At 53.8% G+C, this 118,523-nt stretch overlaps 3 protein-coding genes and 1 non-coding gene across 6 annotated transcripts; 2 read left to right on the top strand and 2 right to left on the bottom strand.

The window, feature by feature from the left end:
* The first annotated feature begins 29,887 nt into the window (after positions 1-29,887).
* Positions 29,888-38,474, top strand: TBX1 (T-box transcription factor 1). 2 transcript variants are annotated; one of them, XM_058693004.1, is made up of 9 exons: positions 29,888-30,088; positions 30,654-30,773; positions 32,054-32,423; positions 34,418-34,519; positions 35,358-35,529; positions 36,107-36,262; positions 36,879-36,946; positions 37,031-37,131; positions 37,503-38,474. In XM_058693004.1, exons 2-9 carry the CDS (start codon positions 30,740-30,742, stop codon positions 37,988-37,990), a joined length of 1,491 nt encoding a protein of 496 aa, XP_058548987.1. In that variant the 5' UTR covers positions 29,888-30,088; positions 30,654-30,739; the 3' UTR covers positions 37,991-38,474. The 2 variants fall into 2 exon arrangements, with proteins under 2 accessions (XP_058548987.1, XP_058548986.1); XM_058693003.1 differs by having other exon boundaries at positions 29,888-30,773.
* An 18,768-nt stretch (positions 38,475-57,242) lies between these two features.
* GNB1L (G protein subunit beta 1 like) lies at positions 57,243-117,357 on the bottom strand. 2 transcript variants are annotated; one of them, XM_058693006.1, is made up of 7 exons: positions 117,270-117,357; positions 89,732-89,877; positions 89,106-89,231; positions 83,489-83,651; positions 79,279-79,377; positions 74,452-74,667; positions 57,243-58,041 (listed from the first exon to the last, which is right to left on the bottom strand). In XM_058693006.1, the coding sequence occupies exons 2-7, from the start codon at positions 89,854-89,856 to the stop codon at positions 57,724-57,726; spliced, it is 1,047 nt and encodes a 348-aa protein (XP_058548989.1). In that variant the 5' UTR covers positions 89,857-89,877; positions 117,270-117,357; the 3' UTR covers positions 57,243-57,723. The 2 variants fall into 2 exon arrangements, with proteins under 2 accessions (XP_058548989.1, XP_058548990.1); XM_058693007.1 differs by lacking the exon at positions 117,270-117,357 and adding an exon at positions 114,687-114,757.
* TRNAK-UUU (transfer RNA lysine (anticodon UUU)) lies at positions 102,201-102,273 on the top strand. The gene has a single exon. It is a non-coding gene; the product is annotated as a tRNA-Lys (tRNA).
* RTL10 (retrotransposon Gag like 10) lies at positions 112,803-117,366 on the bottom strand. Its single transcript, XM_058693005.1, is given in 5 exon segments — positions 112,803-113,961; positions 113,963-113,999; positions 114,002-114,443; positions 114,445-115,145; positions 117,270-117,366. Coding segments are annotated over 4 exon segments (1,200 nt in total). The 5' UTR covers positions 114,907-115,145; positions 117,270-117,366; the 3' UTR covers positions 112,803-113,702.
* Positions 117,367-118,523: the final 1,157 nt, after the last annotated feature.

Genomic DNA, 118,523 nt, shown 5'->3' on the forward strand with positions numbered 1-118,523 from the left:
AGCTGACCCTCCATGCACTGACCCTGGGGCCTCCAAGGAGTGTGGGGAAGTGGATGGTCCCAGCTCAGCGCCCCTGAATGGCCCTGTGCAGGGAGGGGGAATGTACACCTCTACCCCCACCTCAAGGGCCTGCCATGCCCCTCCCCCCAGCGTGGTCCTCCATCTAATGGACACCACACCTGCCCCAGGGGCCCTTCCCCACTGACAGCTTGGTCCTCTCTGCGGTTTCAGACTCCTTCTCCTTCCGGATGGGAACAAAACGGTGGCCACTCAAGGCATCCCCCCACGCCTGCAGCCCCCAAGCTGTCTGATTCAGGGTCCTTTGCCCTACAGCCCAGGGGTCCTCTGACCACATCACTGCCCACCCCCAGCCTCTCTGAACAAGCCCCGGCAGGGCCAGACGGCATTCCTGGGACAGATACAGCCGTGACCTCCCTCTGGCAATCTTCGTGTCCTTGTCTGTGAAATGGGTTGCGGCCTCGGCTGAGGACCTCCCGCCCCCAAATCGGCATCCGGTTCTCCCCTCACGCGCCGCGACCCGAATGAGCCACCAGAGGGCGCTCGTGGTCTGCGGAAAACCCCCCACGTGGGGCGAGGGCAGCCGAGGTGAGCCCTGGGCATGCAGACAACCAGGGTCCGCAGAGGAACAGACGCCAGGAGAGGACGGATTTGCCCAGGCTGGTGGGGGTGGATCGCCGAGACGGCGGACAGGTCGCACACCCACGGGAACAGGGAAGGGTGCATCAAGTGGCCACTGACAGGGAGGGGTGAGCGCGCCCCCTCTACACCCTTCCCCTCCTTTACCTTCCTCTCCTTTCCCCTCCCCGGGGTCGCTGACAGCCCATCAACAGGGAAGATAAGGGACTTCTTCCGCCAGGCGGAGGGAGTGTCAGCTCAGGTGCTCCAGCCGCACTCCTGCCGCCTGTTTGCTCCGTAAACATACATTGGGCCCCTGCTGTGTGCACGGAGGCAGGGCTGGAAGGAGCGGCTGCGTGGTGGCCGGTGGCGCGTGGAGGGCGACTAGAAGGAAGAAGCCGGTGGGGATGGTGGAATGGGAGCCCCCCAGGGGGAGTGGAACAGACGCTTCGCCACCTCCCGACCAACCTGGGGGCGAGGAGTGTGTGCGGGTCCTTCGTGGGCCCCCTCCTGCCTGGGGAGATGAAGGGGAGCCTGGGGAGGGGGGCGGCCCCTCGGTGGGCGGAGACTTGAGTGGGGCCCGCGTGGACGAGACCCTGGGAAGGTCTGGGGGCCCCCCGAAGCCCTGGCCACGTTGGGGTGGGGGTGCACCCGCGGCTCAGACAGAGCAACAACATTGGGGTGGGTGGCGGGGCCCTGGGGGCCCATAGGCCCCCCGAAGCCCTGGCCACGTTGGGGGGGGGGGGTGCACCCGCCGCTCAGACAGAGCAACAACATTGGGGTGGGTGGCGGGGCCCTGGGGGCCCATAGCTCACTGCACCGTCTGCGCCCACCCCCGGCGTTTCCGATGGAAGACAGGCAGCAGGCGATAAATCACCGGCTCCCACTCCCACCCACCCAGGCTGCCTCGGGGAAGAGGGGCTGCATGTGACTGAGACAGAGACAGAGACAGAGACAACCACAGAGAGAGACAAAGGCAGCTATGGCTGGCCAGCTGACACTGGCCAGGTCCTTTTGCTCAGGGTGTCTGGCCTCCCACCCCAAGATGCCCCCTCTATCAGGCCCATCTGGAAACCAGCTGAGAGCCACCCCACCCCAACCGACCCCCAACAGGGAGGAGGAAGAGGGAGGGAGCAAGGCCTTAGCAGCCATAACTCTGTCCACCCTGGAGAACCATAAATCAGCAGGGGGCTCTCGGGAAGCACTCACCCCCTAGGCTGAGGGGGGCCTTTAGGGTCACTGGTCCTGGTGACTGGGCCTGGCCTTAGCTCTTGTGTCCCGCCCTCCTTAAACAGCCCCTGGGGTATCCCCCAGGCCTACCTCCGTTTTTCCCCAGCACAGTCACATGCCCAGAGCTGTCTACACCCAGGGCTGTCTACAATGGATGCAACACTCTCCTCGTCCTCACCTTCTCTGTGCACAGACAGGAAATGTCTGCAGAGGATGACGTCCTGTCCTATCAGGAGAACCCATGGGCTGGCCCTGCAGGGTCTGGGGATCAGCAGTCCTTCCCAGAGAAGCCTTCCCATGGGGATCTTCTCTGCCCCAGAGGAAACACGGTCTATCCCTCCTTCTGTCCTGCTTTCCTGTCACCACCACCCCGCAGCGTGGTGAAGGCCAGCTGGACAAAGGGTGCTGGGAGATCGACTAGGTGGGGACCCCTCCATTACTGTGGACATCCCCTGAGGGGTCAGTACTCAGTGGGCAAAGCTTGAGAGAGCCCACGGGAATGTTCCCAAGACCTATGGAGTGTGCTCAGCACCCCCACTGCCCAGACCCCCAGTTCAGCCACTGGCTTCATGGATCCCTGGCCCAGGGGTCTGTCCTGCAGACAACCCCTCAGGGCTCTTGTGGCAGAAATAAGGCCACTTATACACAGGGAAACAAATGTCCACCATGAAATCTCTCAAAGAGCGGAGGGAGCGGGGACGGGAGTGTCCTTCAGAGCTCTTGGAATTCTGTGCCTGAGAGAAACCCTGGTCCTCATCATGTGGATGATCCCCTTGACCCTCAGAACAAATCTGAGTGCCCCAGCCCCGGGACGTCAAAAGCACTGACTGGTATGTCGAAGGCAGGTGGTGGGGAGGGCTCCTGGGGATGTTGAGGCTGAGGGAGCAGCACTGTGCCGCCAGGAGACGCCTGTCAGGGGAGGGTACAGAGATTGCAGGGGCCAGAGGTGCCCTGGGCTCAGCCTGTAGGAGGGAGAGGGCAGAAGGGCCCCAGATGTGTAAGGGGAGCTGCCGTCCAGTCATTTGTTGGTTCTGAAGCATTCTTCCCAGCAGTGTGCAGTCCCATCTGGAGGCTACTGTCTGCATGGTCTGGGGGGGCTTGGGGGTGCAGGTCCCTTGGACTCCAGCCTTCACCTATCAGAGGCTCCCACCCTCCTCACCCCTTGTCCTACTACAGGTGTCCTTGTGGGGAGGGCCTCACCTCACCCTGTTTAAGTGTGTTAGACAAATTGAGGGGCTCTCGGCCAGATAGACACTCATGTGGCAAGGGGTGGGGGACGGGAGGGCACCTTCAACAACAAGGACAGCCTGACTGGCTCTCTCCACCCACCCCAGTGCTGCTCTCCCTGCCTCTGTCCCAGTCACACAAGACCCTGGGATCATCCCCACAAGGTCACTGTGTCCCCAGTGGGGTAAAAAAAACCCTTCAGAAGTGGCAGGGGCCTGGGGCATCTGGGTGGCTCAGTTGGTTAAGCGTCTGACTCTTGCTTTTGGCTCAGGTCATGGTCTCACGGCTATGTCGGTTTGAGCCCCTTGTCAGGCTCTGTGCTGATGGGGTGGAGCTTGCTTGGATTCTCTCTCTCTGCCCTTCCCCCACTTGCACTGTCTCTGTATCTCTCAAAAGAAGTAAATAAACTTTAAAGAAAAAAAAGAAGTGAGAGGGGCTGGAAGGGAATCCTTCAAGCTTTGCCAGAGGGAACCCCTGGGGTTTGGGGGTACAGACCTCAGGGCAAGTAGAGGGTCCCCATGCTGCTTCTCTTGCCCAGGTGTGTGCATAGGCCTGGTGTGCCCATTCCCAAGAGGGAGACTATAGCCTGGGGCCAGGGGGCTGGGGAGGTGGGGGTGAGTGTCCGGGGCAGTGTGGGCATCGCCCAGGTGATTGTGCCCCTGGGACTCTACAACTCCCAGGCTTGAGCAGGGCTTTGAGGAGGCCTATGGGAGGCCTAAAGGCCAAGTTCTGCTGTGCTTCTGCATGGAAATCTATGTTAATGTGACTTGTATTTAGGAGCTCACTTTTCTCTGTGCTTTGTTTATTTAAAGATGCTCTTGAAGAATTCCAGCCAGATACCGAGGAAAGGGCTTCTGTCTGGGCAGGGCTGCGGGGGGTGGGGTGGGGGTGGGGCGGCGCCCCTGACAGCCGCCTGTCCCAACACGCCTGCGCCCCTGTGTGCCCACTGAAGGTGCTCACCGTGTTCAAGTTGCCTCATCTCCTGCAAGAGTGCGTCTTGGGGGGCCACACCCGGGAGGACACCAGTGACACAGACCAGAGCAGAGCCAGAGCCCATAGACAACGCCATCCTGAGATGTTCATGCGGGGGGGAGTGGGGGAAGACCATTGGCTTTCTTTATAGGAAAAATGGGGACAGACTTGTTTGTGGGAGCCCTGGGTCTCTCTTGGCACAGAATGCCTCACCTGGGTACCCCTTGCTCTGGGGGTCCCTAGTGAGGGTCCCTATTTTATGAGTCTCTCTGCGTCAGATCCTTCATCTAGAGCCCCTGCTCTATAGGTCTCTTCTCTTTGGAGCCCTGGTATGGAATTTCTGGTGTAGGCGTCTCTGGTATGGGGGTCTCTCCTCTGGGGATCTCTGCTCTGAGGTCACCGTTTGGCAGGTCCCTGGTGTGGAGGTCTCTGGTCTCAGAGGTCCCGGATGGGTTCTCCAGGTGTCTGCTTTGCATCTGGAGGTCCCCAGTGTGGAGGGCAGTGATGTTGTCTGTCCTTATTTGGGGTACCATGGTTTTGCCATGGTGGTCTCCAGGATACCAGTCAGCCCCTTTGCCCCGGGCTGGGGATCCACCGCCACAGAAATCCTCCCGGAGGGCCACACTCCTGACTCTCTTGTGGCAAGGCCAGCAAGATGAGTGTCTGGAGCATGAGTGGGTCCGGAGATCATCCACGGAAGGGTGTTGACAGCTAAGGCTGACCCACAGCCTCAATTCCATGAGAATCCTAAGTCCTTGCCAGACTTCGGTGACGCTGCTTTGAGTCCACCGGGGTCTTCCTGGAATCCTCTGTTTCCTGAAGCTTCCTGCTGCAGTCCCCGCGCCCCCACCCCCACCCCCACCCCTGCACTCTCAGGCCTGTGCTGCTGCACCTGGATTAGTCCCAGCAGGTAACTTTGGTTGGTGCCAGCAGAGCCTCGAGCCTAGAACTGCCCCACAGGGTCCTGGTGGACAAAGTGGGCAATGCATGCATGGTCAGCAGGCCAGGCAGTGGGACTGTGAGGGGTCAAGTCTGTTATGGCCTCATTGCTTAGCACTGATGCCTGGGGTGTGTTCAGTGGCTGGCTTGTCAGGGCCATGGCTCCTGGTGCCCCTGGGCCTCTGAGACAGTCAAGCCCCACACAGGACCGCGGCATCACCACCCAGCCCTTGTTCCCACACATCCTGGTCTCCTGACACACCTATATCCTCCGTAGGCCAGCTGGTCCCCTGCTCTGTCTTTGCATCCTCATGCAGTGGGCCCTCCACCATGGCGCCCTGCGTGGGCTGTCTGGAGATAGTAGAGACCCTGCACACACACTCACACACGTATAAGCACACGTATGTACACATGCACATGCACAAACATACATGCACACACAAACGTCCAAGGAGCCTTCCTTATCTTTCCTTTCTCTGTGGGAATCGGGATGTGGGAGAAAGAGCACACCTCCAGGGTGGAACCATGCATGCTTCTGGGTGACATGGCCACTGAGTGTCCCTGAGCATGCTGTGCCACCTTCAGATGTGTGCGTGTATATGCAATCACACCAGTGTATGTGGGTGCGCATGTGTGTTTGTGGGTATATCAAAGATGTACAGTTCCACCTCCCTTTATGAGTATGTCTGTCCCCACATACCCGTTTGCATGCCTGTGTCCCCATACCCTCATGTCCACATCCCTGCACCTCTCGCATGCACGTGTCCTGTTGGCCTGCCATGCCCCCACATGCCCCCCGGCAGCCGCCCATCCCTGCCCGCCGCGCCATGTGTACACAGAGGCTTGTTTTCTCTGCCTTGCGGGCCAGGGGTGTGCTCGTAAATCGTGCAGTCGATGACACATTTATCCCTCAGGCGGCTGGCGGTGTGAATTTATGGCTGCCCCTCCCTCCTAGCCGAGGCAGGACAGGGGCCTGGACACCCCCGTAGGCAGGCACCTACAGGCCGCTCGGGCAGCCGAGCTTTCCTGGGGCCACCAGGGCCAGGGCCGGCCAGGAGAAACTCAGGAGCACTCTCGAGGTCTTGCCTGCTCAGGAATCCTGTAATTTTAGGGAGCTCAAGGCAGACAAGAGGCCAAGAGGCTGGGTCAGCTCTGCCTGGGCAAGGCCTGGGGTGCAGGGGCTTCTAACCTGCTAGAGGCAGGGAGACCAAGAGCTGGGCCTGACATCCAGCTCAGCTCTGCACCTCAGTCTTCCCACCTGTGAAATGGGACTGCAGCTTTAATATGCAAGACTGGAGGGGCTGCTTCCCTCGTGGTGGAGTCAGCCCACCCACTGCTTCAGGGCTTGTCGGAGGTATTGGAGGTATCGACGGAAGACTTTGTGAAAGGGTGGGGACCTCGAAGACAGCTGGGGCTGCACACAGGGAGGGAAGAAGGGTGACCATGGAAAGTCAGGGCAAGGAGGGCCTCTCAGAGCACACCTGGCCTTCTCTGCTTTATAAAGATTGGGAAATGCCCAGGGAGGGGCAGGGCCTCAAGACCCCCGTTCCTATACCCCAGTGTGCAATGTGGGGTTCCCAGGTTCAGCAACCCCTCCTGGGACAGTCTCCTTTGTCCTGCAAAGACTAGTTGTGGGGGAGGAGGACGGCCAGCTGGGTCAGACAGAGGAGATGATGGAGCAAGTGGGGTGCCACTGGGGCCACAGCCAGGGATGGGAGTCAGCCAGGGGTGAGAGGCCTGCCTGCCTCCACTCTGTCCGTCTGTCCGTCTGTGTGTGGGGTCGGTCTCTAGGGTACGCTCTTGTCGGCTCTCATGCTCCCCCCTACCTCTAGTCCCCAGCCCTCCCTCGCTGCCCGCCTGTCAGGATGAGCGATGGCCGTGCCCCTCCCCGGGCCCTCAGCCCCAGGCCCGGTTCCCGCTCATTAGCCGCTGACACTGTTTGCTTTCCCGCCCGGGACGCCCACCCCCGTCACAGGCCATTTCTCCCGGCGCCCCCCACCCCCATGGGCCTGCCCGGGGGTCCAGGGTGCTGGGCAGGACCTTCATTCGGCTCCCAGAGTGATGGCCTGACGGAGCCCAGCCCCACCCTCACCTGCACACCCTAGAGGACGGGTCCTGCCACGTAGCAAAACCAGGCCACAGGACAAGCGGGACAGGGCCATGCCACCCAGGCTCGCTTTGTGGTGACACATAGGGTGGGTCTCTGGTGACAGGGGCCAGGCTCCCTCTCCCATCTCTGTCTCTTTTTTATCTCTTGCCTCTGTTTCAGTCTTTGTCTCTCTGGGTCTTGAACCCAGCCTCTCCCATGGAGCAACTACTGAGCCACCAGCCCTATGCAGAAAGCACATCCCTGACCTAGAGCCCCTGTCCTCACAAATAGCCCCAATGCACATCCCAGGTCAGTATGTGGGTCAGAGGGTGAATCTGTGATGCCAAGGCTGTGGGAGGAAGGCAGGGAGCAGGAGTACCCAGGGCAGAGATGAGGGTGCTTCTGGGGCCCATCACCCCAGCTCCAGAGGGGTCCAAGCAGGGGAGACTGTAGATGTCAGATTACGGGAGGTTTGGCACTGGCTTGGCCTCCAGAACACATTGGGGGTATGTTGGGGGCTGCAGGCACTCCTCCATCAGGCCGGCCACTTGCTAATCCTCCACACCCCCTCTCCATACCCTCCCCCACCCCCAACCCCCACCCAGTGTGGCCACAGCTGGGCGGCATCAGGGCCCGCAGGCCGGTGGCAGCCAGTCCTTCACTTAAAAATGTGTTTGTGATTTCGGCGGCGGCGGGGCAGATAACGGTGACGAATGGCCCGGCTGCCCCACGGGGCCCCCAGCCCATCTGGTTTGACTTTGGCCTGTCTTAGGGTGCCCTTGGGCCCCTAGCCCTGCCCTCGGGCAGTACCCTCAGAGTAAAGCCCAGGGGCCCATGTGGACAGCCTTGGGCAGCCCCGACGTACCTCTAACTTTTATACACACCCGTCCCTCTGCCCTCCAGTGTGTGTCCCCCCACTCTCATGGGCCTCCCATGGCTGTGCCCACTTGGGTCTACCCTATAACACTCGGGGCCTGCAAGCACTGAATGCTGGCTGGGGTCCATGTAGAGGCCATGGCCCAAACAGGCCCTCTTTCCCTCCATAGAATGAGGAGTAGTGGACGCCCCGCCTGGAAGGCTGCAGGAGCTGGGGTGAGGGTGATGGAGTGGCCGCTACAGAGGGAAGGCAGGGTAACGAGGTGGGGCTTGGCTGAGCCTGTCCCTTCGGGCCGCGCATGTGGTCATCGTCAGGAGCAATTTCTGACAGGGCTCCCAACCCTCCTGCAGCCACTGCGACCCCCAGACCATCGATTATCTGGTTGGAGAGCAGCTTCCGGGTCTGGCCCCAGGCTTGGCTGGGGGCCAGTGAGGTTGAGGCCGAGCCTCTTGGGTCCCAGCCCCTCCCACTCTCCCTTTGGGTATTCTAGGGGTGGGAAGAAGGGCTGGGGGGGGGGGAAGGGGGGGCGGCCCTCTGCCACCAGGGCCCTTGCTCCTCCCCTACAGCCCTCCCAGAGAGCACCCTGGGCTGGGTCTAAGTCCAAGCCAATGTCACCCTTGGAAGTAGGAGGATGTGTGGCCCGTCCACATGGGGCGTGGTCAGGGTCCACAAAGTTTGTGTGACCCAAGGGACATAGGCTCATGCATCGATCAGAGAACCTTCCAGAGACCTGCCTGCCCAGGTCACAGACATGGGTTACACCCTACCTTCATGGACGAGATAAGGGAGGTGGGGGATTTGGAGACCCCTTGGCTCAACCCAGGGGCCTGGGAGGCCAGAGAGGGACAGAGAGGGCATTCCAGGCCCTGGGAGCCTGCAGGCCTGAGGAAGAAGAGCTGGAGGTGGTGGGATCACTCTGAAAGGAACAGCCTGAACTGCTTGGTGACAGCTTCATCTTCAGGGCAATCCAGTCCCTACCCCTGTGGTGGGGACAGCTGGGGGAGGAGGGGAGGGGGAAGGGCAGCGCCATGTTGGGACCCCAGCCCCCCTTCCCTTGTGGCAGGAAAATCCCTCTCCCTCAGTGTCACATTGTTGAGACTTAACTTTGTTGAAATAAAAATTGGTCTTGGTATTAACTCGGCCTCGAGGATTTTCTCCGGGATCCAGGAGGCCGCAGAGGGGTCAGACGCCCATTCCCAGAGCCAGCAGCCAGCTTGGGTTTCAGGGGTGCCAACGACCTACTAATCCTCCTGGCCATAACTCTCTGCCCTTTGTAGACACCGCACCTGGCTCCTTGGGGTTGTGGGAGAGCTGCTCTGGCCCCTGCCTCCTCTGGCCCCAGCCACGAAGCAGGATGGTGTGGACAGTGTGGATCTCAGGGGTCTGTACCTGGCTCCACCCCATTCCCCTCCCAGGACTGCCTCCATTCCCTCCCCCACTGCTCCATGTCACTTGGCAGCCACAGTCGGCAATCCACAGGACACTTCCACCCTTGAGGCTCTGCCACGGCCTCAGGCTCACAGTCTTTCTGGGTCTCAGTTTCCCCCACCTGCAAAATAGAAGACTTGCCCCAGCCAGGGTATGGGAGACCCTGAAAACAGATAGATCTTCCAGGCCATCAGACACTCAGCAGCAGCCAACACAGTGGTGACCCTTCTGAGAGGGGAGCACCCTGATGTATGGCTGCGTCTGGAATCCTCTGAAGGGCCGGGCAGACACACAGATGTTCAATGGCTCAGCCACAGATAGAAATTGGCACCCCAGGGTGTGCATGGGGTGGGCAGAGGTGGACGACAGTAACACAAGGTCTGTGGGCACCACCTAGAGCTCTCCAAGACTCCCTGGGGCTCCCAGGGAAGCAAGTAGACACTCATCCAACATGTGCTACCAAAAAGGACAGCAGCCACCAAAATGATATATTTCTGCACCTACACAGATCTGTGTGCATCTGCTTTGAAAGCTGGTGGGGGTCTCGCTGCCCCCCCCTCCATGGTTCCCTCTGGCCGGTGGGGTCCCCCTGGAGTCTTCCAATCATTTGAAGTGTGTGTATTCCTGCAGGGAGACTGAGCCTATGGACACGAGCAGTGGAATTAGGCAGGGGCCCGGTGGGTTGGGGGCTGTGCTGTGCCTCCTCCCAGCCTGATGGAGAGGTCCTGCATCCTGATAGTGAGGGGATAGGAGATTTCCCAGCCGGTGGTCCCTTCACAGCCTCGCCCAACCGCGTCCCTAGCAGTGTGCTTTTGGGGGTGGGGTGCAGCCTGGGAACGGGCTGGGCTGGGGGCCTGGGAACAAGGCAGTGGCCCCCGGGGGACGCTCGAGTGGGGCCAGCTGTTGCTGCCGGCTCCAATTCCCGCTCTGCACTGAGGCTGGTCCCCCGGGCCGAGGCCGGTGGTCTGCCTGGGAGGGAGTGGGCTGGCTGTGGGGGCTGTGCCTTCCTCCGGGCGGTGGTCCCAGGGGTAGCTGAGGTAGGAGGCAGCCACCTTCACACTGAGTGGCAGAACTGTCTGTTCAGGAGGGCTCTTCTGTCCCCCTTAAGCAACAGGTCCCAAAGCCTCTGAGCACCAGAATTACCTGAGTCTCCAACCCACCCTCACCTGGGAGCAGGGCTAACCATCTGCCTAGCCCTGTGTTCAAGGCGCTTCAGAGCCTGCCCCCTCAGAGCCATCTGTTCTATCTACACCATGAGCCTGGCACGAGCTGTACCCTCCAGGCTGGTCCTTCTGCTAAAGCTGGCCCTTCTGTCCAGGGAGCCTGCCTACCAGGACCATCCTAAAACTCCTACTCACCCTTCAAAACCCCATGCAAATGTTTCTGCCCCTGGGAAGCCACGTTGAATGCTGGACCCAGCACCAAAGTAGCGTCATCACCATTTCAAGACTTCCCCTGAGCATCTTTCTGGCTCATCTGGTAGAACATATGACACTTGATCGTGAGTTTGAGCCCCACATTGGGTGTAGGGATTACTTAAAAAAAAAAAAAAAAAAAAAGACTTCTCCCTAGTGGCCCTGTATCTGCCACAGGCCTGGACACTAGGGTAGGGTACACAGCTCTACTGCCATGAACAAGAGACTTGTTTGTGGCTTTAAGGAAGCCTTGCTTCCCCTGGGCCTCAGTTTCCCTATCTGAACTGTGTCCTTGGATAAAAGCATCCATGAGTCCATTGGAGCAAGTTTGAGCTCTATGGGGAGACAGGTTGCTGGGTCTTGCACCTTTACCCCACCCCAGGGTTCTGTGAAGGTTGGGGTTCCAAAGAGGTGGGGTTTGCCATGGTCAACTGGGGGTTCCCCCAAAACAGAAGAGTAGGGGCCCTGCTGGCTGCCACCAAACACTTGGCTGGCTTCTGCTGAGGCCAAGGGGCGGGCAGATCGGCTGATGAGGTGGGGGCCAGTGAGGGGATCTTCTTACTCCTGAAATCCCTCCCGCCTGCCCGGTGGCCCCCAGGGGAGCCCTGTGATGCAGGAACCTGATATTTTAAGACTTAAAGCAAATGTTTCTGGAGCCCGAGCTGTGTCAAGGCGCCCTCCCAGCCCTTGTGGGGGCAGGGCCAGCCCTCCTACCCCCACCATCGAACCAACCCTGCCCCTCCCTGGACTGAAGTTTCTGGTGATGGGAGGGGTGATGAGGTGGGAACGTCCATGAGGGGTCAGAGGGAACAACTTCAGTGCCAGCCTCCCCACTCTGCTGGTCCCTCTCTCTTGGGCCTCCAGCACCATGTAAAACCGTAAAAAGCCCTGAACCCCTCTAGGGCTGGCTTTCCTTGATCCAGGAACCCAGGGTGCTACCAGACTGCCCTCCCCTGCCCCCATCAGGGCAGGCAAGTTGACTGCACTGCTTTTGACCCACTGAAAGAACCACCTGGAGTTCAGGGCTGTGAAAGCTGATGCTTCCTGGAGCAATGTGGAGCAGGAGATCAGGGATGGATTTGCAATGCCTGTCTGGGGTGCAGGTGTGAGGGTGGGGATTTGTACCCATAGAACTGGCTCAAAAAAGCAACATGACAGTTTCTTCACCTCAACATCAGAAGAGATTCCTCTTCACCTGAGCAATAGAGGGGCCCAGAAGCATGCCTCAGGCTGAGTAGAGCTGGCCAGGGTGAGGGTCAGGTCCCGGGCCCCACCTCAGTGGAGCCATCTTCCCTCTGGAAGCTTTCCAGAGTCTTGAGGGCTGGATGGGGTGGTTGAGTGGACAGCAAACCAAGGCTGGGGTCCCCCTGGAGCAGAAAGGGATTAGGGCCTAATCTCTAAGAAATGCTTGGGGGCTGGGCCAGCCCAGGCCTAGTGGGGAATGTGGGGGAGCACGGGGACAGATGTTCTGATGATTCTTCCAGGGTAGACCATCCTAACAACCTCAGCCAGCTGGGCTCCCAGCCTTCCAAGCACCTGTGGCTGAGTCCCTGGCCTGGTCCCAGTTGGTGGGGCTTGGCCATACCCCCTACCCTAAGCCAGCAAGTCTATCAGAGCCATGAGCCCCTTTAGGGGCCATATTCACGATTTTACAGATGGAGAAACTGAGGCCCAGAGAGGGGATAGTCCTCAGGTCCAGAGAGAAAGCCTACAGTCAGCCTTGCTGTACAGATTCCCTCCCCCGAGCCTGCCCCAGCCTCTGAAACCCTTTAATCTCTGCCCATAGGAGGGACGGAGCTCTGGACAGTCTGGTGTAGGTGAGGACAGAACTGAATGAATTCCAGCATCTTGCCTCAGGGGCCTGGGTACTGCTTGCTCACCCTGAGCCCCAATTCCCCACAGGGCCTTTGTGAGCATCACCGTGCTGTACTTCTCGCTTGTCCTTCTGCCCTGGTGAACTCCTATGCACCCTCAAAACCCACTGGGGTTTGAACCATGAGCTCCAAATGGCATACACACTCCCAGCCCCATCCTCAGCTGCTAATTGCCTCTCGCAGCATGAATCCTGTGCCTCATGCCCCACTGGGAGCCCAACAGTCTCCCTTTTTGGCAGTCCCATGCCTGGCCCTGCCCCTGCCCCTGCCCCCTCACCTCACTGGACACGCCACCCTTACTGTGAGGCCTGGACTCATGCTGTGAGGACAGACACACTATGTCACTGTGCCTCAGCTTCCCTAACTCTGAAATGGAGATGGTGAGTGTCTAGTGGGTGATGAGCCCTGGGTATCCTGACCGAATGCTCAGAGGAAGATGAGGGTGGGCTGCCCGGAGGAAGGGCCGTTGTTGGAAGTGTATATCACTTCTGAGAGGTACATATGCCATCTAGCTCCCTTGCCCAGGCAGCTGCTCAGGGCCCTCTATCCAGGTCCCTGATGTCTGAAGGCACACTATGGCCCTGCAAGGCCTGGGGAAATGTACCCACTAGGGGCCGAAGCTAGCAGAGCAGCCCCTCCCAGGAAGCCAGGCTGCCCAGAAGCCACTGGCTCTGTCAGTCTCGGCCAGCACCCACCACTGCCACCATCTCCCCCATTAGAGTTCTGGCTGCACCACTCAACATTGCTGCATGCCAGCACTTCTTTCCATTCCTTTGGCCTCAGTTTCCCCACATTGATCCAGGAGAAGGGCAGGTGGGCAGAATTTGATTGGAAAGAGGAGAGGGCATCCAGGCATTTTGAGCAGCTGGGGTTAGAAAAAGAGGTGATCCATGGGGCATGGGAGGGCCAGGAGGCAGGAGAAAGGAGGAAGACCCTAGCAGTCCCCTCTAGAGGTATAGAGACACCCAGGGCCCCACACGCAGGAAGCAGAGGAACCTAGGTTTAAACCAAAGGTAGATAGATGCTATGTGGGTGGGAGATGCCTCCCCTAAGAGCTCCACAGTCTGGGGCCTTAAGCCACTGCCCACCGTCCCCACTGTCCCCACACACAGAATGCATTACTCAGGCCTCTCCAAGGAAGGCTGATGGGGCCAGAAACCAAAGCCAGGTGGTTACTGGGAACCTGCTCCTGACCCTCTGATGGCAAAAACCTCATTGAGGCTGCACAGTAGGTCCCCTCCCTAGCCTGCAACTGGGACAGTAGGTGACGGCAGATAGGTTCAAGACCAGACCTCCTCCAGAAGCCCATGTGGGTGACACCCATGGCTCAGAGTGGAGCTCACCCACTTGTCTGCAGGTGAAGGCAGGTATGGACAGGAAGGTGACAGCAAGGTGGGTCCAAGGATGGCCTCACACTCAGTCCTGATCCCTTTCCTCAGCCACACCTCTGCCAGGGCCGGGCCCCTTACTCCGCTCCCACCCCTCACCCCCATCCATTCTCAGGCCCCTAACCCTGCTTGGGCATCCCGGCTCCAAACCAGAAAAACTAGATGAAGAACAAACAAGCCCACACTGCAGCCTCTACCATGTCCAGTGCAAGTAAGGCCATGGAAGTGAGACCTGCCTTCTAGGGACCTGAGGGTCAGGCCGGGAGGGGTAGTGGGACAGGGGGTGTAGATAATACTCCACACTCTCCAGCCAGCACCCAGCCTCCCCAGTCTGCTCCCTCCCACATCACCACCCAACTCCTACCACACCAGGCACCCCCCTGTGCTGGCCCTGCACTCTCTCCCATCTCCCCAGGAGAGGCTTTCTTTTTTTCTTAAAAAAAAATTTTTTTTAACGTTTATTTATTTTTGAGAGAGAGAGAGAGCATGCAGGGGAGGGGCAGAGAGAGAGAGGGAGACACAGATTCAGAAGCAGGCTCCAGGCTTTGAGCTGTCAGCCCAGAGCCCAAGGCAGGGCTTGAACACATGAACCCACGAGATCATGACCTGAGCTGAAGTCAGATGCTCAACCTACTAAGTGACCCAGGCACCCCCCCGGGAGAGGCTTTCTAGTCAACAACCTGCAAAGCAAGAACTACAAAGCTCACTGTCCTGGATGTGGCGGGCTGCTTGTGGGGAGTGAAACTCTCATCACTGGGGCATGTGAGTAGGGCATGAAGACTACAGTCCAGGGGGGGCTCTGGTGGGGAAGCACAGGATGGACCATATGGCCAGTTTCCCCAGGTCCTTTTCAGACAAGAGTCCCTGGACCCAAGACTCCCTCCTAGAGCCCCAGGCTCCAGGATTCTGACCTCTGCAATGGTGGTGTGCCATGTGGTGAGCACAGTGCCAGGCACATTGTAGGTGCTGGATAAATACTCATTTGGTCAATCAACAAATACCCCCAGTGAGGTCCAGGGGCACCTGGGTGTCTTGAACTCATCAGCCTCCACTCTTGCCTCAATCTGCCCTGCCCTTCCATGCCACTTCTGAGGCTCAGGCCAGACCACTGGAGCCCTTCAGTGCCTCGGACAGGCCTCACCACCCCAGCATCTACTGCTCCTGCCCCACTTCCCTTGCCCATGACTTTAGTCACACAGGGGAAAAACTGTTGATTTGTATTCAAGTAACTGGGATGTCCACATTGGAAAACTAGCAAGCATCTATCTCTCAGGCTGCTTGGCATTTTTCAGTATATTTGCAGATTCTTAACTGGACAGTCTCCTCTCAACAGGAAAGAGTGGGAGAGAAGGCTTTGCTTTAAAGGAAATAGTAAAGCATGCTGGCTGGTGAGAGCCATGTCCAAGGGCAGCTGACGGGTGTCCAGGACTTGCCCAGCAGAGGGGGATGCAGCACTGGGATCAGGAGAGAGGCCAGGGCTGGACCTAGCCTGGAGCCCAGGATGCTGCCTGAGGGGGCTGAGAGGGCAGCTGAGCCCTACCTGCCTTCTTTGGGGCCCTGACCCCAGTGATGTGGGGCTCAAGGGGCCTCACCCGACTCTCAGGTCAGGAACAGCTTGATGCCAGGACAGGAGGTAAGGTCCTGAGGGCGATTCTGGAGGACCTGGGGTTAAGCTCCATCAGCCAGGCTAGCGGTCAGCTCAGAACAGCCTGGATAGAGGGTCTGGGGATAGCACAAGGATGAGCATACAGGGCAGGAACAGGCTAAGTGTGGAGGGGACAGAAGAACCCTGCAAGGGTGAGGGACAGAGGGATGTTGGACAGTGCCAGACAGCATTCAGAGCATCCACTCAGTGACCCCACGTGGCCAGATGGATGTTTAGTCACCATGTGGGGCTGCAGGCTGGGGACTCAGGGGCTGTGAGGGTCAGAGTGGCAGGATGAGACTGTGCTAAGGGCTCAGCCACATGGACAGTGCCAGGCAGGCCTGACCCTTCTGGGGGCCTGGCAGCAGTCTCAGAAATGGGGTGAGGGTGAGGGCAGGGTCCAGGGTTAACCTGAACAGGGCGGGCCGGGCACCCAGCTGTCCTGTGAGGACATGCTGCCCCACCCTTGGGCCTTGCCACCGGACATTCACATGACCCACATCTGGCTGCCTGCCCGGCCAGCACCCCTGCCAATCACGCTGACCTTCCTCCCACTGGCACCTGCTGGGGGCTGACAGAGGTCTCTATTCCCGGCCAGGCGCCTGCTCTGGTTATATTTAGGACATGGTTGGTTGGGGGGTGTTGGGCCACTGACCCCCTCCCGGGGCCTAGAGCAGGGGCAGCTGGGGCTGGGCCATCTGCCCAGGCCTAGCCTGATGGCTTGGATTGAGCTCTGAGGCACAGGTTGCTGCCTGTGGGGCCTCTCCCTCAGCTCCTGGCCCTCTGTTCATAGCTGCATGCAGGCTGGGAGACATGGGTTCTGGCCATGGCTCATATGGGAAACCGAGGTTAGGCAGAGGGGTCTGAGCTTCTGGCCATAGCAGAATAAGGCTGGCTACTAGAAACTCCAGGAACCCAGCCCAAGGTGGAGGCCCAGGAGCTCCAGGTGGGGGTTGTGGGAGGCCCAGCTGGCCTTTTAGTTCCTGAGACTCAGACATCCATGAGGTCATTCCCTCCTGGGACCTCCCAGGGCCCTGCCTGAGGGGACGCTGAGCCCCAGGCCCTTCCTGCCTGCCCGGACTTGAGCCCTCTTCCCTGCTGCTGCCTGGGCAGGATGTTCCCAGGGAGGAAATGGCCTCTCAGAGGCCACCCCATCCCTGCTGGAGTCCAGAGCCACTTCCTGCTCTGTGTGGGCCTTGGTCCTGCCCTGATTCTGCCAGCTCAGGCCAGACCCAGACTTCCTGCCCCCAGCAGCATGGAGGGGCTGGGACATCTCAGCCTGACCAGCCTGGCAGGCACAGTCCAAACTCACCAGACCTGAGGGCCTGAGAGCCTCCACCTGGGCCCTAGATCCCTTCCTGTAGACCCTCCTTAAGACACTCCAGCTCTGACATCACCAACTGCTCCCACAGTCCATATCAGTGGGTGACCATGACCTCAGCCATCCCCAGCCCAGCTCTAGAAGCTGATGGCTGAACCAGGGCATTCCCCTGGCCATGACAGAGGTGCACCCATCTGACATTCGCAGGGTTGAACCAGTGGGCTAGCCTGCATCCAAAGGGTCCTATGGCAGATGTTATCACCCTGCTCCATGGGCAGCCTCATCTCCGGGAGAGGTCCCTCCTTGGCCCAGCCCTCACGTTCTAGCCAGGCCCCTTACCCACCAGGTCTTCACACCCCATTCAGCGGGGCTTCCTGTCCCTGCTGACCCTAGATCAGGGCAAGTCTCCTGGCCACGCCTCTGCCCTCTGCCCCGGAAACACGTAGCTGGGGGCTGTGGAGCTGCAGGACTGGGTTGGAGGAGCTGAGGGCAGGGCTGGGGGCTCTGGAGGGAAGTGGGCGGCCCCAGCCCAGCCTGCTCTGAGGTTCAGGAAGTGGGGGTCTCAGAAGCTTCCTCTTAGCTAGACATGATCCCAGTAGGGCCGGGCAGTTGCGGGGCGGGGGTCAGAGGCCTGGCCACAGCTGCCCCTTCCTCTCCAGCCTGTCACCAGCTGGGTGGCCTGTGCTGCTATAGGCCTCAGGCTGGGTAGCTGGGCATTCCTCGGGCCCTGCAGGTGGCCAGCAGTTAGGGCCAGAAGGTCTCTGAGCCTGCCAGGGCTGCAGGCTTGTCAGCCGTGGCCTCTGTGGGGCCCATGAACACCATCAGCACATCCGACCCTGCCTGGTGGGAGTCGCCATCAGCTGGGTGCAGCAGGGCTCAAGAGTGCCCAGTGGGGCCCACCCCAGCCCAGGCCTATGTTCCCTCCAGGCAGAATTCCCCCAAGCCTTGGTTCACCCATCTGTACAAGGTGGTAATCCCTGCCCCAACAGATAGAGGGGCTGCCAATGGGGGTTGGGGCAGGGATAACTGGGGCAGAGACCCCAGGGCCTTCTGGGTCAGTGCAGTGGATCCAGACCCTGTCAGACCTCTGAGACCTGGAATCCCACTGCCCAGCCTTTGTTCATGCCTCAGCCGCTCCTGGTGTGCCTGCCTGACCCTGCCCCGAGCTCAGGGACCCAGCCTCAACTAGGCACCACCCCCTGCACAGCCTGTTCAGGCTTTGCTGGGGGACTTAGGCTGTGGAGGCCCTGTGAGCCCAACTGAGCAGGCACATAAAGGTGCTGATAAAGGTTTCAAAGGACCCTGGCCTGGCCAGGTCTAGAGTACAGGCTGAGGAAGGGTTGCTTGCCCTCTGAGAGACAGGTGGGAGCCTCCTAGGGGCTATGGAGGACCCTACCATCAGGTATGTTGGCTCGCCCCCTACCCATGATGGGTACCTAGACTATGATACCCGCTACATTCATGGAGAGACTGAGGCTGGGAGAAATAGTATGCCTGGTCTCCATCCACTGGGGCTCTGGCCCAGGAATGTCTCAAGGTAGGGTAAGGCCAGCACCACGGCTCATGAGTGTGTGTCTGTGCCTGTGTCCAAGGCTTCACTGGGCCCCCGCCTCCGGCCCACACATGATGGGCGGTCGTCCATCAGCGAGGCCAGCCCCTCTGGCCATCCATCACCAGCCGGCGGCCACAGGAGGAACGGCCTGTTTGTTTTGCCAGCTCCGTGTCGCTCCCTGGGGCAGGGGCCGGAGGAAATGGCCATTTTCTGTCTGGGCGGGCGGGTGGACAGCAGAGGTGGACAGGGCACCAAGGGCGGGTGGATTGTGGCAGGACCCCTGGATGGGCAAGGACCCTCACAGATGCCAGAGGCCTTGCCTTGCTCTGTGCCTCAGTATCCCCTCTGGAACCAGGGTGTGTGACATTGGGATTTTCTGACTGTTCCCATAGCAGCTGTCTCCAGCCAGGTCACTCACCCCTGCCCCTTGCCATTGGGTGGGGTGGGCTCAGGTGTCAGCTGCCACCAGGTGGGGGGTCCCTTTGTCAGAAATCCAAGATGCTTGATGCTGGCTGTCATATGGTGACGAGCTGCTCTGAGACTAGGTCCAGACCACAGACTAACTGGTGGGGTGGGGTGAGGGTACTGCCAGGAGGTCTGGAAGGGCCTGGGCACCTCTTTGGAGATGTCCAGCCTCAAGATCAGAGCCAGGGACACTTGGGGTCACATTAAAAGAGACAGCATATGTAGAAGGAAGGAGGTGACATGTACCAAGAGAGCAATGACAAAACTCTAGGGCAGTGTCCTCAGCACCTACACCATGGCCACTGCTGTTTCGTGAAGTGTGTACATAACAAGTATAATTTACTGACACAATGCTAGGCACCCAACAATCACAGCCCCTGAGGCCCCCACGGGCTGAGTTGGGGTATGTCTTTCAGCCTCAGGCCTCTGCTCTTATCCATAGCATGGATACCCTGATCCATAGCATGGTTATCCTCACAGGCCCAGTCCTGAGCTAGAAAGGAGGGCAGGCTCCCATTGGGCCTGTGGACAAGGAAAGCGAGCTCCAAAGTCCTCAGCATGCAGGCCACAGGTCATCAGCCCTTGCTCCCAGAGCAGATGACATGCAGAGAACAGACTCAGTGGACTGAGTGTCCAAAGGGGCCTCATCCCAGAAAGCAAGGCCAGAAGCCCAAAGCTGGAGTCAGGAAAATGCCCTTTATTTTTTTTTTTATTTATTTTTATTTTATTTTTTTTTTATTTTTGGGACAGAGAGAGACAGAGCATGAACGAGGGAGGGGGAGAACAGACTCAGTGGACTGAGTGTCCAAAGGGGCCTCATCCCAGAAAGCAAGGCCAGAAGCCCAAAGCTGGAGTCAGGAAAATGCCCTTTATTTTTTTATTTATTTATTTATTTTTATTTTTTTTTTATTTTTGGGACAGAGAGAGACAGAGCATGAACGAGGGAGGGGCAGAGAGAGAGGGAGACACAGAATCGGAAACAGGCTCCAGGCTCCGAGCCATCAGCCCAGAGCCTGACGCGGGGCTCGAACTCACACTGCGAGATCGTGACCTGGCTGAAGTCGGACGCTTAACCGACTGCGCCACCCAGGAGCCCCAGGAAAATGCCCTTTAGATTCAGGCTTAGTGTCTCCCTGCGGCCTGTGCCACCCCCACTGTCCCCCTCCCTTCCCTGTGGCCAAAGGAGGCCACCTCCTTTGCTTGCCTCCCAGGCACTCCAGACAATCTCATAGCTCTTCTTCATCTGGGAACAATAAAACTCCTTCCAGAACTTTCTTCCCTGAGACTTGGGCTGCTTCCTTTGCCCAGGGACAGCCCTGCAGACATCTATAGGGTATTGCCAAATTCCATCTTCTCACACTGAAAGGTACTGTGCCCTGCAGTAGACCTATGGCTGGTCTTAGTAGATGTTAGGAAAGAATCTGCTAAAATTCCCTCTAAATTGATGAATAGTCATCTTGTTGGAGACTCGGGGGAGGAGCTTGCTGGAAAAGTGACACCTGAGACACTGTGAGGGAACTTTCTGGGTGCTACATTGAAAGGACTCTGGGGAGAGAAAAGCTCAGAGACCAGTCCCACTTTCCCCCACCAGTGTGGGCTGACTCCCCAGGTGTCAGCCCTGGTCCAGCTCACAAGGGATGGCTTAGCCCCACGCATGTGCCACCTAATTGCAGACATCTGAGGTCACCTATCAAAACGGCTTGGGCCTGCCTTGATGCTCACTGCTGCTATGCACACATGGGCCAGACTGGTCTCCTGATTCCCTTCCTGGCCCCCCAATTCCAGCCTGGAAGGGAACAGTGACACCACCAACAAATGACTTGGAGTGCAATTCAGAGAGGTACCTGCCACAGAATCGGAAGAGAGCCAGGCCTGGGAAGCCCTAGGAGCTCCTACTTCACATTGCCTCTGTCAGAGGGCCATCTTGGTTTCTCCAGTGGGCACCTCAGACACTCATATCTGCCCCAAGGCCTGGCCATTCCCAGAGAGGCCTGAGACAGCCTAGGGCTGCCCATACCCTGCCCAGCACCGGGCTGCCTGTGCGCATTAGGTCCTAGCAAACACGCTGGAAGGAGGGGCTGGGTTGGCTTGGGACACTGGTAAAAGCTCACATCTGTCTGTCTGTCCACCCAGCACAGCTGGTGCCAAGCACCCACTTAGCGGGATGGGGTAGCCGGTGCTTCCACGTGGTCCACGTCACCTCCTGTCTCCACTGCCTAGTGGCCCAATTTCCCCATCTCTGGGAGGCTCCTTGGTGGATAAAAGAAAAAACCCACCCAGGCCCTCCCTGCTATCCTTTTGGTCTCTGTGGAGGGCTGGCCTGGGGAAACTGAGGGTGCAGGCCTGACCAGAGGCCCCTACTTCCTCCTCCCTGCCCCCAACTGGCATAACCTCAGGGCCATTGACAGCTTAGTGGGTTAGTGGGGATCCAACTTGGGGGGCTTCAGTTGAGGCGAAAGTGACCCAGCCCCTGCTCCACCCTGTCACCGGAGGCTGCAGAGACAGCAAGAAAGGCCACTCTCTACACACATTCATAGACACAGGCCAGACCCCCTGGGCCATGAAGGCAGAAGAGGCCAGGGGGGAGGGGTGGGTAGAAGAACCGGCTCCAAGTCTCAGCCCAGGGACCCAGCACTGACTCAGGGAGCAGGCCTGGCAGGCAGGGGCTCCCAGTCTGGGGGGCCTCAGGGCTGTCAGGCTGTCCCCTCCCCGCAGCTGTCTCAGGCTCCCACCTCCCCCGCCCACCCCCAGGACTCCTATTTCACTGAGGAGATTAAGACCACCTGGCGAGAGCCCCCTCGGCCCCTCCCCTTGTCCCAGCCCTCCCTCCTAGCCCCTTCTGCCCCTTGAGGTGCCTTCCAACCCTCGGCCGCCTCTCCACCCCCGCGTTCCCACAGGGCTACCATGGCCCTGACTCTGCTCCTCGACATCACCACCCGCTCTGCCCGCTGCCTAGGTCACACCCCACTACATTGATCCTCTGAGTCCTCAACTCCTCCAGTCCTCACTAGCCCTGCTCCAACAGCTCTGCCTGCCGTACCTCAGCAGGACACTGTCACCAGCTGCTGTCCCACAGCAGATTGTTGTTCACATCCAACCATGCCCCACCAGGCCAGGTGTCCTTTCTGCTTGGCGCAGGCTGCACCCTCCTGCCATGCTTGCGGGGTCTCGGGATGGGGGGGAGGTGGGGCAGCCCAGTGCTTCAGGTCAGCTCTGAGCCTGGCACGTCCATGCTGGTCCAACAGCCGGCGACCTAGGGGGCTCAGCTGTGGGCCCCGTCCAGCCTGCCGGGGGCGGCTGGCCGGGCTTGACGCTGGCTCAGACAGACAGGAGGAATCTGAGCTCTGAAAACCGCAACTCTGAGCTCGCCTGTTTGTTTGCTTTTGAGAAATTCCAACCTGGTTCAGCAGAGTCTTGGAGGAGGGAAGGGATTTGTCTGGCTGGGGTGGGGCGGAGCCATGCTCATGAACACGGGGAAACTGAGGTTGAGTCTAGGTACCTGAGCCAGGTGTGGAAGCTGGGTAGAATGTTTGCAACTGGGCTTCTTGGGAACACAGCCAGGACCACTCCCCAATGGGCCACTGATTCCCAGGCCAGGCCTGGCAGCCCCACAGAATCACAAAGGCGACAGCTGCCCTACCCAGTCCTGGGTGACCGGTTGAGATTGAGGGATGGCCCAAGGAGGCTAGGGCAGCTGCAATGATGATATCAGCTGAGCAACTACGTGAAAGAGCTGACATGGCTGCCCTTGTCCACCCTGTGGGGCCTTGAGAATTCTCCCCATTTCTCAGACAAAAACACTGAAGCTTGCCGAGGCCAAGGTGTGTCCCAGACACAGAACACTGCAGAGTGAGGGTCACACCTGGCCCCAGCTCATGAAGACTGAGTCATCCCTGGTTCTGCCTTGCTCTGTGTCAAGGCAGAAGGGCCTCTCTGAAGAGCCGAGAGGACAGTGAGCCCTGCCTAAAGGAGTCAATTCTCCAAAATGTTATCCCTGCCTTGTTCCCAGCAGCTTCTCCCCAGCACACACAGCCTTCTGCAGAAAGGCAGGAGACCAGACAGGGCTGGAAGATCCACTGGGGAGGGGCATGCACCAAGGAAATCTGGCTACTCCCCAGGTCTCTCCAGGCCCTTAGTCTCCCATCTGCCTGTTGGGTGCTAGCCCTCGGCAGAGGGGCCCCAACTCTAGAGCCTTGCCCATAGGCCACTGTGCCTTCACACTAATTCTGCTGTGACAGCAGCATCCCTGCCACTGCCCGATGCTGGACAGTCCACCTGCCTCCTACCTTCAGCCCCAGGTTGGTGGGTAGAAAAAACCAAGGTGGGCCTGCTGAGGGCAATGGGTGCTGAGGCTCTGGCTGCCTCAGGCTTATGTCATCCTGGGTTAATGGGGACAATCCAGCAGCCCTGGGGGCTCAGCCAGGGAGCAGAGTGGATGAAGAGGGGCACAGGTGCAGAGCTAATTCTCCACTGCACTTGGATCAGATTTTGACACAGAGCTTCTCCAAATGGTCCCACTTTGCTGTCACCGTGAATACATGGACAACTTAAATTTAATTGCTAACTTAAGCATTTAACAAAAATTCCAAGTTGGATATATTCCATTATTTTAAATGTTCTAAGTATCCGTAAGGGGAGACGTAACATATCCAAAGACCATAAGGGAGCATATCCTCATTTTCACCTATTAACAATGGCACTGGTGTAACTGGTTTAGTGGTCATTCTTCATTGCTTCTGGCCCTGTCCCCAGTTTCTTACTTTTCACAGCCTCCCACGGCTCATTTTAGCCACCAAGACTGATTCAGGGCTGGGGCCTGAGCATGCAGACTGACCTCCCAGGTGATTCCATCCAGAAGGATCCCTGTTGGGTGACCCTGTTGAGAGACTCTTCCTGTACCCAACATCCAGGACATCATCCTGGCCGTTAGACCTCCCCGCCCCGGAGTATCATCTTGGCGTGTCACCTGAAGGAAATTTCCCAACATGAGTGGACCACAACATTGTATTCTTCCTTCATCATGTGGTGCCTGCAGCTCCCCACGGACCTCATCCAAGTCAATTAAATCTAAAGTCCACCTGAATTAGTGAAATGAGTATCAAGGACACCGAAGACTTGCCACAGTGGCCACTCTGAAGGATACACTTGCACATCCATGCGTGACTGGGTATGTGTTCTGCAAGTGCTGGTATGTGCACTCTAGCCTGTATTGGTGTCTGTGTATATGAACAGTGCATGCATGTGTGTGTCCTGGCTCACATCGTGTGTAAGCAGTATGTGTGCCCATTCTCATAGGTGTGTTTGTTTGTGTCCAGTGTATGCACATGTACATGTAGGTCCATGCTTGTGTGTGTAATGTGCGTGTGTGTACATCTGTGGGTGTGTTCATATATGTGTGTGGTGTGTGCATACATGTACCTTCATGCTCACAAGTGTGTGTGTGTGTGTGTGTGTGTGTGTGTGTGTGCATGTGTGGTGGAGTCAATGCCATGTGAGTACATGACATGGGGATGCTGGTACCCCACCTGGGTCCCCTGCTGGCCAGAGGAACCTGAGAGGAGCTGTCCATCTTCTGGCCACTCTCCTTCAGCCAATACACCCCAGGAGCCTTTAGGACCTGTCCTTTTCCCTGGATAGTGTAGGTCCTCCTGCCCTGGCCAAAGAGGGCAAGGAAGGGGTGCCGGTGGGGCTGGTTTTCTCAGTCCTGTCAGTCTAAATCTAGATCACCTGTGTTTCCGAGTTCTGCCTCTGCCTGACAGCACCTGGGGTAGAGGGGCTAGTGTGACCAGTAGATGGACAGAGAGATGGACAGCCAGCTCACCATGTGGCTGGGTCCTCCCGCCAAGTGGGCAGCTAAATCAACAGGCCCAGAAATCGGAGAGGGGCCTAGGGTCCGGCTCTGCATCTGTCTGTTTGTTTGTTTGTTCTGGAGTTGTGGGAACTTCCAGTCTGCAGGAGGCCCTGGTGCCCAGTGGGGGGCAGGGGGTGCTGTCACCCAGGCCTAGCTGACAGCCCCATCCGGCCTGGCTATCCCTCTCACCAGGTCCCCACTCGTTCCCTCCTGGAAGACAGCACCCACAGTGAGGGGGTAAAGCTACGCCCTGGGCAGATGGAGGCTGCAACCCAGCTGTGCACGGCCGTACAGGCCCTGGCCCACCCCCTCCCAGCTCTGAGGTGCCTGGTGTCACAGGGGTGTGTGTCTCTCTGTTCTACCTTTTCTTCCCACTGCTGCTATCCCCTGTGGCATCTACCCATTAAATCTCAGTTCCCCTATTTGCTCATCCTGCAGTCCCCAGTCCCCAGGGTCCAGGCACCAGCACTCCAGAGATGGAGCAAGCCCTCCTCTGGGACCATGAGGCAGGTGGTACTGGGGCCCAAACTGAGTCCTAGGGGATGTCACAGGAGGTGTGAGAGGGCCAGCCTCTACCCTGGCCATGCCTCACCTCACCCCCCAGCCCATGTCCTCTCTAAGCCACCAGAGTGCACACACCAGGCTGTTTCTAACTCCTGGACCTTTGCCAAGAACTCCATCGGATCTGCCTGGCTAGACTCTCTTGGGCATCTCCTCCGAGCCCTTAGTCCCCCTCATATGAACCCCACGGTGAGCCTGGGGCCCATAGGCAGGACTTCTGCCTGCTGCCTGCCACACCCAACAGAACTCAGGGCTGGGCACAGACACACATCCCTGCCCACCAGAGGTTAGGGCAAGAGCCCAGCACCAAGGAGGAAGCCTAGTGATGGGCTCATGGAGACTTCTGCTTCTGGTGGAGGAGCATGAGGAAGGAAGGGCCAGGGAGCAGTTAGAGGCCAACGGAGCCACTGCTCTTCTGGGTACATTGAGTCCTCAAGCTGGAGAGAGGGACTTGCCTCCTCCAACTTTGTGGGATGGTGTCACAGGAGACCAGATGTGTGTACTGCAGGGCCAGGGCAGGAAACTCCTCTTGCCCCTGCTCTGGCCCCAGCCCGAGGCCACACCATAAGCCCCTGAAGACCACCCCCCAGTCCCAGCCCACCACCTGGAGGGTCTGTAAACCCAAGGTATGTGGTCAGATGGTGCTCAGGCAAGCAGTGCCCCACGTGGGGCGCCTGCTGATTGAAACCCGGCTTTGATACAGACCCTGGGGTGGACTGAGCCTGATCCTCCACTGCAGGGAGCTGGAGGTTCTTCTCCCTGTTCCGTGTCTGGGCAACAGGGTAAGGAGGCCACTGCACAGCCACTCTGCCGACAATGTGAGCATGGCAGTGCCACCCATCATCCTCCAGAGCTTGGGGTCCCTGCTCGTCCACACCGGTGCCTCCCTGAAATCCACGTTTGCGGCATCGGGGGCAAAGCACCTTCACTGGATGGAGGAATGATGGAGCGCCCCCGAGGGGCCAAGGTTCTTCTCGTGAGGGTCCTGTGGTGGGCTGGAGCGAGACGCGGGGACAGAGCTGGAAAAGGAGGACAGAGCCGCCCAGCGTGCTGCCTCTCTCCCGGCTCCAGCGAAGGTTGCCTCCCTCCCGCCCCTGCTGCCACCCGGTGGAGACGGGTCGTCCTGGGGTGGAGCCGCTGACTGTGGCAGAAAGGCCGGGTGCAGGGTGCTCCTGATGCAGGACTTTTCTTTGAGACGTCTGAGGCCAAGTCTAAGCATACGCTCGCTCGAGGTAGTTCCCGCCTGATCAATTCTGAAACGAATTAATGGGATCAAGTAAAGCTGGGCTGTTCTCAGTCTGAGCCCTGGGAGGCACAGCCTGGTTCTGCCCGGATCCAAACTCCGGTTCCTGGAGGAGGGTGTCTCCAGTGCGCCACGCACTCGTGTCCTGTGGGCACCTGCACGGATCCATCAGTGTGTGCATTTGCCCCAGATGGCGGGAGACTGCGCTGGGGGAGGGGGTGGTGTGCCCCTTGTCTTTGGGAGCACTGGAGTGCAAGGATCTATGCGCTTTGCCTCTACCAGAGATGCACAAGGGTGCACAGGTCCTTCCAGGGTTGTGAGTGGAGAAGTTCTGAGTGAATTATGAGCAGCGGTAGCATGGTCGCAGTGCTATAGATGTGCCTTTACAATGCACAGAAGATGAGAAGTGGGGTCCTGCCAAAAGAGGGTGAGTGTGCCTGTGGTGACAGCTCCCCCGGGGGAGCCACGTGCACTCCCGGGAGGAGCCAGGCAGGCAGCCGTCTAGACAATACACTCCAGGGGCCACCTCCAGCACACTGGGGAGAAAACCTCCAAAACAGGACTTGCTTCAGGCAAAACTCCAAAGATGCTGGGTGGGGAGGGGGGTGGTAGCTGAGCATCCTAGGGTAGTGCTGGGGGGCACAGCCAAGCACCCATGTGGGACCCCATGCCTGGCCCAGGGGGAAGCAAAGTCTACGGCTGTGCTGGTGCGGAGGGGTGCCTCGGTATCGCCCTCCTCCAGCCCATCCAACATCCTGCCCTCCGCAGGACTTCAGGTGTCCACCCCATACCCAACTGCAGCCTGTCAACACCCAGCCTCGGTTATAGGGCCTGTCAGATGGTCTCATAGTCACCCTGACTTTGCAGCCAGCCACAAAATGCAGCCCTTGTCTTCTCTGTGTCCCAGGCAGAGGGGGCAGCCTGCGGCCTGAGAAGGCAGACCCGGGCGGCTCTCGACCCCAGCCGTTCTGCCCTCCTGGCCAGCCAGGACTCCTACCTCGCGGTAATGGAGGCGCGGCCGGCAGGGGGAGCGAGGCGGAAGGGAGCCGCGGCCGGGCCAGGTGAGGGAGGAAGGCTTCCCGCGGGCGGCGGCGCGGCGTGCGCGATGGGCTGTGCGGGACGCCGGCCGGCGGGTGGGTGCGCTCCCTCCGGGCTGTGGGCGAGTCCGGGGCTGGGGCGGCGACGGCGGCGGCCAGGGCGAGGGCGCGGGCGGGTTGCGGGGCGGCGGAGCGAAGAGCGAGAGGGCGGTGCGGTGCCCCAGGAAGAACGGAGGGAGGTTCCGAGAAGCGCAGCCCGGGTGGGCGGTGGACGCAGAGACTCTGCCCTGGGTTGGAGGCTCCGGCGGCCTCGCGCTTCGAGCGCTTCGGGCCCCTTCAGTCGAGGGCTCCAGGAGGGCCCCGGCGTTGAGCAGCGGGGTCCCCGGCTCTGCAGTTTCTCGGGTGAGTATCGCCAACGGGTGGAGAGGGGTCGACCCCGCGAAGACAGAGCAGGCCTAAGTGAGGCTCCCTCACCTCTTCCCAGAGCCCTTTTCCCCAACCAGGGTTTGCCCACCCCAGAGTCCCCAACTCTGGCACTTTTGCCCACCCAGCCAGACCCAGCAGCTCTCAGTTCCAGCAGGAAGGGGTTAATAAGGGGCTGGGAGGATCAGGCACTGGCAGACACCGAGGGCCAAGGGCCTCAGGACAGTGCCCGGGAGGCCCATCCAGGAAGCCCCAGATTTTTTCCCTTTCATTTCTCCCTTCTTAATATTGGTGTCACCCTCGGACTCCACATCTGGCTGCTGCCCTCAGGTGTGTGCCCAGATATGCGCAGAAGCCTCCCCAGGTGCACAGGACACAACCACCAGCATCACCACATGCTGGGGCAGCATGCATCCCAGATAGTGCACAACAGCAGGCAGGAACCCCACCCAGACTCCCCACATGGGCCCCACATGCAGCCTGTAGGGCCCAGGGCCTCTCTGGATGCAGACTGCCAGCATGAGGTGCCCCTGGTGACACTGTCCTTCATGCCTTTCTGGGTATGGACTGCCAGCAGTGGGCACGCCTCCTGCAACACTGCCATGACCTGCCCTTACCAACGTCCCTTCCTAGCTGGGCTCTCCTATCAGAAGCAGCTTCTCCTGGGGTCCTGGAGGCAGGGGGCTGCCCTGCTCAGGGGAGAGGGAGAGGGACCTTAAACCCAGCTGGTTCCACATTTCACTCCTCCTTGGAACCTGCCCCTGGGTCCCCCAGGTTGGTGTCACTGTCACAGCCCCAAACAGCTGGTCATTCAGGGCTGAGGGCATGCTCTGGCAATAACTTCCCTTTCTCTCCACACTCCACAACTACAGCCTCAGCTGGAGGCGCAAGTAGGGGGGCTCACTGTACATGAAATCACGCATACCACACCCCAGTCATATACCCGCATGCTCACCTGCTGCACACACTGCCTCCCAATCTTTCTTGGACCTCAGGCCCAGGAGCCAGTCCCTTCCTAATGGAGCTTACTCCCGGTAAGGCTCAGTTCCTGAGCCTTCCCCACTTTCCAGACAGCACCCTCTCCAGCCTGGGGTCTGAGTCCCTGGGACTGTAAAAACCCTGGGAGAGGCTGCCTGCCTCCTACCCTTATCCCAGGCAAGCGCAGGCGAAGGCCCACAATATGGTTGCAGGCGGAGAAGGCTTGGAAACAGAGGCCCTGAGAGCCAGAGCCTCGGCAAAGGGCCAGAGAGGCTCCTGGGAAGCTGGGAGATATGATGCTCTGCTAGGAAGACCCTGGGCAGAAAAGGCATGGATGCCCTGAACTGGTCAGAGAAGACCTCAGTGGCAGTAGGTGGGGGAAGGTACAAACCAAGTTAGGCCTTAGTGTCCCGGATCCCTGAGCCTAGAGACCTTGAGGCCTCAGGGTGGGTCTTGCCTCACTCTGCTGGGCCTGGATGGGCACCAAGGCAGCAGGGCCTAACCAGGTGGGCAGGCTGAATGCAGGGTAGGTGGCAGGGGCAGCATACAATACGACCCGGCGGCCTGAACTCCTCCGACGTGTCCTCGGCTCCCTGGGCCAGTCCAGGCCCCGCCCCCGGCCCTCCCTGCGCCCGGTCGGTGCGCGGGGAGGTCGGAGGAGCGGGCACTGCCCACCCTCCGGATGTATAAGCGTCCTGACCAGAGGCGGGCGGTGCGCGCGGGTGCGCGTGACGCTCGGGCTCCCGGGCTGCGCGGCCTGGGCGGCGTGCCTCTGCTTGGGGTCCCCAGGCACGACAGTGAGCCGACTGAAGGGGGTTCGGGGGCATTTGCTGGGCTGCGTCCTGTTCCGCCGCGCCGAGGAACAGACGACGCCACAGCTCTGGTGTTGTCCGCCTGTGGCCAGTGCCGGAGCCCGAACTGCCCTCTCCTCACCCAGGTGCAGGGGCAGCCAGGGAGGAGGAGGCGGGAGGGGCCGAGGGCAGGGGCAAGGCCAAGCCAGGCGGCCCCACGGTGACCCATCGGTGCCTCACCGACACAGGTTGAGGCTGGGCGCTCCCAGCGTAGCTGCCTCCGTTCGGGGGCTGTAGAAGCCGACGGTGGCTTCAGTGGCTTCGCTGAACAGAGGGAACCTCCGCCTCGGTGGGAACAGCGGGATGTTCGAAGAGCGCTGGTCACGGAGGTCCCTGGGAGCAGAGGCCAGGGGCAGGGAGCTTGAAAAGCAGAAGGGCCCCACACTCCCAGGGCGCTCCACCCATCTGGGCCCCTCGGCTGCCACCGGCCCGGAGTGGGGGGCCGTGACGCCATAATCCCTAGGGCCCAGGGCTGGAGGCTGAGTGGCACCGCAGGCCCCCGCCCCCGGGTCCCGTGGGCTGGGCCGGCCTCGGTGCGGCTGGGTGCACGCAGTCGGAGGCGGCGCCGGCCAGGCCGCCGGGCGCCTATGGACGCGCGGAGCCCGCTGTCTCCCCGGGCCAGCGCGTTCAGCATCGCCTCTCTGGTTGCAGCAGAGGCCGTAGAGCGCACAGCTCGCCTGGGTCCCCGGTCCTCCGACCAGGCGAAGCTTCGCCGGCTGCTGGGATCCCCGGCCGGGATGCACTTCAGCACGGTCACCAGGGATATGGAAGGTGAGCCTCCCCGCTGTGTCCGCCGGCAAGACCCCCTGCCACAGCTGCTTTGGGGTCCTAGCAAAGAGTTTTGGCAGGGCCCTGGCAGAGTGGGTAGAGGGAGCTCTGGCGGGGTGGGCTCCAGGCTTCCAGTGACTCTGGAGCAGAGAGGAAGGGCAGGCATCCTGCTCAAAGCCTGTGCACCTCCAGCCTGGGAACCCGGCTGCAGAGACCCACAAGGAGCTAGACACGGGCCCAGAATAGGACTAGTGGAAGCCAGGAAGGACAGGAGAGAGAAGGACCAGAGAAAGGGGGCAAAGGTGGCCGCAAGCTGGGAGAGGTGGGAGGGAAGTTGGCAGGAGAGGAGAGTGCCATGGAGTCTGGGAACCCAGGAAAATGAGAGACAAAGTGGTGAGGGCAGCCGGGAGGAAAAGTAATTGAGAAGGGAGAAAACACAAAAACCCGAAAGGAAGGTAGGAAAAGTGAGAAAGATGAAAAAGAAATAAAGAGACCGAGAACGAAAAAGAATAAAGTAAAGGGAAATTTAAGACGAAAAATAAAGGCATCAAAAAAGGGAAAAGCTATAGAAAACCTCCAGTTTTTATTTTGTTTTAAAAAAAGAGGAAAAAACCCTGAATAACAGGAAAAGACCTAGAAAAAGAAGAGGCAAAGGCAGACTGGGAAGAAAAACGAAGTGATGAAAAATGAAGTGGAAAGAAAGGAGAGGGACAAAACTGGAAAAAGAAAGGCAGAAAATAACACAGAAATAAAGAGAAACGAAAGAGATAGTGGAAGAAGGAAAGAGGCTTAGGAGGGAAAATTTCAAGGAGGAAGACAAAGGTAAAGAAATAACAAATTGGAAAAAGAGCCTGGAGAGAGAAAGGAGAAATGCAACGCGGGAGGGCGGCAGAGCGAGGGGCGGCGGGCGGCCCGGCGCTGTAGGGAGCCGGTCCGGGCGGTCGGGGGGCCCGGGCCGAGCGAGCCGCGGCGGGCGGGCTGGGGGCCGGGGAGGGGGGAAGGAGCGGGGGAGGGGCGAGGGACGGGGGAGGGGAGGGAGGCCATTGTCTCGGCGCTTGGGGGGGGGGCGCGGGGCGGGGCGGGGCGGGGCGCCTCCTCGGGGCCGGCCCGCGGTGTAGGGCGGCGCGGCCCGGGGCGCAGCGCAGCGCCCGCCACTCGGCCCGGGGCGCGGGGCAGCGCTCACCTCGGCGGCGGGGGCGGCGGCGGCGGCGGCCCGCGGGTCATGATCTCCGCCGTGTCCAGCCCGTGGCTCACGCAGCTCTCGCACTTCTGCGACGTTGCAGCCTTCACGGCCAGCAGCCTGAGCAGCCTGGGGGCCGCGGGGGGCTTCCCGGGCGCCGCGTCGCCGGGCGCCGACCCGTACGGCCCGCGCGAGCCCCCGCCGCCGCCGCGCTACGACCCGTGCGCCGCCGCCGCCGCCCCCGGCGCCCCGGGCCCGCCGCCGCACGCCTACCCGTTCGCGCCGGCCGCCGGGGCCGCCACCAGCGCCGCCGCCGAGCCCGAGGGCCCCGGGGCCAGCTGCGCGGCCGCCGCCAAGGCGCCGGTGAAGAAGAACGCGAAGGTGGCCAGCGTGAGCGTGCAGCTGGAGATGAAGGCGCTGTGGGACGAGTTCAATCAGCTGGGCACCGAGATGATCGTCACCAAGGCCGGCAGGTCAGGGTGCCCCCCTCCCTGCCCGCGACCCTCCCCACGTGGCGCGGGTCTCGGGCAGCGCGTCTCGGTCCGATCCACACGAGTGGAGTCGAGAAGCGGGGTGGGGGCGCGGCCCCGCCACCTGCGGGCCCCTCTAGGCGCGAGCCGGCTCTTCGCTCTCTGCGGTCCCGGCTCCGGCGACAGCCGCCTGGTGCGCCGAGCGGGGCCGGAGGGGACGGCGCGGGCAGCCTTGGAAGGCTGGTGGAGAGAAGCCCGGCAGACCGGCTTTCCCCTTCCGCAGCCCCAAGGCACCCGCGGCCGGAAGCCTGGGCTGGCTCGGAACACACGGGGCTAGGGGTTAGGCAGCCACCCCTGAGCGGCCTTGCCAGCCAGCCAGCTCCCAGTGGATCCCACCTCAAAGGAAATTCACGTCTTTAGTTACCCAGTTCACTCTATACGGGTTAGGTAAAGAGGGGTAGCTAGACAATTGTCTGGAAATTTTTTGGAGAAAGTTAAGACCCTTAAAAACAGTTGCTCTCTTCCGTGAAGGTTGCTACCCAGTTTTCTCCGGCCTAAATTTCGGGTGATTGTGGGGCCTGGCGTTGCTGCTGGGGCTGCTGCCTTCCAATTGGCCTGTATTTGTTTTAAGGGCCCAGAGAGAAGGGGAACAAGTTTTGCGATGCAACCGATTTGACCAGCAGACAAAGGAGGGTGCCGGGCTGTGTCTAATGTACACACGGAGACACCAGCTCTGCGTCCACACAGCCAAGGGGAACTCAAGGCCTGTTTGCAGAGCCTTCTCGCGGTTTCTGTTTCCCTGCCCCGGCTGTCCTCCCTGGGGATCCTGGGGCCTGTGCTCAGCTTCAGCTCTGTAGGTCTTCTCCAGGCTCTCCTCACTGTCCCCTGAGGACGGTGCCCCAGCCTCTGGCCCAGTCCAGTGCAGCAAGGGTGTTGGCGGTGGCCAGGCTTCAGCCCAGAAGCCAGCATTCTGCAGCACCCACCAGCCTGCAAAAGTGGGGGTGGCAGGTCTGACCAGGAGGGCTGGCTCCATGGCATCTGTGTTTTGCCCACTGCCTGCAGGGAGTTGCCTATGAGGCAAAGCCGTAGGAAGGGCAGGTGGGAGCCAAGCCTCATGCTGTCCTCCGGGGCCCCAGTGGTTGGCACTGCTGTGCTCTCAGTACAGGGCCGGCCCACGCTGGCGGCCCATCCAGGAGCTGCAGAATGTCCTTTTAAGAGCCTGGACGGGTCATAGAGTCGGAGTCTGGGGGAAGGGAGAGTTAGGGGACATGAGAGAATAAGCCAAGTTCTCCCAGAGTAGCTGCATCCCGTCCGGGGGGCAACAGTGGTGGGGGGGGGGGAGGGGGACTTATATCCCTGAGGAAGATGGGGGGACTCCAGCAATGGGCTGGAGACAGAGCCTAAAAATTGGGTCTGTGGGCTCTGAGGCCTCAGCCTCACTGGAAGGACTGGGGAGCAGCCCCATAGACCCAGCCGAAAGGGCAACTGGGACTCTTGGGAACCACATAAGAGTGCCCGGTTTCATTTTGTTCGAGCCGGGAGTTTACATCGGTTGCTTAGATGGAGCTGGGGGAAGCTCTGTGGAGGGCTGAGAATGTCTGGAACCGCATCTTGGGAGTCTTACTGATCCGGTGCTGCTGGCTGAGGCTAGCTTTGGACTGGACAGCCGAGAATTAGCAAATGCTAGGCTGGCTCTATGCAGGCAAATGTGGCAGACGCCATAGACCAATGTTGGGGGGGTGGAGGCTTAGCTGTAGTGTTTAGTGAGCCATTTTGGGGTTTTGAAAAAGGGACCAGGGGGCTACTCTGCCCTTCTACTTGCCCTTGGCTGGGCAGGGGCCTAGTTGGGTTAGAGTAGCTGACTGAGAGGAGAGGAGTTGGAGGGGCCAGGCCGATGAATGCAGCCGCTGGCAGGAAGCCGCCTGTCCTGGGTTGGTCAAGGTGGGGCAGCCCTGCCCTCCCCCACCTGAGGTGACCGGAGGCCTCGCCGCCCCCAGGCGCATGTTCCCCACATTTCAAGTGAAGCTCTTCGGCATGGACCCCATGGCCGACTACATGCTCCTCATGGACTTCGTTCCAGTGGACGACAAGCGCTACCGGTGAGCGCCCAGCAGGATCAGGGAGGGTGCCCTGGGAAGTGGCTGGTCCCTGCTTGGTGATGCCTCGGAGGGCAGCCCACAAGGACATTAGTGCCCGGGAGTCCCAGGCACCTGCGCCGCCAGCCCCACTGTCCCCCATGACCTGGTCCCTCCCCAACCCGGTCAGACCCCAGACCCACACACCCCACCCCCAGAGGGAGTCACATAGGCTGGGCCCCTCCACCAGCTCTAGACCCGAGACAGCTTCCACGCCCCTGGGCCAGCTTGCCTGAGGCAGGCAGGCCCCTCGCACACAGCCCCTGCCTTTTCTTCATGTCTCCTTCTCCCACGAGGTGAGCGTGGGCACCTTGTCCCCTTCCCCCATCCCCCGGGAACGCTGGGCCCCGGAGCCGAGCAGGAAAGGTGGGGTGGCCGGGAGAGATTATGCTGGGCGGGCCTCAGCTGCCTGGACAATTAACAGCAATTAATAAAGAGAGCGTGGTCCGCCCTGCGCCTGAGGCCGCCGGCGCAGCCAAATCCGGGCTCCCGCCGCGCAGGCGACACCGGAGGCGGCGGTGGGGAGGCCCGGAGCAGGCAGACCCGCGTGCAGCGAATTGTGGCGCCCGGAGCCCAGCCTCCTCCCTTGGTGCCCGGCTTTCTTCTGTCTTGTGTATTGGGACTGGGGGGAGTTTTGTTTTTTTCACAATTCCCCTTGGAAAAGCTCCCAGTCTGTGTGGTAGCCGAAGGCTTGAGTTCACCAATGATAGGAAAACTCATGAGAGGCACTTTGGGGGTTCACTGGGCAAGGCCCTCTCTGTTCACCCTACGTGGCATGACCCCTGTTCTGGTGTTACCCCAGGTATGCCTTCCACAGCTCCTCCTGGCTAGTAGCCGGGAAAGCGGACCCTGCCACACCAGGCCGTGTACACTACCACCCTGACTCGCCTGCCAAGGGTGCACAGTGGATGAAGCAAATTGTGTCCTTCGACAAGCTCAAGCTGACCAACAACCTGCTGGACGACAACGGCCATGTGAGCAATCCTCCCACCTCCCCAGGCTACCCTGGGCAGGCCCTCTGGAGTCCCTGTTGACCAGAGCCAGAGGCCGAGCTTGGGCTGTGAATGAGGGCCAGGCTGAGGAGAGGGGGCCCCACCGGTCAGGGGCTCAGGGCCTGGTGGCTCTCAGGCCTGGGAGAGGCTGTCACCTTGTTTCCCTCCCTCTATTCCTGATCTTTTGCTGGAGTCTTTTTTTTTTTTTTTTAACTGGAAAGGATGGTGTGTGGGGGTAGCCGCAGGAGGCTTTGTAGGATCCAGGCGGCTGATGCCGCTTTCCTGCTGGGCTGAGCTCTGGCCTGCAGCCGCCTACCACTGCCCGCTGTAGGCCTGAAGTAGTTCTGAAGGACCTATGGGAAGAGAATCCAAACTCTGATCTTTTGCCATTTGGGGTGTCTTTCCTGGTGGTCCCCAGTTGACTGCAGTCTCCGCTTGAGCCCCATGGCTGGACCTCATTTCAGGAATTAAGGGTTTCGTCCAAGTTCTCTGGGAAATTCACTGCTTATCTGGACCTTCTCCCATTTCCTAGTTCCAAACTTGCCACCTTGTCTTCCAGATTATTCTCAACTCCATGCACAGATACCAGCCCCGCTTCCATGTTGTCTATGTGGACCCACGCAAAGATAGTGAGAAATATGCTGAGGAGAACTTTAAGACCTTTGTGTTTGAGGAGACTCGCTTCACTGCGGTCACTGCTTACCAGAACCATCGGGTGAGACCCTGGGGATGCAAATTCAATACTTCTGGGTTGCAATTTCCAATTGCTGCCTGAGGGAAAGAGGTTTGGACCCAAAGACTGCGGGTCCTGGTGGAACACAACGGCCGATGGAGTCCCACCCTCAAAGGCCTCAAGCAGCCTCCTCCCCTCTGCTGCAGGCCAGCCCAGACTCCTATCAGGTTGACCTTTCCAGCGGCAACTGTCAGTGCGGCCTGAAAGTTTGTTTTCCAAACCATTCCGGAAACTCCCCATCAGGGGCCTGATCCACGGTTTACCCAAATTCCTAGGGCATCCCCTCCCACCCCTGACTGCAGGGTGGGCGGTGGAGGTGACTACATTCCCATCCCCGGCAGGGGCACTGGGTCTCCATCTCAATCACTTGGGGCCACAAAGGGGATCCTTAGCGAGAAAGGAAGCTCCCCCTTTGGCAGCAGAAAGGCACAACTCTCAGCAAGGGAGAGTAAATGTGGGAGGGTTATTGTCCTGGAAGAGTAAAAGGGCTCTTATTGGGGGAGCCCCTTCTAACATTAGGCTACCCTGGTGCTCCAGGCCCCAGCGCAGGAGCTCCGGCCACTTGCTCAATGCCCACTCCCCAACCCCCCCTCCTCAGATCACGCAGCTCAAGATAGCCAGCAACCCTTTCGCCAAAGGCTTTCGAGACTGCGACCCGGAGGACTGGTGAGTGTCCTGTAGAAGTGATGGCTACAGTTCAGGAGACTGGCGGGGTGCCCCCCTGACCCGCTGCCCTTCTCCCTTCCGCAGGCCCCGAAACCACCGGCCCGGCGCGCTGCCGCTTATGAGCGCCTTCGCTCGCTCGCGGAACCCGGTGGCCTCCCCCACACAGCCCAACGGGTCAGAGAAAGGTAGGGCCCGGGTCGTGGAATCGGGGCCGCGGCCCTGCGCGCGCTCCGCCCCGGGCAGGCGGCCGAGGCTGGCCTCGCCTGCGCCCCAGGGGCGCTCGCGGCCTTCGCGCAGGTTGCACAACGGCGGTGGCGGCGGGCAAGCGCGCACTCGCCCGCCCGGCCCGACGGCTGCGCCCCGCCCGCCCCGCCTGCCGCCCGCGGAGGGGCGCGGGCCCCTGGGGAGGCTCCGGGTCTCCGGCAGGTTCGGCGAGAAGGGGCCGAGAGGGTCCGAGCGCGGGCTTGTGCCCCCTTCCCGCCAGGACCGTTGGAGCGCTCGCGGGTCCTCTCTGCCGTCCCGACCCGCCGCGCTTACCCCTCGGCCCTCCCCGCAGAGGCGGCCGAGGCTCGGCGAGAATTCGAGCGCGACGCGGGTGGACCGGCCGTGCTCGGGGACCCGGCGCACCCGCCTCAGCTGCTGGCACGGGTGCTGAGCCCAGCGCTGCCCGGGGCCGGTGGCGCGGGCGGTCTCGTCCCGCTGCCCGGCGCGCCCGGAGGCCGGCCCAGCCCTCCGCACCCGGAGCTGCGCCTGGAGGCGCCAGGCGCGTCGGAGCCGCTGCACCACCACCCGTATAAGTACCCGGCCGCCGCCTACGACCATTACCTCGGGCCCAAGAGCCGGCCGGCGCCCTACCCGCTGCCGGGCCTGCGCGGCCACGGCTACCACCCGCACACGCACGCGCATCCGCACCACCACCACCCCGCCGTGAGCCCAGCCGCTGCCGCTGCCGCCGCCGCCGCCGCCGCTGCCGCTGCCGCCGCCAACATGTACTCGTCGGCCGGGGCCGCGCCGCCCGGCTCCTACGACTACTGCCCCAGATAATGCGGGCGCCCGCTGGCCGCTCCCCGCCCGGGGTCCCCGCACAGCCCTGAGGGCCGTCGGGGTTCCCGTCCACCCAGCCCCAAGGGCCTTCCAAGAACACGTTCCCCCAAGCCCCGGGGGCCAGTGCGGGTCTCCCCTTCCCCAGCCTCGAAGCCATCGGGGTCCTCCACCTTCCAGCCCTGACAGCTGTCGAAGTATATGGTTCCCCAGTTCCGGGAGCCACCGCGGGTCCCTCCCCAGCCCCGAGGGCCACGGGGTCCGCGCCCGCCAGTGCCAAAGCGCCCGGTCAGCGGCGGAAGGAAGTGATATTTATTGTTCTCCGCGAGACCGTGTCGCCCCCCCCCCCCCCCCCGGCCCGGCCGGCAGTTGCAGTGTAGACGATCCGAGAGCCCGTCTGCAGGCGGTGTAGATACGTGTAGATATTTGTAGATACTGTAGATACCGCGCCGGCGCCGACTTGATAAAGGTTTCGCCTCTTTTGGAAGCTGCCTGCGTGTCCATTTATTTGCGTCCAGTTAGATCGCACACGGGGATGTCGGGGGGAGAGAGTCCGGTCTATACGGGGACTTCGGGGTCTCCCCAGCTGCAGTCCCCACGGGCCGATGCTCCAGGCCCCACAGCTCCAGTCCCCACAGTCCCCACTGTGTCCCTACAGTGCCCTGCGAGCGCTTTCTCCGGGCTGGTTTCCAGAGCCTCTTCTCGGCCACGCCCCTCTCCGTCCTCTCCCCGCCCCCTCTGCTGTGGCCCCAACCCGGTTCGCTCCCAGGGTCTCCTCCCGGCTCTGCCAGCCAGTTCCCCACCCCCACTGCCACCTCGCAGCTTCATCCCACCCGCCCCCAGGCTGAAGGTACCGGGGCTCCGCCCCAGTCCCAGGTGTACATAGGGTCTTTTTACTTAACTCTGGCAGGCAGTTGTCTCTCCTCTAGGATTTAGGCAGGCACTCCTCGCCTGTTTTCAGGACCAATGCCTGTACTGGGTGCTTTTCCACGGAAGCTGGAAATAACCATCACGACAGGACACTGCCAGTTGGGGGCTGGGAAAGGGAGAAGCTCTGACTCTGATAGCAGAAAGACAAAAACAGGCAGTTCTGCTGTTCTAGCATTTCCCCTGGCTGGACCTAGCCCAGGCCTGCGTTTTCCCCTGTTTATTGACTTTGTTCCCTGTGAATGTCCCCACGGAGTGACCTGGACAGGGGGTACAATGACAGTGGTCATGAGTCATCTTGAAACCTGTCTGTGAAGCATTTTCCCCAGGCCAGGTGGTGACGGACCTCTCCCCATTAACTCAACACCAGGGATGGGGCCAGAGGAACCCTTTGATCCCTCCCTTCCTGAGTCCAGGCAGGAAAAGCTGACAACCGGTCAACGTCAAGGCTGCTAACTTGGACACATGATGGACGGGAAATGCAAGTGGCTGAGGTTTTATCCCCCTTCTGTGTCTGTCTGAGTACGTTTGTGGCAATTGCTGCAACCTGGTGCCACCTCTCCCCAGCACAGCCAGTCATTTCCCAGTGTCCGTCCTAGACTGGATGGTTTCTTCCAGGATGTGTTCACCCATCTGATGATGTGAAGTGACTGAAGTCTTAGCAATTGGACGGTAGAAAGTGTTTCCATGAGGCAGGTCTACAAAGGGTAACCAAGGCTGCTGAGGAATGAGCTCTGGAGCCAGGGTCCCCCAAAGCTTCAAAGGTCATCTAGTGCCAGGGTGTGAAGACGCAGCATATGATTGAATGGGCTCTGTGGATGCAGCTTCAGGGACTCCTAAGGGCAGCTCTGGACACCCATCCCTGATGGACGCCCTGCTGCCACCTGCTGCAGACCTCCCTCTGGGTGAGCCGCATGCACCACTGGGCTCCCCACTCATGCAGCCTGTTTCATGTTAGTGCCACAAATGTGCCCTGCATCCCTTCTTGTCCTGGGAGGCCTGCAGGAGTGTTGGGCTATGCCCAGCAGAGCTGGTCTCTCTGCACACTTTCAAACACTCAGGCCATGGCGAGGGGCAGGGGGTGAGAACCACAGTTGGAGAGAGCTCCACTTTGGTTTCATTTAAAGCTAAAATGAGAAGAAGCTTCCCTCTGAACCAATGATGGTGCGGCCTGCAGATGAGAGGTTGAAGCTGAGCATATGGGCCTCTGGTGCAGCCGGCCAGCCTCCTGCATGTGGACCCCCTCCCATGACCATCACCTACTCAAGACAGAAAGCTGCACCACTGTCCGACACGGTGGCTGCCAGCCATAGTGGGCCACTTACATGTTAATGAACAAAAATAGAATAAGATTAAACATTTGGTTCCTCACTGGCTGCATTCCGAGTGCTGGGCAGCACATGTGCTGCAGGTCAGCTCGCTGGATGCTGCAGATGAGGGCTGCCCTGTGCTGGGGAATAGCCCCCCAGGCAAGGTTTTCTGCCCTCTGCCCCCATAGATGAGTTTGCCTGCCTTAAGAACTTCTCATAAATGGGATCATGCAGCAGGGCGCCGGGTGCTCCCTGGTGTGGCAGGGATGGCCCACACTGCTGCCCACCTGTCAGTTCTTACTGCTTACCAGTGTCCAGTCTCCTGTGAAGGGCACTCAGTTGTTTTAGGATGATGGGTGCTGTGATGTCCAGCACTGCGCGGGGGGGGGGGGGGGGGGAGGGCTGTTCCTCCAGGCAGTCCTACAGTGTGTAGGCCATGCAACACTGTAGTGTAGGTGGCCGTCACCCATCTTCCATCCTGGGAAGAGGGCGAGGGAAGGGTGGCTCCGGTCACCCAGCTTCTGCTGGGGGCTGCGCATTTCAGAGCCCCTCTTGGTCACTCATTCCTGGAACAAGTGCCTGGCGAGCGCTGCCAATGTTGTCACCTCTGACTGCCGTGTGGGGCTGACACTCCGATGGGCAGCTACCCCAGACAGTCCCTGACTTCCCTGTGAAGCTACTGTCCTGGCAGCTTCTGTGTCCCTCGCTTTGGGCTCCTCTGTGAGCACACCTGGCCTGCCCCTTCCGTGAGCTGCCGTGCTGCACTGTGTGGGTCTCGGGTCCCATCTGATCTGGTTCCTCATGGGCTCGTGCCTCAGTGTCTTCCTCTAGGTTCACCAATTGGCCCAGAGGTTCCGTTCTGCTCCCTTCACTTGTCTCCAGGTGTCCAGCTGCCAACTCAGGATGAGAAGAACTTGGATTAGAAGGGGCCTCAGAAATCTGGTCCAGGGACCCCAGACTCCTCAACCCTCAAAAAACAATGGATGTGCAATGGATGAAACAGGTGAACTCCTGACTAAGTAGAGGAGGGGTGGGGCCTGTCCACTGCCTTCTGCACTCCTTTGGGTCCCACATAAGGGGTCTAGAGGACCCAAAGACCCTGGGGTGTGGTGGGATGACACCCCCAGCAGCCCAGCTCACTGTTTTTAGAGGAGAAAGACCAGGGGTGCTGGGTGGCTCAGTTGGTTGGGCGTCCGACTCTTGATTTCAGCTCAGGTCATGGTCCGCATTGGGCTCTACTCTGAATGTAGAGCCTGCTTGGGATTCTCTCTCTCTGTCTCTCTGTCTCTCTCTTTCCCCCTCCCTCTGCCCTTCTTTTCCCCGCTTCTCTCTCTCTCTGCCTATAATAAATAGATAAAATAAAAATAAAATAAAATAAAATAAAATAAAATAAAATAATAAAATAAAAAATAGAGGAGGAAGACCAGACCAGAGCCATAGGTAGGACCTGCTGTCCTGCTTTCCTCCAGCGCTGGAGCCTCTGTCTTTGACATAAACCTTCCAGATTCCTAGGAAGGCTGAAATGTGTGTGGGATACCCCAATACAAATGACTGGCATTTTTATAGGACTTACCAAGTGTCAGGCACCTTGGCAAGCCCTATGGTTGCCACCTCCTCACAAGCACTCTAACAACCCCACAGCCCATGGGGTCTTATCCACAGGCTCATGGCTGGTGCAGGGATGTTCTGGAATGGGACCCTCCCCCAGTACTACCACTAAGTAAAGCTGGCCAACACCACATGCCTTTATGGGGACAAAAAGAAAGTGCCCAAACAAGCGTGTCGGGTGAGTCATAGGGCACAGGCAGATGTGGACACAGGTCTCTGATGACAAATAACCTGAAGGGGCTGGTTACACAGGGAAGCATTTGGGGTGCGGAGGCAGAACACTGAGGTTGTGGCATGGACGAGGGGAGTGTGTTCGGTGGCACCTCAAGCCTGGAGTTGCAGAGGCAGAGGAAGCCTGGTTGTGGGGCTTCAGCCACCCCTTCCCTCTGGCTGGGGGACGTCCGAAGAGTGTGTGGGACCTGTGTGGTGACAGTTGGGTGAATGTGAGGCACTGATCTCCAGGTGTGCTGCGGATCAAAGCGCCTGAGCACTAGAGAATTCCACAGGGCCACAGCTGCCAGGGGCAGCGCCGGCAGAGCCAGGGGAGCCACGTGCAGGCAGACAGAGGGAGGGCAGGGGCCCAAGGAGCTTCTTCCTGGGCCAAAAGAATGATTCCAGTGGCCCAACCTGGAGCTGGGTGTAAGGGAGAGCACACCTGCCAGGTTCTGCAGCCTCTGTGCCTCAGTTTCCCCTTACTGCTGGGGTGCTGACCCTTGCCCTGTGGGAGTGGTATGAATGGTGAAGGTCCATGTGAGCAGTGGGGACCGTCCTCTCCTCCTCCGTGTGGGTTCCAGTGAGGCTGTGCAGTTTCACAGGTGCCGGGGGGCAGAACCGGGCATCTATTTGGGCACATCTGTTGCCTCTGCACAAACCCAATTCCCATATGCCTCCCTATCAGCCTCCCTCACCCCCAAGGCCACCTCTGTATTGTGACATGGGCACAGCCAGGGAGCAGGCCAGGGGACATGGCCCCACAGCCGGGTGGTGGCATCCGGCCCTGGGAGCGGAGGATGGGACTGTCTCCTGGTCTACCCCACACATTTTCTGTATTGAAAAAAACACACAAATCTTGCCTTTGATTCAATTCCCTTCCCTGCTTGTCGTACTACTTCAAACCAGATGGGTTCACAAGATGAACCTTTGGAGTCTCGGCGCCGCTGTTTAACTGCTGCCAGGTCTGTGTGTGGGGAAGAGCAGAACCAAAGGTATTTTATGAAAAGCAGCCCACATGGGGGAGAAGCTTAGGTTTTAATAGCAGTAATTAAGTTATCTTCTTAATTATAAAGAGGAATGGCATTGCTGACATCCTTTATCTATCAGCTTTCAATTGCATAAAGTAAGTACTTAATCCTCCGCTTCCAGCGGCCGCCACCCGTGTCTTCCCCCTCCGCTCACAGAGAAGGCCGGCCCAGCTCTTGCTGCGGAGACCTGTGCTGGGGACACGTGAGGGTCTAGGCCCACCACTCTTGCTCACACCGCCGAGGAGAAGGCCTTCCGATCACACCGTGACCGCCTTAGACTGAAACACGTCCTGACTTCGGAGATGCTGAAGTTTTCAGTCTAAGGGGGTCACAGTCTGATCAGAAGAACTTCTGGTGGGCCTTACGGTTGCTGGGGGCCTGGACTTGAGGGACATTCTTTCAGCCACATACTTATGACTTGCGGGGCCAGGGCCTGGAGCAGCTCTGGGTACTGCATCTCAGGTCACCGGGAAGACAGCAAAGCCCCACCCTGGGAGACTGGGCTCCTGGGGCTCCAGTCTCTGAGCCCTTCCCACAGTGGCCCTGGCCTTCCAGGATGGATGGCCCCGCGCCCGCTCCTGCACACACCTGTCTTCTTAACTTCCTCCTCACTCCATCTGTGTCCCCATCTCTGAACCTACCTTTCATCTCAGAACATGTTTTCTAGATTCTTCCACAGGATGGCTTCTTTTGTGACCTCATCACACAGTGAAGGTGGTAATGGCAGCCAGGGCTGATGGGCTCCCCACGGCTGTTTGGCTGCATGTGGCTGCAGCTTGGATCTTTTCCCGTCGGGCAGTACATGCGCTGGAGGACACGGTAGGCTCTTCACTGCAGGGCTGCCCTCTCCGAGTCCTCCCTCATGGTAAGGTAGGCTTGAGTCACTGGCTGGGACACAGGCCCTTCCCTGTGTCTGCTAAGGCTGCCCGGCCTGGCCGGCTCCTGCATGGTCTGCAGGTGGGGCTCAGAGCTGCAGGAAGGCTGGCTGCAGTGTGTCCTCTGCCATTCATCTACAAAGGGCACTAGTAGGTCAGCTCTTCCAACATGGCAGTGGGGACCAGGAGCGCGTGTGTGTGGTGACAGGCAGCAACAAAATAAGGAAGCAGCAACTTCCATGCAAAGAATCCGTCTTTTGATAACGGTAAGCAAAGTCTTAAAAAGACTGAGAAAAACAAGCAGTTTAATTAAGATGCCGCTGGCCAGCTTGGCCCTTCTCCTGGAAGAAACTACAGGGCACAGAACTGCAGAGACCAGGAGCTGTCAGGCTATACACCTGGCCCGAGGGCATCTTGGCTAAGGTGGGAAGTGGGCTGCAGGGAGCTGCCAGCTGCCAGCTGATCGCGGAGGTGGACACTCATATACACACATTCCCCACACACCTGTCACCCAGCAGCCTGGCTCTGTGAGGGATCAGGCACTCTGGGATTTTGAGGCAAAGTCACCATCCCCACAGGCGGAGCTGAAGAGAGGCCACTGGACCCCAAGCGTGCCTGCTGTCATCTCCACTGAGAAGGACTGGGCAGCTCTGCTGGGCAGCGAGGGGCAGTGGGCCTCATTTTCCCCAGCGCCCCATGGAGGCTTCTATAGTGGGCCCTTGTAGTCCTTGGTGTTTTTGGTCATGTCTCACCCTCTCGGCACCAATGATCAAGCCCTCCTCCCCTTTGGGTGGACAGCCAGGAGGGTCCGTTAGAGGCAGGGCCCAAGGCAACAGTCAGCAGGCACCCTCTTCTGGAGACCTGGACTCCCAGAAGCTATTGCAGGACTGTCCCCAGAGCCGCAGCTGCTGCTGGCCTCTTCACTTGCCACTGTCATTTCCCTGCCACTTACCAGTCCTGCTCCTTGAACAGGTGAGCTGCTGGTGGGAGAGGACTCCACCAGGAAGAGGACTGGTTTCAGTCCTGTGTGGACCAGGACACACGAGGGGGCTGAGGTGCCTGCTGTGTGCTGATGAGGCCATTTGGCTCCTCAAAGACCGCCCCCTGCTCCCCCACCCCCCACCCCCCTGCACACTGCCACTGGGTTTCCCTCCAGTTTCCAGCTACTTCCCATGCAGGTGTCTCATCCCAGTGAGATTTAAGTTTCCAGAAGACAGAGATCCTATTACACATACACCTGGGAAATAATTTATGATGAATTAAAAATTTGGATTAAACCACAGAGAGAGACCACTTTGTGCCCATAAGGACACACACACACACACACACACACACACAGAGAGAAAATAACAAGGGTTGGTAAAGATGTGGAGAAATTGGAACCCTTGTGCGCTGCTGGTGGGAAAGTAAAATGCTGCAGCCTCTGGAGAAAACAGGATGGAGATCCCTCAAAAAGTTAAACTGAGAACTACCATAGGACCTGGCATTCCCACTCTGGGTCTGTGTCCCAAGGAAGTGAAGCAGGGGCTTACGCAGGTACTTGTACACCCATGTCCACGGCAGTATCAGTCACAGTAGCCAAGAGGTAGAAGCAAACATAGTATCATCAACTAATCAATGGATAAACGATGGACCGATAAATGGATAAACATGTGGGATGGCCATACAGTGGGACATTATTGGGTCATAAAAAGGAAATAGTGACCTGTGCTACAAAGTGAATGAACCTTGAGGACATTATGCTCAGTGAAATCAACCAGACACAAAAGGGCAAATACTGTATGAACCCACATAAATGAGGTCCCTGAGTCAGATCTATGGAAACAGAAAGTATTGGTGTGGGGGGGGGGGTGCAAGGGGCTGGGGGAGGAGAGAATGAGGAGTTAGTGTCTGATGGGGAGAGAGCTGCAGTTTGGGCAGATGACAAACTTCTGGAGGTGGATGGTGGGGTGGCTGCACAACATGAATATACTTAATGCCACTGAACTGTACACATGAAATGGTTAAAATGGCATATTTATATTTAAAAAAAATTTTTTTTACTGTTTATTTTTGAGAGACAGAGAGAAAGAGCATGAGAAGGGGATGGGCAGAGAGAGGGAGACACAGGATCTGAAGCAGGCTCCAGGCTCCGAGCTGTCAGCACAGAGCCCCACGAGGGGCTTGAACCCATGAACGATGAGATCATGACCTGAGCTGAAGTCAGACACTTAACTGACAGGTGTCCCAAATTTATATTTTTTAATGTATATTTACATGTGTTTAACAATTAAAGAAACCCTGGATTATCCATAATCTACAAAAGCCACTCTGTTCACCTTGGATTGACCAAGTCCTAACCTGTCTCTAAAGTGGTTTTTAATGTGGAAATTTCATTCTGCAGGGGCATTCGGCAATGTCTGGAGACACTTTTGATGGCCATACTGGGTGGGTGGATGCCAGGCATGCTGTTCAGCACCCTGTGGTGCACAGGAAGGCCCCAACACAGAATGATTGGGCCCAGATGTCACAGAGTCTGGACCAGCTAACAGCCACAGCCGCAAGTAGTTTGAGCCCCGCATCCTGCCTGGCAATTAGCTGGACGGCAGTCAGACGAGTGAGCACCCCTCCTACTGGGAGCCACTCTCTTGGTGCTACCTCCCCAGGCCGAGTCCACCCCAGGCTCTCTCCATAAGCCTCACTGGTGCCCAGGGACCCAGACTCACCCATGAGGCAGGCAGTTCATCCCCCAACCTGAGTGGTGGGTCCTACACCCTGGGGGAGCTGGTGACAGCCCCGGGTGTGGGGTTTAGGACCCCTGGGAGATGCCTCTCCCAAGTGCCTGTGCCCTGGCCAGTCCAGCTAGCTCTTGTGTCTCTCTCACAGGGACATTGTCTCATTTTGTTTGTGGGGGTCCATAGCTTCAGTTAGGGATCCCAAGTCTTCAGGAGGGCAGGCAAGGCCATTTAGCTCTGGGAGAGCCCAGCCCCACCAGCCCTCTCTCTTTCAGGGGAGGCAACGGTGTGGTGTGAGGTGGGGAGCGGAGTCACATGTTCACACTTTCACATGTCAAAGTGGGTGCCACACAGCATATGTTGAGATGCAGTTTCTGCTCTAAGAGCTCCCATGTTCCCACAGGGAGGGACAGATGGAGGCCACCATGCTGGCCAGGTCCTCTGGGGGGGATGGGGGTGGCCAGTCGACTCTATGGGGCAGGGCTGAGGGGCTCAGGACAGGCTCCACAAAGACAGACCACCTCAGGGGTAAGTCCAGTTGCCTGCCGTGCTCAGGAGCCCAGTCCCCCAGGCGTGAGGGTCACTCTGGGAGAAAGGAACCGTTTCTTGGGGGGACAGCCATTAGACCCCAAACACAGAATTGCGGGTGACCAGAAGGGAGGCACCACACTGTAGGATTCCGTCTATACTCATTCTGAAAGAGGCGAGGCTACAGGGTGAGAGAGCAGACCCATGGGTGCGAGGGCTGTGGTGGGGGCCAGCAAAGGGGCAGGAGGGTATTACTGAGGCGGGGAGGGAGTGGAACTTTTGTTACAGTTCAACACAACCATCTTCAACAGAGAGTGAATGTTACTGAATGTAAGTTCTCCTCTGACATGAGAACCTGCTGTCCCTTCCTTGCCCCTTTCTTCCATTTTGAGCCCATTCTGGGGTTTGTTCTTTCCCCTCTCACCCCCTCTGCAGTCTCCTCCCTCTTTCCCCCTATAACCGAGCTGAGCGGTGTGTGGGGAATGGCTGTAGGATTTGTTCTTCCTGACTAGCAAATCTAATCTCGTTCTTTTACTTCTCCAATGAGGGAAGGGGGACGTTGAGTTCCCATGTTATGGGTAGGAAATGTGTGTGCTGCTGTGGGCTTCGCCCCCATGGCTGCGGACTTGGGCAGAATCCCAAGAATCCCCCCACCCGTCTGCACATCAGATACCCGATGTCTGTCTCGTCTACAAGGAGAAGGTCATGTGTTTCATGCAGAACTTTGTCCACTCCCATCTGATGGGATCAGGAGATTAGGAGGTGCCAAGTGCCTGCTTCGACACTACAGGCCCAGTGGCCACCAGCAAGGTCTCAGTTTAACGTTGAAGCCAGGTGCTGGCTTCCTGGGGTTTGCTGTGTTTCCTTCATCGTGGCCTTTGTTTGAGATTTCCAAAATAGAAAAAAATATCAACGGTTCGATAAATTCTCAAGATTTATAAACTGTATGTTGTGTAATAAAGAATTCTCACTATAGTACACCCTAACTTGGGTGATATATTAAAACATGTCAGGTATACAGATATAACAGAATAAAATTTCCCCGACATTTATACATTGGTTGCAAATGCATCAAAAACACTTGTAAATATTTAACAAAAGTGACAAGCCTAACATATAGATCTGAAAATGTCTTAACATCTTACGAAAGATACACACACCATATGAGATTCACAAAAGCTTGTGCTAAAAGCACTGAACTATGTTTAGTTTCTCTTTGTGTTTTTCTAAAATTTTTTTTTTAATGTTTATTTATTTTTGAGACAGAGAGAGAAAGAGCATGAATGAGGGAGGGTCAGAGAGAGAGGGAGACATAGAATCTGAAGCAGGCTCCAGTCTCTGAGCTGTCAGCACAGAGCCCGACGCGGGGCTCGAACTCACGGACTGTGAGATCATGACCTGAGCCGAAGTTGGCTGCTTAACCGACTGAGCCACCCAAGCGCCCCTAGTTTCTCTTTGGATTGTTTATTATTCTTCCTTAGGTGTGTTCTCAGCAACCCCAGGGCTCAGACTACCCACTGGGTCAGCGGGCTGTTTGGCTCCAGGCTGGGCGCCACAGGAAGGCCCAGTGCTGTCACTGAGTGAGTCTGGCCTACCCTGTAACAAAACCTCTCCGCAGGTTGAGGAACTCTTAATGACAGCCCCGCCCTTCATATTTATTTTCAGCTTCTGACCCTTAGCTTCTCTCCCTGAGATGAAGGATTCTTTGGTTTCATGTGGACGGGAGGTCCAGATCTGCTGTCCATTTATTTGGAGATCTAGCCTGGTGTTTTGGGATGGGTAACCTTCTTCATGAGCAGTTCATCACACCCTGCAGGGTGGAGTGAGGGGTGCTCCCTATGCATGGCTCGGTGCTCCCACCTGGTGATGGTAGGGGGCCCAGGTCCTGTCCCGGGCTCCTTCCCCCTAGTCCTCGGGTCTCAGTTGTCTGTGCTCACTCTTTCTTGCTACCCAAAGAGAAACAAGGACAAGCCTCATTTTGTAAAGGATGAAGACATTTTGGCTTTCTTCCCTCATGAGGTGGGGTCTTGTGTCCCTTTTCTGATACCAGGGCTGGGCAAAGAAGGCTCCTTGGTCTGCTGGATGAGCTCTTGGAGGCCCCATGTAAGAAGCCTGGCTCCCCTGAGACTGCCAGGCTGAGAGGCCATGCAGAAGCGTTCACATCGACAGTGTCCTCTGTGCCCAGTCCTCTCTGGTCTCTACTGCCCTGCCGAGCCCTTCCCAAATTCCTGGCTCCTGGATTCCATGAGTACAGATGACTGCTGGACACTGCTGAGTTTGGGCTGGTTTATTAATGCCACATCTTTTTTTTTTTTTTTTTTTTTTAATGTTTATTTATTTTTGAGAGAGGGTGCACACGCACAAGTTGGGGAGGGGCAGAGACAGAGGGAAACACAGAATCCGAAGCAGGCTCCGGGCCCTGCGCTGTTAGCACATAGCCCGATGGGGGCTCAAACCCACGAACTGTGAGATAATGACCTGAGCCAAAGTTGGACACTCAACTGACTGAGTCACCCAGGCACCCCTTAACATTCCACATCTTAAAAAAACAATAAAAATGTAACATTTTGTCTCAGTCCGTTCAGGCTGCTATGGCTTATAAACAACAGAAATTCATTTCTCACAGTTCTGGAGGCGAGAAGTCCACAATCAAGGCAGATCCAGAGTGTGGCGAGAGACCACTTCCTGTGTCCTTGAGTGGCAGAAGGGCAGAGGGAGCTCTCTGGGCACTAATCCCATTCACAAAGGCTCCACCTATGACCTAAGCACCTCCTGCTGCCATCACCTGGAGGGTTGGTTTCAGCCTAGGAACTTGGAGGGGGACACAGACATTCAGACCATAGCAGTGTTCAGACACACTTGGCCTACTTCACTGTTACAATATTCTTCTGGTCTACTTCACGTTAACTTTTCTTGTTTTCGTGTCAGTGAGAATTCTTGGGCTATCACAGTCTCACCAGTTTGAACAGATGACTGTTGACTGTCTGCTTGATGCCTGATGCATCCCAGACCTGTGTGGGAGCCCCCCTTGGCCTCTCGTGCTGCTCTTGGCACCTCTGACCACATCCGGGCCTTGTGGCCGTAGCAGGATTCCCCACGTCTGCCCTGTGCCACAGAAGCAGCTATTCTTTAAAGAATGTTTGGGGGCCAGCAAACATGAATACTTTTGGCTTTGTGGGGCCAAGGTCCCAGACGCTGTTGCCCAAGGGTGTCTGTCAATGACACACAAGGTGTACTTTCCTGACCCCGCTCCAAGATCCGAGAGCCCAAGTCGGGTGTCAGGTGTGCACATGGAATGGCTCTAGGCACTCCCCCCTTGGCAGGGATATTTCATTTAAAACATTTCATTTAAAGGCCATGAGCACCTGTTTCAGTTTAGCACACAATACAGGTACACCCTACTTCCTATGGTTTGTGGCTCTGTCTCCCACTCAGATGTTTTCCTGCATGGATTTCCTCAGCGCAGTTTCAGAACTTCCTTTGTAGAACTGACAATCCTATACGTGGTGGGCATGTTTCCGGGTGGGCTGGGTGTATGTCTGCCCCACTCAATAGCAAGTCTCCTGGCTCCCGGGATCTTGCTCAGCTCTGTCCAGCCCAGGTGCTTCCTTCCTGCCTGGCTCCTAAGGGAGGTGCCAGACAAGCTGGTGAGCTTGGCCTGGGGAAGCTGAGTCTAGGCAGGGTGCGTGTGAAACCGGGGGGCAGTGATGCCGTAGGAGAGGGGAGTGGGCTGGACACGGGGCGGCTGCGCCGCTGGAGCTGTGGGGCATGGTGGGGAGCAGCGGTTCGCCTGCGCTGGAGCACAGGTGCACAGCACACTCAGCTTTAAGGTGTTCGTCTGTGCCAGCTCGTCTTTGACACCAGGCTTTCCCATGAAGTTATAGCTAGTTGAGTATCAAGCGTTTCTAAAGAACCCCCTGAAGGAATGTTTTTTCCTTTGTGCAAATAGTCCTTTTGTGCAGAGGGTGTTCTGTGGCTTCTTGGCACAGACACAGGTGGGTAACACCTGATTGAACATCACTCACTCGGGAGTGTAAAGACACGCACTGCACGTCAGCACAAAGCCAGACTGCCGAGCGAGTGCAGCAAGGTCTCCCTGGACACTGCGCCACAGCAAGCCCTTCCTCGGGTAATCCTGTGTCTGAGTGCCTTGTCCAGCTCTCTGGGGTTCACCGCCCCCCACCAGGCATGGAGGCTGGTTTGCCTACTTCCAAAGCACATGGCTGTCTGACGTTACCCCATCTATGAAACTCAGGGAGCGCAGGAAAAGATGATGAATTCTCAACGACTGACCGTGGTCCTTGCCAGGTCTGCCGTGAGCTTCCTGCTTGTCCGAGAGGGAGTTGGCCTGTGGTGGATGCTGGGTAAGCGCTGCCCACCTGCTGGGTGGGAATGGCTGTGAACCCCTCTTACAGGGTTACCAGAGGTCTGGAGGGGGATCTGCAGAAGGTTCCTGAGGCGGATTCAGATGCATATACCGGGCCACCCACTTGCCTATGCTGGCTGGCCAGAATGGCACAGCTGCTTGCCTTTCAGGGCAGGTGGCCTTGAGGTGGGACCTGCTGCAGTCCCAGCCTTCCAGAGGCTCCCTCTGCCCTGGAGGTGGTGGCAAGGGGATGCTTGGACTCCCCAAAAGAACATTCAGATCACACCCTGGGTCATGAAAGTCACAGCACAGAATATCCCAAGGCCACGCCCGCTGGCCGTGAAGGAGCCTCAGGCCTTGGGCATCAGTCATCTAGCACAAAGCTGTGGATTCTGCTAATAACCAGGAGGGCTGGAAGAGGACCCGGTCCCACTGATACCTAACTACAGTCTGTGAGGTTCCCACCAGAGGCCCCGGCTATCCTGTGCCCGCACTCCTGACCCATGGAAGCTGTGCCAAGAAGGACAGGACAGCAGAACACACTGAGCAGAGGGGTGCCTGGTTAAGCGTCCGACTCTTGGTTTTGGCTCAGGTCATGATCTCACGGTTTCATGAGCTCAAGCCCCGCGCTGGGCTCTGTGCGGATAGTGCTGCGGAGCCTGCTTGGGATTTTCTCTCTCTCCCTCTCTCCCACTTGCGCCGTCTCTGTCTCTCTCAAAATAAATAAATCAAACTTTAAAAAAAAAAAAAAAAAGGACACACTGACCAGAGCTGCACACAAGAAACGTCTATAGCTTCTCCCAAATGAGTTTTCTCTGATTGTGTGCAGCTTCTCCACTAAGAGGGTATTAACGAAGACTTCTTTGAGACACTAGTGAGCCCCTCTCAGTGGCTGGGTTGGGCTGGAAAAGGTCTTCCTGAGGGTGAGGGTGACTGAGGACACATGATGAGTGATGCTTGTCTAGTGACATTCCCTTGGGGAACCACAGGTCTCTGCCTGGCTGCATTTCCTGTCCCCTGGGCACCCGCGCCATGGCCTTCCTCATCTTTCTGGATGATAACGTCGATGTCGGTGATGCAGAATCACCAGTTGGGCCACTGTGGACTGTGCTAAATCAAAGTGACCTCTGAATGAAACAGTGCTTAAGTGGAAGTCCTGAAAAATGTTGCTTGGCTAGGAAAGGCACTTTGGAAATGGGGAGAAAATCACAGGGATGATTTCGAAGAGCCACCCAGATGCCACAGACAGACGTGGCTGGGTGTGCGGAGGTGCTGGTGGGCTGGGAAGGGTCTTGATGAAAGCAACTTACATGAAGGAACACAGGCATGGCCTGGCCCCCAAGGTACCATGTGGACACGCAGACATGGCCTGTCAGCAAATGTGGTTGCTACTGGCCTGCAGGCAGGTGACCAGAAGGGAGTAGGGCTTCCCACATGGCCTGAGGTGAAGGCCAGGAGGCCCAGCCCAAGCCCTGCTCTTTCTTTTGTCTGTTTAATAGGTTGAGGAACACCATTGGTAACTGGACTTCCAGGACAGGTTTTATTGGCCAACACGAGGCATGTGGAAACATCTTTAAGGAAAAGCAGGCCTTTTGTACTGTGGTAAAATGGAAAGTGGAGAAAACTCTGTCACGGGGTGTGAGAGACCTCCTATGGGCCTCTGCCCGAGGCCATGCCCAGATCAGCCCTTTTGAGGTGTCACCCCAGGGTGCCTCATGCAGACATCCTGCACAGCCTGAGGGAGATCTGGGGATGGGCTGGACCTTGGCAGACTGTAGTTTCCACCCAAGCCCAGTTCCTCAGGGTCCATCCAGGCTCCTCTTCATGGCTGGCAGGACTGCACGTAGTGATGCACCACAGTTTGCTTCTCTGTCCCTTCATCTGTCAATACATTTGGGGTATTTCTAGTTTGGGGTTATTATGAATAAAGCTGCTATGATCATCCATGCAAAGGAAAAGAAACCACTCCCAGAACATTAAGGTCCCTAAGTTAACAGCAAAGGGACTGGCCATGAGAATGCACACATCCTTCTGGTAAAGCACAACCGTGGATCTACACAGAGGCTCCTCCTCATCGAGCACCTGCCTGTCATTGTGGGAGAGCCGCAGGGACGCCGCTGTGCCCACTCTGCAGCCCACCCTGGGATGGTCAGGGAGATCAGCTTAAGTGCTTCCAGAAAGGGGGCCGCACAGCTGTTGGAAGACAGCAGTGCTCCTGCACACCTGGGTCCCGTGGCGCAGCCAGCCACCGACACCTTGTCAGGTCTGAGGAGGGACATGACAACAACTATCTGGGACTTTGCAAACATGAAGCATCTTCTCCAGGCTGGGCGTCAGAGTGGGGCCCCTGTTTCTGATGATGCTGCGGGGAGTCTGAGACTGGTCAGGTCTGTGGTGATTTGCTAATGTCCTCAGATCCTGTTGTACAAAACTTTGGGCCCCATGGTGGGCCGAGAGGAGAGCCACGCTGGTTCAGACACCAGCGTTTCTAATACAGTTGGTGCCACTGCGGTTCCTGGTGGCTCAGCTGAATGGACAAAAGTCCTGGCCACCAGTCTTTCCCTATAACATCCATAAAGCCTGGCCGGCCTCAGAACATGCTTGCCTATCCACAAGACCCCATGAGACACACAGGGCCTGCAGGGCTGTCACAGCCCAATTTGGCCCTCATAAGTAGAGATTTGGCCACAAGACGTCCCCAGACACTGCTCACCAGCATGTGACCCTGGTGGGACAGCCCAGAGCCCAGTGCACGGTCAGTTGCCTGTGATCCTCTATGCACCTCTGCTGGTGCCTTTAACAGGAAGGTGAGGGCCAGGTATGGACGCCGGGTCTGCGTCTGCCAACACCTCCTCTCTACCATCTCCAGGGGCAAGACACAGGCAGTCAACACACACAGCGCACCTCAGACATTCTGGAAGTATCTCTGGCTTTAATAAACCTCATGCTGACTTGCACTACCCTGTCCCTTTGTCTGGAACACACACCTCCATGGCTGTTTTTGTAAATATGGTGATTCTGCCAAGAGACAAGAATCCCCAAGATTCCTGATGAGCTGATGACACAGGCATATACAAGGGGCGGGGACACCATTTCCTTGGCCATTGGGTTCACAGCCTCTTGAGGTTGTACCAGTTCCAGGCCCAATGCCTCAGGGCCAGAGCTGAGGCAGGGTGGACGGCACCCCCACACAGGCTTCCCAGCCATGGCAGTGGGTTCTGGCAGGGCTGCCTGAAGGGCATGCAGAGTAACTGAAGGGGCTCGCCTCTCCCTTCCCCTGCTGTACAGGCATGCCCCTCCCTCCCGGCAACTGCCTGCAGCGCAGCCCATTCCCAAAAGTGCTGGTGAGGGTGGGATGTTGACATCACTCTGCGTTCACAGCTTTGCTTTAGCAAGGAGGCTAGGTGCGTTCCGAGACTCATCCAACAATCCTTTGCTGTTTAGCATCAGCCTGTGGCTGCCTGGCCGTGGGCAGGATTAGCAAAGGTTCATTTTTCAGAATGACCTCCCACAACCCAGTGTCCCACTGCCTGTGGTAATGTCAGCAGATGGGTGCCTCTTGCAGAGAGAAAGAGAAGGGAGGTGAGCAGCAGCACTGAGCAGCCCACGGCTGCTGTTCTAGAACGTCCTTAGTATGTGGGAGTCATGGCAGGGCTGTGGCTCAGCCACCGTCCACGGTCTCTGACCTGACAGCCTCCCTGTGAGGAGCACCCCGAATGTGGCTCACTCGGCAGTTCCCCTCATGTCTGGTGAGGTTCAAGTGCCTGCAGCCTAAATAGAGCCTCTCCTTCGGACATTCATGATGTGGAGATCCCTCTAGATGGGTCCCCCAACATCTGGTAACCTGGCCACAGGACACTCCGGGGCCAGCGTGGTCCCTCCCAAAGGTGCCGGAGGACACTCTCCAGCACCTCTGTCCAACAGGGCCCATGTGGGTAAGCCAGTCCCCAGGCAGGGCTGTCAGTGAGCTCCAACAGTGTGCTGTCCCCTCGGGAGTAGCCGTAGGTGACTGGGGAGGCTAGGCAGAAGATCCGAAGTATACGTGGTCAGCAGTACAGTGCGATCTTTCCTCACAAGGCCTGGGTCTGTGATGGAGGGGCTGTGCCTCTGTTTTGGTGGCCTGGGTCAGACATCTGTCTGCTAGATCCAGAACGCTTCTGCTCAAGCAGAACAAGCCAGATTTGAGTAGGCTTCCCATCAGCTCCACTTCCAGGGCCCCAAGGCCACCAGCCCACACCTGCACCTCTGCGAGTCTGGCTGCTGGTGGCTGCAGTGGTCCCGCTGCCCACCACACAACCACACCTACCATGTCTTGGGTCATGAAGTGCCACCACTAGGCCTTGCCACTCTGAGATCCACGGACTCCACTGCATTTAGAGATCCTTGCTCTGTGGCAGTGGCTCCAACTGACCTGCAGAGAAGAGAGACCACAGAGCTCTTCAAGGACGCTGGGCTCCCCTTGTGGATGTATGCCTCCAAGACATGGGGAAAGGCACATGCTCCAGCCCCTCTTGTGGAGGGTGAGCAGGTCTCAGTGATAAGTGCCCTAGAGCACCCCAATCCCCCTGCGCCCTCAGGTCATTCCCTCTGCAGTACACGGAGGTGGTTCTGGCATTTCAACTGCACTTAGCAAACCTGCCTTGTGGTCCACGTTTCAACCAAGCAACCAAACCCTGGGGGCCTTTCTAACTCCTCAGGCTGCAGTGAGTCCAGACCCTCTGTTAGTAGCCCTGTTTCAATGGATTTGGCCTCATGCGTCTCATATTCCTGCCACCTGGATCCCACACGTGTTCTCCAGATTTCTGTCTGCATGAGGGTCTTCTGGAGCACTGCCACTTCATCACGGGCCACACTTTGTACCTCACCCTTTGGGGCCTCCTGGGGCTGGAGTTTAGTTATAAGGCAAGCTGTGAGGTGGGGGAGCTGGTCCTGAGTATCCCACATGGACCCTGACCCAGGGGAAGCCCTTCCAGGTCCTTTAGGTAAAGAAGGACTGACCTCTTCAGGCAGGGACCAAAGGGGGCTTTTCTGGCAAAACAGCCAGTGCAACAAAGGGGTTTGAGGCCCCCAGCTTTCCTACCTGCCCACAACCTCCATCCCAATTTCCAGGGCCAACTTCCTTCCCTATCAATAGCCCAGCTTTGATGGCTGGGCCCAGCCATGCATGGAAGGAGACTGGCTGCACTGCCTGCTTTGGCTGCTAATTCCCAGTTGCCCTGAGTGCACGGCACTGGCTGGGACTGTGTCATTGATGGCTGTGTCAGCCATACTTAATTCTGCTATGCTTTTCACCCTGAAGCTGCCCTTGCCATCCTTGGTCTTCCCCTCTTTGGGGTGGCACATCCTCCCATGGGTCCTGCGTTTGGCCTGGCCCTGAACCATGAGCTCTCTCTGCCCAGAGTTACCTTTGCCATCAGCCGTGGCCACCCTGCTTCTGCCGTGTTCTCTTGAAGGGTCTGGTCACTTCTTTCTACTGGTTCTGGCTTCAGCCCTGTGCATCAGAAGCTCCTGGCCATCCTTGGGTATAAGGAGCCACATGGAGTCAGCAGGACCTGGGGACCACATTCGGTACCCCCCATTGGGCAGGGGTCAACTGTCCTGCCCATTGGAAAGTCTAAGGATGGCTCTCAGAGCTAACTCTAAGGGGGAAGCAGGGTGTCACCTTGGAGAATTTGTACTTTGAACCTGCAGGTTTGCAACTGGAAGTTTATTATAAAATAGTATCCCCAGGTTGGCCTCTCACCTGGACCACAGATGCCCAGGTGTCTGGCCCAGTTACTCTTTGTAAACTGCAGTCACTGTCAGACAGAGGCTGTATTTCACAAAAGGAAACATAAGCCGGGGCGTCTGGGTGGCTCAGTCGGTTGAGCGTCTGACTTAGGCTCAAGTTATGATCTCATGGTTCGTGGGTTCAAGCCCTGTGTCGGGTTCTGTGCTGGCAGCTCAGAGCCTGGAGCCTGCTTCGGATTCTGTGTCTCCCTCTCTCTCTCTCTCTCAAAAATAAAGACATTTTTAAAAAATTAAAAAAAAAAAAAAAAAAAAAAGGAAACCCAAGCCTTGTGAAGAAAATGAGGACTCCAAGGACTGGACACCTCTCGTAACTGGAGGAAGATAACTGTGACTGGTTGTCCTCAAGGGTCCTGATGCACGGTTTCTACATGCCTGGGTCAGGCCAAGGCATGGGCTCCCACCTCCGTGTCCTCCACATGTCCTGACAAGGGAGTGGATGAGTCACTGCTAATCGGGTAGAGTGACCAGATGCTGATGCGCTGATCCCCGGACCCTGCAGCAAGCAAGCCATTGGCAGCGAAGGCCACACAGTGGACAGTAGCACTGTGGAAGGACAGTACAGCCAGTGGCTTCATTGTCCGCCAGTGAAACACACGGACACGATGGTCCCAGCCTGCAGTGGCCAGGATCTTGCGGTCTGGCCGGATCTTGACATCAGCAATCCCGGGATTGGTGAGTTCATGAGTTTTGCATACCTACAAGATCAAGAGCAGCAGAGAGAACCATGAAGTGGCTTTAGACTTGTCACAGGGGCTCCCACCTGTGGACATCCCCGGTCTGGCAGCTGGAACAAGGAGGGAAATGCAGGCTGCCAAGATGATTGCATGTTCCTATAAACTTACCCCCTACCTCCCAGGAGCTAGCCACAGACCTGCTGAGGGGAGCAGCCTGACCACTGCCCTTGGCTGAACCCTTGGGTTATGAAAGGAGACTTCAGCCCCTTCCCTCAGAGAGCCCTTGAGGCCCCACAGAGCTACTCTGCTTCCCTTTCTATCAGGCCCTCAGGAAAGACCTCAGTGGGCTGGGTCCTGGAGTCCTTCATCACAGAAATACACTGCACTCTAATGAAATGCAAGAGGCATTTCCTGCTTGATAGAAGAATAAGGTCTGCATTTCTCCCTTCTAGGGAAACCTCACACCGACCCCAAAGCAAGAGGAATACAAGAAACAAACTCCATCTTCAGCAAGAGGGGTTGAAGAGCCCCAAGAAGGGGAGCCAGTGGGTGCAGGTAGGAGGAGTGGGGGACAACAGGAAGGTGCAGGTCACAGGAGCACCTGCAGAGCCTGCCACACTGGCCATGGCTGAAACCTTAGTCCCTAGCCTGGTTCTGAGAAGGGGGCAGGCAAAACAAAACAAGGAGTTACACAGATGCATTCTATCTGTGTTGAGCCATTGGAAGCCAACTGCTCTCTGGGGGCTGAGCGCTCCCACAGTCAGTGCTGTGTGATGACCCCTCCTTGACACGTGCCTCCTGCAACAGGTAGGGATCCGGAGCTGCCTTTGTGGTCACAGGACCACTTGTGGTTATACAGCACTATCTTATGCATGGCAAGGCAATCTGGCATCTCTGTCCCCACACACGAAATGACAAAGGCACTTTGCCATCATTGTGACAATGCACAATGGCCACTTTCTTCTACTGATCCCATGATTGGTCTAGCCCTGTGCACCACAAACTTTTGCTGCCCTGAAGTTTGCCGTCTCACCAGCACACCCTTTTCTCCTAATTCACTTCCTAATGGGGCCATAGCAGTCTTGGTTAAGAATTCCTCATCTCTGCAAAGATAACACTAGGGAAAAGGAGGAAAGAAACATTTAAAAACAAATGGTAGGGGCACTTGGGTGGCTCAGTAGGTTGAGTGTCCAACTCTTGGTTTCAGCTCAGGTCATGATCTCACAGTTTATGAGTTCCAGCCCTATGTTGGGCTCTGTGCTGACAGCATGGAGCCTGCTTGGGATTCTGTCTCCCTCTCTCTCTGCCCCTCCCCACTTGCTCTCTATCTCTCAAAATAAATAAATAAATAAATACATACATACATACATACATACATACATACAAATGGTAATATTCCTTGGAAGCAAACAAATATTGCCACCAAGCATTTTTGCCATAATTTAACAAAACAAAACTTCATGAAGCAATCACCTCTACAAAACAAGAACCCAAAGTAGCAAACACAGAGGGAGGAAAGCCGAACTGACAGAGCACAGGAAAGAAGTGGAAGAAAGAACTCAAAGAAATGAAGGGGAATGGGAACAGCAGAAGGAGACTGGAACTAGATAGGAAGAGCAGGAAAGATACAAAGTGAGCAAAATGAAAGAGAAAGAGTTACAACAGACTGGAGAGAAAACAGCAGATGTAGGAGACAGGTGGAGGTGCTCTAACACTCAATGATTTAGAAAATCAATTCTAATTTCTAGAAATTGAAGTCTTACAATCCAAATCCAAAGACAGGCTTCAGGATGGTCAATGTTAAGATATGCCTTAGGAAAATCATCAGACTGAGGGGGGAAAAATAAAAGCCCTTTGGTGGTCAGGCAAAAAGATCAAGTTGACTGTGAGGTAAGGTTTAGGCTGTCCTCAGAATGTTCCATGGCCACATCTGTGGCAATAGACAGAGAAGGCTGTGAGGGCAGGCACGGTCCACGAATTTTATATCTAGCCAAACTGCTGTTCAAGTATAAAAACAATAGACAAGTATTTTTAAACATGTAAGAACTCAAAGAATATGTTCCCATAAGCTCTTCCTGAAGGACTGGAAGATTAACTCTAGTCTCATAAGAGATAACCAGAGAACTTTAACAGATGACCTGGCAGAGAGTATGGAATCTACTTACCATTGGGATTAGGTCTAAAACAATATGTGGATTATGGCTATAGAACTGGTTATGCAACTAACTGAAATATGGGAGGATTCTGAGAGAGATGGAATTTTTGTTAAATTCATTGATTTGTTCATCTTTTGTCATTTGGGGCCTAAGATAAAATAGTCAACCTCATACTTGAGAGATTATCTGACAACCCACTGTAAGTAATGACAAAAACAACATTACTTCCTTCCCCACCCTTGACACTAGGTGCCATGATTTCCTAGAACTTGCCCTTGTATTTCTTCATACAAATATACTCAACAGATTTATAACTGGATTCCAAAGTTAAATCCAAATCTGTGCTATGTGTAAGAGAGACACCAAAGGAATGACTGGCAAAGATATACCAGGAGAGTGCACACAAGAGAAACAGGGGTACAGTGTCAGTAATAGGAAAGGTTGAATTCAGAGCCAAGAGCATGAAGACAGACTATATACCATACTTATCAATGATAAAGGGTACAATTCACAATGAAGAGCTATGACTATCTCTTTAAGAGATAAATAGGCATATCATTTATGAAGCAAGAACAATAGGAATGTGGCTTTGATGGAGTAATAACTGGTACCAGACCAGTCCTCATGCTATAAACAACCATCAAACTGGACAAAATATACCAAGCAACTGTGTCTAGGCAGTGGACAATAGGTGGGGAAGGGCAGCTGATGAAGTGGGCCTCTCAAAAACCCTAGCAGCAATCTGCCCAGGGAAATGTCCCAGCCATGAAATCTAGGTGGTGCACCTCTGTGTACATGAAGCTGAGGAGGCAGAGATCACAGAGTGGGGCAGCTAGAGCAGCTAAATCTGTGGGGTGAGCCAGCAGCATGGAGGGAACTGGGGGAGGGATGGAAGGCCATGTCTGGTTTCCCTATCCATCCTTGTGTGGAAGGCTGGGCTGTGCAAGCTCAGGACAGCACACGAGGTTTACCAGACAGTGGCTGCAGCAGGGTTAAATAGAATAGTTATAAGAGATTCAACAGTGATCTCCAGTGCATCCAGCCACAGTGCAAACACTGCCTGACATCCCAAGACCAACTGAGATGACACAATGGTCTTACTTCAGGAATGAGGAACATACCTTTGGGTAAGGCCTACCCTGGACCTACTGTAACAATGCTAGAGACAGAGCTCTACATGGTCTGAAGGGGAGGCAGAGTTTGGAAGGTGAGTTCCACCACTTTGGAGGAGCCTGGGAAGGACCTTGGGCTTTCCACATATCTGCCCTGACAGAGCATAATGCCAAACCTACATAAGTTCAAGGTCAACAGCCAGTAACTGAATTGCCTGCAATAACAAAAGTAAACATTCTTCAGCGCAAAAGACTAGACTGTATTACAATGTCTAGCATGCAAACAAAAAATTATTAGACATGCAAAGAAGCAGGAATATATGACTCGTGGTCAACTGGAAAAAAAAACACTAAATAGAAACTGACCCAGAATGACACAGATATTAGACATATCAAAGACTTTAAAGCAGCTGTTTAAATGTTTTTTAAAAAATGAAAGAAAATGCATTCAAATAATTACTAAAAATAATTGTCTTGATGAGTGAATAGACAGGAATTATTAGCAGAAAAATGGGAGATTATATGGGGTGCCTGGGTGGCTCAGTAGGTTGAGCGTCTGACTCTTGATTTCAACCCAGGTCATGATCCCAGGGTCATGGATTGAGCTGTGTATCAGCTCCACACTGAATGTGGCATGCTTAAGATCCTTTCTCTCTCTCTCTCCCTCTCTCTCTCCCCTCTCCTCTGCTTACACTCTCTCTCTCAAAGAAAGAAAGAAAGAAAGAGAAAAAAAGGAAATGCAGATTATAAAAAAGAACCAACCCAGAACAACCAACAATATTTTAAAGGAGACGAACAAAGTTGGAGACCTAACGTTACCTGACTTCAGGACTTACTCTAAAGCTACAGTAGTCAAGATAGTGTGGTTATTGATGAAAGAGACAGATTAAGAGAACAGAATAGAGAGTCCAGAAATAGACCCACATAGAGGCAATTTGTCTCTGAAAAAGGAGCAAAGGAAACATAATGAAGGAAAAGACAGTCTTTTTAACAAGCAGTGCTGGAACAACTGGACATCCATGTACAAAAATATGAATATAGATGAACACCTTATATCCCTAATTCACAAAAAATAACTTAAAATGGATCACAGCTCTGAATATGAAACACAAGACTATAAACATCCTAAAAGATAACAGGAGAAAAACCTAGATGATCTTGGGTTTGGCAATGACATTTTAGATGCAACACCAAAGGAATCCCTAATTCACAAAAATCCCTAATTCACAAAAAATAACTTAAAATGGATCATAGCTCTGAATATGAAACACAAGACTATAAACATCCTAAAAGATAACAGGAGAAAAACCTAGATGATCTTGGGTTTGGCAATGACATTTTAGATGCAACACCAAAGGAACGATCCATGAAAGAAAGAATTGAGAAGCTGAGCTTCACTAAAATTAAAATTTTCTGCTCTGTGAAAGACAATGGCAAGAGAATGAAAAGACAAACCACAGAATGGGAGAAGATACTTGCAAAAGATGTATCTGATAAAGGACTGTTATCTAAAATATACGACGAACTCTTAAGACTCAACACTAAGAAAACAAACAACCTGATTAAAAAATGGGCCAAACACCTTAACAGACACTTCACCAAAGAAGACATACACATGGCAAATAAGCATAAGAAAAGTGCTTCTGTCATACATTCTCAGGGAAATGCAAATCAGAACAACGACTAGGTTAACATTGTATGTCAATTATACTTCAATAATAAAAATTAAAAAAAAAAACATCAGTGAGATACCACTACACATTTGTTAGAATGGCCAAAATCCAGAACACCGACAACACCAACTGCTGGCAAGGATGTGGAGCAACAGGAACTCTCATCCACTGCTGGTGGGAATGCAAAACTCTACAGCCACTTTGGAAGACAGCTTGGTGGTATCTTACAAAACTAAACACAATCTTGCCACATGATCTAGAAATTGGACACTTTGGTATTTACCCAAAGAAGCTGAAAATTTATATCCATACAGAAAACTGCACATGGGTGTTTATAGCAGCTTTTTTCATAATTGCTAAAACTGGGAAGCAACCAACATGTCCTTTAATAGGTGAATAGATAAATAAATGGTGGTGCCTCCAGACAATGGAATATTATTCAGTGCTAAGAAGAAATGAGTAGGGTACCTGGGTGGCTCAGTCAGTTAAGTGTCTGACTTCAGCTCAGGTCATGATCTTGCAGTTCATGAGTTTGAGCCCCGTGTTGGGCTCTTGTGCTAACAGCTCAGAACCTGGAGCCTGCTTCAGATTCTGTGTCTCCCTCCCTCTCTCTCTCTTTCTCTCTGCCCCTCCCCCACTCATTCTCTGTCTCTCAAAAAAAAAAAAAACAACATTAAAAAGAAATGAGCTATTGGGGCGCCTGGGTGGCTCAGTCGGTTAAGTGTCTGACTTCGGCTCAGATCATGATCTCACAGTCTCTAGGTTCGAGCCCCACGTTGGGCTCTGTGCTGACAGCTCAGAGCCTGGAGCCTACCTCAGATTCTGCGTCTCCCTCTCTCTGTCCTCCCTGGCTCACACTCTGTCTCTCTCTCTCTCAAAAATAAACATTAAAAAATATGAGCTATCAAACCATAAAAAGACATGGAGGAATCTTAAATGCGTATTACTCAGTGAAATAAGACAATCTGACCCCGCCATGATGTTCTGGAAAAGACAAAATCAAAGAGACAATAAAAAAAAATCAGTAGTTGTCAGGGGTTAGTGAGGGAGGAAGAATGAATGGGTAGAGCACAGAGGATTTTCAGGGCAGTGAAAATACTGTGTGTGATACTATAATGGTGGACACATGTCATTATACACTCGTCCAAACCCACAGAATGCACACCACCAAGAGGGAACTTATGTGAACTGTGGACTCTGGGTGATAACATGTCAATGTGGGTCCACCAGTTACTTACTTTTTTTTAATCTTTAAAAAAATTTTTTTTTACCATTTATCTATTTCTGAGAGCGAGAGAGAGAGAGCGCGCGCGCAAGCAGGAGAGGGGCAGAGAGAGAGGGAGACACAGAATTCGAAGCAGGCTCCAGGCTCTGAGCTTGTCAGCACAGAGTCCGATGTGGGGCTTGAACCCATGAACTGTGAGATCATGACGTGAGCCAAAGTCGGATGCTCAACCGACTGAGCCACCCAGGCACCCCTCATGTGGGTCCACCAGTTATAATAGCTCTCCTGCTCTGGTGGGCTGTGGATAACAGGGGAGAGGCTACACATATGTGGGGGGACAAGGGGCATATGGGATATGTCTATACCTTCCTCTCAATTTTGCTGTGAACCTAAAACTATTCTAAAAAAAAAAGCCTTTTGTTGGGGCACCTGGGTGGCTCAGTCAGTTGAGCCACTATCTTTGGCTCAGGTCATGATCTCAGTTTGTGAGTTCAAGCTCCGTGTTGGGCTCTGTGCTGACAGCTCAGAGCCTGGAGCCTGCTTCTGATTCTGTGTCTCCCTCTCTCTCTGCCCCTTCCCCACTCATGCTCTGTCTCTCTCTCTCAGAAATAAATAAACATTAAAAAAAAAATTTTAAAGCCTTTTGTTAAAAAAATAAAGAAGAACTATAATAGAAAATGTAGAACTGAGAATCTCAATCGTTGAAATGTAAAATTTGTAGAATAGGTTTAACAGCAGACTGCAAATCATTAAAAATTAGTCAGTAAAGCAGAGGACAAATCAATCAACATTATTCAACCTGAAGAGAGAGAAGAGCGAATGAAGAAAACTCAACAGAGCTTCAGGAACCTATGGGGTGATATCCAACTGTCCAACTGTCGAACTTATGAAAGCCCCTACATGGTCAAACTCTGAAAACTACAGATGAAAAAAATCTTGAAAGCCGCCGTGGAGTGAGACATGTGGTGCATCTGGGAATAATGACAAGATATGATGAATTCTCATCAGAAACTATGAACACCAGATGACAACAGAACACCTTTTTAAAATTAATAAATTAAATTAAATTTTATTTTTTAAGTGGACTTCACACCCAGCATGGAGCCCAGCACGGGGCTTAAACTCATGGTCCTGAGATCAACACCTGAGCTGAGATCAAGAGCTGGATTCTTAACTGACTGAGCCACCCAAGTGTCCCAGTACAACAGCTTTAAAGTGCAAGAAGAAAAACAAAAGCATCATCCCTAGGTCCTATAGGCAGAATTCTTTTTATTTTACTTACTTACTTACTTATTTATTTTAATTAATTTATTTATTTTTAACGTTTATTTACTTTTGAAAGTGAGACAGAGCGGAAGCAGGGGAAGACCAGAGAAAGAGGGAGACACAGAATCTGAAGCAGGCTCCAGGCTCTGAGCTGTCAGCACAGAGCCCGATGTGGGGCTTAAACTCATGGAACTGAGTTTCATGACCTGAGCCAAAGTCGGACGCTTAACCGACTGAGCCACCCAGGCGCCCCCAGAATTCTTTTTTAAAAAAGAGGGTGAAATAGACATTATATGTATTATATACTACATACTCTTACAATAAAGTAAGCTAGAGAAGAGAAAATATTAATAAAATCACAAGGAAAAGAAAACACATTTATAGAACTACACTGTATTTATTAAAAAATCTGCATATAAATGGACCTGCACAGTTAAAACCTATTGTTCAAGGGTCAACTGTACTATGCTTTTTTTTAAAGTTTATTTATTTTGAGAGAGAGAGAGAGAGAGAGTGCGACTGGGGGAGGAACAAAGAGACAGAGAGAGAGACAGACAGACAGACAGAATCCCAAGCAGGCTCCACACAGTCAGTGCAGACCCAGATGCAGGGCTCGAACTCATGAACCGTGAGATCATGACCTGAGCCGAAATCAACAGTCAGACGCTTAACCAACTGAGCCACTAGGGTGCCCCTATACTATTTTTATTTCCTCTAAGTTCTAATAAATAAAAACTGATGATTTAGCACAAAACCAATAACACTGTAAAGTGGAGTTTAGACGGTGTGTAGAAGTAAAATGTATAACAGCGGCAGGAGAAAGGGTGGGAAGGTGGTAACTGGCATCCTAGCATGGGGTTATGACGCACATAGGGGCAGTGTGGCAACACTAAGCAAGGTTGGGAATGTCAATGATGCATACTATGGGCCTGCAAGGGCCTCAGAAGAAAATGGCAAAAGCTATAGCAAAGAAACCAAGAGAGGAAATAAAATGGAAAACTGAAATATGAATACTTGATTAACACACAAGAAGGCAGGAAAGGGGTAAAAGAGGGTCAAAACAGAAGTGATGAGTGGAAAACAAGTATCAAGATGGCAGACTTAATGCTGGACACATCAATAATTATATTAAGTGCAAACAGACTAAGTGCTCCAATTAGAAGGCAGAGATTGTCAGAAAGGATTAAAAAGCAAGACTAAGAAAGATGCTTTTTAAATATAAAGAGATGGACATTGGTTGAAAATAAGGGAGATGTGTGAAATGTGCCTTGAAAAGAGGAAACAGGAGAAAATTAATGCCACTTTATTAGCATCAGACCAAGCCGACCTCAAGACACCTGAAACTAATGTAACATTCATTGTGTGTCAACTATGTTTCAATTAAACAACGACAAAAAAAGACGTGACAAGAGCTACAGAAGGATGTTTCATGATGACCAATCAGCAGGATGTGGGAACCATCGTAAATGCGTGTAATGACAGCGCTTCAAAATTGATGAAGTAAAACAGACAGAACCAAACAGGGAAATAGGCACATTCACAGCCACACTCAATGATTCAAAGACCTTGCTCAGTAACTAGCAGAAAACCGGACAAAAAGATCAGTAGGGATATGGAAGACTTAAATGCTACCAACTACCTTGACCGAGGTCATGCTGACGGAACACTCCACCCACCAACTGCAGAACACACGCGTTCACCAAGATGTAGCATGTGCTGGGCCAAACACAAGCCTCAATAAATATCGAAACGTTGACATCATGCAGGTTCCTTCACTGACAGCAGAATTAAGCTAGATTAAAGATATCTACAAAATCAACAAATATTGGCAAATTAAATAATTTACTTCTAAGGAATAACTGCATCAAAGAAGAAATCACAAGAGAAAATAGAAAGTATTTTGAACTGAATAGGGGCACCTGGGTGGCTCAGTCAGTTGAGTGTCTGACTCTTGATTTCGGCTCAGGTCATGATCTTGAAATCTGTGGGTTAGAGCTGCACATTGGACTCCATGCTGACAGCGCAGAGCCTGCTTAGGTTTCTCTAACCCCTTCTCTGTTTCTCCCCAACTTGCGCATGCGCTCTCTCTCCCTCTCAAAATAAATAAATGAACCAAAAAAAAAAAAAAAAAAAAGAAAAAGAAAAAAGAAAAGAAAGAAAGAATTTTGAACTGCATAAAAATGAAGATACAGAAATCAAAATTTGTGGGACAAGACCCACAAAGGCTGGTGAGCTGGCTGGGAGCTGGCTTCCCCACAACCCAGTGAAGGGCCAGTACAAACCCACAGAAGCACCTAGAACTGTGGGCACCATCAGTGTGCAGATTCACACACTCAGAAGCTCCCAGTAAATGTTCCCTAACAGGTGGCTGTATCAGCTTCTGGAAGAAGTGCCTGAGGAGTGAGACTGCCTGGACAACATTTACAGTTATGAAACAGCAGCGATGAAATGCATTCCATGTGCAAAACCAGCTCTGTGAGAAGAGATACCTACATGTGAAGAAAAGTTGAAGGCAAAAGATTAAAAAAAAAAAAAATCTACAGGGGCACCTGGGTGGCTCAGTTAGTGGAACATCCGACTTTGGCTCAGGCCATGATCCCACAGTGTGTGAGTTCAAGCCCTGCATCGGGCTCTCTGCTCTCAGTGCAGAGCCCACTTCAGATCCTCTGTCCCCCTCTCTCTCTGCCCATCCCCTGCTCACACACGCTCTCTTTCAAAAATAATTATTTAAAAAATAATTTAAAAAATTTAAAAAGCTATAAAAAGAAGTAGTAAAGTCAGAAGAAATCTGGTATGAACCATATTAATAGTTGGCAAAATAGGCTTTTAGGCAAAAATCCTTTTCAGGGATAATGAGGTCACTAAAGTATAAAGCTTCATTTCCCTAGGAAGATGACCACTCTAAATCTGTATGTTCCTAAGCCAGCTTCAAAATGCAGAAGCAAAAATGTCTAGGATGCAGGAAAAATTACGGAGATGTGCCTCAGCATGAGGGTCTCCCTGCCGCTTCCAGAGGCGCCCAGTCCCGGGTGCCAGGACTGCCTCAGCGTGTGCAGGTACAGCTGCGCGTCTAGCAACGAGAGGCACTTCCTTCTCACATGTGGAATACTTATGTCAACTGGACCGGCCTCCACATTTCAAAGAGCTGATATCATTCAGACCTTATTCTCTGAACACACAGCATTAAGTTAGGAATTGAAAAATAAAAAAATAACTAGGGGGAAATATCAAACATTTGGAAACATAAATCTGATCAGCTCAGCAGTCAGAGAACAAATAAATATCGGGTCCACCCAAAAGTGAGCACTGATGAAGATGGTGACATCTCCCAACATGGGACACAGCTAGAGGGTCACAGACAGACTTCAGCTGCTGTGGGGAATGGATGGCAGAGAATGAGTGGGCTCCATACCCAGTTCAAGTCAGAGAAACAGACCAAGCTCAGAGAACACCGGATGAAAAAAGGGAAAGATCAGAGCAGAAATGAAACAGAAAAAGACCTTTAAAGATCAACAAAGAGGAGTGCCTGGAAGGCTCAGTTGGTTAACCATTCGACTTCAGCTCAAGTCATGATCTCATGGTTGGTGAGTTTGAGCCCCGCATCGGGCTCTCTGCAGTCAGCACAGAGCCTGAAGCCTGTTTCAGATTCTGTGTCTCCCTCTCTCTCTGCCCCTCCCCTGCTCATGCTCTGCCTCTCTCAAAAATAAACACTTAAAAAAATTAAAAGGAAAACAAGTAAAGATCAACAAAGATAAGATTGATAAAGGATAAAAATGGAACAGTTTTGTAAATATAGCAGAAATCTAAACAATCGTTACAAATAAAAAAGGCAGTATGAAAATACCTTGGAGGTTTTTATGCTCATAGACAAATTAGTTCAAGAAGAAAATCAAGCCTTCCTTGCAGAGAAAATGCCTGCCCCAGTGGGACAGGCCAAGAGTGACCCATGGCCACTCATAAAACTGACCTCCTGCCAACTTATCCAGAGATCAGGAGAGGAGGGGACGCCTGGCTCCAGACTCTAGGGCTCCTGATACCCCGACACCATAAGCAGAGTGGGGTAACAAGAGAGGGGGTGAAACTTAGTCTACTGAGAGACAGACAGATGGTCCTGAACAACTCCGGCCCAGCACCACAGTGCGGAAATGGTCATGCTATGTAGTGGGTTATTTTAGCAATATATAGTTGTTTTAATATTATAAAAACCAAAAACATCCAATATATTAAATTAACTGACTTGAGAAGAAAAGCCATGAGTCTGACAGCTCAACATCCATTCACAATCCAGATTCTTTCCCCACTAGGAGTAGAATGAGGATCTGATATGACTGGAACCTGCTAAAACCCCACAGCAAATGGGGTGTGCCATCCAACCCATGGAATGGCCAGGATCCTTGCCACAGTCCCAGCCTCTACTTGGAATGTCCTGGGTTCCTAGCCAGTGCCATCAGCACATGGGCAGCTCTGTAGTGACCTGTCCAGGGACCTCCATGCCCACCCCGCATCTCCTGGTCAAGGGCCCCCTCCTGCTCTTCCAGGGCTCTGTCCAGTGCCTGGTTCTACAGTTCATGGACTGCAATTGCCAAGCCTGGCCTGCACTGGAGGACTGTGGGAGCCGAAGCCTCTGTGCAGGTGTGAGAAGGCAAATCCTATGTGTGCCCGCATGTGAGGGTGTGCATCTGCCTGAACCTCTCTCCATTCTCACGGACCAGACAGGGTGGCTGGGAATGAGGACTGATGACCATCACTGTCCCCCATACTTTGCTCTTCTGTGGACTTTGCCTTAAGCCAGTGGTTAGCCAGGGGATTCCTGGGCTCAGAGCCATGGACTCCCTGGAACCCACCTGGGGCCCTGCTTCCAGATTTCCTCCTTCATAGTCCATCTTCATGTGAATTTGTTAACAGGGGGAGTATTTCACAGAGAGATAAGGGCTGCTTTCAAGTTTGCTCTCTGCTGATGAACACCGAGAGCCCAGGACAAATGGAAGAGGAATGCGAGTTTCCAGAGAGGCCCCTGAACTGGGGTCCTCACACATTGGAAGCTGGGTGCAGGGCAGAGAACACCTTCCATGCCAGTGTCGCCACCTAGAAGGGGCTAAGACACCCAGTGCTGCCCACAGGGGCAGGAGTGACTCTGGCCCTGAGGCAGAAGCACAAGGCAGGCTCCCCTGGCAGGAATGAAGAGAAGCAACTGCAAAAGCTTTGATGGGGACCTAAACCAAATGAGGCCAGTCCCTGTCCCAGGCTTGTATTCCAGAGGAGGAGGAGGAAGAAGAGGAGGGAGACCCAACAGGGACTGTTTGTGGTGATGGTGGCCAGAGCTTTGTTGGTTCTGCTATGTTCCTGAGATGCATATGGTGGGTTGGGTTGTGTCCACAATTTTCTTGGCCCTCCAGTCTCCTTCCTACCTGTCCCACATGACCTGCTGTTGATACTTTTGAGGAGAAGAAGGTCAGGGAGAAAGAGGGCAATGGCCACACAGCAGGACGAAAGGATGCCTGGCCAACCAGCTGCCGGTGCAATGCGGGGAAAGTGTGGTTGGTCTGATTCCTGGCCCAGGCTGCCTGGGGTTGGGGGGGGGGGTGCTTAATATTACTTAAAGGCCTAAAAATACTGCTGGCTGTAAATCAGTCCCTGCTTCAAGGCCATGGGCCCTGCCCAAGTGTGGGAGGAAGGAGCAGGTCTGCACACCACCTGTGTCTGACGACAGCCAAGGCCCAATCCCCTGGAGGCTGGAGGGAAAGCCACCTCTGGAAGGCAGGCGAGTGGCCCAGTGTCACCACGTGCTCCTGAGGCCATAGTGTCCAGATGAGAGTGGCTGAAGGCCCTTGGTCACTGCTGTGGCCCCTGGCCGCACCCATCCTGGATGAGGACCCTCTGGGAAGGATCCGTGGCCACTAGTGGCTCTCATAGCACATGACCTCAGGTGCCAGGAATGCGCACGCAGCAAAGCCGCCATCTGGTTCCCATTACCCACGCTCTGCTGCGGGAAACCTCATCTGCGTCTCTGCTCCCAGCGCCCGCCCGGGAGAGATTGATTTGGGCTCATTAGAGAGTCCAACAGCAGGCTGTGAGGTGAGGCACATCTGTGCCCACGTGGCTCAAGGACCAGGGCGGGCGGCCACATCGCAGGTCCAGCACGGTGTGCCGAGGGCCCTGGGGCAAGGATGCCTGTGGATGCCTGTGGGTGCTGGCCCCTGATACTTCTTCCTCAGAGGCCTGTGCGTCACAACCTGAAAATTTCCAGGGCCTCTGGGGCCAACTCTGAAACTGATGTGCAGTTGTTTCTGGGTGAGGCAGCCGTTTTTAGTGACTGTGCTTAGCAGGAGAAGCACTGTCCTCCTCCTTTGATGTGTACTACTGAGTGAGCCCCCCCTAGCCTGGCGTAACACCATCATGTAACCACCACGTCCATTCCACAATGCATGGCTCCCCTTCTGCTTTAACTTTCAAATTCATTAATAATCCCCTGTGCTTCAACTTTTCAATTCATCAGTATAATAAAATTTCATCTCTGGACTGGAACATGCACCATAAATTTAAGTCTTAAGTTCCAGCAGCTGTTTCCCGAAAAAGCCAGCAGAAACCAGGCAAATCTGGGCCAGGTCAGCAGAAGGGGACCCTTCCAGAGGTCCAGGGGCTTGGGGTGGGGTTCTCAGGGAAGCCACTTGAGTCTTCAGCTCTTTGCAAGGTCAAGGCTCATGAAGTTCAAGCCACAACAGGATGGAGCACTGGACCCCACAGTGGGAAGGTGGGGGCACTACCTGGTCCCCACCAGGCTCGAGAGGCAGAGAGAAGGGTAGGAGGGAGAACTCCACTGCCCACCTGGCTGGGCTTGACACCCAGCAAGGTGACCTCCACTGCTGAGGACACGAAGACCCAGCACCAGAGTGGCTCTGCCCCATTCTTAAAGATGACAGCTGGGGTGCCTGAGTGTCTCAGTCGGTTAACTAACTCTGGATTTTGGCTCAGGTGGTAATCTCACGGTTCATGAATTTGAGTCCTGAGTTGGACTCTGTGTTGACAGTGTGGAGCCTACTTGGGATTCTCTCTCTCTTTCTCTCTCTCTCTCTCTCTGCTGTCCGTGCACTCACATGCTCCTCTCGCTCTCAAACTTAAAAAAAAAAAAGATGACAGTCATCATGAAGCCATCATGAAGACATTCATTCCCATCCCCACCCAAGTCCACAATTTCAATGCCTTGGGACCCTCCTACCAGGATGGAGGCATGAGAAACTTGGTCCTTGACAGCCAGCTCGGGCCCCATTTGGAGGCTTATCTAACCCTGCTTCCTGCAGGGCCTCCGTGGACTCTCTGAGACAACATAAGGACAGAAGGACAGATGGGTAGCTGGCTTTACAACAAGTCAGCCATGTGCTGACACAAGCCGGTCTGCTGGAGAGGAGTAATGCCAAGGAAGCATGAACGTGTGCCCTGTCCCCAAATGTGACATGTGACCCCCTCTTTCCCCTCTCTCTGGGCTCTGGCTGGCTGTTCCCCATCCTCGGGTCCCTGCTCGGGTCCCACCTGGAGACATACCAGGACAGCATGTACGGTTCCAGCCCTGCTGCTCCTAGCTCTGATTTTCACCTCTGTTCTCTGATGGAACCACTCTTTTTAGGATGCCAGTTCCAACTCCAGCTTGGACATGAAAGGCCCCTCCCAGGTCCCACTCTGCTTGACTTCAGTGTTCCATCTTTGGGTCTCTTTATTATGGAGAATGGCCATTACCATTCTCTCTAGCACCCTCTCACCTTGCTCGGTCTCAGTTTCCCTTTCCCTCAGGACTTACCCACCATGTGAAACCCCTGCCCCTGCTGTCCTCACTCTGTCCTGCCTTTGGGATGACCTGGTGGCCATGTCCCACCCCTGGGTTGCACCCAGGACCCGTGATACCTGCTAGGCACTGCAGTGTGCCCTGATTTTCCTCAGGGGCCCACCCCTCCGCCCCAACTCATGTGCCTCAGGGGCTCATTGGCCACTGCCCAGGGCCTCTTCGTCTGGCTGTGGAGGCCTGGGCTGGGCAAGTGTGAGGTGAGGCAGGCTTGCCAGGCTGTGGACAAGGCTCTCCCATCTGGAGAGAGGCCCTAAGGGATGCCTTCATCCTCGGCCTCCTGTCTCCACCAAGCTACTGCAGAAGAGGACAAACATGACCTCTAGTACTCTAGTGATAGCACCCAGGTGAGGCCAGGAGCCAAGCCTGCTGCTGCTTCTGCTGGCAGTCTCCCTGAGCGCCACACATCTCCCATGCAGGGCTCTGTTCCCCCACCAGACCTGGGTTTACGTCACTGCCCTTCCATGCAGCTTCCACTCGCAGCCCCCTGGGACCTGCCCTAGTGTGAGGCTTCCCGCCCGTCCCCCCACCCCCCCATTCTACCCCCCAGGTCCCAAACAGGGCTGAGCGTGCAGGCTGGGCCACCACATGCTGAGCACCAGCCACAGGCCCAGACCTGGTCTCCCGGTGCTCCACGAGTCATGTGGGAAGGGAAAGTCCAGTGAGACATTATGGGAAGGTTTTCAGCACCGCCCCGCTCCGCCTTGAGGCCTCACACCCCTTCCTGGCTGTGGCCTCTGGCCGTGAGGAATGGCTTCCCTGGGGTTGGCTTACAGACTGCCCCGGGGGCGTGACTCCGTGGATTTCTCCACACTGGGTCGGTTTTTGTTGATTAATCAGTTCCTTACTGACCGAATTCCTCTGAGTTTTTGCAAATGGGCTTGCCTACTCCCGGACTCTACATGCCTTTTCTCTAGATGGACAAGACGTGACTGCTGTTAACCCAAGGTCTGAGAGAAACCCAAACCATGTGAACGGTTCACAAACGCCCACGCCCCCTTCTTCCTGCGCCGGCCCCGCGGACAGGCTGGCCTGCACCCCGCCTCGCAGTGATTAATTAGCCAGGGATCTGCAACAACTCCTCTTCATGCCTAAATATTGTTTCAGCCTATCAGACTGTTAGTGCAAAGCAGGATAAATGACACTTCGGGTCTGGCGCACTGACCTGCAGGGCCTGCTGCTCATCCAGGCTCCAGACAGCCAGCGCCTTCTCCGCAGAGCCCGAGACGCCCCTGGCCTTTTGGGAGTCAAAGTCAAAGCCCATGACGGGCTCTGTGTGGCAGGCGACACGGCTGCACACCTTCCGCTCAGAGACGTCCCACAGGGCCACTGATCCGTCCTCATAGCCGGCCAGGAGGAGTGGGCGGGGACTGGACTCGGCCTGCGGGGACAGCACAGCAGTCAGCTCCCAAAAGGTCCTGGTATGTTTTGGGGGAGAAGGGGCTCCAGAGATGGGTGAGCTCCCCCACTGGGCCTTGGGGGTGGCCCAGCCCGGGAGCTGTTTCCTGTGTTCCCCACACCGGCAGTAACAGTTCGGAGGTTCTGCATGCCACCCTGATGGCCGGCACCATCGGCACAAAGCTGGCACGGGCCAGTGCTGGGGCACCCCGAGGACTGACCCTGGCGGGGGGGGCGGGGGCGGACAGAGCCTGGGATAGCCCAGCACGGACCCCACCTCACACTGCCACGCCACTGCTCGCCAGCCCGGGTGCTGCCACTTCTTCATGTCTCCTTTCTACAGGCTGAGACTTGTGGCCACCCCTTCGTGAGGCGGTCACCTGTCTAGAACTGCCAGCCAAAGGAAATCGTGAGCTCCATCTCAATGAAAAATGAACTTTCTGTGCTTTGTCAACGTCGCCGCGGAAGCCCCCCACCCCCCAGGCCTGGTGAGTCGCCAGGGCGCTGACTGGTGTGAGCCGAGCTCTGCCGGCCCTGAGCTATTGTGATGAATGAGGACGCGGGTCAGAGGGCTCCGCACCCTGGGCAGACGCCTCGTTTATCTAGCCTCGGCAACAACTCCAGGGGAGCACCGCGGGACTCCATGTCACCCCAGCACTGAGAGCGGCAGCCCCATGCTTGGTGCCCAGTCTCCAGCACAGGCGCCCAGGTTGCTCCTGGGACAAAGCACACGCCAGCCGATCGATGCCTTTTGCTCTTCACTCATCTCTGCATTTCCTGCTAAGCTGCCTGGGGTTGGTGTCACTCAAGTGTCAGAAATAACTGAGCACACCCCCTCCCCAGTGAATTTTCCAAGGGCCAGGAGCTCAACTGAGCTTTAGGGAACTCTGACTGGGCTTGGCCCCCAGCCCCTGGATGGTCAGTGGTGAGGACGGGGGCCTTAGGGGCTGGTCAGAGAGAGGGTGCCTCCTGCATCACCTGCAACCTCCAGGATGGTCTACTGCAGGTCTCAAGGCTGGTGGTGAGCAGAGTGCCTGGGCCTCACTGGTCATGGGCTGACAAGGCCACGGAGGCCCTCTTTGTCCACCTGCTGGAGTTCCTTGTTACTGAACTGCACGGGTGCTTCTATCTGCCCAGAGGGGCTCTGGGCCTGGATGCTGTACACACCACACAGAGTGCCTCTCCACATTTAGGAGTGCTCAGAAAGGACAGGCTTGTGCAGCTAAGTAAGGTAACTGGGGTTAGCCAGAAGGCATGAGGACTTGTGTCTAACGAGTGGATACTACAACCTCAACACACGGAAACAAGGCTTTCTCCATGTATCAGAAGGGGAAACTGAGGCTTCAGAGTGTGCTGTATGTCACTGGGGCCCTGGTTAGTGATGGGAGCCAGGGGGAGTCTGACACAGCCACTAAGACTTGCACACAGCACAGTGAATCCTCCCAGCCCGGAGCTAGTCTGGAGGGCACCTCCTACATTTCCTCGGAAATGGCTTATACATTTTTTCTGATGATAATGCATGTTCATACAAACAAAAACAAAAGGGCTTCCTAGTTTCACTTAGCCTGGGGCAGCCTGTGCTCCTCCCTGGGGCCTCTTGCATGGTGACTGCCTCCTGGCAGGCCCGACTGGGCAAGCAGTCAGGATATGGGCCCTGTGACCATGAACCCTGTGTGTGCACAGCATCTGGTGATGCCTGCCATTCAGGGGCCAAGGCTGGGAGCAGCTAAGCGTGGTCACTGGTTCCGTCTAACCTTCCGTGCAAAGCCATGACAGTGTTGGTGTACTTTCCCTGTAGTTTTAAAATGGAGAAAAGCTCCATTTTGTTATCTTTCAAGTCAACTGATTGGAACTTATTTGTGAGGTATAAAATTGTTTACACCACTTTTCTCCAAGGATGGACAGACTATAAGAAGCGGTCAGGCCCTCTGCTCTGGCATCCCCCTTTCAGGTAGCTGTACCTCCCCAGGCAGGGCCTCCCCTCATGAGCAGCCATATATATCTGGACACAAGGAAGGGTGACAGGCAGGTGAGAACAGCCCAATGCTCTGCATGCCAACCAGGAACTCATGCCAACCTCCTAGACCAGATCTGCTGGACCCCACCCCACAGGCCAGGTCTGAGGAACTTACCTGGGGCCCACTTGGGTCTGTTCCCCTCAGGGCAGTGATCTGTCTTGTTGCCTGCTTTCCATCCACCCTGCTTCAGCCCAGTCTGCTCCTCCCCCAGGGATCTGCCACCCTCTGATCCCCTGGGTACATTCTTCCCTCATCTGGGGCTCCTCCCAGTGCCAACACATTGGCTTTGGTCTGTCTCTGTAGCCCAAGTGCACATGATGCCTGTGGTTTCTGGGTTCTGAGCATCCCGGCTAGTTCAGGGGCAGCATGCTACTCACCCACCTATCAAGGTACCACAGGGGGTCCAGATCAAAAGCCAGACTGACCTGCAGCGACTCACCTTGTTGTTGCCAAGGGTGACCAAATGCTGAGCTCCAGCCCTGATGGCTGCCGCCCCCCACCTGTGCTGCAGGGCCCCTGTGGCCCCCAGGGACAGACACCACAGGCAGGACAGTGGTCTCATGTCCTCCGGCCTTGGGTGACAGGTTGCTCTCCACAGGATGAGGACCTGAAGTTGCTAAAAGGACTTGCTTTGTGTCCTGTCCTATCCTGTGCTGACTGGGTGGGACTCCAGTGGGCTGGGCAGGCCATGCCTACAGTACCTCCTGGGACCAGTCCTGTGGGAAGCTCCCAGCTCACTGGAGGGATCCCTAGGCCCAGGGGTCGGGAGCCTCTTAGAGCTACTGTGATGGATATTCCTGATCTCTTGTATGATGATCATCCTAACAATGCAAGTCAACAGCTTTAAAAAGCAAAACAAGAATACATCTGAATGTTTCAGTGAAAAATACGTCAGGCCACTCTGCCACACTCAGATTAATAAATTACAACCTGGGCCTTCAGGTTTGGAGAGGGAAAAAAAAGGACCTTTCAAATTAATGTTGACTTTTTTTTTTTTTTTAAACAGAATGCCCTGCGTTGGATCTGTATCAACTAACAAAAACTCGATTTGTCCTTCTGTCAACTATATTAATTACCTTAACAAGTTTGTACATCCCATTTCTACACATTTTTCTGCTGGAATTTTTACATGATTACACAATGGCAGTGCTTCCAGGGCGCGGAATATGAGCGGATGCAGCCGGGATGTCCTCCCTAGGACCTGTGAGCACCACTCCAGGGCCCAAGGCGTCACGGCCTCGGGATGTTCCCCGCCATATACCAGCTGGCGCCAGGAGCTCTGTCATTCAGGCAGGCCTCTTGGAGCCCCCGCAAACTCAGCTCCCCGTGGGCTTCTTTCTGAGAGATACAGCAGCGGCAGGACACCACGGGATCAGCTTGCCAGAGATTTCCAACTGGAAACAAATTCCAACTGGAATGTTCTCAGATAAGAAATTGCAAGGGGAAACCAATGGCAAGAAAGAGCAGGTCCCTGGAGGGTCAAAAAGCTTGAGGCAGGGTCTCTGGGGTGCCTAGCCCCCTGGGTCCTGTTGGTCCCACAGACACCTCCAAACTGCCCAACCCCATCTTATGAAAAGTTCAAACGAGCAGTGAGGCACGAGGCAGGAAATCACCTCCTCCTGATCTCAGGCAGGCTCAGGGTGGCTTCTCAGAAGGTGCTGCTGAACTGAACAGAGCTGGGAAAGTGCCTATAAACTGCACTCCCAGGCAAGCACTGGTCAATGACCTATTCACCACGGTTTCTACCATGGCCAAGATACTACTGCCTGGGTTCTTTCCAAGTGAGCACACCAGACCTTTTGCTTTGCTGCCCCAAACACTAGCAGCCGTGAGGAGCAGAAACACACACTTTGAGTTACTACTGACCCCTGTGGGGGAGAGGAGGCTGTGCCTTGAGAAGAAATGAGGCCTCTAGTAGAGGTAAGTGGGTGGCCCCAGGAGGAATCCTCCCAGGCCACAGGCTTGGAGCTCAAGCCAAAACCAGCATTCAGGCTTGCGACCCACTCCCCAGCCCCAGGCGTCGGCTGCCAGCCCCAGGAGATGCCTCCAGATCCTCTCTAATCAGAATAGTCAAGAAAGAAGGAAATGGCTTAGACAATCAGAAACGCCAAGTGTGGCTGCAGGCAAAGACAACGTGTTAAGCCCACTCTTGCCTCTATGAGGCAAAGAAGTAACACAAAGTAATCCCAAGCAGAGCAGGGGCCAGGCAGGTTTGCAGGGTTAGTCAGCACTTCCCTCCTAACCCAGTGCACAGTTGCAGGGCTGCGGACTGGTGTGCAGAGAGGAGCGGAGCTTAGCTGACCCAGCTGTCCCTCCTCACTGCATGGGCAGGGGGGCACCCTGTGGAGGACAGTACAAGCTAGGCTTGTCCTGGGCAGTTTGCACGAGTGGCAGCAGCGGCAGGAGGACAACAGGAGCTGGCTGGGATACCGAGGCTGCGGAAGGCAGTATGTACATGTATTCCCAGGGGGCTAATTGTCCTTTGGTTTGACGATAAACCAAATCCTGAATGGGGCATGATTCACAGCCCAGAAGGCGTGGCTGGCAGGGCGTGGTTGGCGTGCGCTGGGCCTTACCTGCCACAGCTCCAGGCACATGGGCATGCCCGGCTTGGCATCTGCCTCCGGCTTCAGGGTGCACACTGACGTCTTGGATGGCATCTCCAGAATCTGAACCTGACAGTAAGAAAACAAGTTGATTTGGGCCGGCGCCAAGTCGAGCCTGTGCTATACAAACAAGAGACTTTTAAGGCGATTAGCCAAGGCTGCTGCGAGTTTCTGTCTGCTCCCCGTAGGAACCTGGGAGCCGAGCCTCCTAATTAGGCCGCACAGGCTCGTGGGCTTGGGCACTGCCGGGTGTTGCAAAACTCACGCGTCATTCCCGAGTGACCGGCATGTCCCTCTAACCAGCATCACCACCTGGCAGCCGCCTCCGGCCTCTCCCGATTTTACCTTTTCACTGAGTGGGAGGCTTGCTCGGCACTGACTCAGTTTGCCCATTCGCCTGATCTCTGCCTCCTTCTCTTTCCTGGTGTGGGTTTTCATGTGAACAACTCTGAACCATCATAGGAGCATCAAACGGTTTACAGAAGTTCCCTGTGTAGGGAACATGTGGAGACCACCAGTAAGCCTAGGAAATGAACATGGTGTGCACCAGTGGGAACTCTATTTGGAGCCTGGCCGTTCCCAGCACCCCTCACCTCTATACTGGGCATCACAGTGGTGTTTTGTGTCACCAGGCCCTCCTGTGCCTGGGCTGGAAGGTGTGCCTTTTTGGTCCACATAGCCAGGTCATACTCAGGCCCTGGCTCACCACTGACCTGACATGGGCCAGACTCTGCCCCACACCATCTGGAGGGGACAGCTGCAGCCACAAGGAGCAGGCTTGGGTGCTGGAGTACCACAGACCAGAATTGGGTCCCCAGCCATCTGCATCCCTAGTGTCTCACCTCCCTCATCCACCACGCAGGGACAAGGACGCCCCCTCCTGTGGTGCTTGGAAGTGGAGGGGATTCTGTGCAACGTAGGTCCACCACTCCATGGTGGGGAGGCTCCACTTTACAGATAATGTCACGACAACGTGCAGTCATCACGGAGTCACACATAATCCCTTGTCAACAAGAGGATATCCTCCGGTTTGCAGATGAATATCTGAGGTGCAGAGGGGTTAGGGGCGTTGAAGGGACAGCTGGCCTGCTCTCTGATGCCTAGTGAACTGGAGGTGTGTGGGTCTGGGCTGGGCTGCTTCACTAAGCCACAAGGGAGAATGAGCCCAGGGTCTGGGATTAAGTCACGAGTATGAATTCCAGATCTGCCACATGCATGCTGGGTCCATGCAAGGGGACACCACAGGCAGGGCAGAAAGCCAGTGGTACAGCCTGGTCCTCTCAGCTGCAGGTCCATGTGGGGGCGCCACCCCCACAGGCTGAGGCTGTGGGTACCTTTTGGGCAGGGCTCTCACCAGAGGCCCACACTGTATCCTAACATACAGGTTCCCCCACCCTCTGCAGGATCAGTGTTGTGCCTGCAGGATCAGTGTCCATGCCAGCCACTGTAGCCCTCACTGCCCACAAAAGAGACACAAAAGATTCTAAGTGATGTGAGAGGTTATCACTGTCGTGAAATAAGAGGTTGCTAGAAGGAGACCTCTGGAACAGCAAAGATGCTCAAGGAGAAGCTCTAGCAAAATGGAAACAAATACAAGAAAGAAGTTGCACGGGGTGCCTGGGTGGCTCAGCCAGTTAAATGTCCAACTCTGGATTTCAGCTCAGGGCATGATCTCACAGTTTGTAGGTTCAAGTTCTGTGTTAGGCTCTGCACAGACAGTTTCAGGGTCTGCTTGGGATTCTCTCTCTCCCCGTCTCCGTCTGCACCTCCCCAGCTCTCTCTCTCTCTCTCAAAATAAATGGAGGAAGCAGAAGTCACCGGACGCACAGCCTGCACAGGCCTGCACTCTGGATGGCCTGGCATAAGGGCCCACAGGTACAGTGAGGGATGGCCTATCCCAATTTGTGGGCCCAGGAATACTCCTCTGGTGGCAGAGTGGAGGGGCATGAAGATAAGGGGATCAGGTAGCGGTAAGTCACCCAGCAAGCCTGCTCTAAGAGGAGAGGGAGAAAACCAGGATAGCCCTGAAGCCTGAGCTAGGTGCTGTGGAAGGAAGTGTGAGTGGCAGAACCCACAGCCACATCCCAGGTGCAGGGGAGCAAGGAGCCCAGGACCTGAGGACCAGGGCAGGCCCAGGGGCCTCTGTGATTCTGAAGTGGAGCTCTGGGCTCTGGCAAGAGCCTGGATGCCTGTGCCCAGAGCCTCCTACAGACACCAGTGTGCTTTCCATCTGGCACTCAACTGCAACTTTTATTTCCAGAAGGTAAAATGTTTGGTTTGGGCAAGTGTGGCCACCCAGACGGCCAAGCGGGGTGGGAGCACGTCCTCCCCAGGCATTGTCTGGGCATAGGCCAATGATGCTTTTCCAGACAGATTCAGTCCAGGCAGATTCCACGTGGGAACATGGAAAACAATGATTTTCCCAGAATATACGAGGTCCCCAAACTGGCTGTTCCTGAAAAACATAGATGCCTCCTGCACTGACAAATGGAGAACCAGCAAGTCAGTTAAAAACAGCATCAAGCTGGGGCGCCTGGGTGGCTCAGTCGGTTGAGCGTCCGACTTCGGCTCAGGTCATGATCTCGCGGTCCGTGAGTTCAAGCCCCACATCAGGATCTGTGCTGATAGCTCAGAGCCTGGAGCCTGCTTCAGATTCTGTCTCCAGCTCTCTGCCCCTCCCCCGCTCATGCTGTGTCTCTCTGTCAAAAATAAATAAAACTTTAAAAGAACAAACAAACAAAAAACAGCATCAAGCAGGAGATGCGGGGTCTCGGGGGCCAGGCCCGGGAGAGGGACAAGCAGCCAGGAAGACTTGGGGTGGCTGAGAAGTGGAGGACAGCCTAGGGCACCCCCCACCTGAGCAGGAAGGGCTGGCTCAGCCCGGGCTGGGTTCTGAAGTGTGCAGCACATGAGCAAGGCTTGGCACTGCCTGGCCCCGGCTGTCCGGGAGGAAGCACAGCCCTCTCTTTTCACATTAATAAAACTTTTAACAGGTTTTTGGCAAATTGGCAAGAAAAGTGTATGTAGCTCCTAATTGGTGATTTAAATGCAATCATGAACAAATAAATGCCTGTTCCTATCTCATTATTTATGAACTGAATCTGCTTTAAGACAAACGAGTCTTCTTGGGTGGGGGCCAAACCTCACCGTGTGCACGCGGCCTCGGGTCCCTGCGCAGCGCTGCCTGCTGCACTGCCTCTTGGGGCCAGCAGGGGACAAGGAGACAGGAGGCTCCCTCCCCTTGTACGTGTGCACACCCCAGCCCTCCCTGCCCATACTCAGAGCCCCTGACCCCCTACACTCGGCCCGGCCCTTGAGCAGCCATGCCCCGACACTCACCAGGCCTGTCTGGTTGCTGCTTCTGGGTTTTTTCTTCAATTTCCTTTCAGCTCCCCAAGAGCTGGCACCTCCACCCATACCCACATCTTCCACCTTACCCTCCCACCCTTGCGTCCCACCATCTGTTCCCATGTCCTGGGCATTGCTTCCCATGGTGGGCTCTGCCTCTTCTGCCTCTGGGGGTGTGGACATGCTGTCTAGCCTGCCCAGCTCCCTGTCACCAACTACTGCTAGCTGTTCTGGCTGGAGCCCCATATGATGGTGACTTCCGAGGCTCCATCACACCCACCCGAAGCCCCATTCCCTGAGTTCCTCTGCTCACCTGTGCCCTCTATACTGAGCTTACTTCCCTGGTACCAGTCTTTGCCCCCAGCATCCCACATCTGACTGAGGTCTCTCATGCCAGGACCCAGTTCAGCTCCCCAGAAGGCCGCCCTCCCCTGCTGCCCTGGCTCCGATGCCCAGACTTCCATAAGGCCTCACTTTCTCTCCCACCACCTCCTGCTGGCCTGCCTGGGTCATCCCCCCATGTGTGTCTCCTCCTAAGTCCTCTGAGGACCTGTCTGAGCAGTCTCTCCCCTGACATTCGCCCATCCTGTGCCATATGGTACTGGGTGCTGGGGCCTCCCTTCCTGACTCTCACCACTGGACACCTCACAGGAGGCCAGGTCAAGGCCCCTGGAGCTGTGATCCAGCAGACAGACCTAGACCCACCACTCTGTGGGGTTCTGTGGTGGGCACAGGGTTCCTGTAACAGGTGCTTAGGATGAGCATATGTGTTTAGGGAAACCAAGTGCCAGCAGCTTGTGGAGCCAGGGGCACCACATGGGCTGGTGCTCACCTCGTCACTGCCTCTCCCCGGCATGGCCAGCATCCAGTGCCCCTGACCCCTGGCCAGGACGGTGCTCCTGCAGAAGCCCATGCTCTCCAGGCGCATGGAGTCCACGACAGCGTTTCTGCCCTCCGCCAGGTCCCATAGGCACAGCTTCAGGTCCCGGCCCTGACTGCCAGACCAAGAGGAGACAGAACGTGAGCCTCCCAGGTGAGCAGATTGGGTGTCCCACCTGGACGAGCATGCCAGGACCAGCCTGACGCCGAAGGCAGGCAGGGGACACTTTCCAGAGAGGGGCCTAGAAGGCCTCGATTATCTGGCTGGGTAACTGCAGCGAAGGAAGGGCTTTGCATCCAAGATGCCTGATGCCTGACACATTCATGGGTCGTCCCAGGGGTGCACTATGAACCCAGGCCCAGGGTACCTCATGGCCCCTGCCCCAAGCCCAGCCTCCCGCGCCCTTTCTGCCACTCCCTATGCTGCCCAAGCATGAGTTCACCCTCTTCCTTCTGTTTGTGAATGAACTTTGACAACCCAGCAATCCCACCCTCATGAATTCTCCCAAGTGAATTTAAAACCTATATTCACATAAAAGCCCATACACAAATGTTTACAGAAGCTCTGTTCATAACTGCCCGAGCCAAACCAGAAACAACCCTTCAACAGGAGACTGAGAAACCAGTGATGCATCCACACCACAGAATTCCACTCAGCAACAGACAGGGACAAACTGGGGCGCATGCAACCACCTTAGGAACATCTGCTAAGTGAGGGGAGCCAGAGCTTAAAGGCCACCTTCTGTACGATTCCCCTGGTGGGGCGTTCTGTGTGTGTGTGGCAGGGGGGAGCATGATGGCATGTGGAGGACTAGGGGTACCGCCGACAGGGGGTGCACAGAGGCCCTGCAGTGTGCTGACCGCCCTGTGTGGCCCTGGGGTGGCCCTACGTGATTGTGGGCATCGTCAAGCCCACAGGACGAGTCCACAAAGAGCAGACTTTGGTGTGTACACATTTAGAAAACAGCCAGGGTGTCAGGGTCCCAAGACAAACTGCAGACTATGACAAATGTATGACACAACGTGACCAAGGGGAAGGGCACCCAGGAGCCGACCTGCGGGATGTTGGAGAAGCGTGTCGACTCGATACTGAAAAGTTAAAGGAAAAACACCTTTACAAAGACACAGGACTCTAGTTGTCAGTCTGTATCCTAACCCTCAAACGGCTCAGCCTTGGCACACAGCAGGGCTGCCCACCTGTCCTTGAGGCCTTCACAGCCACTGGTGGGTGACTCCCAAGCCCACCACCTTCTACAATTACAAGGTGCTATCCCACAGGAAGAACGGACTTTCGCTCCCCATTGCTCTGGACTTACACATTCCTGTGTTACTCAGTGGGTTGTCATCTACACTTCTCATTTATTTTTGTGCGAAACCATCCCAGATCGGCCAATGGGACCCCCTTCAAGCTGGCTCAGAGTCCTTCTGACATGTGTCCATCAGCAAGATATTCCAGACCTAGTATCATTTCTCCAAGGGACCCTCATTCTTTTCAGTGCAGAGAGATATTTGCAAACCAAGATCTGGATGCTGGTGTTGTTCACTGTTGTGAGGTGTTGCCGCCACCAGGCCCTCTCAGCAGACAGAGCCAGGAAATACACACACACACAGCTCACTCACACACGCAAACACCTCCCCACACACACAGACTCACACAGGCGAACATATTTCACACACGTACCTCACACATGCAAATGCCTCATACACACACTCACACATGCAAACATACCTCACATACACACAGACTCACACACGCAAACATACCTCACACACACTCACACATGCAAACATATCTCACACAGACTCATACATGCAAACATACCTCATACACACATACACAGATTCACACATGCAAACATACCACACACATGCAAATACCTCATGTGCACACACACACGCAAACATACCTCACACACACAGACTCACATATGCAAACATACCACATACACACACACACGCAAACATACCTCACACACACACATACACACCTCACACACACAGACTCACACACGCAAACATACCTCACACACACACACAGACTCACACCCACCCACAGACTCACACACAAACGTACCACACACACACATAGACTCGCACACGCAAACATACCTCACAGACACACACACATACACACACACACACACACAAACATACCACACACACACACAGTCACACATGCAAGCATACCACACACACACACACACATGCAAACATACCACACACACAGACTCACACGTGCAAACATACCTCACACCACAAACACGCACACTCACACATGCAAACATACACACACAAGAATTTCTGTATCTACCTTTGTGTATATATTTTCAAAATGCCACAAGTTCATGCTGATGCCCTGAGGCCTCTTCCTCCCCACCTCCTCCTTCTCAGGTTTGTGACTTCCTTCTCTGACCCATGAAAAATCTGCCTCCCATTTTTCCTCAAGATATTTACTGCCATGCTCCCCCAACAAGCTTGCTTGCATGATGCAGCCAGTCTCCCAACCTCCCCAGCCACCCTGAGACCTCGCCCCCATCACCCTGGTTCTCTGGCCACTGGGCATGCCACTCCAACATCCCTGCCTGGAAGCCACTCCCCACTACCTACTTCCTCAACTGCCCACGTCACTGAACTTGGAGGGGAAATAAGGGCAGGGAGGACAAGACCACCGGGTATCCAGATGGAAACAAAGAATGCTCATCCATACCGACAGGCAATTCCAAATGAAGTGTGGGCAAAAAGAAACAAGAGTGAAGCTCCAGCCATAAGGGAAAGATGGCAGATTTGATTCCATTTCAATGGCTAACTTCTGCTCATGAAAGACACCATTAAGTGAGTGCAAACTGTAAGCCACCATGTGGAGAAGTAACTGGTGATATAAAAATATCAACCATATCCAGAATATAAAAAGAACTCTCAGTAAGAAAAAGATAGTCAATCCAATAAAGAAATGTGCATTTAAGGAAGACTTTGTCCCAGTGGCTAACGAACGCAGAAGAGGGCTGGCTCACTAAGTGGTCAGGAAAATGCAAATGAGGCCACACCAGAAGCTCCCAGGCCCCAGGGGGCAGTGGAAGGGTGGGGTCACCTACTGCACTGGGGACAGCCTGCCACCTTCTGAGCAGCCCAACATATGCACACCCTGTGGCCCGGACGGCCCACCTCTGGGTATAGGGTCCCACCTGCAGACATGGCACACCTGGCACCAGGAGACCCAGATGGGACTCTTTCTTTTTAAGATTTTTTTTGTTCTCTTTTCTTTTCTTTTTTTTTTTTAAGTAGGCTCCATGCCCAGCATGGAGCCCCATGAGGGGCTTGTGCTCACACAACCCTGAGATCAAGACCTAAGCTGAGATCAAGAGTTGGACGCTTAACTGCCACCCAGGCAACCCAGATAGGAGCCTTCCTAAGCGTCATTCTCAGCCCCAAGTGGACAACCGAGATCTCTACTGACAGTAGAATGGTAAACAATCCACATCCAGTGGAATACCACACAGGAAAAAACCCACACAATGCACTGTGTAGCATGATGGTGGATCTCACAACGTAAAGCTGAATAGAAGAAGTCATATACAGAGGAAGCTGCTCTGTATGGCTCCATTTTTTTAAGTAGAGAAAAAATTAGACATGATGACTCCATGCTTTTTGGAAATGCACATTCAGATGATACAATGAGAATAAGGTGCAAGGGGCTGCCTCCCGAGGCCAGGAGGAGGGCAGACATCATGCCCGGCAGTGTTCTGTTTCCTGACTGGAGTGGTTACCCAGGTGTCCACTCTGTAATAACACAACGGTCTGTAAACATGTTATGTGCATTTTTCTCTAAGTATGCACAATTCGCAATGAAAAAGGGAGGAAACAAATCCACCCAGGTGGCTGTCACTGGCACAGGTGTGCTCTCAGGCACGCAGGCGGCACCTAACTCTCAGCCTGGCTCCCAGCTTTCTGTCCTCTGGCCTCCCCTTGACATGAAAGTGTACCTTCCTTTCTCAAGGGCCACTTTAGAGAGACTTGGCTCCAAACACAGCTGGGTGCACGGCCTCTAGTGCAACGTAAATGCACCTGGGCATTCCAAGTACCTGCACAGTCTGTGCTGTGGACCTCCTGACCCATGGGCCCCCTGCCCAGAGCAGGACCACCGCCGTGCCATCCAGGTTGGAAGGGGAGGTACTATCAACATTTATTCCCCACACAGCATCAGGCCAGCTCAGGGAGCAGAACTCAGGGCCAGGAGTTCCCTGAGAAAAACCCAAGGTATCTGGGCCCTGGAGGAGTAGGAGACCCCAAAGGGTCTAAGGCCTCAGCTAAAAACTCAAGAGGAATGTTTACAAATAGGAACTTCCAGTGCAAGTGGGGTATTTGGGCGCAACATCTATTCTGAGGATCAGGGAAAGACCACAACTGTATGGAGGGCCTTCCCTACCAACTGGAGATGGGGGCCAGCTTGGCCAGGGAGGGGGCAAGGTGCCGCAACGGCCCTGCAAGCACATACATCTGGGGCCACTGCCCTTTCGGATACCTCCAGTCTGTCAGTCACCTGCAAGCCACCTTCAGGGTGGTGGGAACGGTATGTCTGGCACAAAAGTGCTTTGAAGATGGGTGGGGGCCTGACACAGGCCTCCTCCTCTGGGGACTGGGAACCATGGTACCCAGACGTCTGGGCTCCAAATCTAGAGGAGGAACACAGACCTGTCCTGGAGGGCATTCAGGAAAGTTTCACTTAAACTTGGTAGACATAAACTCATTCTCTTACCCACCTGCCCCTTCCTGCTGCCTCTTGGCCCACCTCTCACCTGGAGTCCCCAGGCTGGTACCTCCACAAAGCTGTGGTGGCAGTGCCAGAACACAGCCCCTCTGGGCTCTGCTGCCCGGCCTCCATCCCTCACAGCCCCTACGACACACACAGGCTGGGCCTGCAGTGGCTTTGGCACACGCAGTTTCTTCTACCAGGAGTGCCAGACCCCACCTCACTCTCGCCATCCCATCTCACCCTGCGCTGGTCAGCCCAAATGCCATGGACGTGGGTGCCTATGTAGCACTGTCAGTGCCCCTAGAGGTGGCCACACTCAGGGTTTGGAGCACAGCCCCAGTCAGTGGGTAGGCATTAGGTTTAGGCTTTGCACCACCCTGGTGACCAGTCCTAGCCACCTCGTGGGAAGGTGGCCACCCATCAAAGCAGCCGCTGTGACACCAGAGCCCTGGGGAAGGGAAGTTGAGGCTCCTCTAAGGAGATGCCTTGGGCTCAGCCATTGAGCCCCCAGCTCTTGCCCCTGGAGAGGCCTGCTCAGGCCAGGGAGGTGTGGGGCTGTAGACAGAGCTGCTTTCTGTGTTCATCATCTCAGTGGGCATGTGCCTGGATAGCGCAGTGGTCACAGACACTGCAGTGATGGGCACCCAGGCCACCTACAGTCTCAGGGCAGACCAAGGGCAGAGGTCACACTGCTCCGCACTGGGAGGGGCTGCCTGGCAGCTGGGGAAACCCCAAGAGCCTCCACTGGCAAGCTCTTGGCCCCTGGTGAAGGCCACGGCTTAACTCCTTTGGGACTGCACTCACCGCCACCAAGACCCACCTGAGGAGTTGGTGCCCTTGGGGCAATGAATGCAGCCAGGTTACACACTGGCCCCGATGGCCGTCCAGGGTAGCAACCGCCCTCCGTGTCTGCAGGCTCCAGATGTGCACCAGCCCACTCAGGGATCTGTTCTGACAAGTGCAAGCACAGACTCAGGAAGAGACGTCAGTCCTGGCGTCAGGACATTCCCAGCATGCTCTGTAGGGCTGGCCTGGAAACCACCCAGCTGGTGGACCAGACGTTCTGTTGTTGGGTTTTCGTTTAGGTGATGGCTGTACATGTGAACTAAGGGTAAAAGTGGCACAGTGCTCCTTTTCCAAGGATGGTGGGCAGAGAGTCCCTCAGGCAGAGTCTACTTCTCTGGAGAGGAATGGGGGAGCTCCATCGACAATGTAAACTGGATGGTGTCTATAACAGAGAGGGCATGTTCCTACCTCCTCTGAGGGGGGCAGGCCCAAGGGACAGCTTGTCGAGTGGGCTCTGAAAAGGCAGTCTGCCTGAGTGATGGGCAGGCTGAGCCCTTCACTAGGACCCCCAACTGAGCGCCGGGCTCATTGCTAGCCCACCACCTTCTGAATTCACCCTGGGCTAACCCCTGAGGTTAGGTTGGGGCCACAGCTACTCACCCTGAGAGGAGCAGCGGCTGCCCCTGCCCTTCGGCTCCTCCGAAGAAATGCAGCGCATGTACTGCCGACTGGGTACCTCGGAGGACAAACCGCGGATCCGGGGGTGGGAGCGGCGAGACTGCCATACCGGGAGGGGGTGCAGTTACCTGGGGACCAAGGGAGGGTGTAAGTGACACACCTGTCATCCTTCAGGAAGGTAGTCAGTAGGAGCCCCCCTGGATGCTGCCCACCCCCTTCAGCCTGTCTTCCATCCTGCCTATTGGCCTCTACACTCAAATGGCATCACCGTGGTCCCAACCTATACTATCTCTGGGTGGGCACCATGGCACCCACACCCTTCTGAGGCCACTCTTACCCTCAGTGTCCTGCGTAGAGCCCGCCACTGGCCTCCAGGCCTCCCTGTCCACCCACCGGCTGTAACTTCTGGCTCCCTGGACCCCACTGGCTGCAGCAGCACTGCTCTAGCCAGGGAAGACTCCTCCTCACTTGGGCTCGCCACACACCCAGTCTCATCTCTGGACCTAGCTGAATCCTGCAAATTCAGTCTCCCTCCTCCCTCACGAGGCCCATCTCCTCTCCTCCCTGCAAATGGGGCAAAGACATGCCGGGACATGCTGCCCACCTTGGCCCCGCAGCAAGCTTGTGAGAACAGGGGCCATGCCGGTCTGCTCCCCCCAGACCACAGGCCTGGCCAAGCACATAGCAGCCGCTCAGCAAGTGTATACTGAAGGGATGAACCAATGGACAGACAAGAGGTGTGTGGGGTCCCTGGGCAAGGAGGACCCAAAGATGGAGAGGACCCTCTCCCTCACGTGTGCTAAAATATACCGCCTGCTGGGTCCTGAAGGCCTGCACAACCACCCTTCGAGAAGGCAGCACCCCATTTACTGTTGGTGAAACTAGGGCAGAGACTGATCTGGTGAGCTGCCCCAGGCCACTCAGACCCAGGCCTGAAGTGGCATGCTGCCACAAAGGGGCAGAGTGGTTTGGGCACTGGTGTGTGGGCAAGGGGCAAGAGACTGAGTCACCTTGCCACTCCCCTGGAGGACTGATATCACAGATGAGTGACCCTTCCTCAAATCACTGGTCCTATGTTTAAAGCCTGCTGGGGCCCACCCACCTGAAAGAAGAAGCCTCCCTGTGTCCCCGCCTGAACCTGCCCCAGTGATGGTACAGGGGCGGTTGCTGGACCAGAAGTGACCTGCCCCAATGACCAAGGGGCAGGTCCCAGGCCAGGCTGAAGGTTGAAAGGGAAAGGCCAGGAGCAGACCGCTGGGGAACTGTAGTAACTTCATCAGGAGGGCCTCTCCTGCTGGGCTCTGAGACACTTCCCAACCTGCCCATCAGGGAGGAGGCCACCCGACCATTGCAGCAGCCACAGCCACAGCCACCAGAGGAATTGGGGCAGGGAAAAGGACAAGAGCAGAGAAGACAGCATTCCTCCAGGAGGGGGCCCTGGCCTATGCCAGAGGTTAGAGAGGGTTCTAGGCCAAGGACGGAGGAGGCCCATGCAGGAGAGGGCTGCAGGCTGAGGACAGGCAAATGCACAGGCGCAGAGGCAAGAGAGACATGGGTTTCTCCAGCAGATCAGTCCAGGCACTGCTTCATCCACACCCTTAACAGCGAAGCCCTGTGTACCTCCCCTCCTTGAAACCATCCCAGACCCTTTCGTTCTCTCTCTCTCCCGTCAGAATAGAGCCAGGAGTAGCTTGATTAAGCAAAAGGTTCAAAACACCTAAGAAATGCCACCGTCAAGGCAGCTGGGGACTTGCAAACCAGGGGGCTCCAAGTCACCAAGGCAGCACAAGGCGGTCAGTGACCCGAGCCTCTGGAGACCACAGGAACCTGGGAAACGCTGCACAGACCCGGCAGGAGGCCATTGCCAGCACCAGGCTGGCTGAGGCCTGGCCCATGTGAGGGCTGGAAGTAGGGCTGGGGGCTGAGATCCTAATGACCCAGAGCAGAGACTACAGGGCCAGGGCCAAGAAGGGGCAGATGCTTACCCTTAATGGTGAGAGACCCCAGGAAGCCACTCTACAGCTCCATCCTGCCTTCATTGAGGGGTTTCAAAGAGAAGGAAGGGGTCCCTCGGAATGTGCCTTACAAATAGCCAAATCCTTGTTTCTTTCTTTCTTTCTTTCTTTCTTTCTTTCTTTCTTTCTTTCTTTCTTTCTTTCTTTCTGTCTTTTTTAGGGTTTTCACTCTAAAAGCCCCTCTCACCTTTGGCTGAAAACCAAATGACTCTTCTCAAACATAAGGACAGCCTCCTGTGGGCAGAAGAACCTGACCCCACACTGCTCCACAACCCATGGCCCCTGCTCTGCTGTGGGACAGGTAAGCTGCCTGGAGATGCTTCTGGGCTGGGGCTACAAACCCTGCTAGGCTACCTTCAAGCAGGTGGGCTTGGGATAAGTTCCGAGGAGCAGCTATTGGATCCTCAGAAGCTACTGACTGTCTGTGCTATGCCTGCTCTGCAAGAATAGCTGATCAGCTCCAGGATCCCAGATTTGGAAAAACCCAAGAATGGAGAACCCCGCTAATGCACATCAACCCACCAGAAAAGCCCTGGTCTCTAGGGGCTAGGGAGTGGGGAGCATTCCACCCCATAGTCCAGGCCTTGGAGTCCTACAGGCCACTTCTGTGCAGGTTCCCACGGTACAGTCCCGACTTGCACACACACCATGTTCAAGCGCGTGCTTGCGCACACGCACAGGAGGCACACGCATTCACATCCACTCACATATACATACACACGCATGCACATGCATGCACATACTCACACACACATTCATAGACAGCACGGGGGCCTTGGGCAGTGCCAGCCAAAGCCCAGCCCACACTTGCCACCTGCCTGCGGCCTGATGGGAGTTTCCAGAACCTCACCAGCACAAGGCTCAGTCTGAGGTGATGAAATCAAGTTCTCCTCTATTGTTTCCCCAGAACTGCAGGGAACAAACCCGTCACGTTGTTACAACAACCAAAATGTTCAGGCCAAAATGATGCATCGGCAATTAAGGGCTCCATCATTTCAAGCAATTAAAATAAATGCTTTATTTGAAAACTAATTAATTCTAGCTACATATTTTTCCCATGACAATATCCTATGATTACTTGATTTATGACATCTAATTATTCTTTATTAATCTAATTGAGAATAATCGCGTTATCCTATCTTCCCTGGCACTGGGCCGCCCGGAGCGGAGGCCACAGCCCCTTGTGCAACACCAGTGCGTGATACCAGCCGCCCGCCGCTGCTTCGTCTCCCTGTTCTGTCACTTGTCTTTTCCTCCCAGAGGGCAAAGGAACATGAAACTTAATCCACTGAGCACAACTTCGGATTCTGCCTGCTCTTCGAGATGTCAAAGAGAGACACATTCTTTTCAAAATTAAAAAGAAAGACAATCTGACACAATTTGCGCAACTCTGACAGCCTTTCCAACTGATGTTATGAACCCCCCACTCCCCCACCCCCCTGAAAGCCCCTCAGGCCCTTGGCCCATGGATGATGACAGCGCCCCCCTACATCCCAACTTAGAAGCAGCAGTCTGGCAGGGCTTACATAGGGTCATCCACACAGAGAGGGGCCCCAGACCCTCCCTCCTGGTGTGGACAGCAGCAGGGGCAGGGGCGGGGGCAGGGTCCCATGTGGAAAGGCATCAGGGCTACATTTGGAACTTACCGTCCCACAAAGCCATGTGTACCTTGGGCAGGTGCAGCAGCCACAGGGACCCAAGGACGCCCCTTCTGGGGGGTGGGGGGTGCGCAGGAGAACACACACAACCAACCAGTGACTGGCAAACACAGAGGAGGCAGGGCCAGGGGAGAAGCTGGTACCCAAAGACCACGGGTCCCTACCTCTGTGTGCCCCACAGCCTAACCTGCAAACAGGTCCCACTCAGTCACAGAATCCTTTCCTTTTACTGCCCCAGAGCCACTGGTCCTAGAAGAAGCTTGGAATCAAAAACAGCATGAAGTGAGCCCAAGCAGGGGAGCCACCACCCAGAGATAGATACCCATGCACTGCTCTTGCCTGTCCCCACCAACTGGGTCCTGCCTGCTTGGGAGTATAAGGACAGGCTACACAGGATGCTGGGAGTGCCTCAAAGAGGACCCCAAGTCCTCCCACACGTGTGCCTAGAACAGCTCCAGCAGCCCCAAGAGGCACTAAGAATTCCATAACCAGCACAGACTAGGGAAGCACTACTACCTAGCAGGAGAGATGCCCACAAAACAACTAAAAATGCTAATAAAATAAAAAACCAAAATCTTCAGTACATCACTAAGCTGGTAAAAACAAACAACAACAACAACAACAACAACAGAAAAAGTTTAGAACCTTCACAGGCCCAACACTTCAGTGGAATTAAACCTAGTGAGGTCTGCGGGCCCCCAGTTGGTGCCTGCCCTGAGGGCATTTGCTACATTAGTGACCCAGAATTCTGGTTCTCAAGCAAGGCCTCTGAATCGATGAAAGACAATGCTAGGGCTCTCCCAAAGTGGGCAATCTCATAGGAGTATCTCCATAAAGATGAGACCCCCACAAGGCTAAATTCTCAGTGTTAGACTGAACCAGAAGTAAACCTACAACCAGAGTTGCCAGAATAATGCCAGCTCCCAGGGTTTAGTCCTAATTTACACCACCTTGGGAGGTCCTCAAAACTTCAGTCTGTAAATGTCTCTCAGAAGGAGCCCACCTTCAACACCGGCCTGAATGAATTCATAGATAAAGCCCTATGAAATGCAAGTAACCAAAACTCATAGAAACAAAAAAGGAAACAATGCACCATGAGTGAGAGCCATGAGAAACAACAAGAGGCAGAACTAGACCTCTAGTGCACAAAGCATTCAGGCATATAAAACAGGGATATTTAATGCTCTTAAAGAAATAAAAAGAGGGAGCTAAAACTCCAAGTTGAGAGCATAAAATCACCACTCAGATTTGAAAAAAGATCCAGGCAGGTGAAAGGTTGTTGGGAAACAGGAGATCTACATTGTGCCAAGGTATTACACTACAGATTATTTACTGATCACAGAAGGAGAATGTTCCTTCACAATGGAGACATCTGGCTGTCACCACCTTCACCATGAGATCGAAGCTGGCACCGCCAATTGTAAACAAACCAGCATCACTTCTCTCCTGAGGTGATGCCAGAAGACACGGCACCATCCCTGTACATCTGTGCCAACAACCTGCAGAAAACAATCAGATACATCTAGATTATGGGATACTGGGCAAGATAACTAGCTCAGACTTATCATAAAGGTCAAGATCAAGAGAAAAAACAAGAGCAAAAAGCAGGGTGAGTGTTCTAAATTGAGAGACTAGAGGCATCGTGACCAAATCTAACAGGTGAACCTTGATTAGACTCTAGATCAAAAAAGGTGGGGGCTATCAAGGACATTTTGGTGACAAATGGGAAAATGAGAATATGGACTACAGATAATATGGAATTATTGTTAATTTTCTTGGGCAGCAGGACAGTGGTATTTTATGGAGAAGAATGTCCTTATTCTCAGGCAATGGTGTTGCAAGGGTGAAACATCATGATGCCTGCACATTGCTTTTTTTTTTTTTTTAATTTTTTTTTTTTTAACGTTTATTTATTTTTGAGACAGAGAGAGACAAAGCATGAATGGGGGAGGGTCAGAGAGAGAGGGAGACACAGAATCTGAAACAGGCTCCAGGCTCTGAGCGGTCAGCACAGAGCCCGACGTGGGGCTTGAACTCACGGACCGCGAGATCATGACCTGAGCCGAAGTCGGCCACTCAACCGACTGAGCCACCCAGGCGCCCCTGCACATTGTTTTCAAATGTGGCAACATGTTAACAAGTGGTGAACACAAGTGAAGAGTATGCAAGCATTTACTCTGCTACACTTGCAGCTCTTCTGTAGGTTTACAATTATAAAAGCACTCTAGATGAGGGGAAGGAAGATAAATCTGCCCTGGACTCATAACCAGAATAAGGAACACATAGATCAAGAAGAAAGCAAACAGCAAAAAGGAAAGTGAGCGAAAGAATTTGAATAGATATTTCATAAGAAACATAAATGGCTAATAAACATATGAAAGAGATGTTTAACCTAATCTTGGAAATGCTTGTCAAAACCAGTGTGATAGAATTACACTCCTAGCAGATTAGCAAAAAATTAAACAATCTGTCAAATATTGACTACAATGTGGGACAACTAGCAACCTTTACCATGCTACCAGCAGCATAAATTGAAAGAATCACTTTGGAAAACAATCTGGGATTAGTTTGCACACCTTATGATGTAACAGTCCCCTTTCTTAGATAAACACACTAAAGAAATTCTCACATGTGTACAAGGAGAGATTTGTAGAAGAATGTTCATAGCAATATTATGCATGCTAATAAAAACTAGAAACAACTCAAATGGCCCTCAACTGCAGAACAGGATAGAATTGATATATTCATACAATAGACTGTTCCACAAAATTGAAACTGTATAAACTCCAGTCTCACATGGATGAAACTCAAAATCCTAATTCTCATCAAGAGACATTAAGGGTGTAAAAAAATGAGGCTATAGACAGGGAGAAAATATTCATGACACGTATATCTGATGAAAAACCATACTCAGATTATAAAGTTAATAAGCAAAAAATTAAAGTGATTCTAAAAGGCTAAAATTAGAGATGGACAAAGGTATTTCAGGTAAAAGAAACTATAAAAAAAAGCAGGAGTTGAAATACAGATGTCAACAAAGTTGAATTTTAGCTGAAAAGCATTAGAATTGACAAACCCAGATACTTTACAATACTAAAAGCTGCAATTCACAATGAATATATTGTGATAGCTGTGAATGAATGATACTTTGTTGTATCTATGTAAACCCAGATACTTTACAATACTAAAAGCTGCAATTCACAATGAATATATTGTGATAGCTGTGAATGAATATATATGATAGCTGTGAATATCTATGTGCTAAACAACAGAACACCACCTTTATAAAACAGAAACTACAGGAAATGTAAAGAGTCATAGAAAAAACTCATCAATAATTGGAAAACATGATATACTACTACTCTCAGTACAAGTCATTATCAAGTAGATGATAGTAAGTAAGGAGATAGAAGACTCCATGAGGTAAATATTATGGATCCATATGGAACTTTACACTCTACTAACAGAGACTACATCTTTTTCTTAAGTGCACATGAACATGTGTAAAAATTGTATATTGGGTCACAAAGAAAATACCAGTAATTTCCATTAAAAAGAAATATTATAAACATATACTATAACCACAGCACAGTTAAACTAGAAATTAACAAAATAAAAACTAAAGTGTCCTCCCAACTAAAAATTTTAAACCATTTATTAAACTTGGGGCGCCTGGGTGGCTCAGTCGGTTGAGCATCTGACTTTGGCTCAGGTCATGATCTCGCAGTTCGTGAGTTCGAGCCTCGCATCAGGCTCTGTGCTGACAGCTCAGAGCCTGGAGCCTGCTTCTGATTCTGTGTCCCCCTCTCTCTCCACCCCTCCCCTGCTTGTGCTCTGTCTCTCTCTGTCTTTCAAAAATGAATAAACATAAAAATTTTTTTAAACATTTATTAAACAATAGATTTTAGGTAAAGGGGGAAGTACTTAATCCACAAATTTTAAAAATGACAATGAAAAACACTATAAACCAGAATTCGTGAGATATACTTAAAGCTTTGACCAGAGGGAAAGTAGAGACCAGTATCACTTAGGAATATCATGCAAAAATAGTAAAATATTAGCAAACAAAATATAACATCAAATTAAAGAAATAATACATGATGACCAAGTGGAATTTATCCTTGAAATGCAAGGTTAGCTCAATTAGAAAATCCATTAATGTCATACAACATATTAATAAATCAGTGAGAAAAATCATATAATTATCTCCATAGATGCTAAAAAAAGCCTTTGACAGTATTCAATACCCATTTTTAAAAAAATTTTTTTTAACGTTTATTTTTATTTTTGAGACAGAGAGAGACAGAGCATGAACGGGGAGGGTCAGAAAGAGGGAGAGACAGAATCTGAAACAAGCTCCAGGCTCTGAGCTGTCAGCACAGAGCCCGACGTGGGGCTCGAACTCACGGACCACAAGATCACCACCTGAGCCGAAGTCGGCTGCCCAACCGACTGAGCCACCCAGGCGCCCCTCAATACCCATTTTTTATTAAAACATCTAACCAAATAGAAACTGACTAAAAATGACTAAAATACACACACACACACACACACACACACACACAATCCCCTCCTTAGTTCTACAGACATTACTTTATGAAGGAATACTGGAGGTATTTCCTCTAAGATCAGAATACCCAATATCTATACTACTATTCAACACTGCACTGGAGGTTTAAACCAATGTAATTAAATAAGAAAAATCAATTAAAGGCATATGACTTAGAAAAGAAAACATTAAATTATTTTCCAGATAACATGATGATATATACATGAGAACCTTAGATAATCAAACATAAAATAGAGTCAAACATTAAAAAAAAAAAAAAACTTTACTATGGTAGCAGGAAAAAAACTAACAAAGAGAACTCAAATAGCTTCCTTATGCCCAAACAGTAACCTGTTAAAGAAAAGTCCATTCATAATACCAACTTAGAAGATAAAATACCTAATAAACTTAAAATTTTTTCCATGTCGAAAGAGATAAAATTCTAATATTTCTAAAATATACAGAAATCTTTGGGGTACCTGAGGACTCAGTTGGGTAAGTGTCAAACTCTTGATTTCAGCTCAGGTGATGATCTCAAGATCATGAGATCAAGCCCTGAGTCAGGCTCCATGCTAGGTGTAGAGCCTGCTTCAGATTCTCTCTCCCTATGGCCCTCCCTTGCTCTCTCAAAAAATAAAATAAGATAAAATACATAGAAATCTTCAAAATTAAGTAAAGTCCAAAGACCAAATAGGCAAAAGACATGAATTCACATACACAAGAAATGAAAATGGCCCTTAAACATATAAAAAGATGCTTAACATCACTCATGCAGAAATGTAAATTGGAACTACTTTGACAGATTCTGGCCAGGAAGCAATAAGCTCACTACAGGCTTTCTCTCTCTGGCTGACCGCAACTATAAAAACTCCAGACAAAATATGAAGAGCAATTACCTAAAAATTTTGAAAAGTGAACAATAGCAGACAGACCTTGGAGGCAAAACCTTGGAGAAGTGACCTGTATGGGGATGAGTTTTCTGTTTTTATTATTATGTCTTGAGGCACTGCCTTGAGGATAGGCCCAGCTTGCATAGCTGCCATGCAGCAGTGGCTAAAACTTAGACTAACAACTTTACAAAGAGTTTAAAGAATGTGAGAGGAAATCCCTGATGGTTTGTTTTCTCTCTCAGCACTGCCCCAAGAATGGGCCCCAGACATAGAACTGTGTGGGAGAAATGACTCTGAGAGAAACTTCTGTCTTTTTGGCCAGAGAGAGAATCCTGCAGGATGGAGTGTGAGTGGGGAGCAGGGGAGGGAGGGAGAATTGCAGAGACGAAAGAGCTAAAGAAAAAGGTCTCTCAATTCTGTGAATGAACCCACAAAAGTCCCAGGCTCACTGCTGAGATTCATAAGCCTGGGACGGACCCAAAGGAACATCTTAAAAGGTTTGAAAATTGAAAAGAGATTAAAACCATAGCCCACAAAGGGCAAGACAGAACTGTGTGGCAATTCTAACTGGATTGACTGCCTGCTAATACAAAACTCAACATTCTCCAGAGGGCCCAAAGTAATACTCAACCAGGACATGTCTAGGATACAATACAAAATTATTCAACATACTATGAACTAGGAAATGAGACCAGTTCTCATGGGAAAAGACAACTTACAGATGCCTACCTTGAGACGATTCAGATGTTGGGAGTATCATTAAGGATTCTAAAGCAACTTTTAGGATTATGCTCCATACAGCAAAAGTAAACACACTTGAAATGAACAGAAGTAAAGTTCTCAACAGAGAAATAGAAATCAATTTTTTTAGGGCACCTGGGTGGCTCAGTCAGTTAAGCGTCCAGCTCTTGATTTCAGCTCGGGTCATGATCTCACGGTGTGTGGGACTGATCCCTGTGCTGGGCTCCACACTGACAGAGCAGAGCCTGCTTGGGATTCTCTCTTTCCTTTCTCTCTGCCCCTCCCCTGGCTTGCATGCACGCTCTCTCCTTCTCTTAAAATAAATAAATAAATAAATAAACATTTTTAAAAAGGTAGTTTTTTTTTTTTTAAAGGAAATGTCCAAACCAAATAATACAATAATCTGAAACAAAAAATTTCAATATGGAATGGGAGATGACAAAGGAAAGAGCCAATGAACATGAAGATTGATTAATAGAAATTATCTAGTATGAAGACAGAAAAGAAAAAGATTGAAATAAACGATTAGAGCCTCAGGGACTTGTGAAATAACTGTAAAAGGTCTGACATTTGTGTCACTGAAGTCTGAGAAGAAGAGAAAGAAATGGAGCAGGAAAATTACTTGAATAAATCACTGCCTGAAATTTTACAAATTTGGGAAAAGACAACAATTTATAGATCTAAGGACTCAATGAACCATAAGCAGGATAAAAACTACATTCAAACACATCATAATTAAACTGTTGAAAATAATAAAGAAAAATAACTCAACATTGATGACACATACATAGGGAAATAATAATCTGAATTAGTGTGGATTTCTCATCAGTAACCACAGAAGCCAGGAGACGGTGGGGTGTCTTTAAAGTATTAAAAGGAGGGGCGCCTGGGTGGCGCAGTCGGTTAAGCCTCCGACTTCAGCCAGGTCACGATCTCGCGGTCCGTGAGTTCGAGCCCCGCGTCAGGCTCTGGGCTGATGGCTCGGAGCCTGGAGCCTGTTTCCGATTCTGTGTCTCCCTCTCTCTCTGCCCCTCCCCCGTTCATGCTCTGTCTCTCTCTGTCCCAAAAGTAAATAAAAAACGTTGGAAAAAAAAATTAAAAAAAAAAAAATAAAGTATTAAAAGGAAAAAAAACCTCTCTATATCCAGTAAATTCTCTTTTGGGAATGAAGGCAAAAATATTCTCAGATGAAGGAAAACGAAGAGAATTTCTCACCAGCAGATATAGCCTAAAAGAAATACTAAATGAGGTTCTACAGCTCAAAAATAATGAGAACCAGAAAGAAATATGGGCCTTCAAGGAGGCAGAGGAAGACAAACAGTAAATATCTGGGTAAATATAAAAGCAAAATTTCACCCCTTAAGTGAACATGTATATTACTAAAATAACACTGTCTGGTGGGGTTTTCAGTATGACAGCTATCACATGAAAGCAGGAGAGTAAGAGGACCTATGTGATTGCAAGGCTTCGATATTTTACTTGAAATGAAAAAAAAATTAACTCTAAGAAGACTGTGAAAGGTTGAGAATGTACGCTGCAATCTCCAGAGCAACCATTAAAAACATAGTATATAATACAAAGAGATACAGCCAAAGCCAATAGAAAAATTTAAACAAGAGTATTTGAAAATATTTAAATAATTCATAAGGAAACAAGAAAGAGGGAGAGGGGAACCAAAAAACTAGAGGAAAAAGAGAAAATAACAAAACGGTAGACCAAAATACAATCATATCAATGATTAGAATAAATATAAATGCTCTCAACATGTTAATTATAAGATCCAACAATGATAAGCTATTTAAAAAAAGATCCAACTATAAGTTATCTGGCAGAAGCCCACCTTAAATATAAAAACACAGATTAAAAGTAAAGATGAAAGAGAATTACTATATGTACAATAAGAGAAAGTTGGTTGGAGAAAATATATTAATATCATGAAAAGTAGACCTCAGAGAAAGGAATATTATCAGGGATAAGGATACATAAAAATAAAAGGTATCAATTCATCAAGAAGATATTAAGAGTGCTAAATATGTACTCAGTTAATGACAGAATTTCAAAATGCATGAAGGAAAACTGATGCAACTGAAAGCAGAAATAAACAAATATGTAATTATAGCTGGAGACTTAAACATGCCCTTAGTAATTAGCTGAATAAGTGGCCAAAAAGTCATACAGAACCCTGACTAATACTATCTACCTACGTGACCTAGTTGACATTAACAGAACACTCTATCCAACAGAAAAACACATTCTTCACAAATGCACATGCAATATTCATCAAGATAGACCATATCCCACATCATAAAACAAAACCTTAAAAAATGAAGAAGAAACAAAAGCATACAAAATATATTCTCTAACGTTATGGAATTAAGCTGGAAATCAATAGTGGAAAGGTAAATGGAAAATCTCCACATATTTGGAAAATGAATAATACACTTTTAAATAACCAATTTGTCCAAGAAGTAGTCAAGAGAAATTAGAAAGCATTTTGCATGCAATAAAAATGAAAACCAAAATAGTCAAAATTTGTAGGTTGCAGCTAAAGTGAGGCATGGAGGAAAATTTATAGCATTAAATGTCTACATATGGGGTGCCTGGCTGGCTCAGTTGGTAGAGCATGAGACTTTTGACCTCAGGGTCATGAGTTCAAGCCCCATGCTGGGTGTAGAGATCACTTTATAAAAACGCCCACATTAGAAAGAAAGAAAGGTCTCAAATCAATGACCCAGTGTGCACCTTAAGAAACTAGAGAAAGAGGCTCAAAATAAGCCCCAAAGCAAACCAAAGGAAGAAAATAGTAAGGATAGAGCAGAAACGAATACAACAGAGAATAGTAAAGCAACAGAGAAAAATCAACAAAATCAGAGATTGGCTCTTTATTTTATTTATTTAATTTTATTTTAGAGAGAGAGAGAGAGAGAGCACATGAGTGGGGGAGAGGGGCAGAGGGAGAGAGAGAATCTTAAGTAGGCTCCAATGCTCAGTACAAAGTCCAACTCAGGGCTCAATCCCACAACCCTGGGATCATGACTTGAGCTGAAATCAAGGGTCAGATGCTCAACCGACTGAGCCACCCAGGTGCCCTGAGATTGGTTCTTTAAAAAAGATTCATAAAATTGATAAATCTCTATCTAGACTGACAACCACAAAAAAGGGGGAAAGAAACAAACTATCCTCACGAAAGAAGGATTATCACTCGAGACACCGACACACCACCAACATTAAAAGGGCAGTAAGGAAATGCTATAAACAACTCAATGCACAAAAACTCAACAACTTAGATGAAATGGAACTTAGGGCCACAAACTACTAAAATGGCTACAATAAAGAAGAAAATCTGACAAAACAAAGTACATTAGAAAAAGTACATGTGGTACCACATGCAAAGTGGTACCAGCATTCTGGAAAACAGGTAGTTTCTGACAAAATGAAATATACGTGTATCATATTCCTGGCAATCCTACCCCTAGGTGTTTACTTTACAGAAATGAAAACTTATGTGCAAAGAAAAGCCTGCACATGAATGTTTATAGCAGCTCTGTTCATACTGCCCCAGAGGACCATCCATGGGTGAACAGAATACTCTTGAGCAATAATAAGGAACAAACTATTGAAAAACACAACTAAACGGATGGTTCTCCAGAGAATTATGGTGAGTGAAAGGTTAAATATGGCATGAGCCTAGTTATATGGCATTCCAGAAAAGGCCCAACAAGGTAGAGAGCACAGATGGGCAGTGGCTAGGGGCCAAGGGTGGGGAGACAGGCTGACTACCGAGGGGGAGCAGGAGGAAAGTTCTGAGGTAATGGATCAGTTTCCATGTCAGGATTGTGGACGTGCTGGTGTGCGCAGGTGTTACTACTCACTGTAAGTACATTTCATAATAATGATCATATTAATAACAGATACTTAGGAGTTCAATCTGATATAATAAAAGGACTGAAGAAATAGACAAACAGGAGAGAGCAGACAAATCTTGCATGCAGGAAAATTCCAAATAATTTGTATGGATATTCCGCCCTCAAGGATGTGGAACAGAATTCCCACCCCTGACGCAGGGGCTGCGCGTACTGACTGCCTTCCTAAGAGGACAGTCTGCAAAGGGAGAGAAAAGAATAACTTTAACAGAAAGGAAACCTGACAACCACTACCTCGGCCAGGTAACCAAGGTCAACATCAACAGTGATGTCATTTTGACAACATGTACCATTAATATGTGATGAGACGGCACTTTACCTTTGAGGTCTGGCTCCCAGAAACCCACAACCCATCTAACTGTGAAAAAAACACATGACATATCCTAGCTGAGGAACATTCTACAAAAGACCCAACTGGTACCCCACAAAATTGTCAAGGCAATAATAAAAATAAGGAAAGTCTAAGAAACTGTCACAGGCCAGAGGAGACTAAGGACACATGACAACTAAATGTAATGTGCTGTCCTGGATAGGATCCTGGGACAGAAACAGGACATTAGGTAAAAACTCAAAATATCTGAATAAATTGGGGCTTAAGTCCATAATGATGTACCAATATTGGGTCATTACTATGACAAATGTACCATGCTAATAATGTAAGATGTTAATAAGAAGAGAACAGGGCTCAAGCATGCACTAGGTCACTGCTCTTGGCCATTTTCTGGGACTTTTTTTTTTTTTTAATATAATATATTTGACAATATTGTGCTGTTTTTTCTTGAGCTACAATTGATTTGATTTACCACTAACATGCTATGAAAACCCAGTTTCCTGCTTAGACTTTTCTGGCTTATAGCCAATTTCTATCTAATTCTACTCAGGTGACTCTAAACAGATTTAATGTCAATTTTTAAGTGTTTATCCCATTTAAAATAATACACCATCTTATTATGGTGCCCTAATAGATTTAAATTCATTTAGTGTCCCTAATATAAGGTAGGCAGTATTCACTTAAGGAACTTAGCCGATGACTGTTACCATCAGCAGCAGCAGCAGCACCATGGTTACTTCTAGAAGCAGAGTAGCATGCCAGGGAAAGAAGACAGCTCTCCACCAGGCTGACCAACTCATTCTCTCCTTGAAGTACACAGCCATCCTAGTGGGAAGCTTCTGAATTGGCTGGTCCTTCAGGCTGCAGGAACAGAGACCCACTCACTTTATACTTCCCAGGCTACACCTGGAACCAGAAAGATGCTCTCTGGACAGGCCCATCCTGAGTGCTGCCTTGTCACCCTCCCACCTTCCTGATCAGGACAGACTATAGCAAGAATCCCAGAACTGGCCCCTCGAAGCCACATCACAGACACAGTGACCTGGGCGTTCTAGGCCAGGTCACTGGGAAACTTCCCAGGGCTGCTGCTTCATACCAGGGAAGTGGGGTTCTGACCACTGCCATCCACAGTCTTTGAAATGTAGGGAGTCCCAGGGGAGTCAGCACATCCACATAAGGGCATCAGAAGCCAGCCTACAACTTGGGATAACCCCTTTTCAAGTGGTCACCCTATTGCTGAGTCTCCTGGGGGTCAATATCTCTCCACGGCGTTGGCTCACCACTAAAGCCAGGGGAGGGGCAGCCCACTGAATGATGCCCAGGCCCCAGAGGGGTGATCCTGCCATAAAGAAGGCCAAGGGCACAGTCCCTTCCCGAGAGCCCAGACCTGCCCAAGTCAGCTTTAGGAAAGCATGTCCAGAAGAGACAAGGGAAGGAGCAATTCTGCTGGGATAGTAAGATCTCTATCCCATTACATACAGCTCATGGCCACAAAGAACTGGACACACTCCCTGGGCCAAAGAAAGCATGCTGCACCTCCCTGCTTGGGCCCCATGGGCTGCCAGGCACAGGCCCAGCCTAGAAGGGACCTGGGTGGGTTGGGCCAGCCCCGGCACCAACCCAGCCCGCACCCACAGCAACCCTCCCCGGCCCCGAGCCAGGGAAGCAGGTTTGCTGGGGTAACTCAGACTTCACAAAGAAACCATTTCTGGAATGGGGCTCCGTTTGGCTATTCGGAGTCAAAGGCGCACTTCATAGCTTCTTTCCAAACCCTATGCATTGTCAGGGCCCTTTCCCCTTTGAAGCCTCGGTGAGTGATTGAAGCGTCTACTTTCTGAGGGGCAGATAGCACCGGGCTGGTAATCTGACTCTAAGCCTGGGGATAAAGGTAGTTTGTTTCCTCTCAGCCCGTCTGTCAACACCTCCTCAGTAATTAGCCCTAATTATTACCAAGGGCCAGCCTCCCATTCGGTTATTAAATCAGAAATAGTATCGTGGCCGGGCATCTGTCAACGCCCGACTGGCGACCTTGGATTCATTGAATCCTCTGTCAGTATCCGTGGCTTCAAAGATGCAGATCCTGGGGAGGGGTTCCGGGGACGCAGTGCGGCCAGCCCTGCCTGGGAGGGAGGGTTGAGGGGAGGGAGGACACAGCCACGAATAGCCCTGGCCTCGGAGTCCAGGGGGAGGTGGGAGCCAGGCACCATCCCTGCACCCTCCTTCTCCCTGGGCAGCAAGTGCACACCGCAAACGTGGTCATCTCCACCTCCCCAGGCGACTGAGGGAACACTGTGTGTATGGTGTGGGGGTAGGGGGGTGTAAGGCATGCCCTCCAGCAGCCCTTCCCCTAGGGGACCAAAAACCAGTCCCAGGCCTGCTTGCTTCTGGCATAGCCATCTCCCAGGAGCAGCAGGTGGTGGTGGCCTGAGGCCCGGCAGGGTCCTGTGCTGGCTTTTTTCTCGAATGCACAGGTAAAACAGCCAAGCCCTGGGGCCAGGAACCCCCTCTGAGCTTCAAGTACAGCCAGGACATCTCCCCATGGACCAGAAAGTCCACAAACAAGATCTGGGGGACAGCTGTAGAAACAGGCTTCTGTGGTAGAGTCAAGGGTGCTGCACTCCTGAAGGCCCCGGGGAGATACACTGACAGCCACCTCCATCCTTTGCCTGAAGCTTCTCGTTCTGTCCAAAAGCAGCAAGTCACTTGCTCCATAACTTGGAAACCTTCTGCTCCCACAGAGCTCAGGCATTCCTGGCTCCTCGGAGGGGGAAGATTTACCCCCTCAGGCAGGAGTATGCCAGGTCCCATGGGAGCTCCTTGCCTGCAGTCAACCACAGCAGTGTCCCACACTGTGTCTGGACATTCACCACTCCCCTCCCCCCAGGTCCACAAGCACCCCTTCTGGAAGGGCCCCACCGTGTTTGGAGGAGAAGGCAACAGAAGCCAAGTTACAGCCACATCCCGTGGGACCTGGCTCCTCTGCTGGGGTCAAGGCCCACGTGGTATGATGGGTGACCAGGTAGAGGTGAGCATGACCCTCCCACCAGCGTGCATGTTCTCCCCTGCCATAGCACAGCCAAGTCCCTGCTGGGTGCTCTGCCAGTGCTCCCACACTGGCAGGGCCAGGCTGGGCTGGCTGGGGCAGCAGGAGTGAGCTTTATGGACAAAGGCACAGTGATACCTGACAGACTAGCAGCTGCAGCATATGAGGTGTGAACAACCAGTGTGCCCCAAGGCCAGGAGAGGCTTCCTGAGGCCGGGCCACTGAGGCCAGCAGTTGCACACTTCTCCTCGGGACCGAGAGACAGGCCAATCTTGCTGGACCGAAAGGAAACGCCAGGGAGGGTGGCTGAGGGGCTGCAGGGCAGGCAGGCTGGGCAGGCAAGGCCGCTCCATAAACAGGCACCTCAAGCTGCAGCTGAGGATGCCTGTCACCCCCAGGAGCAAGTCCAGGGAGCTTGGCAAGATAGCAGGAAGTCCCACTCGGAAGCATTTTCAGCCAGCCTGCCCCCACAAACTTACAGGCAGGGGTGGGAACCCAGCCAACGAAAGGCCAGCAGCATTTTTGTCCGTGGTGAACACACGGAAAAGCTTGTTTTACAGGAAGTGTGACCATTCCCATGCACCAGTGCCAGCCTCTGGGGCCCACTTCCACCAAGAGATCTGGTCTGCAGCAGCAAGCTGCCCAGGGCTGACAACAGCACCCAGACAACGCTCATCCTTAGGCATGGAATGGGGGCCAACCCCCATGGGCTTATGCCCAGGCAGCTCCTCTGAACCTGATTCCACTTGAAGAGGGGGTCCCTAAACACAATGGTGGTAATGCATTTTCTGACAGGGATCCATGTGTTTGCTCCTATGACAGAGGCTACCTCAGACAGGGGGGTCCTCCCCCCGACAACTCACAGATATGCAAATAACATGCCTACAGATGCACCGCATGCTCAGAATGGGCTGTAGGGTTCTGTGCACATACACGTGTCTAGGTCCACACATTCACAGGGAAGGGAAGGACAGGGAAGGACCGGGGACAGTGAATGCAGTCCTGAGGGGCCTGCTGCCTCTAAGCTCATGTGAGGCAGAAATTCTCTCCATTACACAGGTGGCAAAATGAGACTTGCCAAAGTTCAGCATCTTGTGCAAGCCAGAGGGGGATGGGATGCAGGACACAATGACAGGGACCAGGAGGCCACAGTGGGCACTGTGAAGTGGACACCTAGAGCAGGGTGGAAGCACAGGGGCAGAGCTGTACTGGCCCTGGGCTACCCTCCTGGCCACCACTACGCATGGCTCCCATTTGCACTCTGATTTTCAGGGGAGGAACATAGGGTCTTGGTGGTGGAAAGGCTGCCATCTCCCAGGGGACAGCACCCTGGATTGGATACCTGGCCAACTCCATGCTTCCTGGCTTCCCCTACCCTGTAGGTCCACACAGGCTGCCCACCTCCCTACTCGTGGCCTTCAGAAAACCTTGGCTACGGTGCAAAAGTGTCAAGGTGAACAACACTGTGCACTCAGGACTTCATGGGGCTTGAGATGTGGCACTCCCAGTGGCCAGGAGGCATCCCTGTGCTGACCACACAGCACCTGCACTTCGCCACCTGTGTGGCAGAGTGTGGGCTCACTGTCAGCCCAGGCCCCCTGTTGCTCAGGCACATAGGGGGAGAGCAGCCCAGGATACTCCTCTCCACTGTCTGGTGGCCCCACCTGGCAAGTGGATGAGCACCCATCACACACAGGCCCCAACCCTGGCTGTGCACCCCTGAGGCCAGGAGAGAAGGAATGGGCTGCCAAGGGCACCCTGCAGGCTAGGGGCTCTTCCCAGGCTGTCAACACCCTTGTAACAGAGATCATGTCACCCATCTACAAATGAGGAAAGCACAGCCCGAAGAGAAAGTGAGCTCAAGACTCCCGCTGTCCAGGACAGCATGCTTAGCCAGGCAGTCCACCAACATGACGCCCCCGGCTTAAGAAATGACCACTGCTGGAGCCAAGCAAGGAAAACACCACCTCTGTGTTTACGATAATATGCGTTTTTAAAATTAGACAAGACAATTTAAAGAACAGGGTGGGGAGGTAGTGGGAATGTTTCTCTACCAAATAATGAAGACTCACTACAAAACTAGATAATTGGTGGGGGACAGACTGGACCAGAGAGCCAGGTATGTATGAGAAAGATGGCACCTTGGACACATTGGGCCAGCACGGCATCCTGAACCTGATGCTGGCAGGTCCGTGCCCCGTGGGAAAAAGTGAGATGGGATCCTCTACTGGTTAGGGCAGAATAGGTCACGCTGTGGAAAACACAAGCCCCCAAACTCAGAAGCTCCACACATCAGATTACATGTCCAGCACAGGTGGGCAGAGGAGCCCTGCTCATCACTGGCCATCTGATGGCCACAGCAGAGCCACGCCATTAGTTACAAGCTAACTCAAGAGTCGATGTAAAAGGTAAAACATTAAAACTGGGAAGTATAGGGTAATGTCTCTCCTTCAGGTACACAAAGATTTCTGAAAGAAGAAGAAAAAGTTCCCAGACATTACTGGGCATATCCTGCTGCCGTGGCCTGGAGGGGCTCTGCAGCTCAGCACTCAGCGATGCTCAAAGGGTGCTCACCACAACACTGTCTGCAATAGCAAAAATGAAAAACAAGAAATCCATCTTGGCCATTATTATGGGCAAATAGTGCTTCCCCCTCCCCCCACCCCCAAATTCACACTGAAGTTCTGACCACCACTACCTCAGAGGGTGACTCTATTAGGAAACAGGGTCTTCAAAGACATAATTAAGGTTAAATGAGGTCATATGGGTGGCCTCTAATCCCATATGACTAGTGTCCTTATAAGATGGAGTTAGAGCACAGACGGACAACCATGTGAGGACACAGGGAAAAGATGGCCATCATAAGTCAAGGGGACAGACCTCAGGAGAAACAACCCTGCCAACACCTTGATCTTGGGCTTCCAGCCTCCAGAACCATGAGGAATACATTCTGTAGTTTAAGCCATGCAGCCTTAGTAAACAGGCATCTTCCCGTGGGTATTGACGAAGGCTGGCCCTACTTCGGTGATGGCTGCACCACTGAGCATCCTGTTCATCTTCTCCATGCTGACGGCCCCACCTCACGGGGGGATTAGCTGCTTATCCCTCGAACTTAGGTGTGGTTTGGCAGCTTCCTTTGGGCATGGGAATGGAAAAGGAGGGACAAGTATCACTTGTGGTTCGCTGTGGTCTTTCCCTTGCCTCGGTGGTTTTGGAGAAATGTGTCCAGTGAGCTCCTATCAACACGGGTCCTTTGTAACAGGCAGAGGGCACCCCAGCTGATCTGTGACAGGTAAGTGGTGAGATGTGGGAGGTTTTTACTGCAGCACAATCTGGCCCATCCTGATTGTTATGACAGGACAACAGCTCTATTTACCTTGTTCCTCACTATAGGACCATGGGGCTGTTTGCAGTTCTGCTGTTAATGCAGTGACTGCCCACTAGGCAGTCAACAGGGCTCAGACCACTGCGTGGGTTTTATCTCAATCCTCCCACTACCCTATGAGGTCAGGTGACAGCAAGGACCATGATTTGCAAGTGGAGCTCAAGTCCATGCTCTGAAGCCCTACACCAAGGAATAAACAACAGCCATCTGCATGTAGGCAAGTGATCAGGGTCTGCACACTTAGAAATGTTATGTGGGTGAATTGTAGTATTGTAATATTTGATATTCTCACCAACAAGAAAAAGCCTATTTCTCCATGTCTTCAACAATTCTGGATATCTAGAACTTTTAAAGTCCTGGGATCACAGGCAGAAAAAAAAAATCACCATACTTCCCTGTAGTACTTTTATGATTTTTCAAATACTGAAATCTTTAGTCCATCTGGAGTAGAGCCTGGCAGAGTGAGGTGGGTATCCAGTTTTACCATTTTCCAGATGGCTAACCAGTTGTTCCAACTCCTTTTAGTGAATAATCCATTTCAGCCCCATTAATTTGAAACAATACCTTTAAGCATGAACTAAATTCCTGCATTTATTTGGCTTTCTTTCAAAGTTCTCTATTCTTCTCTGTTCGTCCATCCACACCAAATTTCAAGTAACTTCATTGCTGCAGCTTTATAAAAAGTTCTGTATCTCATAGGACCTTATCCTTAATACTTCTGGTGTTAAAGTTTTCCTTGGAGACATGTATGTTAAAAACTGTTCCACAGAGCTCACAAATATCCTATCTTTAGGAAATAAAATCTCCAGGTATTTCCAAGGCAAGTAAAGGACAGACCTGATGATCTGGTAGGTAGACCCAAGCACATCAGCTGGACCCTGAGCATATCCAGCAAACACTTTCAGACTGTCCTGCACCCAGGAGCATCTTCTTCCATCTCCCATGTGAGAGCCAGGAGTGGCGAATGGCCCAAGGATCCTCCTCTCATCATGCATGGTAGGGCCTTCTCCTTCTCCCCGCTCAGAATGGGAAAGGAGCTAGGTCACTGCATATGGCCAAAGACGGCACAGCATTGGCTGGCAGTGAAACTATCACTTTGCAACACCATATGCACTGCCTATCTACAAGGCCAGGCCAGAGCCCTCCCACCCTCTCCTGATCCCACCCTCAAGTGGCCATTGCCACTGAGACCCTGACCTCCTTTCTTTTCCTTTGTGGCAAGGGCTCAACCACAACAGGAGACATTTTCCAAATTAAAACATTGGTCACCTAGGCTCTCCACACATCCTCTTGGGCCTGCCTTGGGACAGGTGGCCCTCAGGAGAGGTATGCCAGACTATAAACCAAGCTTGCAGAAGCTGTCTGGGGCCCAAGGGAGAAAAGGTCCACAGGGCCAGAGGGGCCAAAGGAAAATGGCAATCTTGAGCTGACGGGATTCATCTCAGGTCCACTAAATGTAGATGAGAAAGGTGGCCTGCGCAGATGCCAGCAATAGTGCGGGTGTCAACTAAGTGACTCGGCCATCATCCCAGAGAGCAACTCCAGGTTCTACTGTCAGAGGCATCTTACCAGCTCAAACAATATCGCCAACAATATCAGACCCATTGGCAGGCCAGGGAGTGGGAAGCAGTCTGACCTGGGTCTACAAAAGGACGGTCCAGACATGAGCAATAGTGGAGGGGCAGCAGTGTATCTGGGGCTGGGCTACAATGTGCAGGGATTTCCCACACTTGATCAGAACCAGGCTGCAGTCATTTCTTCTGTGGGCTTGCTTGTTTGCTTTTCAGGTTGTATCAGCTTCCCACCTATTTCTAAGATTTTCAACTGTTTTATTTACAAGCCAACTGTGCCTTAAAATAGCTCACGCTTAAAACCATGTGAACCCAGAGCCTTTTAAAGTGATAATTACTAAATAATCCCAATGGTGTCTATTTTACTTAAAAATTTTTACCAGATGTTTGCTTACTACTGTTTTTTCTCTAAAATAGTTTTAGTAGCAGTTCATGCTTCCACTTTATTTGTTCTTCCTACTTTCCTGGAAAAGTGTTGTTTCCAGCTGTAAAACTAAAGGGGCTTGACACTCTTGCCTAATTGTTCATCACAGTAGGTACACTGTACCCATCCTGTGTTAAACTTGGCTTGAGGGAGCTTCTGAGCTCAGTTCTCATTATTAGAAAACCCATCCTGTGCAGAACGGATCTTTCTTCATTCCAATCCTCTGGCCCCTTGGCCTCACAGCTCTGGTCTGCTTCCTGCTCCTTCACTCCAGCTCTAGGAAGTCAGTTTTCAAGGCCACATTCCACCTGCCAAGACTCCCATTCCCACCTATTCAGCCCAACTCCTTCCTTCAACCAGATCCTTCGATTTTCAAAGCCCCACCCACCAGAAACCTGCAACACTGAACCTAGAGTGCTCATGGCTAGGGCCTAGCCTGTTCTCAACAGAACAGACAACAGTGCTTCTGCCAACAAAATAAGGGCTCTGCTCATCAGCTGCCACCACACCACAGGATCAGCCATGGATTTAACATGTTTAATGAGCACCAGTTGTGTACCAGGGACACAAAGCTGATTAGGATGGAGCTCCTGCCCTAGAGGCTCACAATCTACCCAAAGATACAAGTCATTTATAGTGTTACGGTTTAAGTGTTGAGTCAGCAATGCCCAACAGTGGGCAGGGAGGCAGTGAATGCTGAATAGCAGAAAGTGGGAAGGCAACAATGGGCAAAGGCACTGAGACACAGAAATTCATGCCAACTTCTGAAAACACCAGGTGTTAACTACAATGTTAATATACAGAAGGGGGAAATGCTTGGAACTTAGTTAAGACTGGCAATGAGGCTTGTATCCCATCTCCCTAGCTGTCCCAGGCTGCTGGTATACCCATAGGGAAGCATCTTTCTCTGCCATCCCACTAGTACTAAATGATCAAAGTGGCCACTTCCTCCATGCAGCCTTCCTTAAATTCTAGCCCAGAGGACAAAGGTCACAGAGAGCCAAGATGGGGAAGGGGGCCTAAGTACAGATACCATCCAGGAACAGATCTAAACAGGGCTGGCATGGCAGACCCAGTCCAGTCTAGCCAACACTGAATGAGGGATCTGGGGAGGGGGTGGTTATGAAGACATACAGATATCTGAATGGGGACTGCTGTATGGAACTCTGTCCAACTAACGGCAATGCAGCTGGCAATGCACAGGGAGGCAGCCTCTGGGTGACTGGAGAAGTCAGAGAATGAAGAGTACATGGTAGAGCCCAATATTCTGCTATAAGAGGAGGTGGGGTGGTGAGGACAAGGGGGCTGTCTGTGTTCAGACAGGGCAGAGCCCAAACAGGTGCACCTCCAATAAAGCAATAAAACAAGTGGCCCAGCAATAAAGCAAGTGGATAAGGCAATACCTGGCACACTATGGCTACAGTCATCTGGCAATGCCACTCTGTCCTGCTGGGGCAATGTGGGGCTTTTCAGCTATGCAGGCCACTTCACCACAAGGGGCACTACTGAATCTGCCTGGACTGTGTTCAGAATCCAGGGCTGTGGGGTAGGGAGCAAGAGAAACTGCTAGCTCTCTTGGGGTCTCTGGGGTGTCTGCAACCTGCTGAGGGGTACCTAAGGATGCCTTCTGGTCTCCCTCTGTCTTAGAAACTTCCTCCTTTGTCTTCTGGGTTTCTGGACCCTGGTGGAACTGGATCTGGTTTCTGGGCAGGCGGGTTAGAGATTCTGAAAGTGCAGGGACAGGTGTGGGGACCGCCTACCCTGGCTGGGATGAGGCTGGCCTCACAGGACCAGCATCAGCCCTGCATGCGGAACTAGACAAGGTGAGGGACTCCACAGACCCAAGGCTGCTCTCCTTGGCCAGCTGCTACTCAGGGAGACCATTTCTGGATGTAGAGTTGGAAGTATAAACAGCAAAGGTGGCCACAGCAACTGGGACGGCACCCACGTTGAATGCCAGGACCTCCGAATACCTAGATAAGTACTGCCTCACCACAGGCAGCTGCGGGGCCACTGGTGACTGGCTTGAGGCAGGGGCCAGGGGGCAAGGCGCTGCAGCATGGTACTCAGCAAAACTGTTCAGGTCTTGAACGACATCCTCGAGATCCTGGCAGAAGAGCTCATAATCGTCAGGAAGGGGCAGGTCCCCGACGAGGTAGGGGGGGTGCTCACGCCCGGGCTTGGCCGGTCAGGTGCCCAAGGATCTCACAGACGTGACTGAGGTTGTCCTGACAGTTCTCAAAGCAAAAGGACATGTAATCACCCAACTGAGCCCAAAATCGGTCCACAAGCCATGGGGAGTCATCAAAGGTGCCTGGGTCCAAGCTTGGCACCTAGTAGAAGTCCACGCTGAGGGGTCATGGGCTGGGCATGCACAGAGCCAGGGGTCCCCTTTCTGTGGGCTTACCACCAGGAGCACTGCTGGCTGTGCTCTTCTGCTCCATGGTCGTATGCACGCATACGGGGTCCCCACAGCAGGGCCGCTCAATCCAGGGATCCACTAGGGGGGCATATGTGACCCCAAGAGAGACCTGGTCCATCTGCTGCCAAGGGTGTGTGTTGGCGTAACTGGCTGCTGCTGGGATGGGATTGCAAGGGCCGTGCCGATGGCGCCAGCAACAGGGCATGCTGGGAGCAGAGGGGAGCTGCCACACCAACTAGAAGAGGAAGGGGGAAGAAAGGAAGAGATGGTGCAGCGGGGAGGGTGGGCAGGACACAGCAGGACAGAGATGGGCTGAAGAGGTGTCTGGCAAACCCAGATGTTCCAGGCAAGTGCTGAGGGTCAGAGGAGCTGACAGCTGTGGCCTCAGGAGAGCTGAGAAGAGCTGATGGGACTGTCAGATGCAGGCCACCATCCAAGGCAATCCTGTCCAAAAACAAGGTGGGGAAGAGCGGGAACTAGGCCCAACCATCTCCACCGTGCAGCAAAAGGAGGCAATACGCAGGCAAACCCCAGGTATCCCACTAGGAGCTGTGACTGGAAGGAGGGCCCAAGAGGCAGGCCTGAGAGGCCTGAGAAGGTGGGCAAATGCCACCTGTGATGTTTCATGGGCAAGGTGTGATGGCAGATGCTATCAGTCCCAGGAGAAGGAAAAGGGGCCAGATCAGAAGCCCCTGGGCTTCCTTGGACAGCCTGGCTGGCTGTCAGGGATTTTCAGGAGAACAACAAAAGCAACCTTTAACTGAGTGCTCTATCTATGGCAAACACTGACCCCTTGATGAGGCTGATACTCTTATCGTACCAGAGGCAAAGTGGTGAGTGAAGTCACTTGTCTGCAGCCACACACCAATCAGTAAGTGACTGAGGCAGGTGAACCTGGCTCTAAAGACCATATGATTAACCACCACACATCACCATGCTGGTTATGAACTACGTTTCAATCCACTGAGAAGGAGCCCCCAGTCACCCCAAACACTGTGAGCGTTAAGTAAGCAGACGAGGTCACAAGATCCTTTTACATCAAAGCACTAGGAGCTTGGAAGGGGCTACCTGCATGCCAGACAGAAGCCTGGGGTCCCACTATTCTCTGGTGCCCACCAGCCTCTCCACCCATGCTTTCCAGACTTACCTCACCACTCAGAGTCCAGCGTGCTGACAACACCACCCTCATCCTAAACACCACCTCCCTGTCCTCATCCTTGTCAACAGCACAGGATACAATCCCTCAAGTTTAATCTCACTCGCTGTGTCTTCTTTCACCACCTCAAAGTCACTCCAGTAAAGGGCCTGGAGGGCAGTGGTCATCAACCCTGAGCAGTCCAAAAAGCCCCGAAGTGGGAAAGGAGGCTGCAATCATCACCAAGTACAGTTCCCTTCCAATGCCAGGAGCCCTCTCTCAGGGCTCTCCCACTGCCTAACCTGACAGTGGCCACTTCCCAAGTATCTCTGCAAAGGGAGGTCCACTCACAGCTGCCACAGAACACACTCTGCAACGCCTCCACACATATCCCAATGTTCCATCAGCTCACATCCTGGGCACCACGGTCTGCACACACCTTTGTGCACAGTTGCCTATGTGTTTATCTACCCCTGCCCCCACCACAGTGAGTTCCTCCAGGGAAACACAGCTCTGCTGATCTTTCTGCTGCGCACCTCCCAGGGTGGCCTGCAGCATCTGAAGCTGCTAGGGCCACCAGCACCTACTTCTGCCACCTAAGCATTCAGGAACCTCTCAGGTATGGCCCCCACTCTGGGGGGTGATTCTTCCACCTGAAAGCCTTCTCATCCTAACAGAGAAAAACAATATAACAGAGCCTGCCAGCAGCAGTGGCTCAAGTGGCAGCACACAAATGCAATCCACTCGGGACTCCAGTCCAGTTCCTCATCAAGCTCTGAAAACCAATGACGATGAACGCCAGTGACCACGAACCACACTCCAAGCTCCTGCCACCAATCTAAGGTTAAGTGCCAGGCTGCGCACAAAAACCACATCCCATGCCCAATACACAGTGCACTACCCAGGTCTCTGCCCTGGCTTCCTCCCAGTCCCAAACTCCTACCCCCGGTCAGAACCCTAGCTGTCCCCTGCCTGCTCATCAGCATGCCTGTGTACCCCTGTAGCATCAGGGTGGAGGCTCCCCTGCGCCACCCAGCCAGCCCTGCTTGGCCGTGAACCTTCTTAAGTTTGGGTCTCTTAACACTTTTGAGAACCTTAGCCCTCCCACAGCTATTAGTTTGTTGACCCCTCTTCCTTCTCTCCCCACCCTAACACTGAGGAATTTGGGCCCTTCTGGACTGCACAGCGCTTTACTCAAGGAACAGGTACCGGGACGCACACGCATTTGCCTCTGCAAAGCCAAAAGCCAGCACCTACAACGCTGGAGCGTTCTCGGCTCCTAGGAGACTAGGGACCCCGGGGGTAGAACAACTTGCCCAAAGCTTCGCAGCAAGTGGAGGGCAGACCACTGCACCACCCCCTTCTTAAACGCCATGCAGGAAACCGCGGGGATATGAGCTCACAAGTCCCACTGCAAAAAGAAGCCGACCGACCTGAGGCTCCACGAGGCGTCTGCGAAGAGGGTCCACGGATCTGCGACCGGAGGCTACAGACCCGTCTCCCTCCCAGGGCGAGACTCCCAAGTGCCACCTAAAAAGCGCAGAACAAGATCGGCCGCCGTGAGGTGAGAAAGGGCGCGGGGGACACCTTCGAACACAGCTGGAACCACCAGAAAATGACTCCAGGCTCTCCCCCGCCCACGGCGCGGACCGAGAAACTGAGGCCCGCCTTTCCGAAGGGCAACAGGGCTCCGAGCGCCTCTCCGCTGACAGGAAGTTGGGAAGGACGGAGGGGCGGGGCCCCCGCCGGGCACTCGGGTTCCCGCCGCCCCACTGACCCTCCGTCCAAAGTCTGCGACACCCGCTCCAGCAGGGGCTAAGTTCCAAGCCTAACCACTTCGCGCAGCCACGCCCCCAGCGTGCGCGTGGCCGCCTCATACGTCCCCGCGCCGGTACCCGGCGCGTCCCACACTAGTCTCCCTGTAGGGCTGCGCCTGCGCTGTGAGCCTTGAGGCCCATAGCTGCGCAGGCGCTCTCAGGCCCTGCCAGCGCGGCAGTGAGGCGCGGGGGGTGATGGGAGCGCGCTCAGTCCCGCGACGCCGCGCCAAGTGCTTGGAGCAGACCCAGCTGCGTGGGCAGGCGTGGGGTGGCCAGGGCTGGCGGTGTTCAGCGGGCCGGCGCGAAACGCACTGGGGCTGAGGAATGGATAGCAGGAGGGAGGGACGGGGCACCCAACTGGCTCTCCCAGGGATGTTGGAGCCGTTGACACTGCCCTCAAATCAGCTGGGCCCTGGGGCGCTACCGAACGTCTGGAGGGTTGCTGGGAACAGAGCCCACCAGGGAGGGTTTGGCCATAGAGGCCTTCGACGCTTTGGTGGAAAGTGTCTCTCACCACCCAGCGCCCCATGTTCTAAAGTGGGGCCTGGTTCTGCCTACGTTCTGTGCGGGAGCCAGAGGGCAAGGCTGGGCAGGCCGTGAGGACGCCCCACCTGGGTGCCTAGAGGCTGGTAAACTGGGGCCTGTAGGTTTTCTAGGGGGTGTGTTTGTGCTGCCCTACCCGGGTGGAGGCTAGACTGAGAGGACAGTGAGGGCAGGCTGCCAAGGCCAAGTTTGCTCCCCAGGAGTGGCATGCTCATTCAGCACCCAGAGACTTTGGGAAAGTGAGCAGAGCATGAGGTTGGATGCTCCTCATGTGCACCACCCCACGCTTCCTCTTCCACTGCTTACGGTGACTAGACAAGAGGTGGG

Source organism: Neofelis nebulosa, chromosome 11, assembly GCF_028018385.1.
Source record: "Neofelis nebulosa isolate mNeoNeb1 chromosome 11, mNeoNeb1.pri, whole genome shotgun sequence".
Classification (NCBI taxonomy): Eukaryota; Metazoa; Chordata; class Mammalia; order Carnivora; family Felidae; genus Neofelis; species Neofelis nebulosa.

Bases quoted from the DNA above. Each gene is read 5' to 3' on its own strand.
- TBX1 (XM_058693003.1), top strand. From the start codon at position 30,590: ATGGACGCGCGGAGCCCGCTGTCTCCCCGGGCCAGCGCGTTCAGCATC. The intron at 34,520-35,357 runs GTGAGCGCCCAG...GTGTTACCCCAG, and splicing joins GTGGACGACAAGCGCTACCG to GTATGCCTTCCACAGCTCCT. The intron at 36,947-37,030 runs GTGAGTGTCCTG...TCCCTTCCGCAG, and splicing joins GACTGCGACCCGGAGGACTG to GCCCCGAAACCACCGGCCCG.
- GNB1L (XM_058693006.1), bottom strand. From the start codon at position 89,856: ATGGCAGTCTCGCCGCTCCCACCCCCGGATCCGCGGTTTGTCCTCCGA. The intron at 79,378-83,488 runs GTGAGCACCAGC...TCTTACTGTCAG, and splicing joins CGGGGAGAGGCAGTGACGAG to GTTCAGATTCTGGAGATGCC. The intron at 74,668-79,278 runs GTAAGGCCCAGC...CTGTCCCCGCAG, and splicing joins TGTGCCTGGAGCTGTGGCAG to GCCGAGTCCAGTCCCCGCCC.